The 102257-nt window shown below is 38.5% G+C and overlaps 4 protein-coding genes across 5 annotated transcripts; 3 read left to right on the top strand and 1 right to left on the bottom strand.

Moving 5' to 3' along the window:
- Positions 1–20082: 20082 nt before the first annotated feature.
- On the top strand, positions 20083–48714 carry LOC116314696 (ras-specific guanine nucleotide-releasing factor 1-like). Its single transcript, XM_031732798.2, has 27 exons — positions 20083–20666; positions 26346–26452; positions 28994–29141; positions 29903–29995; positions 31746–31999; positions 32126–32205; positions 32615–32808; positions 33055–33164; positions 33560–33678; positions 34123–34283; positions 34519–34582; positions 35438–35580; positions 35799–35881; positions 36577–36825; positions 39680–40053; positions 40427–40543; positions 42247–42417; positions 42785–42891; positions 43030–43142; positions 43606–43666; positions 43765–43871; positions 44063–44147; positions 44246–44443; positions 45382–45461; positions 45537–45654; positions 45816–45884; positions 47016–48714. The coding sequence occupies exons 1-27, from the start codon at positions 20391–20393 to the stop codon at positions 47106–47108; spliced, it is 3774 nt and encodes a 1257-aa protein (XP_031588658.1). The 5' UTR covers positions 20083–20390; the 3' UTR covers positions 47109–48714.
- Positions 48715–48898: 184 nt separating this feature from the next.
- On the top strand, positions 48899–54084 carry LOC116314697 (pro-cathepsin H-like). The gene is made up of 12 exons (XM_031732799.2): positions 48899–49030; positions 49930–49961; positions 50101–50206; positions 50477–50547; positions 50655–50759; positions 51443–51529; positions 51629–51684; positions 51805–51886; positions 51977–52045; positions 52344–52450; positions 53770–53898; positions 53984–54084. The coding sequence occupies exons 1-12, from the start codon at positions 48955–48957 to the stop codon at positions 54051–54053; spliced, it is 990 nt and encodes a 329-aa protein (XP_031588659.1). The 5' UTR covers positions 48899–48954; the 3' UTR covers positions 54054–54084.
- Positions 54085–55349: 1265 nt separating this feature from the next.
- On the top strand, positions 55350–61173 carry wdr76 (WD repeat domain 76). 2 transcript variants are annotated; one of them, XM_031732796.2, is made up of 15 exons: positions 55350–55549; positions 55748–55858; positions 55942–56031; positions 56208–56300; positions 56569–56627; positions 57133–57250; positions 57377–57478; positions 57745–57785; positions 57927–58080; positions 58322–58480; positions 58557–58672; positions 58784–58882; positions 58996–59148; positions 59240–59293; positions 59396–61173. In XM_031732796.2, exons 1-15 carry the CDS (start codon positions 55505–55507, stop codon positions 59649–59651), a joined length of 1650 nt encoding a protein of 549 aa, XP_031588656.1. In that variant the 5' UTR covers positions 55350–55504; the 3' UTR covers positions 59652–61173. The 2 variants fall into 2 exon arrangements, with proteins under 2 accessions (XP_031588656.1, XP_031588657.1); XM_031732797.2 differs by having other exon boundaries at positions 55541–55656.
- Positions 61174–61425: 252 nt separating this feature from the next.
- On the bottom strand, positions 61426–94256 carry LOC116314717 (FERM domain-containing protein 5-like). Its single transcript, XM_039612206.1, has 14 exons — positions 94229–94256; positions 82399–82503; positions 80798–80840; positions 80596–80674; positions 77079–77176; positions 74056–74179; positions 72472–72559; positions 72267–72355; positions 71490–71553; positions 70972–71063; positions 70816–70890; positions 70643–70711; positions 70421–70527; positions 61426–65949 (listed from the first exon to the last, which is right to left on the bottom strand). Exons 1-14 carry the CDS (start codon positions 94244–94246, stop codon positions 65357–65359), a joined length of 1644 nt encoding a protein of 547 aa, XP_039468140.1. The 5' UTR covers positions 94247–94256; the 3' UTR covers positions 61426–65356.
- Positions 94257–102257: the final 8001 nt, after the last annotated feature.

The raw sequence follows: 102257 nt of genomic DNA, 5'->3' as shown, positions 1-102257 counted from the left end.
TTATACATTCGCACAAACCCCATGCCTTGTTTTAATACCACATTTTAAAACGTGAAACTCTATCCATTCTAACAACTCTCAACATGTTTAAAACGCAAACATAAATCAGAAAGCACAGAAACTAGCCTTCAGCATGTTTCACCAGCAATAAACTCAATGACTGAATTACCCCACAGGCTCTGTGGCTCAGATGTTACCTCTTCAGTATCTGTAGGTAATGTCATGCACATGCCCTTATCAGTTCTCCGTCCAACGGATACAGAATCTATAGCTGGGCTGGAAAAGTGATAAGGAGATGTGAGTGACCACAGTACCAGAAAAGCATCTGTTTAATCTGTTAAACTGTGACAAAGTACCTATTTCTCAGGACAAAAATGACTCCAGAAAGTGTTGAAACTTTGTGTAGTTTTCAAGTTGCCGAAAATGAACCGCATGAACCTGGCATCCATTGCCTCAAAAGCCCGACCCTGAAGGTGGTGTTCTCGAGATTTGGAGCAGAAGATTTCTGATGTTTCACTCCCATTGTTGAGCCGTGGAGGAAGTCAGTCTGCCGAGGAAAAAAAGTCCCTCTCTGTCTTTCTTTACTTTGTCTGCCGGCTTCTCAGATCCTTACTCAGCGAAGGACTTGTTAAGTCTTAACCAGTCAAAGTGGGGTCCTGTAGCAGTGGCCCTTCACTGTTTGACTGCTGACAAACTTTTGAGGACACACCCCACTGATGAGTTTTATTTCACCACAGCCCCGCCTGGCTTGGAGGATTTCTAGGCTGCCATTGGTTCGTTTTCAGAACTTACCATACCTGCCCCCTGGCTCCTGAGGACCAGAGCCAAATAGTTCTTCCAGTTGTCAATCACGGTGGAGATCAGCCAGTGGGATGAGAGAGACTAAACTTGGTGGGTGTGTTTCCCACAGGTGTGGCTGAGAAACACATTCCAATATGTACATACCTGTCAGCTCTTCTGGTATTCAGCTGCTCCTAGAAAGTGAGACCTCTGTTGACCACTGGCTCTCCCCTTTCCTCCTCCTGGGGCCCATGCAGAGGTAGAAGGAAATAGCTCTCATTTCAGTTGCACACATAAGCAATTTTATATCCATGCTGTTTGTCTACTCAATTCTTTCTGTTGTAAGTGTTCCACTTCCTTTAATATGATGGGATCCCATACGAGATGCCAATAGGAAAAAAATGGCTTGGCTTATGCCTTGAAGGCTGTTTTTCAGTATAAACACATGTGAGAAATATTTCAAAAGTGGCTTTTCAGCAGAGAAACAATATGGCATATCATGGTATATCAAGGCAGCTTTAGGTTCCTATGAACCAGAATATCCTGACATATACCTTGATATGTGGTCTCAGCTAGCACACAGGTGCAGGTGCTGGCATGCACTTTCCCCCCAGCAAAGAACATAGTTTTGCTCCCTCTGGAGATCATAAAGTCTCACTGAGAATGTGTTTGGAGTGGAGATTTTATGTTGTCTGGCCTTCTGGTATGCAGGTTCCTCTCATTCCATAATCAAGCTCTCTCCTGCACCTCCTTTGTGTCCCTTTATTTCTCCTTTCTTAGAGTTTTTCTTCTTCTGTGAGACTACAGAGGTAAACCATGTGGGCCTGAGGCAGGTGCAGGATTGCAGGTTTGTAGCATTTGAGGGCCTAAAGCAGTGCAGCCTATGCCGTGACTACCTTTGGACGTGTCTGTGCATGTGTTGAGCTAAATCAGAGCAGTTATCATGGCTACGGTTTACTGTCGCCAGTCATTATGCTTAAAGAGAACCTGCAGATTTCTCATCATTGCACTGTTTGCTGTTTTTACTAAAATCCTTTATCCCGGGAACAACCCTGCAACCCACTTTGATGAAGATGATTCAATACATGGAAATATTAAAATCTCACAAAAAAGAGTTATAGTGATACTATCAATATATTTCCCCCCAAATTCTCATCTTTCTTTGAGTGATAAGGGAATTCTGTTTACTATAGAGCATGTGGTAAGCCATGTGCCAGCTGACTTCAGGGATTCTCGAGTTCACAGACACGACTCTCTATTCATACATACTGAAGTATGCTAATACAGTTAATTAAAAAAACTACTCCACAGGTTAAACCAGTGTCCCTGTTGCCACTTGTTATAAAAGCTGAAACCACCAACAGCTTAAGTGAGCAAAAATATAATAAATGTTAATAATGCCCAGTTTTTGTGTTTTTTCTCTGGTGTATTCCATAACTTACTTACTGTGAAATGTGATTTAATTCAATAAAGAGTGTATCATAAAGTTGTTTATATTTTCATGGAGGTGTTCAGTTGTCTCTCAAGGGTAGAAAATGCCGCTAACACGAACACCTTTGTTGCATTATACAATGTAGTTGAGTATTTGAATTTTAGGCTCTGGTTCAGGGCTGGACTGCATTATGTAGTAAGGTGGGTTTTTTTATTCCTTGTTTTTATTTAATCCCTATTCTTTCTTTGGAGTCCTGGAAACCCAGTGGCTTAGAAAAAATGCTCAAAATGATTCTTAATCAACATGACACTTCATGATTTTTCCCAATTTCTAAGATTTGTTCACAAGCGTGACTTCAAAGTGATAAAAGATTTCTAATGGTTAAATACAACTGACTTTTTTTTAAATGCTCTTTACTGGTAATGGGTGTTGACAGTTGTTTTTACACAGCACCACCCTCCCAAATCCCAAATAAGCCAACTGGAATTTCTATTTTTGGAGTTTTATTGCAGATTCTTTATCAAAAATCTAACAGGACCTCTCTGGTGTTGAATTGACCTAAAACACATTTATGTGAAAGGTTAATATACTCTTTCGGTGACTTTTAATAACTAAAAATACTCTTTGTTATTACAAAAAGCTTTTTGTAATAACAGTGGTACTTTACAACTTTGTCACAAAAGCTATAGAATAAGAGAATCACAACTGTGTCAACTCAGTCTGTGTTAATTGACCATGTGCATTTTTTGCCCACACGACTCTGTAGTACTGAAATTGCATTGTTAGCGTGACACTCATGGTTCTGCTTATATTTGTGGGACTAGACAAAAAGGGCATATCAGGATCAGGGGTGTCTGTAAGAATTCCAGGGTCCAGGCTAGAGGGAGGATTTTCAGAGGGTTGTGAGGGGTTGTTGGGCCCGGAGGCTGTGTCCTGTCACAGGGGATAACAGCATTGTTGAGTGAGCACATAGACAACAGGGCAGGTGCTGAGTCAGCTGTCTGCCTGATTTAGCATACGCTGCGCTGCTCTGGATGTTTTAACGTACGATTCCCACCGGCTCCTCGAGTCAGGAGATACAACCCCCACAAATCTCCTCAAAAAAATCAAATATTGTTTAACATATTATACAAAAGACATCAGTTTAAATTTAAAAAAAAGAAATATAAAACCAAGCAGTCTAAAATGTTCTCAAGTTAAAACGACTGGTAAAGTCAACTTTATCTGCAGTATTTTGAAATCAATTGCATGTTCTGAACACGTTTTCTCAAAAAAATGTTTGAGGTGTCATAAAGGTTTAGTGAATATAAAACTGCTTTAAAACGTGTCACTAAGGGGGAAAAATACTGGAAAAGCAAACGGTCTCACTTTCAAAATCTTTTGACTTTACTTAGTAGTATAGTATTCTTCCCCTCAGTGTTATGCAGCTATTTTCTGCCTGATTTCACATCCTGCTTTTGATATTTTGTGATGTCTTAGCATACCATCAGGGGAGGAAGAGCTGCAGCCATCTCTGCTTGCATTGTTATCGATTATTTAGTTGACTTGCTCTTGCCAGTGTGAAAGTCTGGTGCTAAGCAAACAGGTGTCAACCTCTCTTTATCCAGTTCCGGGATGTTGTGGGAACATCTGAAAACCAGGGCCACTCATGTGTACCAGAGGAGATCTGCTAAAACATCTTCTGTCCCTCACTGGGATTAGTGGGCACAGATTCCTGGCCCCTCTGCTCCGAGGCTCCCGCCAGTGCGCTTATCGTTGTTCTCTTATGCTTGCAGATGTGCATGCATAAAATCAGAAGATGAAAGATGAAGATGAAATTCATGATAGTAGGGCCAAGATAGATATCCAAATCTGATGCCCGTCTTTCTAAAAATACACTAATCTAATGTAAGTCTCTTGGGTCACTACAACAGTGCTTGTTTGACAACACTATTATAAATTACATACACAGAAGGTGAAACCTCAGCACTCATATTTTGGAAGTTTTATTTTATGACCTTAAACTAACACCAATGATTTGAGTATTCAAAATTTGTTAATTTGGAAAAATGGCTACCAAAAACAAACTTGTGCACTGTAAACATTTAAAGTAATATCTAGCCACACAAGATCATTTCCTTTGGCTTCAGAACTCTGTCTGCATCAGCCATGAAATGTCATCCATGTATCACACGCAATCTTAGCCCTGGACAGGCAGCGAGGAGAAGTACCCCCTGGTGTGTGAAATCACACCCTGGATGGACTCCAGGCAGTGGAATGTCCCTGCGTGATTCCTCGGCAATGCAGAAGGTTTTCCACCAGTTTGAAACAAACCAACAACCAGATTATTTATCCGGAAATTCTAATCCCTGTGTAACTGTTGCTGTTGAGTTTAGATCATAGGGCTTAAATTAGTTATTCTGATGAGCTCTTTTGTACAACCTGTTTATGAAGGAATAGGCCTGTTTTGTTTTTGTTTTTTTCCACAGCAAGAAAGGCACAGGTGCGTTTTATTAACCAGTAATGGCCAAATTCCATTTAGCTGGTTTTGTCTTTTGTACCCTTGTTTCAAGTTATTGTTAATCAGCCATTGTTGGCAGGTCTGGGGGACTTCCTGCATTATTCTGTTATTAATCAAAATACCCATAACAGTTCAAAATCCTGAACAGATGTTTATTTTATTCCAATTTTGAACAATACAGACCACATATATGGTTAAAATTACAAAATTACCTCTGTTCAGACCCTAACCAAGATATGGCTGGAGACAACCATGTTTAGTTGGAAGAAAAATAAATGAAGCATGGTTTCTGATCACTATTGATATTCACTTGTTTGAAATTTGCAATTTATGTGTACAATTCAGAGCCATTTGACAAATGCCCTATTTGTGCCAAATTGATGTCCTCACGTAATAGCGCTGGTTGCATCATATTGGCAGTGATGTGAGGTGGCTCATTTCCACGCACAAGATGGCCAATCAGTTTCACCGTTTTTTGACATCAATTGACGTCCATATTTCTCCAGTTACTGGCTGGCGACTTATGGCCTTGTTTTGGAATGACCAATGGTCCTCCTCCTCTTCATCATCTTCCAAATCTTTAATCTCAGAGAATATTTTTGCCATCTTTATAAGCAGCCACACAGGCAAAGCTATAAATTTGTTGTATCCCACCTACAATTTGCTGGTTGGATAGAGTGTGAGAACCTATAGAGGCTTTCTAAAAGACAGAGGGTAGAACATGTACAGGGGAGGTTACAGTGTGAAGATGTGCTATTATACTTGCTCACAGAAAATGAGACAAAGCATAGAGTCATATCTTAAAAAATCCTAATAAACATACAACAGTACACAATGGGTAAAAGTTGGTGTTTTTACAAATCATGTTAAATAGATTTCTTTTTTTGATTAACCTAAGTTTACAGTTCTTTTCTTTTTTCAGCTTATTTGCATTTTAGTATTTGTCAGTATTTACAAATGTCATTTTGATGTTATTGCTATTATTATTATTTTTTGGTTTGGTTTCATTTTGTTGTATTTGCTGTGTTTTGTTTTGTGTTGTTGAAAAACTGATAAATTTAATACATTAAAAAAATTATGTAAAAGCGTGCTACACAAGCACTTGACACATCTGTCATGAAAAAAAGGTCATTTGTTAGTTACAAACTTTAACCATTTAAAAAACATATAATTTCTTTTTTCATATGTGACTATTCTATATTTTCATATATGCTGTAACTCATTACAAAGTATAGACCACTATACAATACAGTTCAGAGTGAAACTTTTGTCTTCACATTAAGAGTTTTGCCTTGTAGTTTCCATTACAAGAAAAACTCTAAATGATAAGATTTCTTCTAATGTCTTTTGGCAGTCATCACAACTTTTACTGAGGCTGTCGGGGGTCAGATAGCTTTCCTGCCAACATCAAATGCTGAAGCACAGGAGAGTATTTCATTTTGTGCACCCTAATTTTATATATGATTTAACATCTGATCAAACTTATGTAATATAATTAGAATTTAGGATGGATACAAAGTTCAACTTCAAGTCTTGTTAAAAGAAGAGAAGAGCTTCCAAGCATCCTTTCATAAAACACCAGGTTCACAGGGCTGCGATGACAATCTTTATATGTTTGTGAAGAAGTGATACAGCTAAAACTGTTTAGATAGATGGTAAATAAAAATATATTTCCTCAATGGGAAAGAAACTGAGTCTCAGATTAAAGTATCTGAAGTTTGTTTGTTTGTTTTGTTTGTTTTTTACTTATTGAGGATGTTGTTTGCCAAATTTTCAATTGTCATTTCTCTTCAAAAACCCATAAAAACCATATTTCTCATTATTTATGTGAGAATAATACATTTCTCACGCTGAGATTAAATTTATCATTTTGTTTAGACTGTCAATTAGAGAAGCTGAAGGAGCCACATCTCCATTTCTCAATGCTGCCCTCTACTGTGAAATGTTAGAACAAACCAAAATATCCCCCTAGAGCAGGGGTGGGCAATCTCAGTCCACGAGGGCCGGTGTCCCTGCAGGTTTTAGATCTCACCTTGGGTCAACACACCTGAATCACATGATTAGTTCGTTACCAGGCCTCTGGAGAACTTCAGGACATGTTGAGGAGCTAATTTAGCCATTTAAATCAGCTGTGTTGGTTCGAGGACACATCTAAAACCTGCAGGGACACCGGCCCTCGTGGACTGAGATTGCCCACCCCTGCCCTAGAGCAAATACCCCAGGACTCTTTCTATGGAGATCTATCTATCTAGTCAACATCAGAATTAAGGCAGGTCTGAAGGGAAAAGGGAGTCAAGTACTATCAAGATGTACCTAATATCCGGTAAGTGAACATATGCACTGCATTTGCCTTGATTTGCCCACATATGCAATACCTATTTATACAGTATATACTCATTATAATGTGTTTTTTGTGTTACAGTTTCATGTAATCTGTTTCTGTAGAGTTGTTAGAAAATCTAAAACTCAAAATTAACAAATTAACAAGCAACTCCATGAAAAGATGTCATCTTCAAACTATTAATCTGATTTTCTGGTCATCCCGCGAACACGTTATTAAAACTAATACCATAAAACTTATACCAACAAACACCACAGTAGTGGCTCTACTGACGAGCAGAGCTGGCCAACCTCATCGGGACCTGAAGAGATGAGAAACAACAGTGTGGAGCTTCCAGAGCTGCGGCTGTTGTTGTGCTGTGCTACACCCCTGCTGTTCACTGGAGGGTGAAATGTGATCATGGAGGGCTGCCAGCACGCATCAGGACCAGGCAATTGAAATGGCAAACCCAGCGAACTGATATCTAACGTGTCTCTATACATTCACTGTCAGGGTCTAAACGCTAGAGGACGCATTGCACCTAATCTGACATTGTAGGGTATTACAGTGAAAACAGTCATAACAGGCAAAATACTACACAGCCAAGCATTTTTGGAGAAAAGCATCTATGGTTTGAAAAAATGTTTTTTTTAAATTTTATTTTAGTTCATTGTATAAGAGTAGCACATATATGATAAATGACTTTCCACTTCTTCCTATATCTAAGTACATTTAGTGTTATTTCCAGAAACATAACTCATTTACTGAATTTTGTCTCTGTCCCCATTACATTGACCTTTCACTCACATTACTTAAATTCTAAAAACCCCAGCTTTTCGTCTTACAATAAACTCAACAATTTACTTAAAAAAACTATGGTAGATTTTTGCACAGGCACTAAAAGGAGTATTTACAGACATGTCTTGGATCAAACTATTAAAAAAAGAGTCAGAAATTAAAATCCAAATGCAATAAATTTATATTAGTGTTTTATCGAGGAGAGATGGAGTCACTTGGATGGCAAAACTGAAAAGACTATTTATTTTTTGCTTTTATAAAAAGGAGCACAAGCAAAATTCCACTCACTTCACTATTTTCACTTCCCTGCCTTGAATCGGTTTTCTGCTTCTTTTCTTCTCAGCTGCTTGTGTCTCTTGTTCTCTTTGTTGAAGGCTGTCCTTGTCTGCCTCTTGTCCTCTTGTACTCCATCCACTCTCCCAGTCTCAGTGGGATGACGGAGGGTTTCTGGGAAAGATCTTTCCATCTGTTTCTTGACGTCCTCACACTGAGCTGTTGCACTTGTTGACTAATTAAACTTAAATCTTACTTAATGTCAAACTTTTTATTTTTGCCTAAGATTGTAATTTTATTTTTGCTCATTCTGTCCTCTCGTCCCTTCCTGACACTGAGATGAGCCCTCTGTGAGTCTTCCTGAGGTTTTCAGCCTTGGTATAAAAGTTATGTTCACATGCTCTTTGACAAATGAATTAGAATTTGTGGCTTCATAAATAAAACATACTTGATTCAACAAGCTATTTTTTAGCTGGCTGACAAGCTGCACTGCTGCACTTTATTCAGTGTGCTAGTGTGTAAAGTAAACAGAAAACCTTTAGTTAGTTAAGTTAGTGTTTTAGTGTATTAGAAACACATAGACACTGCTGCGTTGTCTTCAGGTACAACAGACAACATCCTAGTTTTGTGACTGTGTCAGTGATAACATTGCAATCACTACTGCTGATATGCCTTAATCAATAATAAACAGTTTATTTATTGCAGACTGCTTGTGTCTTACTGTTTCTTAGTGACTATCAGTGCTAAGACAGTAAAAAATGAATTCATAGTTCCCATAGTTCACCTGCTTTCTTCACAATTATGTTGCCAACTGTTGATAAAATCATTTACGTTCTAAGTCAGTATTATTTTAGGTACTTATTTGTAAAAAAATTTTAACAGTAATTTAAAAATAAAAATCACCACACTTTCTGGCCTGTTATCTTAATACTTATCCTTTTCTTTCCTTGTGATGTCCATGAAGCTTGAAAGCTGATTAAATCACTGCTGTGTTGAAATATATCATTTTATGATGCATAAACAGATTTTTTTAATGAACTCTTAATTTGTTACACAGTTTAATACAGTGATTATGCAAATATGTAAAAGCAGGTATTGATTATATTTGATTCATACTTATGTGAGCAAGACCAACATCAGATTACACACTTTGGGCCATTTTAAAATTTTTTATATTTAATATAGTGACATCTTTAAATATCACCGTTGCCTATAACCCCACTTGACTTTATAGTGTAATTTATATAACTTATGTTATGTGGCAGAAAGTAGTGACCTCTAGTGGTAAGATGGTGCATCACAAAACAATAGGTGAGTTCAGGACAAACCACAGCTTAGTTTTAAGTACATTTTGAGGACATGGCTCTAACCTGCAGAACTGATGATGTGACATTTCTTCCATTTTTTTTGAGGCCTTCTTTTAGTCTCTGATGTGACACAAATGGCCTGTTTTCTTCACTAGATCAACTACTTCACTAACAGCAAATTCACTCTATGATGTTAGAAGAATTGGAGATTCAGAGTTCTTCCTCCACTCAATGAACAGAGTGAATAACATGCAATGCTTTAAATAGCTTGTAAAGTTCAGTCTCACAATAAAAAAGAGCCTAAAGGAAGAGAGTGATATGAAACATTAATTCCAGCATGCCCTCAAAAGTAATCTAATTATAGATCCATATTAGTTACCTCATGCATTGTTTAAAACAACTAGTTTAACGACCGCTCCAAAGTCCTGTCTATTACTGAACAGAAAAGGTTTAATAGATGATTTAAAAAATCCTTTGAGGATTTTAATCAGCATTTATGCTTGCTGTTGTTTTCTAGAGCATGATCACTCAGGTAAAACTCAGAGCTATTGATGTTCAACCCCAGGCTATGGCGAGGAGGGATATAAAACAAACTGCACAGGTCGGACTGTGTATTCTTCGAGTTGTGTCGACCCTCAGTACTGTGCCTATTTCAGTGTATCAGTATGTTCGTGCTCTGTTGTGCACTGCAGGCAGTGAGAGGCTGTTCTGCAGCAGTTTTGAAACTAAGCGAGGCATACTCTTGGAGGTTTATTAGTCCCCCCCCCCCCTTCCTCTATTTCTCTCGCTCTCTCTCCTCGGGGCATGGCAAAGGCAACTGTGGAGAGACATTGCCACAAATAGACTCTCTAAATATGGAGGGCTTCAGTCAAGAGAAAATGCATGATCGAATTTTGGGCCTCTTCACCAAACAGCTTCTATAAAAGGAACAAGACAGAAGAGAGGTTGAACGGTTGATGACACCTTCTGCTGGAATATGTGTGTTTGAGTGTTTAGCTCGCTGTGGGTATGTGTGTGCTTGCATCTGTGTGCAGCTTTGTACATTTGCTTCAGTGATAACTTTTTGTTTGTTCATCTTTTTATCATCGCTGCCCTGCTGCATCAGTGCGATGGGGCATCGATTCAATCTACCTTTGAGTTATTTTTAATGATCACTAACACTTTTGCCCTGTCAGGCACTGTCATTTGGTTTAGTTTACAGTATGTGCAAAGCATTACACCACCTCAACACAGAACATTATTACGGTATGGATGAATGTCAAAGTACAGTCAGTAATTTTATATCAGAAAACTGAAAGAAACTAGTATTTTTAAGCAGGTGTACTTCAAAAAATGTAAAATAACTTTTGCAGACTTTTAAACTTGAAGACTACCATTGTACCAGCTTGTTTGCCAGCATTTACTTATTAACACTTTAAGCAGTGAGGATGTGTTATCATTTTTGTAGAGTTGTGTTTCCCCTCACCTATTAAAAAAATGTGGTCTCTTTCAACTCTCAAGGGAAATAGTGTTTTTTTTTCTTTTTTCTAAATGCTCTACTAACCACTGCAAGTTGGTGTACTCTGTTTACTGTTGCAGTGCTGGAAATGTACAGTGATTTTTCTAAAGCCAAAAATGACGAGCTAAAACACAAGAAAACTCTCACTGTACAACCAAATACATTCAGTTGTGTATTTTTTTCCCAAAGGTTCTAACAAGTGCTGATTCTGTTTTACTCAATGAAACAGAATATATTTTTATTATCTTGAAGTCAACTCCAATAAGGGATATAATATAATCTATATTTTGTACTTGTCTATTAATATTGTAGCGTCCTGTGTATGCAGCCATGAACGTTTATGTGAAAAGAAAAATTTCATATGACTGTATCCACTCCTGTGAAATCTCATGTGAATCATGGGGTTTACTTAATTTTTCACATGACTGTAGGTTTGCTGTAGGTAAGTATTATGCACACTCTATTATGTTGTGTTCTTATTTGTTAATTTCATTATATTTACAGTTTTATTTTCTGGTGGTGTTTCTAATACCTTCTCGGTTGTGTAGTTGTGGAATTAATCACAAGTGATTACAAGCTCCAGAGGGTTCAGTGACAAGTGCCACTTGTCACTGAAGAATAAAGCTCCATAGGCGCCCATGTTAAACTGTCCAACTTTACTTTAAAAAATATGTTTGCAGCCTGGTACAATGAACGATTTTGACCTTTGTGGATTGTTTCCCCTGTTCTGGCAACTCTGTGGAGAGTGAACATTTTTAATATTCATCCACCTGGATACTTGAGTTGAGGGTAGGCGCTTTGATTGACAGCAGTTTTAACACACTGGTGTCTCCTAGACCTCCCCTGGCTAACTGAAAGTATTGAACTTGACCAACTACCTGTTGGTCTCTTTTTAATGTAATTATCTGAATAATATGACTTGATGTGTTGTTCTGACTATTCAAGAGGTTTGTGCTTCAGTTTTGGTAACAAATGTTTAATTAGTTAGTTACTTAGTACTAATTAGCACGTGTGTGTCTATGCTTTGGTTCCATGTAGAGTACAGATGCAGATGACCAAGATTGTTAGTGTTAGCTAACAAGCTAGCTTAGCACTCTACCCTCTAATCCATATGTGTTAGCTGCTAGCTCTAGAAAAACAACATGGCAGGCCAACTTTCTGGTGGTTTTGTCACAGTTTGATGCTGTGTGGCAGGCAGGAAGTAGGACCCAAATGCAGGACTAATGAGAAGCAGAGGGATGAACTAAGGAAGGCAGCTTTATTGCGCTGAGAAAACGTTCCATAAAAGAAAAAAAAAATGGAGAAAACCAAACCAAAATTTGAACATGAAACTAGAAAACAAGGTAATGGGAAACAGTAGACTAAGAACAAAGAAAACCCGCAGCACAGCAAAAACACAGCACTGAGAGGGTATGGTACAACACAACAAAGGGCAAGGGAAAACACAGGGCTTAAATACACAAGGGAGTAATGGGGGAATGGGAAACAGGAGGGAAACACAGCTGGGACTAATTAGACATAATGAGACAAGGGGAAGCAAAACTAGATACACTGACACAGGAAATGGGACCGTCAAAGTAAAACAGGAAACACAAGACAGTAACAAAGACACAGACTAGACACTGAGAAACAGAGACACGACTGCCTGAGGAGACAGAGGGAAGATGGCGCACAGAGCACAGGGACAGGAACCAAGAGACTAGAAATGATAAATAATGAACTCAAAGACTATATAATAATTCAAACTACAAAACACTGGGTCACCGACCTAGGACCATGACAGGTTTACAGTGCTACATATAAAAAGCTCTTATATGTGACAAGGTTACTCATTGTTATAAACAACCTCTGTCATATACAATTAGTTATTATAATATAAGAATTCCCATGGCAGTTCTTTAGGAACTTTGATGTGTTTTGGGGCAGAAGGACATTAAGCAGCTCGATATTTTGACCCGAACGGACACGTGTACTGAACTGAATAAGCACCCACTTCCACATGCTGTTATGCATCACTGTGCTTCAGTGGCCTGCACTTGACCTTGTGCTCTAACTCTGTTTTACACACTGTTGGAACTGTGGAGCATAAATGCCACTTAAGTATCTTCTCAAATGGTTAACTAACAAACAAGGTCTTCACAAGAAAGCACTGAAACTCCGGAAAAAAATGTTCTACCACATATTTTATCTGGTCCAAAATATAATCAGCTAAAGATGTTTCAACGCTGACTATATTTTAATAATGAGCACATGCCTTCATGAGTCAGAATCCTCCATCCCACTGCCAGGACTGTGTTTGTGCATCTATGTGGGTGATGGTGGACAGTGTCTGAAGGGGAAAGTGCACAAATGCGTGCATGTTCAGTAGCACACGAGAGCCCTATGCATGTGTCCTTGCAGCAACGTGCCATGGCAGATGCTGCCTAAAGCCGCAGCAGTGTCTCCAGTGATGATCTGTCTGTTGACCTTCAGTAACATTTGAGGATGTGGAAGCTTTCTTGTCGAGGACAGTGCACTCTTTCATTAATATGCCTCACCTTCAGATGTGCTATATGGCATTTGCATGACATTAGCATATATCTTTGGGCCAGCCATTCTGCGCTGCAGCACGCAGAGCTTCTGTGAATGACACCTGTTAGACTGAGACCCAGATGCCTTTCTGGCAGGGTCACACTGTGCAGGTTTGCAGAGGGTGGTTGAGGGTGGAAGAGAGAAGACAGACCATACTGAGGGCTGCCTTTTAGGACTGGTTGTTTTTTACATTTGTTAAAAAGTGAAATTATTAAGGTTTGGTTGGTTTCTTCCTGGTTTTGCTCTATTTTCTAGGATTTCAGATTTAAATTATCTTGGTGTACCTGCACCAAGCAAAGATGTTTTCTTTTGTTTGTCTGTTTGTCTGTTTGTTTGTTTGTTTACACCACATTGGGCATTATGCTATCAGCTGTGCTGACAGTGTTTCAGAGCTGCACAGTATTTTCAGGTGTCTGTCTGCTGGTCAGAAAGTCTCAGTCCAAGTTTCTGTCAGTTAAAACCTTGTGGGCAAAATGACAGATCCAAATATTCAGATTTGCTCTTTGTTTCAAATTATTCTTGTTCTGAGTCACATCTTTGTCCAATTTCTGTGAAGTCTTTTCTCAGTACTGTTACGCAGTGTGGCATCAGACATCATGACTCATTGTGTAAAACAGTTGAGCAAAAAAGATAGGTAACATTAATTTTGGGGTGTAACAAAATTTCTTAAGCTTATATTTTTTTCTTCTTTTTTTTTTGCACTGAAGAAAAAAAGATGCTCTTGTATGTGTTCATTAACTAATTAACCTCAAACTACAATGCTCAAGACCCAACAAAAAATTTAAACAATAACAATGAGATGAATTCTCTAAAAAATGACACATTTCCTGTTTTTGTAGGTGGTTGTTTGTTTCTGTCTGAGCTCATCCTCTCTGTTAGTCTGAGTGCTGTTCGGCTTGAGGATGGTGCAGCCAGGTGGTGACCCTGCATGCAGTATCTGGCAGACAGCAGAGCGCGTAGAGATGGAGCCAGATCCCAGAGTCAGAGACCTGCCGACACCGACCAATCTGCCACCAAAGAGGCAACAGTGTCACTGATACAAACACTGTGGAAGGTGAAGGTGATGTAGTGTCAGAAGAATGGTATATAACGCAAATGTCTTCAATTTACCCTAAAAAGTGTAAAATAATAATTTTCTGTGGCGTTATTTTACTGATGAAGAAAACAAACGGTCACATCAATATATTTAAAAATTGACATGAATTATGTGTTTCAATTATTGTTTTTTTGCACATGGCATTTGCCATCAAAACAAAAAATCAACAGTAGAACTCATGGCTATGTTTAATAGTTAAAGTCAAAGCATTTCCACATGCACAGTGAAAAGACATCTCAAATGATTGGGACTAAACAAGTGTGTAGTCTTAAGAAAATCACTTATCAGGGAGGCTAATCAGAAAAAGAGGTTTCAGTTTGCTAGGGAGCATAATGATTGGACTCTGGATCAATGGATCAATTTGGAAAGAGTCATGTGGTCTGATAAGTCCTGTTTTTCACTGTTCCATGGTGATGAGTGCATTAGGGTAAGAAGAGAGGTGGATGAAGTGATGCACCCATCATTCCTAGTGCCTACAAGCCTATAAAAACAGTGTTATGATCTGGGCTTTGGTCAAGGTTGAGCAACATTATGTGCCCAAAAAAATTAGGTCAGTTGACTACCTCAAAATACTGACTACCAAGGTTTTTCCGTGAATGGATTTCTTTCCTTCCCTGATGGCACAGGTATGTTCCAAGATAACAATGTCAAGATTCAGAGGGCTTGAATGGTGAAGTAGTGGTTCAGGGAGCATGACCCAAGGTTCAACTCTGACTGGAAATAAATGTTGCGAGATTGCATAAGCTTATTGAATAATAACAGTATAATATATTATTCTTATAACTCACCATATTTCAAACCCTGACAATTAAACACACAAAACGGTAGTTCCTAGATTTAAGTTTTCTTTTCTAAGCAGAAAACTGACTCATTTCATTCTTATGGCAGAACAGCCCTTTTTAAGTTACCATTGTAACCTCACAACAAAAAGTTCCTCGTTCTGAGCCTGGTCAGAGCCTTTTACATTCAGTATGCTTGTCTTTTTGCCCGCTCTTCAAAAACATGCTAGGTTAATTCTCCCGTCACTGTGCACTGGACCAAGTCATTTAACCACCACAATAAATCTGGAGAAAGTGTTTTCCTACTTGGATCAATGAAAGATCTTAATCAATCTTATTTATGGTGCATCACAGTTAAGTATGGCTTTGCATTATCCATCCATTCTTTTCCGCTTATCCAATTTAGGGTCACGAGGGGAGCTGGAGCATATCCCAGCTACTGTAGGGCAAGGCCTGTTGAAGGATTATTTCAATTTAGAATCACCAGTTAACCCAACCCAACTAAGTGCATATCTTCTAAGTGCATAGGGACTGTGGGAGGAAGGCTGAGTACCCAGAGAGAACCCAAGCAGACACGGGGAGGACATGCAAACTTCACACAGAAAGGCCCAGAATGGTACATTCAAACCTTGCTGTGAGGCAACAGTGCAAACCACTGCACCACCTGGCCTTTCGTTATATACACTATCACACAAAAGTAAGTGCACCCCTCATATTTTTGTAAATATTTTATTATATCTTTTCATGGGACAACATTAAAGATATGACACTTTGATACAATGTAAAGTAGTCTGTGTACAGATTGTATAACAGTGTAAATTTGCTGTCACCTCAAAATAACTCAACATACAGCCATTAATGTCTAAACTGCTGGCAACAAAAGTGAGTACACCCCAAGTGAAAATATCCAAACTGTGCCCAAAATGTCAATATTTTGTGTGGTCACCGTTTTTTTTTCCAACACTGCCCTAACTCTGTTGGGCGTGGAGTTCACTAGAGCTGCACAGGGTGCCACTGGAATCCTCTTCCACTCCTCCATGATGATATCATGGAGCTGGTGGATGTTGAAGACCTTGCGCTCCTCCACCTTGCATTTGAGGATGCCCCGCAGATGGTCAATAGGGTTTAAGTCTGGAGACATGCTTGGCCAGTCAAATACCTTTACCCTCAGTTTATTTAGCAAGGCACTGGTCTTTTTGGAGGTGTGTTTGGGGTTGTTGTCATGTTGGAATACTGTCCTGTGGCCCAGTTTCTGACGGGAGGGGATCATGCTCTGCTTGAGTATGTCACAGTACAACTGTAGCTCCCCTGTGCCAGCAGCACTCATGCAGCCCCAAACAATGACATCCCACCACCATGCTTGATTGTAGGCAAGACACACTTGTCTCTGTACTCCTCATCTGGTTGCCGCCACGCACCCTTAACACCATCTGAAACAAGTACGTATATCTTGGTCTCATCAGACCACAGGTAATCCATGTCCTTAGTCTGCTTGTCTTCGGCAAACTGTTTGCGGGCTTTCTTGTGCATTATCTTTAGAATAGGCTTCCTTCTGGGATGACAGCCATTTAATCCAGTGTGTGGCATATGGTCTGAGCACTGACAGGCTGACCCTCCACACTTTCAACCTTTGCAGTAATACTGGCAGGACTCATACATCTATTTTCAAAAGACAACCTCTGGATATGACATTGAGCATGTGTACTCAACTTCTTTGGTCGACCATAGCGAGGGTTGTTTCTAATCTGTCCTGTTAAACTGCCCTATGGTCTTGACCACTGTGCTGCAGCTCAGTTTCAGGGTGTTGGCATTATACTTATAGCCAGGCTACCTTTATGTAGAGCAATACTTCTTTTTTTCAGATCCTCAGAGAATTCTTTTCCATGATGTGCCATGAGAAACTTCCAGTGACCAGTATGAGAGAGGGTGAGAGCAATAACACCAAATTCAAACCACCTGTTCCCTATTTGCACCTGAAATGCAACTGACTACTTTACATTGTATCAAAGTGTCATATCTTCAGTGTTGTCCCATGAAAAGAAATAACAAAATATTTACAAAAATGTGAGGGGTGCACTCACTTTTGCGAGGTACTCATACTGTATATAAAAGGTATTGGTTATATACAAAGGCTAAACCAGTTATACAAAATTGAGAAAATCCTGTACAACCTTTGAGAAAAACAAACAGTGGACATTCAGTCAATAACAGTATAAAGGATGTCACGCAAGCGGCACGTTTATCCCACAGCAAAACCAGCAAAAAACAATAGGATGCTGGTGGTGACCAAAAAAGAGCTTAAACAAGGGATGGTACAAAAGTTAGGTGAGCAGAATCACAACAACTAAATGAATGCTAAAAAAACCAAATCCATCAAGGGGCTTATTTATATATCAGAGTTATACAATTCTTATTTTTTCTGCACCAGTGGTCAAAAAAGACATAATCATGTGGCTCCTGTTTCATTATCCGCACTTTTCATTAACCCCATTTTTATCCCATCTCTGATAATGAACACGTCTGACTTGACTTTTTCATCATCAACCCAGAAACGATGTCTCAAAAAATCCTGTTGCACAATATGTCTCCACCTGTGGATGTCTCCTTTTTGAAAAATGCTTTTCAACTGGATAGAGTTACGTTGGTCTGAATCCCATTTAAGACTTTAACTCATCACCTCAGTCTTTCTAGTGTTTTACATCCCTTTCCATTTTAACCCACCTATTATCAGAAGTGATAAAAATAATCTTTACTATCAGTCCCAGTGGCGGAGGAGAATCACCACCTCATTACCACTCCTGTCTGAGAGGCTGATTATGGGACGGAAGAAGCTCGGTAACAGAGCTGAGCCTGGGGCGTCCTAGCAGGCTTAGTCTGCTAATGGCTGCATGGGGTTGAATTGCAGCTCATCTCATTCCTTACTACTGGATCTCTCTCTTTCCACATTGCTGCCAATCTTCACTGCACCTGTTACCAAAAAGATAAAGAAATGAAATGCTTGAGAAAGGTGGAGTGTTCTCTTTCCTGTTCAAAACAAAAGAGCAGCAACAAGAGCAGCAGAATCTCACTCAATTATCCCCTGTTACCTCCCTGGATCCTTTTAATGATCCCACATAGACACTGCACTGTGATCCCACTGTCAGACACCCTGTGATGAAATAAACCATTGTGTGTGTCCTCGCCCCAATATGCTAATCCAGGATTAATTATGGGCCAACCCTAATGAGTATCTCTCTCGCCCTCTTAGATATGTAAATGCACCAGCAGTGGACAGTGTTGAGAGGCTTTTGTTAACTCTGTGTTTTATAAAAGGGGGCAGAACAGGATGGAGCGAGCCAAGGACAAAGGTTTTATATTATTTCAAAAGATGGAAAAAACCCAAAACAAAACAATTTATGTGAATTTGCAGTGATACGGAGAGGGCAGTGCAAGCCCTCAGCAAATCTGGCTTCAATTTTACCTGTGGGAATAAATTCAGGAAGAGCAGAGGCTGTGCTGAAATTGTTAAGAAACTGGTGCATATGATATGGTTATTGTGAGGCTCTTCACCATCAGCAGCTGCCCGGCTTGCTGACATCGTGGATTCTGAACTTTTTAAACACTTAAGCAGGAAATGTGAATGTGGGCAAAGCCAGAGAAACTGTGCTCTTACAACTTGGAAGATGGGGAACAGACAGACAGATTCATGTAACGGTTATATTTTTCTGTTTTTGTAATAAAAAACAATATATAAATTGCTTTCTTTGCCATGCAGTTAGTTAAGTGGCTGAGAAGGTTAGAGCAAAATCAGTATCCCTCTTTTCACTGCCTTGAGTTATACCTGAAACAGCTTACAACTATGACTTGGAATAAAAGTGCAGTGTATTTTCTTTTAGGGGAAACAGATATGTTCATAAAGTGCAAATCCCTTACACCTGAACTTAAATGCAACACCTGATTGAATATTCCCTGGTATGAGCGCCATGCTTATAAGCCCTCCAAATCCAGTGGTAGGGGAGCATGAAATTCTTGTTGCATGTTCTCCCTGTGCCTGCATGGGTTTCTTCTATCCAAAGACATGCTTGCTGTCCATGTGTGTGATTTCTGTCTCGTTACATTATCCCTGTGATTGACAGGTGACCTGTCCAGAGTGTGGCCCACCCTTTAACCTATGACAGGTAGATGTCATGGATGTTTAAGCATTCTTACAACTTTTTCCAGACCACTTGCATTGCTCATGTTGTTTACAACTGCTTTGTTTTCTCGCCTGTGGTTCTGTGCATTCTCGGTGAAAGCCAGTTCTCTTTGGAATAATAATACATATTGCAAATTGCAGTATTACATTATTGCATTACACTGATTCTACTACGAAAATGCTTTGAATTGACTAAGCAACTGGGTATTCAGCGGGGGATCAAGTGTTCCTTCCGGAGTTTCTCGTGCTTGCGAGTTTCAGTGCACAGAAAGACGCTCTCACTGCATTGGTCGCGTGTGATATTAGGTGTGTACGTAAACGCGCGTGTGTGCGTGTTTTCATTCCTGAAAAGCCTCCCGATAAGCTTTGGGATTCTCGACGTGAATCCCGTCTTTCTCAGTCTGTGTTTATCCTCGGAGTTTCTGTCCAAGGCGCTGAAATTTGCTGCTCCGGGGACCGGTCACGTGACTGCGCTTTCTCCCTGTGAGAGCAGGGTGCTGTGTGTGTGTGTGTGCGCGCGCGCGCGCGCGCGCTCGGTACACTGCACGCGGACACTTCAGTCCTCATCATGAGCGATTGCGCTCATGAGGAAGGCTTTTCTGAGAAGGCGTCGGGGCTACGGTAGTAGCCTAGTTTGCAGCGTGGATAGGTTTTTGCAGCCGAGTGTGTGACTGACTCTTCACGCGCATCGTCTCTTTCTCTTTTCCTTTCGCTGTTGCAAAAATCAGTGCAGCAAGTGTGGATGGCCACACTGGAGTGGGCTGCTGCCCACCAAGTCTGACTGTGTTTCGGAGGTGCTGAGAAGGAGAACATGTAAGAATCCGCAGGCATCCCCGCAGATCCTTTCGGATTCTCAGCCAAAATGCAGAAAGGGATCAGACTCAATGATGGCCACATCACCTATCTGGCTCTTTTGGCGAAGAAAGACGGGACGAGGCGAGGTTGCTTGAGTAAAAAAAGCTCAGACAACACAAAATGGCATTCAAAGTGGTTCGCTTTGTTGCAGAATATGCTTTTTTATTTCGAAAACGACTCGAGCTCACGCCCCTCCGGACTGTACCTGTTGGAGGGATGTGTTTGTGACCGGGCACCGTCACCGAAACCGTCTCTCTCAGCGAAGGAATGCTTAGAGAAGCAGGTAAGATATTGATCGCACGGGGAGCTCCCTTAAGTCTGACTGACACTGTCAAGGCAGTCAGTCTCACTGAACGGATACACTGAGCGGTCCCCTCCTACTGTTTTCACCCCTTAAAATTCCCTTTGATCAGCTGGGCTCTGCGTTACAGCCACATTTATAACAGGAGGTAACGTGTAGACACTTTTCACCAGAAGATATCGCCTATTCATCACGCAAACAATTTCCCAGAGATGCTTTTGCATTACAGTTGACTTGACGTTTTAGAGTTACGTAATGGCGTCATCCTAACCGATTGATTTTCTCGATTATGAACCAAAATAGCCCCACAGCCTTTTCGAGGTTAAATGCACGAAAAATACAACGTTAACAGCAAACAAAGTTAGCAGAATTCACGCAAATCTCTGCAAACTTTGCACATGATCTTAGCCTCCTCTTTTCCGTTCATCTGTTGCATCACATTGGGATGCAAGACGCTGTATTTTTAGACACCCCAAACGTTCCGGGAATGCAGCACATATAAGGAGTAAACTTAAACTGCATCCAAACTTTGTAGGTTGCCATCTTGCGGAGGAGAGCTGCCCCTTCCTTGTCGTTTTGACGTATTGATTTAATTCCTTGTCTTGATATTAATAGCATCCTACCTTGGCAACTGTGTCTCCCCGGTTTATAGCGGCTTGGCTCATTTGATAGCTCTCTCATTATCATGGGTTGTTAACGACAGCCATGAATGAAAACCAAACGATGTCCCAGCCATGGTTTTCTTTCTCAGTGCAGCCCCCTATTCTTTTTTAATTCCCCTGGCGTTTAGTGCCATGGATTAATATGTGTGAGGGATAAAAAAACAAAAAACAAACAGTTTACAGTGTTTTTTTATGCCTGAAACACATTCAGAAATAATTTTAGTGAGAGCGTAGTTTCCCTTGTTGGAAGTGCTTTAGTGTTTTGAGACAAGCTAGTGCTGTATAAAAAAAACAAACAAACAAAAAAAACCCCACTGTGTATAAACGCATTTGAGCCAGAGAAGTGGTCAAGCTGCTGTGAGCTATGACTGCAGTCACCTTCTGAAATCTGCTCTGCCAGCTGCAGTCTCTTCTGCTTTCCCTGCAGCAGAGGGGATGAAGAACTGAAGGTAAAAGTCAAAATGATGGGCCGTTTTATTCGTTCAGTAATCATATTCTTTGTTTATGAATAAAACAGATTCTGGATGTGATTTTGAACCACACTAGAATAAAAAAAGAAAAACTAAAGTAAAAAAACGGTATTCTAGAAAGTCTGAACTTTTGGTCTTGCGGATGTGTTCCACTTTTAATATATTGTATATTTGCACAAAAAAACTTTCCAGGAAGTAGTTTTTGATAGTTTTGAAGATAGTTATTGTGAAGGTGGTGATTTTGGTGTTCAAGGTTAGGCGATAAAAACCTAAAGTGTTAGATGGAAAAAAGTGGAAACCAGTTAACATGTCTGTAAAAAGATTTGTATTTTTCCAAGTTCAATAAAAATCTATAATAATAAACTGAAGAGGAAGAAAAGGCAACTGAGGTAAACCTATACTGAACTTTCATAGAAGAAAATTTTCACGTCCTAAATATCCAAATCTTAAATTCCATGTGGCTATTTGGTGGCAAATGCTAAGCACTTCACTACATTGTAACCAAAATGTTGCTAAATGATGCCTCAGAGGTCTTCTTTCCTGAGATAACCCTCCCCCAACAATCACAAAAAATAAACAAACAAACAGAGGATCTGATCCAAAACACTGATAAATCAATTATGGAACTGCTTGGTTATATTTGCATGTGTGCCATACAATTTTTCCCATCCACAGTAAAAATCTGTTAAATTATTCACAATCTCTCCAAAAAAATCATTGTCTGATATTGTGTTAGACTGGGATCACAGCCCTCTGTTGCAATAATTGTATTTTACTGTATAGCCTCTAAGAAGAATAAATAAAGGATGGGAACAGGGTAAATCCATTATCTGTGAAATCCACAGTTTCTGCTCCAAGTACAGCTGTACCCAGTTTGCTGTCCATGGTGCTGAACTCAGCTGTCATATGTTCCTCAAACACTCTTGTCCTCTGCTGTCTGCAGGCAGAGGAGCCAGGATTGTAGGGGATACTACGAAGATATTATACACACACACACATATATATATATATATATATATATATATATATATATATATATATATATATATATATATATATATATATATATATATATATATATATATATATATATATATATATATATATATATATATATATATATATATATATATATATATATATATATATATATATATATATATATATATATATATATATATATATATATATATATATATATATATATATATATATATATATATATATATATATATATATATATATATATATATATATATATATATATATATATATATATATATATATATATATATATATATATATATGTATATATATATATATATCTATATATATATATATATATATATATATATATATATATATATATATATATATATATATATATATATATATATATATATATATATATATATATATATATGTATATATATATATATATATATATATATATACACTGCAGTTTTATCGTGAGGATTGCACAGCTGTGGGAAGAGGAGGTCAGCAAGAAAATTCAATATTGGTCATTTGTTGTTTAAAAGATAGAGACAACTAACCTACTTTTGAGGACTTGTTGTTTGCTTTCGTTTCGTGAACTATTCAACTTTGTTTAGTGCTCGCTGTCTGTTCCCTTAAAACCGTATCAGGAGAAGAGAAATGCTCTATTCTAGGGGTGCAATATGTACTGAGTGACATCTCCGATGACAGCTGTTCATGCAGACTGCTCCTGTGAATTTATTTCAACAATGAATTAAATGAATTTGAAAGCCTTCACTTAGCATAACACAGTCTTCTGTTCCACACATGTCCCTTTGCATAATATGTGTCAGGAATATGTTCTTTCAGTTTTTTTCTAAATGGCTTCTTTTCTTAGTTTAGCAAAACTATATACATATACATTTTGAAAATGTATTCACACAAATACGTGGTCTTCTCTCAGTGTGAACAGCACACTTTGTAGTTTCCAATCAGTCATGTCTTTATGTGTCCACATGTGTAAATCTTACGGAGCTCATCCTGTGTGCATGCCACTGAGTCTATATTTGCCTCTCAGTGTACTCCTGTATACGCCTGTATCGATCCATAAACTGAGAGACTGCACAGAAAAGGTGAAATGTGGACAGGAAGACTGATCGATTCTCAAGGTGTCTGTTGGTACACAGATTTCCTTTTCACCATCCTCACTTGGGAAAAACATAAAATGACACCTAAGTCAACGAGCAGACTGCAGAGGTGGTCACAGACAATGGTGCTGTACAATCCTGACATGGAAACTGGTTCATGTAAGGATTACAGCAGATTCCAGATTTCAGTGGTGTGTGTGCATGTACTGTATGTCACCGAGTGTGTGTCAGAGCTGCAGGAGAAATGGCCAGGAGAGCACTGGATCTTATCTGTGTGTGACAGGGAGAGGGACAATACAGCGAATAGATGCCAAGCCAACTGCCACCTTGCTGGGCTACAGCGCTTTTTATAGCCCTCACTCCTCAAAAAGGCAGAAGATCTTTCTCTGCCTCCCTCTCCGTCTGTCTCTCTGTTCTCATTGTGTTCTTTGGAGTGTTCTACTTTTTAAATGTTCTTATTCCCCATTTAGAAGGCGAGTTACGTTTAAGCCCACAGTTACTATGGCAACCCCTATTTGCATCTGAAAAAGTACATTTGAAGGGGCCAACAAAATGTGCAACAACATGCTTTGGCATTGTACTCCATTTAGCAAGTACAGCAAATATGGGCATATAAAAAATGGGAGGTGAGTTTTCTTAGGTAGTGGCAAGTGCAAATGCTGGATGGGCTATATGTTTTCCTTTGTTGTTAAGAGTAAAGAGCAACGGTGTAACATCGGTCTCTGTGTATACTCACTTCATTGACTTTATGATGTAATCTTAAAATATAGGTCACACATTAAATCATCTATATATAAACAGCATGGCTTTGGCCAGTTTACAGTAATCGTGATAATCCACCTGGCAATATCCAGTGGACAATATCAGTGTGAATCGGCCAATTATATAAACGGAAATAGAGGGTCTTTGTGGCAGAAATGTATACAAAAGAATAGCTTCAGTGCAAGTCTCTGTTACTGTAATGACTTACGTCAGAGGGTTAAAACATTATTTAACCCTCCAACGTACCCTGTGTATGGGGGCAATACCATCCTGAAGAACACCACTATCATAAGAATAGAAATATTTTATCATAGGAGGAAGGTGATTATCCTGAGCTAGCCATCTTGAGTCGGAGCCTTCCGCAGCCTCATAAGGTGAAACGTGGAATATAACCTGGACAGGCTGCCGGTCTATCAAAGGGACACCCAGAACTATTTCATATTGATTTTGAATAACCTTTCCATCTAAGGGGACCAAACCATGCCACCAAAAATGCTGGTTGCAATACACCCAAAAGCTCTTTGTTTTTGGGGTCAACAGTTTGGGTTTTTCCTTTAATTCATCACCCATCTAGACTCTGTGTTTTTGATACTGGCTATTCTTTCCCCTTAGTGGTTTATTTATTTGAATCAGTAGCTGAATAAAAAACATAAAAAAGAAGTCATTCTGTATTTTTGTGATTAAAACGCGCCTTTAACATTAATCTTACATATACAAATTAATATTGTCTTATTTTCTGTATTCCAGATGGAATTTAGTTGCTTTGTTCACACATTATTTTAACAAGGACTTACTTACTGGTTGTGCTGTCTCACTTACCAACAGATACTGTATCTTTGGCAAAAAAACCCCCATAATGACTTGGATTTAAATATAGCCACCTAAAAGGTTTAACACAACAGCTCACAGGATGTGAGAGATGGGAGGCACATTACTGACAAAGGCCCGTTCTGCTGCTCATCAGAAAATAAGGAACATTACTCTCATTCACAAATGATTTGCTCTTGGCATTTGGGAAGGATAAAAAAAAAAAAAATCCAATACATTGGATTTGTGGGGGTCTATTTACAATGCATCAGCGTTATATAATTTGATGTGTTTCTACTACAAATAGGTTAGCTGTACTACTAGTGCGGTGACCACCACTCTGGTGATTTGAGGATTTTATCCAGTAAGCCTATTAGAAAACAATTGAACTGCATTCGCCATAATTACCATAACTGAACCTTTATGATAATTGGTGAGAGTGTAAAAAAAGGGGTGAGGACCCAGGGGTGGTTGTGTCGCTAAAATGCAGCCAAACCACTCGAACAAAACAAAACAAAACATGGCGTCAGTCAAGAGGCTTCCGCCAATTCAGAGGTGAGTTGCCAGGTTACAGACAGAAGGCACAAAGGCTTTATAATGAATCTCTCAAGACTTTTCCCTCAGGATCTCTCTCTCTCTCTCTCCCTTATTCACACATACAGTGCATGTATGCGTGTATAAATACACCTTTAAGTAAAATACAGATCAGTGGAAGTGGCTGCTGATTACTAGTGATTAAAGGGTAGCAACATACATTTTATAGCACAATAACAGATATCCTGGTTATTATATGCTGAACAAATATCTGACTCACTCACTATGCTTTTGTTTTCCCAGTATTATTTCACTGTCACGTTCAATCATGACAACCAGAAGGCTTTGGAGCTGCGCACAGAGGACGTCAAGGACTGTGATGAGTGGGTGGCTGCCATCACGCAGGCCAGGTAGCTCTCACACATGACCTTTTACCTACAGCTGTTTAGACGAGGATGTTCTGAGGGGTGGAGATCTTGATGAGAACTGTGCTTGTAACATCTACAGTCAATAAAGATGTGAAATTTTATGTTGGAACTTATATAGAGTGTATTTAAAAAAGCATACGAACCTGTATACTTTAAATGGGAAACAGGGGGTCACGTCTATATCTGCAAAATGAATTCAAATTGTAGAGATGTTCAGAAAAACATCCCTTTGTTCTTAATCAAGTGAACATGTTTGCACCATAACCACAATTTAGCAAACTAGGATCCCTTTACTGACAGTGTTTCTACTTGCCAACATAAAAATGGTCAAGTATGTTAACTACTGATATTTGTAAAGTGTACCAGCAGATTGGTTAGGATCCTAACAAGAGTCATTAGTCACGATATTTCCCTGTGTGTACCTGTAAGCCAAATGCCTACTTGATGTGTGTTACTGAGTCCAAAGTATGTTGTTGTTGTTGTTGTTTTTATACTAATATTATGATTATTATTATTATTTTGGCATGCTCAGAGGGTACATAGTAGAGACATAAGAAAGACACATGGCACTAGGAGAGTCTCCGGTTGAAATAACTAGATTAAGTAAAAGCTGAATGTTTTTTTTTTTTTCATTACGGTGTGGTTTCTTGGCCAGGTCTAGAGACTTTTTAGTTAAATAAGGGTTAAATAAATAAAGTAAATAAAATAGAAAGAATCCTGATTTGAAATCCATGGGAAAACTGACAGTGGTACAAAAATTAGTCCCGGTGTTAAAAATTAAAGCAAGAACTTATTTTGGGCCAATTGGGCAATTTTTAACAACTTTTAAATAAGATTTTACAAAGTTGAAATTACAGCTACTTTACATAATGTTGAAAATAACTGTCCCATCTGCAGCTAATCATCAGCTTTAGTAAAGGCTGGCTAGCTATCACGTGTAATTCACTGTGATGAATAAATAAATGACAATTTCAGTTAGTGAAAATCATGTAGACTCAAACATAGGCCTGCTTACTACTAATACTGAACATGAAAAACAGTCTCCACTTATCACTAGCTATTAGTAACAAGTGGAGGCTGTTTGTCTGTAAACTTTTTGCATCAAAGATAGGCTTTTAACATGGAAATCTATAGAAACCGATTTGCGTTTGGAGTCAGTCTCAATTAGATTTTTTTTTTTTTTTTTGCAGGAATTATGGTGTTACCTATAATTTTAACATAGGTTGCTGCTTGGTTTTTATTTGATTAAGTGGGCACAGAATGGATTTTTCTCTGTATATCTGATGGAAAATGCAAGTGCCATGAATCAGTGTGTAGCAAACTGTCATTTGGACCCTTTTGGGTTTGTACTGTTGTATGATTGCTTGTTAATTTATAATGTTAAAACAACACAGCGGTCATACTATAATGAGAATGACATATGTATGCATGTATGTTACTTATCTCCTTCTAGATGAGTGGACCAATCTTGTTTAAACTTTGAATAAACATTTCCTAGGGAACTGCGAGTGCCACTTTACCAGTTTTACTGATAATTTACGACATCAATTTAAAGTATTAAGTAAATCAATAAAAACAAAGTGGTTATTAATATTGATTCTTGATTTATGGAGTCCTCACATGTCTAATGAGTGAAATGGCCACTTATGATGCGGGCACAAAAAAGGTTAATGAAAGCCAAATGAAACCATCACTCTAAATGTCAACAGTTTGCAATTCAGTGACAAAAGGTCGACTGATTAGACTCATTGAAGATTAAATTGATTAGTGCACCATCAAGGCAGCAGCACTTACTGTAATACCGTAATAGGTAGCAAGTAAATAAGACTTGTATTTAGGTATCTCAAGTAAATTTTTCAGCAGTTCCTGGCATGTAAATGCCATGTGGCTTGAATATTTCTGAATTACTCTTTATTTATGGTTGGCAATCTACATTGTTAAAGTTAGTTAAATTTGTGTTTTTCAAATTGTGGTGTAGCCCCCTGAAAGTTTAATCAAGTGAAAAGAGGGGAAAATATGGAATTTATTTATGTTGAATAAATAAGATTTTATTTTTGTAGAAAATATAAAAGAGTTTACCAACCTTTATTGCATTAAAACGAGACAAAAACTGTGCTATATGGGACAACGGTTTGGGGGTTTGGAAGTGGGGCATGCCAGAAAACATCTAAAACCCACTCAGTAAAATTTAACTAAAACACCTGCCAAACATTTTTTTTGACAGGACATTTTCAAGGCCAGATTTAGGCAAGCTGAACATAATTGACTGTATTGATTTTAGGCCTTCAATAACATGCATGTGAACAGTTTAATTATTGCTCACACAAAAGCATCCAACATGTGGAGTGCTGTCCTATCAAGTATTTAAAGACCTGGTTGTGTAAGTAAATCCTGCACTCTGTGGTCCGTTTAAGGTCCGTGTTCCAAACATATGCTGATCAGAGGTCTGTCTTTGCTTTGATAAAGCTATGGAGAGCCCCTGAAACATGCGTTAATGAGGTCTTTGCGTGTGTGTCTGTATAGTTACAGGAACCTGGCTACAGAGCATGAGACCCTCATGCAGAAGTATCTTCATCTACTCCAAATAGTGGAGACGGAGAAAACGGTTGCCAAGCAACTTCGACAACAGATAGAGGATGGGGAAATCGAGATAGAGCGACTGAAATCAGAGGTAATTTGCCTTGTAATTTCATGCTAGTAACACAGTACCTGTATATGTGTGATGTGTGTTTACTGGATAGCATACGGAGAGAAGCGATCAAAAACAGGCAGGCTGAGAGGATAAAGTGAGAATGTGGTCACAGGACAAAGGTCATGACCCAGATTCCAAACCACAATGTTCTGAGTTCATGATGAGCTTTGTAGCTTGCAGTGCCCCTGGGATGTCCTTGTTAGAGACTCTGTAATGCTGTTGAGTGTTTTGTATCCTAATTATTCAGTCTAAACTAAATCAAATGCACCTCTCTTTAATGTGCTAATGGCTAGCTTCAGCTGAACCAAATGTTTTCAATATGCATGAATCGGCTTTTGTTGCACATGATACTGGAGTCTGTGGCTGAAAAAGATGATCTACTATCTCACTTTTCACAGTTAAAGAGTGTTCTAGTAATGGTGTTTGTGTTATTTTGTTTAATTTCAGTCTTTTATCAGAAGTTTTGTATTCGCATGCTGTGTATAATGGAAGCAAATGCAACAGATTTGAATGAAATACAAAACTGGTATTTTGATGTGTCTGGTGCAGTTTCTGCGTTTATAATTTCTTTGAGCCAGCTAATGGATAGCCGGACAAAAAGTAATTCAAGAACATGAACTGAGATATTAACAACCATAGTGAAACATATTCCGGAATAAGAGATGATGATGAGTAGAGTTTATCTGGACACATATTATATTCCTCTTACTGAGCCCTGTACTGGTTATGATCAATTTCAGATTGCTGGACTTCTGAAGGACAACGAGAAGATCCAGTCAAATCCAGAGGTGCCCCCCAGTGAGGATGATACAGAGATCAAGAAGATCAAAAAGGTGATCTGTTTCAGTATTGCTCAATTTTAAAGGGGAAGGCCTGACTTTTTTTTTTAATCTTAATGAATTCAGGGAACCTCACACTTGATCATGCTAGATCACTGCAGTCATCAGCTTCTTTTGTCATCAGTTCTACTGAAGCAGCTGCTTGATCTGAATTAAGGCTGGAGAGCTTGGAAAGCTTTGACATGTTAGTTACTGTACAGCTGGAAAAGATGATAACTAATAGTCAGTTGAACATAGTTTGCATAGACATTTTTGACTTGTCTGGTAATATTTGCTAACTATTTTCTAAGTGGTAGAGAAACCGTGAAACTTGTGATGCAAACTCAAGATGGACATTGTTCACCTTCAAAGTAAAAGTTGCATCTTGTAATATATGTTGGTTGCAGTGGTAAGTTTTACTTTGAAAGTGAATGCTCTGCATTTCTGGTTTACAGTACATTTTTCAGAGTTCCAGTGCCACTTGGTGAACAGATGGGACGTGTTTGTGGGCAAGTTGGCATCTTCCATGTAAACTATGTGTAACTGCACAAATCTGCTAGAAACCAAATCAATCATAAAGATTTATTTGGTGCTGCACTCTGTTTGCGACTGATTTCACCTCCAGCCTCAAGCAGACATTTACCACCCAGTTGGGGAATAAACATTCTACCTCACTTACCAGTCTATAGATGTGAACCAGTGCAAAAATTCAACGTCCTCCCACCAGCATTCAGCATCGTAAATAATCTGATCTCAAGCCAGCAGAAGTGGACACAGTAGGCTGCTCTGCTAGCTAGTGATGTCAGTTGAAGTGACCATATTGGACATGTACAATGACAATAAAGATCTATTCTATTCTATTCTATTCTATTCTATTCTATTCTATTCTTTACTCAAGTATTTCTCTCACACAGCTAAGGCTAGCCTAGCAATGTTTAGTAAATTAAGATTATATTTAACGGTTATTGTCTGCTGTTATTTCTTTTTTCTTCTTTTTTCACTCCTCTTACACTTTGAGTGTCTTTTGTTGTTTTCATTAGGTTTGTTTAAAAAACAACAACATGTATACCACTTTTGACAGAAGTGAGTGGAGTCAGGTGGGATACTCTGAGGGGGGTCAGGTCTCTCCTACTTTCAGTGCAGACTTTGCACATTGCCACTGGTGTAGTTCCCTGCCTTCCCTGGTGGAAAGCAACGCCTTTGACTGAGGCAATATTTAATTTGAACTTACCTAATTAATGGACATTTCTAAACTTGCCTTGACTCATGTTTTCTCAGTTTGGGGCAGCACTTACAAGATATAAACTAGATATAGATATATAGATACTGTATAAAGATATATATAGATATATATATAAACTAGACTAAGTGTCAAGTATTTTAGCATTGTGTAAGTTCGGTACAGTTTTTAGCACCTTTTGGTTTCTTTTATACTAAATATACAATTATTTATCTGGCTTTTAATCACAAAAAATGTTTAAGCATCTTTAACGGCAAATTATTAGATCCACTTTTCTGTCTATTTTTTGTGCTGATAGTGTTGTCAGTGTAACAGCTATGAGCAGAAACACCACGACATCACACACAGTCATTTGATTCACTGCATAACTCAAGGTGCTTTATATTATAGGATAAAGACTATAATAATACAGAGAAAACCCCATAAAAAATGCATGGAAGTCATGGAAATCCAATAAAACTCAAATCTCCAAAATTATAAAATAAATATGTTTTTTTTAATGTTTGCTGAATGTTTTTGTCACAGGTCCAAAGTTTCCTGCGAGGATGGATTTGCCGCAGGAAGTGGAAAACTATCATCCAAGACTACATTCGCTCGCCCCACGCTGAAAGCATGAGAAAGAGGAACCAGGTGGTGTTCAGCATGCTGGAAGCCGAAGCCGAATACGTCCAGCAACTCCACATCCTGGTCAACAACTTCCTGCGGCCACTCCGAATGGCCGCCAGCTCCAAGAAACCGCCCATCACCCACGATGATGTCAGCAGCATCTTCCTTAACAGGTGGCTGGTGGTCATACTGTTTGTGAGAGTGGTGTGACTCGGCATGGTGGGAGCTGCCAACATTTATGGACAGCAGAAGGAGAAACAATAGCTCATGACTGCCATTTTGCTTATTTGTTTCATTAGTGAGACCATCATGTTCCTACATCAGATCTTCTACCAGGGCCTGAAGGCCAGGATAGCCAGCTGGCCAACACTGGTGCTAGGTAAGAGGAACGCAATAATACGTTTTTTTTCTAAATTGCAACTAAGAATTTGGTTAAATTTATACATTTTTTCAGATACAACAGAGATTTCTTACAACACAACACGATGAAAGTGTTTTCATCATCGAGAAGCACTGTCATTTTTACGCACATAGTTGAAATCATACCATAAAGGTATGAATTCAACTAAAAATAATGGCTCTACATAGGGTACAACTTCCTTCCTTCCTTGCAAAATATAATAATGATTTATTGTCTGTCGGGTAGGCGACTCAGGGTGAGAGTATAAAAAACATTTTTTGAACATATACAAATACCGAGCACATGACTTCTCCTTCAATGGTACTTTGCATCTGCACTGATTCTTCAGATTTTTATGGTTCATGGAATATTTTGTCTCTTTTTCTAGCTGACCTGTTTGACATTTTACTGCCAATGCTAAACATCTACCAAGAGTTTGTGAGGAACCACCAGTACAGCTTGCAGATTTTGGCTCACTGCAAACAGAACCGGGACTTCGACAAGCTGCTGAAGCAGTACGAGGCCAAGCCTGACTGTGAGGAGAGGACGCTGGAGACCTTCCTCACTTACCCCATGTTTCAGGTAAAATTACAATGTGGATGACTTCACTACTACACATTACTACACGTATTATGATTCAGTGATGTATATATATTTGCTATATGCTAAGGTTAAAATTAATATAAAATACACGAGGCATTAGTGCTGCAACACACTGTGGTGAAATATTTTAAAATGCAATAATGTATTAAATTTGGACTGAAAAGACACATATATCACAAAATCAAACATTTTCAGTCAAACTTATTTAAAGCGCATCTCTTTCAGATTCCTCGTTACATCCTGACTCTTCATGAGTTGCTTGCTCACACTCCCCATGAGCATGTGGAGAGAAACAGTCTGGACTATGCCAAATCAAAACTGGAGGAGCTTTCCAGGTAGAACCATCTATGTAGCTCGACAACACAAACATACTCAGTGGGATCTTTGTCTGATGTAAATCAGAAACTAGTAACCCTGAATTAGTACCTATATTTTAATATATCTTATACTTGGCATAAGGACAGAAAACAGAGCTATAATAGCCAGTGACTCATCCAATTGACGCAAAGTACCAAAAATATAACACAGTCAGACACAAATGTCAGACAGTGTCTATCATTTCTAACAGTTTTAATTGATTTTGTGGTCACTCTTCTCATTTCACGTAGTAGAACAGTGGAGCAAATTCACTATAAGAGTTGATGAATTCTGTAGAAACAAAAAAATATAAAAGAACATACGGCTTTAATTGAGAAGTACCTGAAATCATTAGTATTTGTTGTCCTTTCAGAATCATGCATGATGAGGTAAGCGAGACGGAGAACATCAGGAAGAATCTAGCCATTGAGCGGATGATTGTGGAAGGTTGTGAAGTGCTTCTTGATACCAGCCAGACCTTTGTTAGACAAGGTAAAGAAAACGTTTTCTTGTTTTGTTCCTATATTACAAGGTTTGCAGTTATGGTCAACAAATAAAAGCAAACTTGAAACTAAGTTTTTATGGTGCAAAAAAAGAGAAATCAACACCTCACTAAGTGTAAAAGTTGCTGGTGTATTCAAGCATGGGTGTTTCTTTTATTAGTTTAGGATGCTAATAAAATCCTTGATGAACTGATGACACAAATAATGCCTATTATACACTTTTTGCACCAAAATGTATAGACATTGTTTTTTTGTTTTTGTTTTTTTGTTTTTTCAATTAAAATTATGTAGTTAAATTATGTATTTAATTTTTTCTTCTTTTATGGCCAGTTTTCAGATTATGTATGAAAAGAGAGCATATTCAATATTTGCTTATGTGTTTTTCTTGTACCTGTGTGTGTGTGTTTTTGTGCTTCTGTGCACGACTCCATAGGTTCTCTGATCCAGGTGCCAATGAGCGAGAAAGGGAAGATCACACGAGGCCGGCTTGGCTCTTTGTCTCTGAAGAAGGAAGGAGAGAGACAGTGTTTCCTCTTCTCCAAACATCTTATCATCTGCACCCGAGGCTCCGGAGGAAAACTTCACATCACTAAAGTACGGCAGGATTGACCTAAAGTAGGCCAAGTAGTAGAAAAACAGTAAAAATTCACTCTACATGAGTGTAGGGTACAGTTATGAAACACTTCACCTATTTTGTTTATAAATGTATAATCAGTGTTATACATTGTTATACTGTTAAGTATTTTATCATTAAAGGATGGGCTTGATGATGATCTGTTAGCTGGCAGCATGGTGAATGTGACCTTGTGACCTTTCATGCCTCTTACAGAATGGAGTGGTGTCTCTCATAGACTGCACTCTGATTGAGGAGCCGGAGGGGACTGATGATGAGTGTGAGTTGTTATATGTAGTGGATTCAAATGTTTTCTTAATAAATACATACATCTAGAAGCTGCAGAGTGTTTACTGTACGAAGAGCTTGAAAAATGAAGTGATACCACTTTTCTATTTGGCATCGTCATACAGGCGTAACAATCTAACAAACACGGGGCTGTAACAGTTAGTGAATCACCCTTAAACCGGACGAAGAATGTTTCCCACTTTACCAACTAAATTTTCACAGTTACCAACCAGAATGTGGTGTTTGTAGGGTGTGGCTGGATTAAATGCTCTGCATATAAAACATATTATCTCTACAGAAAGTGTTTTTGCATGATTTCCACCTTTTCCTCTTCACCCCCACATTACTGGAGGTGTCAGAAAAACATGTTGTTTTTTTTAATTTACTGCTATTAAAGTTAGCCAAAACAATTGTGAGTAATTCATCTTACAATTGTTGATTGACTGATATTTGTTCCAAATGATTTAATCAAGGTAATAACCCCAATGGATAAAGCAAAGATTATTGCACTATTGTGCTTCAAGACCCACTTTTCAGATAAGATCATATAATAATGACATTTGTATTTGTGTTTAACTCAAAACTCATTGCAGTAAATTTTGCTCAGTATTTGCAAAATAAAACATTACCGCTGCGTTGCTGTATTGCAAGTTTAATTATTGACTTTACTGTGGAAAGATTTAGGAATATAAAATCAATATAAAATATAAGCATAACGTATGCAGAAAAATAATGTGAACAAACTGAAACAAAAATAAATAAAACAGTAGCTGATCTATTCTAAAGTGTAGCATATTGTTTTCTTTCCTATTTAGAATTTTTATTTTATTTTATTTTTGCCTTTCAGCCAAAGGGGAGCGCAGTGGTCAGGACACAGAACACCTGGACTTTAAATTGATGGTGGAACCCAAAGACGTCCAGCCTTACACCGTGATCCTTGTGGCTTCTTCCCGACTGGAGAAGTCAGCGTGGACAAGTGATATCAGTCAGGTATGTCTCGCCGCTTATGTTAAGAGATTTGATTTCACGTTTTTTGTTGCTGCAGCTTTAAAAAACACTTCTCAAACTCTGTTAATCCACAGATTTTGTCAGTCATCTTGTAATGAAGTGGTAACCAAATGATAAATAATCTCAATATACAAATTCGATTGGGAATAGGCAAGATTTTAGTTACTGTTTTAAGCTTCTTTCTGCTTTCTGCCTTACAGTGCATTGACAACATCCGCTGCAATGGCCTGATGATGAATGCCTTTGAGGAAAACAGCAAAGTCTCTGTGCCACAGATGATCAAGTGAGACTTGGACACACTGTAGCAATAGTAAAGCACATACAAAGTATGTTCAAAAGGCTGCATAAAAATCTCAGATGTTTGCACATGCACATGCTCATACTTACAGGCTCATAATGTAGCCTAATGCTAACATTAGCCCTAAAAATGTATAGGGCTTCTGTGTTAATATTCACGCAGTAGAAAACTGACTTCAAAAGGTGACTAAAAATGGTGAGTATAAAAAAAGTGAGATTGGTTTATAAAGCTGATAATCAGTCCAGAAATGCCACCTAAAGATGAGCAAAAATCTAACATTCACAGGCTGCAAACGCAGGATCACAGAAAACTCATGGGAGGAAAACATGGAGTACAAAGACAATCACACTATTTATACACTGGAGACTAATTGGGAATCGGAAATAGAGGAATGAGACATGGTAAAAAGCGATTAAGACATTCAGACAGAGAGGAAGTAAAACCCAGAATGTGACACCAGAGAAAACAAAGTCAAAGAAAAACAGGAAACAACCTTATAGTCAACTACCTAACACAGATCAAGAAGAACACAGAGGCAAACATGAGAAATAATAAACTTAATGCAAAAACTGAAAGAAGATATAGACCAAGAATTCATGGCCACTAAAGGGCATTTAATTGGTGTAACTGGAGCTACATCTCTATATAACTTTATTAACCTCACTTTTAATCCAATACAGGTCAGACACCAGTTTGTACTGTGATGACGTCGACATTCGCTTCAGCAAGATGATGAACTCCTGCAAGGTGCTGCAGATCCGCTATGCCAGTGTGGAGCGCTTGTTGGAGAGGCTGACCGACCTGCGCTTCCTCTCCATCGACTTCTTGAACACTTTCCTCCACTCTTACCGTGTCTTCACCAGCGCTGATGTAGTACTGGACAAGCTCATTACCATCTACAAGAAGCCCATCAGTGCCATCCCTGCACGGTAAGTGAAATGATTCCAGGAGGTTTAATGAGGGATTTTATGAGTTCCCTGGTATAAACATTTTCACACTAACTGCATTTTAGTTGCTGGCCAAAGCCTTATTTCATCAGTTCTGAGCTTTTAATGCCAACCTTTTTATACCAAGTTGCATTTGAGATATTTCTTAGTTTGCATTGAAGTACAACCCCAATTCCAAAAACGTTGCAATGATTTACATATTTCATAAACCCATATTGTAGTCAGAGTAGAACATAGAAAACATATCAGATGTTTAAACTGAGATATTTAACTATTTCATGACAAACAATGGTTCCTTTTGAATTTTATAGGAGTAATACCTCAACAAAACGGGGTCACTGGCCATCTTTATCACTTTGTAGCGTCCCCTCTCCTTTTAACAACAGCTGGATGAACATTTTGCCTCTTTAAGGCATCTTGACTTTGCATATCTCATCATCTGCAGTACATAATATCATCAAAAGATTCAGAGAATCTGCAGAAGTTGCTGTGTGAAAGGGATGAGGCTCGAAATCCATATTGGATGCCTATGACCTCAGGAGACACTACACTGAAAACAGGTGTAATTCTGTCATGCTCAAAAACACTTCCGGTGTTTCAGTGAACACAGTTCACCATGCCAGCCATAAATGCAGGTTAAAGCTCTGTCAGGCAAAAAATATGCGATATGTGAACATGATCCATAAATTCTGTTGTCTTCTCAGAGCCAAAGCACATTTAAAATAGACTGAAACAAAGTTGAAAAGTGTTCTGTGCTCAGTAAAATCACAATTTGGAATTTTTAAAAAAAAACATGGATGCTAAGTCCTAGAGGGACCATCCGGCTTATTATCAGCACTTAGTTAAAAAACCTGCCCCTGCCTAGAGGTATTGGTAGCATGCATCTGTAAAGTCACCATCAGTGCTGAAAAGTATAAGTGCAGCTAGGAAACATTATAGCTCAGCCCAGCGAGACGCTATTACATGTTTACATGTTTTTCTCAACATGGGTAAATGCATACTTTCTTCATCATCAGTACATGACACCGATCAGTCTCATTAACAGTCTTTTGTTCTCATTTCCTTGCAACGAGACATTTCTACTGAAATTTTCAGATATTGTTTTTGGTGCTTAAAGCAACACAAAGCGAGCTCCATTTTCTTCCATTATATTCAAGAGAAGGAAAACATCTCTACAGATAACAAACTGGGTAACTCACACCAAAACACTCTAGCTGGATAAATAGTTTACTTTATTTTACTGGTTTGATTAATTCGACTTTTGTGTAGCAGAAACTGTGATTAGGTTGTTTCTAAGTAAGACATTCACATGAGTTGTGTCTATGTTCTTGTCTCTCCACATTCACTGTCAGCTTACTTAGCAGGGTGAAAGGGCTTTTTACATTAAACCCTTAGGAGAACCTCACTGCAAGGTCGATCCCTGTGACAAATGCAAAAAACGAACAAGGTTTGACATTTCCAGACATTTTTTTTTTCGCGAGAATGCAGCAACATTGCAGTAATGGTGCAGTGAAGAGACGGCACTTCCCCAGTGTCAGAATTAGTCTCTCACATGGAGTGCCTGTAAGTCGCCCATCACATCCTGCCCAGGTGAGAGGGGACTGGGGAGGAGGCAAGCGAGAGGTCACACCAAGACTTCTTCTGACCGCCATCACAGTTAATTGAGTCCTGCATCCACCCACCTTCTCCTGACTCCTCCTCTTCTTTCTCCTGCCCTTTTTTTCTCATTCTCTCACTTTTATCTTTCTTTCCAGAAGTCTGACCATCCCTCTCTTCGCTGCGCTGTCACCATAGCAACCCTTTACTCTGCTGCAGGACCCCACCCTCTCGTTCTCTCCTCGTCTTCTCCCTCCCTCTCTCCCTTTCTCCCATCATCTGCAGCGGCTCTACGGTATTAAATATTGATGGTGGTGTTTTGCACCCAGACCCTACTCTCCTCGTCCTTCTTCCTTTTTGTCACACTCCTCTCTAATCTCTTACTTAAATATCTCCTCTTGTTTTTCTTCTATCCTGCTTTACTTGCTTTTCTCTCTTGAATCTCCACTTTGCCTTTTGCCTTTATTTTCTTCCTGCCTCCTGTTTCTGTACTTCTGCCCCTCTCCTGTCTTAGTGCTCCCAGCCTTCATCATTCCAATCTATGCTCCTTGCTCATCTCTTTAAATTACTGTTTTATTTTTCTTGTAATTTTAGGCAAGGAGACACAACATGGCTGCAGCTAACACCATACAGGGCTGGAGGCTTCCCATTCGCCCACTCTCAGCCACCAGCCTTTGCTGTGGTGGAATCCATATCCACTATGTTGCTCGACTCGCCCCCTCCCTCTCTGTATCTCTGTTTTTGCCACTGCTATTTTTTTTTTTTTTTTTGCGGTGTACCTCTATCTCTTTCTCCAACTTTCCCCACTATCTGGCTCCTCGTTTCTCTCTCTCTCCATGCCTCTGTGGGCCTCCCCTGGGCTGGTTGCTGTTGGCAGCACCCGTGCCTCCCACACTGTCACTTGACATGCTATTTATAGGCCTTCAGAGGGGGTGGCTCTCAGTGCAAGGAGGATGCTGTCTTAAACAATGTAGCTTAAATAAAAGAGTCAGGAGCTCCCAAAGAGCCTTCTGGTTAACGTGTTCCCTCACTGCTTCTGTGTACAGACACGGAGTGCACCATGCATCCCCCCCTTATTAACATTTCTCCTCTTTCCTATAGTTCCTAGTCACACTGTGGGAATTTTCCCCTCCACAAATTCAAAAAGTTACTCTTTAGCAGTGAAAAATGTTCTTTTTACCCCTCATTTTTCACACATGCCTCCTTTTTCTCTTCTCTTTCACCCTTTCCTCTCCTGTAGCTCTTTGGAGCTTTTCTTTGCCAGCAGTCAGAACAGTAAACTCCTCTACGGCGAGCCACCCACATCGCCACGTGCCAGCCGCAAGTTCTCCTCTCCTCCTCCACTCTCCATCACCAAGTCATCCTCTCCCAACCGCCGCCGCAAACTTTCACTCAACATCCCCATCATCACGGGTGGCAAAGCCCTGGACTTGGCTGCACTCAGCTGTTCTCCCAATGGCTATGCAAGCATGCACTCCACCATGTCACCCTTCAGTAAGACCACCCTCGACATCAACAAGCTCTACGTCTCTAGCACCATGGCCAGCAAAATCTCTGACGAGGGAGAACCCAAAGCCGAAGGCAAAGCTGAAGAGTCTGTCGCCAACAAGCAAGGTCAGAGCCTCTGTCCGAGGGAGTAATGTAGAAATAATTTTTTTTTAAAAGCCTATTTAAGACCTTTTCCTTTGTGACAAAGCAGTAAAAGATCAGCCAAGTTTTGTAAAACTTAAATGTGATTCATTTTTGTATTTATTTTTTTGTCAAATGTTGATTATCTTTTGGCACTTAGGGCACCACAAAATGAGATGCAACTGGTCCCATTATATTTAAGAGAGTGCAAACATCTGTATGAGCAGTATCTCCAAATAAACTCCAGTCTAAACAAAGTCTATTTTGGGGTGAACTGCCTCCTATGACTGTAAATTTCTAGCAGTCTTCTTCTATGTTGCCTTTTTTTTCTCAATGGTGAGTTACTCTGTCTGTTCAGATCTGTCTGTAAGAGAGGAGTGCGATGAAGACCCAAGTCAGAGTGACGACGCAGAAGCAGAAATGTCACCTCCTAAGTCACCATCAACGCCCAAGAACGTCAAGGCAAAAAACTCTGGTAGAGTACAGTAATTCTTTTGCAAATCTTGCTGAAGCTGTTTAAGCTTGTATGTCCGAGGCTTGTTGAAGAGTGTCTGGTGATCTACTCTTATATTCACACCCACCAGTTAAAAAGACAAATGAGCTGGCAGATTGTACGAGCTGGCAAATTTGAGCAGCTTACTGAATAGTGTTACTGACAGTGGAGTGTCTTGGCATAAAAAAGGATAAAATAAAATCAATAATAATGCATAATGTCAGTAGAAAAAAAAATCCACAGGCCTACTGTTCATATGCTTCATCCTCCATAAAATGTACAAAAATGGAATCAAAGGAGGATTTGCCTAGTGTAATTGCACTGGAGACATAACAGAAGTAATACAGGCCAGGTTTCGCATTAGACGTTATATTTCCTGACTTTTTAAGAGTTGGGAGGGCTAAAAATGGAAATGCACTTCATTTCTAACATGTTAAAGTTATGACTCTTGTATTTTCATCAGAAGAAAAACAAAGCTATAGCCAGAAGCTGGTTGGCTTAGCTGAGACAGTGTGTAAATTTAACATTAATCTTCTTTTTGTAATCTTTGCAAAAAAGAGAGTTACATGCCTGCCAGGAAATAGCCAAACACAACAACGTGAGAAGATGTTATCAATTCATGAATTTTGAAACAACACTTAGGCAGTTTTTTGTTGTTTTGTTGGTTTTTCTTTTGTTGTTTCTATGCCTGTGCTCATTCTGCGATGAACTAAAAGTCACTGGCTGTAGCTTCAGAATTTTTTGTAGAGAGAATACGAGAGTGGAATTAATCTCCTCATCTGTCAGTAAAAATGTGCGTCAAATTATTTCTTTATTGCTTATGAAATGCTTAACTTTGCTTCTTCTCGGTTTGTGTCACCGATATGAAACTGTTCAAATGTTACCAAAAAAAAATGTTAAGATAGCTTTCATTATTGCTTCCCATTTCATAGTTTGGGTTTGTCAATGTTTAAAAATGTGAAGTCAGAATCAAAGTCAGCATGAAATATTTTTACCACCCAGCACAGTCAAGTTGTGTGAGACGTGTTTAAAGGCTGAGATGAGACGAGCAGGTAAATAAATATAGCCACAGCGGATTTATATCAAACTTTTTTTTTTTCGGGAAATGATAAGCGTAGCAATTGCCAAATAAGGTCTTGGTAAAAACCACCCACAGCCTCGTGGCCCTCCCCGTAGAAGGAGCATCCACCCCATAGGTAGTCAGGCGCAATTCATCCCCAGTGTGTTCTCTTCCCACGGTGCTGGATACAAGGGAAGCCAGTGCCTCGTGTGAGTAGGTGGAAGGAAACCTTGTACCTTAGCAACGATGTGCGTGTTCTTCTATACCGCCCCCGGCTGAATGGGGGAGGGCAGGGAGGAAGGGAGGGAGTGAAGGAAGGAGGCAGAGAGGCAGACACAGTGGAGTGTACAATGTAACTGCAACAAGCTGCATGATGCATTGTGCTGGGTCTGTTTTAGCTCTCTGTTGCCCTCCAATGGTCAACAACTTAGTTTGATTATGCACATGCAGTACTGTGTGTACAGCATAAACAAGTTACCTTTCAGCCTAATCTTTAAGAAGCTCAGAAAGGTACACTGAAAGTGTTTTTGTAATGGTTGTCTTCCAGAGGAGGTGTCCTTCAACTCTTTTATGTCAATATTGAAGTATGAATTCAAATGAAATCCATTTGTGTTCTTGTCTGCAGAGTTTTCTCTGTTTTCCTTCAACAATGGCATGGTGGTGTCATCTTGCCGGGAGCTGGACAACAACAGGAGTGCTCTTTCTGCTGCCTCAGCCTTTGCCATTGCTACCGCTGGTGCCAATGAAGGCACACCAACCAAGGAGAAGTATCGTCGTATGTCCCTTGCCAGCACAGGTCAGTTACAAAGCTACTACCTCTGTTTACTCCTAGAGACACCTGTTGGCTACCTGGAAGCTTCCTTTGTTCTCTGCTGATGATCTGCTGGAGCCTGCTCATTGAAACAGTCTCAAATCTAGTAATCTAGCCATACTGGATTAGGAATCCATGCTTGTGTTTAAATATTTTTTAGATTTAACAGAGATCAGTAAATCAGTATAATCAAGGTAGTGTCTTCCTCACTAGGGTGCACCCAGACATGTCAGACAACAATAACAGCCCCTGGTGATTTTAGGGAAAAGATCATAAAATATTGATGGTTTGTAACACAAGTTTGTGCTTTAGAAGTTCACTTTTTATGTTACTTTGTTAAACCTGGTTCCAGGTTTCCCTACAGACCAGAGAAATGGGGACAAAGAGTTTGTTATCAGAAGAGCTGCCACAAACCGAGTCCTGAATGTGCTGCGTCACTGGGTCTCCAAACATTCGCAGGTGCAGTCCCCTTTTCTTTCTTTTTTCTTTTTCTTGTTTGTTTCTGTCTTTCTGTGCCCTCACAGGATTAAAAAAAGCAAAAAAAAACTCATAACACTTCAGTAATGACACTGTTGTTGTTCATTTGTGGATCCTCAGGACTTTGAGCTGAACACAGAGTTGAAGATGCGAGTAATCGGCTTCCTGGAGGAGGTGATGCATGACCCAGAGCTGCTTACACAGGAAAGAAAGGCAGCTGCCAACATTATCAGGTTGGTTTTCTGTTATCATTGCTTGATTGCTCTTACCGTCATGTATGACACAACTGTTTGTGAGCACCCAGTGGAAAGAAGAAGCTTTCCGCAAGTGAATTTATCAAGACAAAAACTCTTTTTATGTAGTAACAACAGGAACTGGAGATACAATCCATCAGCCCAGAACTCGGCCTAAATTTTTAACTTTTTTTTGCTGAGCATCAACCCCAGAAAAATGATCTGTTCCTCTGTGAAACACAGACTAGACTTTTAAATGGGTGCAACATCACAAAACAGGAGCTATCTAAAGCACCTGTCCCTATAAAGTATTTGTGCAAAGTACTATGAAGCCAAATCAAAAAGGAACAAAAACGAGAAATTAATAGCTCCTTGAGTGGGATTTTTATATCAATGTTATAGAATTGTTTGGAAAAAAACATGTATCAAAGATCATATAACAGCTATGTCTTCTTCTGTGTAGAACTCTAACCCAGGAGGATCCTGGAGACAACCAGGTTACCCTTGAAGAGATCACACAAATGGTGAGAAAAGACCACAAAAAAGCCTTTTCAGAATAAAACCCTTCTTTTTCTTTGCTTTAGTTGTGGTAATAATTTTTTCTGCTTGTCGTTGTGGTCAGGCCATGGAGGACTCTAAGACTGAACCATTTGAGAGCCATTCAGCCTTGGAGATAGCTGAGCAACTCACACTGCTGGACCACCTGGTCTTCAAGGCCATCCCATATGAGTGAGTACACAGACATACAGTGTACACACATACAGTCACACACTCAGGTGGGTATACAAGCACACAAACAAACATAAACAGATAAAAAATTGTAGAGGTTAGAGTGGGAGGATAGAGAGATGGACACACATGAAATGTTGAAATATTTTTTAATATTTGTTCATTCTGTGTAAACATTTTGTTTTGTACAGGGAGTTCTTCGGTCAGGGCTGGATGAAGAACGACAAGAATGAGAGAACTCCTTACATAATGACGACTACCAAGCATTTTAATGATGTAAGTATTAATCTAAAGATGATTAGATAGATATCTTAGGGCAAGACACGGAACATTTGTAGATATTATCAATGTGTATTTGTTTCTTTTCTTGCTAGATCAGTAACAAGATTGCCACAGAGATCCTGCAATGGGATGATGTCAACATGCGAGTGGCCGTGATTGAGAAATGGGTGGCAGTGGCCGACATCTGCCGCTGCCTCCACAACTACAATGCTGTGCTGGAGATCACATCATCTCTCAATCGCAGCTCCATCTTTCGCCTCAAGAAGACCTGGCTCAAAGTTTCCAAGCAGGTATTAGAAACTCATATGATCTGTCATAATTGGGGTGCATCAGGAGGTCGAGCAGGGCATCTATTAATTTGAAGGCTGGTGGTACGATCCCTGGCTGCTCCAGTCAGCGTACCAAATATCCTTGGGCAAGATACTAACCCAAAGTTGCTCTCCCATGCATCCATCAGAGTATGAATGTGTGTGACTGTTAGATAAAAAGTACTTACACAGAAAAAGGTAAGAAAAAAGTTGCGATTACCTTCATAGAATAAATATTTTAACTGACATTTTCTCTTGTTATATTTCCAATTGTCACATTGTACATGCTTATAGTGCATTGAGGTAAACAGGCACACAAATTCTGTTGGATTCTGGTTCTGTTGGATTATTGTTGGGGGTTTTTTTTAATGTGGGGCGAGTTGTAAATGTTTTAAAATGGTGGTATCTTCTAGAGTCCTGAGTGTAAAAGCAGAATGGTTCAGTCCAATTAGTGGAATATTCTGTGAGGTTATTTAAATCTGTCTGTTCCATTCAGTCAAAAAGGCTGTAGGATGGTGATGTGGAAGGTGTTTTGGATGACGGTGTGCATAAATATACTCCTGAAAGGTCATCTTGACTCTTTGGTTCTTACGTTGGATGTCTCCCTCCATGGTTGCTCGACCAAGCTGACACAGGCCATTTACCATAAATGAAATAAAACATCCTAATTAGTCAGAGATACTTAGCATGCACACAGTTCACGAATGCAATCAGCATTTCTAGCAGTTTCAGTATGTTGTCTTGATGAAACAATGACTTTTTTTTAAGTTGAACGAAATGAATGAAAGTCAGGATGCTCTAAGAGAGTCCACTAATGGTAATTTCAAACAATCCTGTCATTGTCTTCTTCAGTTACTAAAGATTCAGATTACATTTCGAGATTGTGGTAGTAACATTTTAACCCCTAATCTATTTTCTAGACAAAGACTGTGATTGACAAGCTACAGAAGCTGGTGTCATCAGAAGGCAGATTCAAAAACCTGAGAGAAGCTCTGAAGAAGTAAGTAAACCAACTTTTTACTTTTTTAAAACCCTTTTGTGTTAACTGGCTCTCTGACCTGCCTGGTGTCTTCAGCTGTGACCCCCCATGTGTCCCCTACCTGGGAATGTACCTGACTGACTTGGCCTTCATTGAGGAGGGAACACCCAACTACACTGAAGACAACCTTGTCAACTTCTCCAAGATGAGAATGGTACAGAACATCTAACTTTAACCTTGTGCTGTTGTGTAAGGTGTTTTTCACATGCTTGTGATCCATGCAATAAGTGTAGCATTTCTTCATCTATTTATTCTTTATGGGACTTAGTGGTGGACACGTTTGACTTTTATGTGATTTTCTGTAATTTTCTGCAGATATCTCACATTATCAGAGAGATACGACAATTTCAGCAAACAGCTTACAAGATTGATTATCAACCAAAGGTGAAGTTACTGTTCATCTGTATTGTTTTGCAGCTTTCTGTTTCTTGTCTGGATTTGTCAAGTATTGCTATATGAGGTGTGCTCAAAAAGGAACTGGCTGTTGCCAGACCGTTGTCTTCGTACACTGCTTCTGTGCCTTTAGCTCTGCTGCTTATTTTAGATCGTTTCCTGGAAGTCCTGTTTCAGTCTAACCCAAATTTTGTGTGGAGGACCATCGCTGGTGATGAGACCTTTTTTTTTTTATATTCACATGGTCGTGCAGTGTGAAGTCATGCCCTAAGGTGAGACTGTCAACTGAGAGTATTGCTGTAACTTCAGGAGGAGTCTGAAGGAGAACACTGAGTGCACAAGTTGTGCAACGAGTTTGTTTTTACTTCTTGACTGATATGGAAATCAAGTTGAAGGATCACTATTTTGTCAAGATCCAGCTAGTTTTAGAGAAAATTGAGTGCAAGAAAGACAAACTGGACTTTCAGGCAATGATCTATGAGCAGCTGCACTGAAATTCTGCAACTTTCGGATCAGCCAAAGTTTATTCATTGTCAAAAAGTTTTCCTTTGGCCTTATTTAATTTTTTTTGCCTTTTAATTAATGTGTCAAGTTGAAAAAACTTACCTTCTTCCTTTCAACAAGCTGATGTTCCAGCCAATGTTCTGTGTAATCATTACTACACCCATTCAGACAAAGCCTCATGACTGCCTGTTTTTCCAAACTGTTCAATCAGCAGTCATCTTCTTGCGCTGTGGGCGACTGTGTGTACCATCTACTATCATGATGAGTCTGATCTGTTTCTGAGCTTTTTGGCTGATTTGGCCATCTCACACGTGCCTTTCAACTGGAAGTAATATAAAAATGATACAAAACAAAACTTAGGAATACAGTATCAACAATACAAACATCTGAAAACTAGTGAAAGCTGTACACTTGCTGACGCATTTTAGTGAATCCTAAGAATGCAACTTGGATTTGTGCCACGGTAACCAGTGTACTTTCTGAGCAGTGCAGCTATTGCTTTAAAAGAACTCGCTCTCACACAACATTTCCTGTTCTAAATATGTAACCTAAGATCAAGGAAACCTTGAATAACCCGCTCCCTCTCTGTGTCTCCTTATTATTATTATTGTTTTTTAGGTGACAAAGTACTTGCTCGACCGCAGTAATGTGCTGGATGAGGAGAGCCTGTATGAAGCATCCCTGAGAATCGAGCCCAAAATTTCATCATGAAGATGATCTCTCTCTCACTCTGCTTTCATATTGAGTGTACATAAACAATATATCAAAATGTACATTTACTATTATTTGTATTAGACAGAGTAGGCAGTGCCCTTTTACTATATGCTCCCCACAGACTCGTGTATATTCGTTATTAGAGACTGAGTGTAAGTCCAGAGAGGTTTATTTCTATAGTTACAGAGTATTTATATGTTATTTATTGTCTTAAATATCATGTTAACATTAAGTTATTTATTTTTTAAATTTGTTTAGCCATATCCTAAAGGGAACGTGCAGCACCAAATGGTTCTCATTCGCAAGAAATGTTCACATTTACCACATAAAGGTTAACTCCCCCAAATCAAGAGAGAACCGCACATAACTGGAGTTATGTTTAAACAAGTTTCCATATAAATCTGTGTGATTCTTGAGGATTTTATTGTTTGATTTGAACTGAACAAGGCTGATAACAATATTTTCAATGATCGCGAGGGACTTGCTGAATGTAAATATATTAAAATGCTACTGCAAGAAAATTCAGGCAAGTAATGAGATCAAAAATAGGATTTGATTTTATGAAAATCTTAATGATTAAAACCATCAGACTATCAAATCTGGATAACATCTCTCCTCTTTCAGTCCATCTTGTCCCACCTTAGAGAGGAAGGAAAAGTGAGACCGCTGCAGTGGCTGAAGCTGAATCATGTGCTCTGATGTTTTTATGTAGCCGCAGAGTAACATAGAGATTTGAAAGTGCTGGAGTCAGCCTGACACCTGCCGATTCGCTGATAAGCTTGTTTGTTTCTTTGTTTGGAGAGATGGGTTTTTATGCTTTGCTTACTATCACATAATTCCCCTGGTGGGCAACATGATGTATATACAGTATAAGCACCGGGCAATGTATGTAGCAGATGTAACCAAGATTGAGCCACTTCAGGAAGTTAAATTCCCAGCTTTTACACTCAGACAGTGATAGCATAGTTGTTATGGTTAATCCTCTTTGGCCAGTGCATTATGGTTTTGCCTTAATCATGAAATGGATTATATTCCACAAAAGTATGTAAACTATTTTGTTCTACGATTTGCCGATAAAGCAGAAATATTTACTGTGTACAGTACTGTGTACAGGCAGTCTGATGCATTTCCTAATGTGCAATGTGTTAAAAAAAAAAAACATATCCCTCGAAATGTGTTATCCTTATGATCGTTCAACTCTGTAATAACTTTTCTGTGTATGATACTTTAAAACAAATGTTGAAAACAACTTATAAGTGTAACACATTCTGTATCCTGTCTATTCCAATGTGTTAGCAGGAACTATACAGTAGTAATATTGTGCTTCTTGAAATATTTATATGTATTTTTTACAGGCTTTGTATAGAAAAACATCTAAAGCTTAAGTGGCAGGCATGTACCACTTTGACGTGTTCAAATGGAATCTATACCTAGAACCGTATGTGTACTGTATTTAAACCCCACCCTTGCACATGAATCTTTACTCTCTAACAGGCACATCAAATGTTTGCAGTGAGCAATACCCAGTGATATGAGAATTATCTTTCAGTCTATTTCAAAAGCTTGAGTAGTATTTCCAGTTTTGTATAAAAGTGTATTCTTTCCCGATTACCTCTTGTTAATAAATCTATTCTTTCTCAGGGGGAGAAGTGTCTTACAGGCTGCACTGTTTGTTTTAACACTCTGTTCTGAACAGGGTGCACTGGACCATAACCTTTACGACTGTTGCTTTGCTGGGGGGAAATTCAAAGGGGGTTTCAGTAGTAGGGGCTCTTAGGCAGTCATAAAAAGAAGTCAAGTCATGTGACGCCCTTAAAGCTTGCTGTAATCTGCTGCGGAGAGTATGGCTCTGACTGTTGTGTGGTTTATTACGGCCATTTTTAGCTTAGTCCATTCATCACCTTTAATTTCAGTCAAAGGTAAGTGTTTGCCAGATTTTCAGCAGTTTATTGTTGTTTATTTTAAAACTTCACATTTTTTTTCAGCAGCAGCAGTTGCTAGAATTGAAATTCAGTTGCTTGAAATTGAAAAGGCAGAGAAAAAGGGTGAAAGAAGTGTTCATGTCCTTGGATTCTGTTAAAAAAAATGTTCAGTAACATACTGTAAAAGCAGTCATGCAGAAACCAACGTCTCCATTTTTTATGGGATTAGTTTAATTTTGCTACTTTTCATTGAAGAGATGAAGCTAATACTATTTTCCATTTTGCTAAAAGGTTTATGAAAGCATATTTCATATGAGCACTCTAAATGTTTTCTGCTCAATTTATGTGAAATTACAGCTGTCGAATGAACATGAAAGTTTGTTGATGAGCTCATGAGGAATGGATAACGTGCTTAAAATTTGTACTTAAGCATAGTACTTGGTAACAGATTTCCCTGATTTTAATTCTACTTGGGTAGTTGTGCATGATTCAGATTGCAGTTTTCCTACTGGTCCTCAGTGTAGCCCAGTAATAGTTCATCTTCTAAAACCTGCTGTTTTAGACAGGGGATTGTTTTTTTAAACAGCAGCTGGGTGGGGCCACAGATATTTGCCTGAGATGATCATATTAGGGATTTCTGCTCTCGCTAACACAGAGATCATACAGATCCAATGATGCTAATGATTTGAATGATGTTTATGTAAGATTAGAAAAAAGCTAAGAAGAGTGTTGAGAGCAGAATAAGCCTATGCTTTTGGCTCATAAGGGTTACTTGTACATACACCTCTGATGTTAATATTTCAAACAGCCTTTGTCTGTTACTAAAGATCAAGAAAAGCATAAAAGGTCCATTTTAAGTGTTACTTAACCCACTAAAAAAATTTCTTTCCCATTAGATGAATATGCTTTCAAGCAGTGGATTTCAGAGGTATGTGCATTTTTAAACTAATGAGATTTTGACCTGTATATTCTGACAATTTTGTTTTTTTGTATGTAGTTGAACATAGTTTGAATTTTCTTTCCTTTGTTTCATTATGTCTGCTTTTATGTGTTTTTGTTTTGTGCAGCATAACAAAGTTTATGGCACTGAGGAATATCACCACAGACTCCATGTATTCAAGCAAAATAAGAGGACAGTTGAGCAGCATAATGCTGGGAATCACTCCTTCACAAGTACAGTATAGTTCTGCTCCAATTTCTGCCTCAGAATATGCAATATACACTCACTGGACATTTTATTTGGTACACTTTACTAGTACCAGGTTGGATCCCCTTTGGCCTTCAGAACAACATTCATTCTTGTTGCCATAGATTCAACAAAATGCTGCAAATGTTCCTCAAAGAATGAAGAACAAATAAATGAAATAAAAAACATTTACTGCTTCAGAATGTTATAAAAAATTATCATCCAGTTCTCACACTGCTCTTCATTTTTAAATCTAGTGGGCCTGAACCAATTCTCAGACATGACATTTGAGGAATTCAAGAAATTCTACCTTTTCACGCAACCTTCGGTAAATTACCTGATTTTATAACACTGCACACAACAGGTGCTTTTGTACAGAGTGCTGGAGTTTGTCTTTGATTTCCTTTATAATCTTTTGATTTTCGCATCTTTTAGACCTGCTCAGTCATTAAAGGCAGTCATGTCAAAAGGACAGGTCCTTATCCTGAGTTTGTAGACTGGAGGATGAAGGGCGACTTTGTGACTCCTGTGAAGGACCAGGTATCCTCATACGTTCTATAGCTCTTAAAGCCTTTATAGCCATATTCTCCTTTTGTTAAGGAAATATCGTGCAAAGTACAATATTTACAAAGTCGTACAAAGTCTGTATTTTTTGTGCTTTCTTTGAGTTGCATTGAAGCACAAAAGTGCTTGCATTGAAGTGTTTAATCTCCAGAAATATTTTGCTAAACCTTAAAAATGTACCACCTTTCTGAACAAATACACAGTGTCAATTTTTTTTAAGATGTAATGAAAGGAGAGGAAAAAACTGTGACTCTCATTTACTTGTAAAAGTGGCCACTCTTATGTTTCTGCTAGTAAGTTATAATATTTACCCTTTTTTTCACTTTCATTTTTACAGTTATATTCTATGAGAAACATGTGGCGGGACACGTTTCATGACTAAACTGATCAGTGAGAAACAAATACAACATAAAGAATATGTTTTCTACATGTGCAATTTTTTTTAAACAACATACCTCAGTCACAGCCTCTGAGAGAATATATTCTATAATATATTATATTATTAAATATTCTAAATAGAGAGTTTCATTTACAGATGGTTTCTTCAGTTTTCATTTACATTTTACAGCACCAAAAATTATCGTGGTAAGCATTTATATATTTGTGCCTCTTTAACATAACTGAATTATCAGTTGTTTGAGTTGTGTTTGTATCTTTAGGGTTTTTGTGGCAGCTGTTGGACCTTCTCCACCACTGGCTGTCTGGAGTCAGTGAATGCTATTGCTACTGGGAAACTAATACAATTGGTAGGAGTTATTATTATACACAAATATAGCTGGCAGAAGAAAAGTATCCATTGTTTCTGAGTATATTCGATTAATGCTCTTTATTTATCTCTGTTTTAGTCTGAGCAGCAGCTGCTGGACTGTTCCAGAAATTTTAGCAACTATGGATGCTTTGGGTAGGAATCATGTTTGTTTGGCCTATAACTATAACGTGTAAGATATTTTATGTTATAGAAACAGCATAATAATATAAGTATAGAATTTCAATCAATCAAAGGCTGTGTGGTTTATTTCAGTGGGTTCCCCAGTCAGGCATTCGAGTACATCAAATACAGCAAGGGTCTCATGAGAGAGGAGGATTATCCCTACAAAGCCTTTGTATTATTTTTGAGAGTAAAATCTTTCTTTCTTTATTTTTTTACATATGATAAAATATACAATAAAAAAGTTTTATCTTTCCTGTTTTAGGAGGAAAAATGCCATTTTGAGCCTTCACTTGCAGCTGCATTTGTCCAAGATGTTGTCAATATAACAAGTGTGAGTGTGCGAACAAATAAAGTTGCACTGTGGATGAAATTGTACAATAAATGTGCTGTGTGAGTGTCTTTGCATATGCTGGTTAACAAAACAACAGATCAATACAGTAAAATGCGTTTTTGTTGTTACCCAATGGGGGGGAAAAAGTAACTGTTTTAAATAATCTGAAGCAGTTTGTCTTATATATATTGTTTAATTTTTACTATTAAAAAAGGCAACTGTTTTATAGTAAATAGGGAACTCCTCATACATCGACCTACTCAGGTATATGTTATAATTTGTGTGTGCCCATTCACAGTATGATGAAAAGGCCATGGTTGATGCAGTGGCCCGGCTCAATCCTATCACCTCCTGCTTTGACGTCACAGCTGAATTTAAGCACTACAAAGAAGGTGTTTACTCCAGGTGAGATCAACAAGCACTCATGCATTTACTACTATTCAAGAAGTAGAGCTGGTCTGGGATTTTAAGAGCAGACCAGAATATACTAGCCTCACTTTGTTTCTGTTACTTACACACTAATTTAGACAGACAAACAACATATTTTTACTATTTGGATAAAATCCTTTGCAAAGAAGTATAAAACATTTTTTTTAAGCCTCTGAAAACTACAAATGGGGGACTGTGTATAAAGAAGTATCTCTATGATGACTGTCATACACAGTGTTGGGGAGTAACGGAATACATGTACCGCCGTTACGTATTCAGAATACAAAATATGAGTAACTGTATTCCGTTACAGTTACCGTTTAAAAAGGTGGTATTCAGAATACAGTTACTTTGTTGAAATAAATGGAATACACGGCGGTACTTCCCTGTTTCATATTGTCGCGGGTCAGGATTGTTTGGGTTTGTTTGACAGCTACGTTCTGTTGTTCCAGGCGGCAGCGTTACGGTTGCCATGGTTACAGGGTGACGCGCTCTCTCTGCGTGTTTCCTGGGTGAGAGAGCGCTTTTTGTTGTTGTTGTTGTGCTAAGCTAAAGGCAGAATGCTACAGGCATAGCTCTAAAGCATGTAGCCTGATGGGCAGTGTAGTCCGTGCGGCAGGGAGAATGGACTACCATACCCGTTATGTGTCTGTGAGCGAGGGAGGGAGAGAAAGGAAAAGTCCGAGCTGTCACGGAGCAAAAACGGGAGCTGGAAGCATGTAAATATAATAATAACCACTGCAGCCAAGAAGAGTGCCTGAGGAGCCCATTTGTAAGTAAGCTATTAAGACTCAACTGTACACTGTGTTCGTGTTTTCCTCCGGAAAAAATAAGTTCCGTTGGAGAAGCCTTTCAACGCCTCTGTCTCTCCGCAAGCAAAGTTGACCCAGACAACAAAGTAAAGCTAGTTTTCGCTACCAGCCCGACACGAACCCGACGTATTAGCCAGAGGTCCCTTTACTACGTTTCGAAGCGCGGACCTTCAGTAACAGTAATAAATCACAGCAATAGGACATTCATGTAGTTGTAAACAGCATGATAATATATTAAGTACTCCAAAGTATTCAGAATACGTTACTCTCATTGAGTAACGTAACGGAATACGTTACAGAATACATTTTGGGGCATGTATTCAGTATTCTGTAGTGGAATACATTTTAAAAGTAACCTTCCCAACACTGGTCATACACCACATATTTTGCAAATGTAGGATGTAATATAATATTGAAAGAGACAATCTGCCCACTCAACCTTCAAAAGACATGTGCTCTATTGATCTAGTGTTGTCTATTTAGCACCCAGTGTAAGAACACAACAGACAAAGTGAATCATGCAGTCCTGGCGGTGGGGTATGGCACCGAGAAGAACGGCGTGCCGTATTGGATTGTGAAGAACTCTTGGGGCACAGCCTGGGGAAAGGATGGGTAAATATAGTCTGTGTGTATCTGAGCTTTATGACTTGTAACAGCTTGCAAGAATTCCTGATATCTCTCCTTTTTATTTCATCAGATATTTTTTGATCGAGCGTGGAAAAAACATGTGTGGACTGGCTGCCTGCTCTTCTTACCCTCTACCTTAAGCATCTAAATAAAAGGGCAACAAAGTGGAAACTCTTGAGCATGTGTGTATCGAAATGTATTTTATTCAGCCTAAAGGCCTGATCTCAACTTACGGTTTCTAACATGTTTTCTGGAAGTTTAATTTCTAAACACCTTATTATGTTTTTCTTAAAACTGAGACATGAAAATTTTGAGTCAAATGCAAGAAAAGAAAAATTCAATCATTACTTTAAGACACAAACTCATTTTAATAATTACATTTTGGGGAAAGGAAGCATATGCTTTACATTAATACAGATGTACAGTACTTCTTTCTAACTATTCTTGTGCACTTAGCTATACTGCATCTCGACTAGTATGTATCATCATGTTTGCACAGGTTTATTACATTAAAACACCTTTTCCCCATTCAGTCTGTCTCACAATAATAGATGAAGACGTTTCAGTGTAGCTATGTGCATGTGTATTATAAAATGCATAGGTAAGTGTAGCACAGAACTATTTTTCTGTTTTTCCACAAGCCTAAAAAAATGTGATAAAAAACATAATTGTGTGGATGTGTATGTTTTTCCAAGTGATCTTGCGATGTTTACAAAATTCATTTTAAATAGTGTGTTTCAACATGGTCTAAGCAGTGCTTGTGCGTAAAACCTCATCACTAATGTCTATCAAGAGGCTACAGTGGGTGCATACATAGATTAATTACTGACTAATAATCATAGTATGGTATATCATACTTTAATAACTGCTTTAGTGAAAAACAGATTTTTCTAACATGACCTATAGTGCTCCATGGAAACAATATAGGCCACATATTTCAACTCAAGACCCTGGGGCCAAAGGCAGGCCTTTGCAAATTACATGCCAAACTAAACAAATAAAGATTACATGTTGATTTTACAGCAGCATTTATTTTTATGCACCATTGTTGATTATAGAACATTTGTTGAGAACTTTATGTGGCCCAAAATCAGGACATGAATTAATCATATTTTAGGTTTTTGATTATCTGTTTAATCTATTTCTTTGCAAATAAAAAAAGTTAATGTAATGTGTGTTTCTCTCATATATAAAGATTTTCTGTTTTATCCACTGACAAACGTTGGCAGTTTGTTTGTTAAACGTTAACCAATAGCATTTGTGAATAAATAACCATGACTTTCCTGTCACTGCTATTCCCCTATCCTGCCATAAGATGGCGACATCATCCCAGCAGAAGCTGTGGCCAGCTTGGCTGTTGGCGGGAGGGACCTAAACCTTTCTTCTCGTGACGTAAAAATATAAACCAATCAGGTGCCAGTATTCTGTTTCACAACAGAAGGGGAGGACCAGTTACAAAACATATGCAGCATGTGGCGCCAATTGCGCCCCCCATGTAATTATCGTGACCGTAATAGTTGTCACTTGAGAGGTGTTCACGTCTCGCTTCTCTCAAACAAATACTCGTATCTGTCATTGTAAATGAACTAAAATGGCGACTCTCCGAACAAAGCGCGAAGCTCTTGTGCTTGTGAAGGTACAGTAGTCTTGTTTTGATGTGGTTTCCTGTTTTTAAACTTATCCTCCCTGTTTTAGGCAGCTGCCTCATAGCATTAGCATCAAGAAGCACAGTTTTAAGTGGAGGTGTGTTGTGAGTTCGCTAAATCTTCGGTGAGAAAGTTGAATGAGTGCCTTAATGTCTCTGAGTAAATTGTTAACGAGGGACACCTTGCAGGAAATGACCCCTGAGAATCTCGAGGCGACAGTGCGACGATCATCTAGAAACGGTCTTGCACCTAAACGCCTCCAGTACTCTCCCGAGGAAGAAACTCCCAAGAAAAAAAGGGTGAGAGCTCGTTCACAGTGATGGGACCGAACAGTCATTTTAAAACTGGACGATTTGTTAAATCTGTCGTAATTTCTTGATAGAAAACAAAAGCTGTCGCTGAAAATGGCAGTCAGAATAAGAAACCAAAGGATGAGGAGGATGCTGAAAACAATGACGTGGAGCATGCACCTGTGAGTACAGAAACTTTACACAGTTTGAATTCGACTTTGTGACTGACAGAAACATGTTTTTATAGGTGTCTGTGCAGGTTCTCAGTCATCCAGCTCATGGTAGTTTAAGGAACTTCTAATGACTTGAAATCGGCAATTTTCTTGCAGTGTGTCAGTGCTGTATCTTTGTGTAACAGGAAGAGTATGGGAGACTTTCTGCCTATGAACTGGAGCGCCTGGAAAACATCAGACAGAACCAAGCTTTTCTGTCTTCTATCAACTTATTCCAGGTATGTTATTGACTAAATCTGCTCTTTATCATCTGCATTGCAAATCTTTTATGGACCTAAACCTATCACTATCAGCACCATCAACATAAAGTCTAAATTCGACCAGCAACAGTTGACATGTAGACCAGCTACAAGCCATATTTACTGGTGTAATTAACCCAGGTAGACTATGAGTGAGGAATAAATCCTTATGAAAAGGACCATATCTGTGATTCTGTCATTTGTCTGGATTATCAGAGTATCAATTATTGTTTTCTTTTGTTTAAAGGCCACAGAGGAGTTCAAGCAGCTGACTCGACCAAAGCCATCGCAGAGAGGCCTCACAAGGTACAGTCGGAATAATCAGGCATCGGGATACTGTGGAAAACCACAGTGGTGCAGAAATTATGAGAACAACATGGTTTTTCCCCTCCCATGTTTTCTCTGTGGAACATCACAGTGCTCCTATAATATACTTTGTATTTGTTTTTGAGACTGAACTTTGTGAAGCTCAGGAAATAAGACTAGACTTGTCAACTCAACGTCATTAAGTACGAGAAAAAAGCAGGGCTCGCAAAATCGCTAGCCTGACGTCCCGGGGCTAGTGATATAATAGCCTGTCAGGCTATCATATAGCCCAACGGGCGGGGCTGAGATAGATTTTGGTCGCCCGACTGGAGATATCGCTAGCCCCGGGACGTCGGGCTAGCGATTTTGCGAGCCCTGAAAAAGTAACTTTTATGTTTGTGAATGTCAGGAAAAACAATTTGAATTTACCCTGACCCTGTGTCATGTTAAAATAGGAAACATATCTTTTTGGGCCTCCTGTAATGTTACATTTCTTTGATTGCAGGGCACATGCTGCTGTAAAAGAAGTCTTGCCACCTCGCAAATCACTGCGACTCCAAAAAAAAGAAGCCGAGATCCTGGAACTTCCTCCTGAACCGAGAGGGACACTTATTTATGAACAGGTACAGAAATCTGTAATGTCTCAGTTCACGCAGATCCACTGCTGCACCTTAAGTCTCTTTAGTTTTTTTTTCTCGTTCTTCCTCTCTGGGTATGTTACTCATTATAGTTGTTTACTTGCTTTCAAGTCTTCACCAGCAAAGAAGCCCTCTGGCCCTTTGCCCATGGATCCAGTGAATGTGGAAGAAGGAAGCAAGCTGCCTCCACAACTTCTTGAGCTCTGCTCTGAGGTAAGAGTCGGTTTTCTATGATATTTTCACTTTTTTCTGTACAATATTTATTTACAATGCTCACTCAGTTTAACATGTTGCCAGATCTCCAATTTTGGACTAAACAACCCCCCCGCCTTCTTTCCTACTTAAAAGTGAATACTTTATACTGCCCATATTAGCCACAAGCATAAGAACAAAATTCCTAACAAATTTCTTATGCATATCCAGTGTAGTAACTGTTCTTATTCAATTAGGAAGTCATGAAATTGCTTTTCTTTTCACAGGATGCAAAAGAAGATAAAAAGATACAGCTTGACCTGAAAGGGTAAGATTTAATATTTTTATTTGGATGTAAGATTACCGCACAGTTTACAAAAAGTGACTCTTTTGATGTACTGAGGGTCAGATGTTTTGGAAGAACCTGAGAAACAGATGAAGAAACAAGTGCACTGATGTCTGAACACAGGTACCGTTCTTCTGTGAAGAATATGAAGATAAATGAGGACAAAGTGGCCAAAGTGGTGAAGGATCGCATCTTCTCTGCAACCTTCCACCCCTGCACCAGCAGCCTGTTGCTGGCTGCGGGCGACAAGTGGGGGAAAGTGGGACTCTGGAAGTTGGTGAGTTTTCTTTGCCTTAACTATGCATTAGTTCTTGACCACTAGATGGCAGAAAGTGTCTCAACAGTAAAGCTTCATGTCAGGCTGCAAAATTCATAAGTGTTCTCCTCAGGCTAATTGGTCTGCTTCATGTTTGAATTCAGGTTTGTTTTTTGCTTTTTGTGTTTTTTTTGCTCTGAAAAGCTTTATTTAATCAAATGAATTCCAACCACTGATTTACTGCATGTGTACGTTCTTCTAGGGAGGTGACTGGGGAGATGATGGTGTGCTGCTCTTTCAGCCCCACACCCGTCCAGTGGGCTGCATGGCATTCTCCAGGTCTCATCCCACACAACTGCTGAGCCTCAGCTACGATGGATCCCTCCGCTGCATGGACGTAGAGAAGGCTGTTTTTGATGATGTAGGATACCTTCATTAGTTGAGTTCAATCTGGTTACGTTGTAATCCACGAATAAATAAGGTTGTTCATTTTCTAGGTGTATGATATTGAAGATGGCCTGAAAACGTTTGATTTCATGTCACATGACTGTTCGACACTAGTGGTCGGGAACTGGTATGGAGAGGTTGCCATTGTTGACAGGCGCACCCCAGGGTGAGATAATGACATTGTCTTAAAGTAATGAAAGTAGTACATTTTCTTTTCTTTTAAACAACTTTAATGTTGCACTCAAACATTGTCATAAGTATGTTATTTCATCTGCAGAAACTCCCATGAATCCCTCCACACACTGGACCCCAAGACATTGCGTTGTGTTAACGTCCACCCTTTACAGAAGCAGTACTTTGTGGTGGCTGAAAGCAAGTATGGGCTTTTTTTATTTTTGTATTTTTGTTTACACATCTCTATTTTTTTATGAATCTGTCTTTAAATTTTAAGTGTATGCTTTGTTTTTTCTTTTTTTGTTTTTTTTGCAGGGTAGTTAGTATTTATGACAGCCGAAACCTGAAGAAGACCAAAAGCCAGGCAGTGTCCCAGCTGCATGGTCACTCCTTAAGCATATCCAGTGCTTATTTCTCCCCTTGTACTGGAAATAGGGTTCTTACTTCCTGTATGGATAACAATATAAGGTGAAGCTGATGGATCACTGACATGCTGTATATGCTTAATTTTTTCAGTTCCAACACAATGTCCTTATTATTTCTTAATTTATTTTAACAGGATATATGACACATCTACAATGACTACTAAATCTCCCTTGCTGACAACCATCAGGTACATCCACTAAATTGAACTTAAACTTTTCCTGTTCTTTTAAGTCATCTCTGTGTTAATAACTGTGTACTTTCAACATGCCTTCTCAATCGAAATCGGCAGACATGACATGCAAACAGGTCGCTGGCTGACCAAACTATCAGCTGTGTGGGACCCCAAACAGGAAGACTGCTTCGTGGTGGGGAGCATGATGAAGCCTAGGAGGGTGCAGGTGTTCCATGAAAGCGGTCAACTCCAACATTCCTTCATGGACAGCGAGAATCTCAGCACAGTCCTCTCTGTGACCGCTTTCCATCCTACAAGGAATGCCTTGCTGGGTGGAAATGCGTCGGGACGCCTTCACGTCTTTTCTGACTAAATCGAAGACCAAAAACGTGTGATCAACAGGTCCTGGTTGGGTTCAGCAAAGTAGCAGCAGGAACACAGTTTGGTAACAATCCGGATTTTCAGCCTATAAACTTTTTTAGCTGTAGGAAACTACACAAGTCTTCCAATATAGCATCTTCATTCTGTATCTCACTAGAGCTTTAAATACATTACTATTCTTATACTAAAGCAAAGTAACACACCTGAAGCAGTGAAATGAGTCATGTCAAATTGTGAGTCATATTCTTAAACATGTTGCTGTATAAACGGTGTATGGAGTGAGGTAATGCAGGATCATTAGCAAAGTAGCAGAATTTTCTTCCTCACTGCTCACAAAATACACATTTATAGCTACATTAGATTAAAAAAGGGGATTATCTTGTGCTTTCTCTCATTTTACACCTTATAATATTTAGATTTGTTCTAGTTGAAACTTTCATGCCAAACTGAAATTTGGAATGGAACTGGATGTGGTCTTGTACTGTTGTGTCCACTTTGACTCAACATGCGTGTTCTGTGTTGCACTGTTTAATATGTTGTTTTAAGTTGCTGTTGTCAGTTTAAAGCAGCTTGGCTCTTCTCAGTTTTACCGTTAATTTTCTGTCCCATTCAGACATTATGCTGCACACTGAATGTCTGCACATGATTGTCTGACTAAATCTTTGCATTAATCTTATTCAGTAAAGTGTAAGAAACAAATGTATTCTCTTTTCTCCAACCTACTGTAAGTCGATGCTTCAGTTTCATGAAGACTGAATGAGCTCAACTTTTCAAATGACATGAAGCCTAAACTCCAGGATAAGCCTGTTTTGAAACCATTCCTGTGTTTGCAATTGTGGCCTTGGTGGATGTCAGATGGCAATCAATTTTCCTCATATGGCTGCCTTTTTTCTTCTTTCACTTATTCTACCCAGTGTTTCTTAAAACTGTCAGACTTGCAAAGAAGCATGCAGACAGCATGGTGCTGCCGCTGCAAGACCTTGATGGTTCTTTTCTATGGGTAGTATTCAGAGAGTAGTCATACAAGCTCAGTTTTAAGCTTGTGTGGCTGCTCTCTGGCACATGTAGACCTGCGTTCTATTAGTGCCTCCTGACTGTTCTCTTGGCGTATTTAGTGTCTTCAAATAGACTATCCATTTTCTCCTCTGAAACCTTTTACTCTGTCAGATTCGTCATGTTTATTTTGGTACGTTTCCATGATCACAGCCAGTTTTGACACAACTAGTGATAGAGAAACTTAATGTCATATATTGCCACAAGTTACAGTAGGTCAGTTGTAGACTGGATCATTTTGATATTTGGAGTTTTATTTATGTTAAAGAAAATCCAAATTGAGAGTCCAATTTGAAAAATTCAAGGTTTATTATGTTATGTAAATGTTATTTCTACACTGGGTTTCCTCTCTGTCTGTCAGTGAAAGTGCTTTTTGAAATGCCTGTTAAGATGTGTTAATTTCATTTTTTTTCTCCCCCATTTGTAAAGTTAACAGAATAAATAGACATTTTATTACAAAATATTGTACGTGTGAATGCTGTGAATCTCACCAGTAGTGACAGCATCATTATCACCTGAAGCTGGTAAAATAAGAGAAGTGAGTGAGTGAGAGCGCATTGACCACACTGTACTGTTTTCAAGCAGGGATGCAATGAAAAACTCCACATGGTGCTGATCTGGGTTGCACTGTTCACTGAATTTCACACTAAATGCCTTTATTTGCTGCTTCTATGACTTCAGAATTGAACTTGTAGCCAGACTTAGCTGCCAGTTGTCAAGAATAGATGATATTTATTCATAAATAGATTACACAAGTCCTCCTTCGGTGGTTGGAAATAAGCATTCTTGTTTGGAGGTAATAAATGCAGGACACATGCTTACAGAGACATTTCCATGTGCAGGGCCATGGTACAGGAGGGAAGCTTACAGTAAGGCCATGTCTGAGGCCTTGTTTACATCATTCATTAAACTGAAAACAAGAGTTGCTTATCAGTGGAACTGTTACCCCTTGGTCACCGTGCCAGTGAACTACATTGCACAAGTAAAGGTTCAGGTAGTTAAAAATGCTACTAATGCTGTTTAAATTATCTAAAAATATACCTGTTTTCTTCCATCGGAAATCTTGACCGTGCCGTCAGGTGTTAAGTTGTTTCTGCCAAGTAAACCTGTATGTGATTCATTTATAAACTCAGTCAAAAATTAGTTAATATCAGACAACCAAACAGGATTGACATGAAAAGATTTTTGGGATATTTTGGAGAAGTGTCTGTATCGCAGAGCGTTCTCCACCACTGCTGGTACACGCATACATCTACAGACTGTTTCACCTTGTGTGGGGATTTAAAACAGTTTGTGTGACTGAGGCAAACATTTTGTAGTTTACGGTTAATACATCTGACATATTTATTGCTCAGATTGCTTGAGTTGTAGATTTTTCGAAATAAAGGTGAGTAAAAAGCTAAATATTCTCCTTTACTGGCCGTATATTTCAATACACAATTGCCTCGCATCAATCAAAAACAATAGAACACCATTTAAATGAAATAAGGTAAGTAATACATCAAGTCTGAAAACAACCTCAAAATCTATTTTTGTTTTTTTGTTTGTTGTTTTTTTAAATTAAAATATAAATATTTCATTAGATGCTTATGATGTTCTCTGAAATTTGTACTAAAAGGGGAAAACACTGGTGCTAATACTTCTGTTTTTCTTTCGCTCTGGGTACAAAAATAAAACCAGCATTTAAAGCTCCACGTTGAACACTACAGCAACTCTCAAAGCAATCATTCTTGTGTTAACTTTGAATAAGATTTGAACACAGCAACTTTCTTAATCACCTACAGGAACCTGCAAAACATAAAATCCTCTAAGTAGTCATTTGCCTGTATTAGCCTTCTTTTTTTGCATACATAATTCATGCTTTTTTCTTTCTTTTTTTTTGGTATGACATATGTCTGTCCAGCATGTTGTACGATACCAGGTGCGATCCAAAAATTCTGCAACTCTGCCAAAAAAAAAAGTGTATAAACCATACCTGATAGAAATTAAGTCACTTCGTTTGATAATTACATTAAGTTTGGGCAGATGAGAGATGTAATTTCATGCATTTATTTCTTACAATTTAAGTCCAAAGAGTCACATTAACAGATTTCTTTCATTTCTTACAGCAGCATTTCTTTATCATGCAGAAAAACTGAAACACATTTTTGAAATTTCACTTTCTTCTGACATTGAGATAACTCAGGGATTAAGGGTTCAGGTAAACTTCTTTACACTGACAGAAAGGGGAGTTTCACTGGTCCGCTTAAAATAAGCATGGGCTTTAATGTGACCCACAATGTAAGATAAATTTGACATCCCTGCTTTAAAGCATTAATTTATCAATTGCACATTTGTGATTGTGCGTTTGATCTTCTACGTCTCCAGCTTGCAGCTGCGGAGCTGCATGTGGCTGTGACAAAAAATAGTTTGAAATGAAAATGAGCAATGGCTGCTTTTAGGATTTGTTTTCTCTCATTGCCAATTATCAAAATAGACTTTTTTCAGTTTGAATAATTTGCCCAAACAGAGGTAGGACTCTAGGCTTTTTATATGGAAGTAGTTTTTTTTTTATTTTTTATTTCTTGTTACCAAATTTCTAAACTTTTTAAATACAGTAAAAACATGGTAATAATGTTAAAAAATGCAAGGTTCCATATATTCATATAATATATTTATATTCATATAAATCCCCACTGCACGTTGTACCAGTTACTAATGTTGATAATCCGTAGCTAACAGGCTGTGTCATGTTCATTTTAAGGTCTGAATGCTTTGCAGCTCCACAGAGATATTTTATTAAATTAAAAATGTCAACAGCACTGAAAGATGTTCAGATGTGTGCAACATGTGACCTAAGCCAAGCTAATATCAGGTATGATTTTTTGCTTTTTTATGGGCAGAGCCACAAAATCTTTTGATTGCTCCTTGTATACACACAGCATCCTAAGCATTTGTAGGCTTGTTGAGAGGACAAATACTTTTAGAGTGAAAACTGACCTCATAGTTTGAATTGATTCTGTTGCTCTGGGCTGTAAAGACACACTGTAGGCTAACCTGTGAAATACAAGAAATAAGGCCGGAGAAGGACAGCAGGCTATTTTGCCATCTGTTGACACAAACTGACAGAAGTATGGGACAACAGAGGTTTCTTTGGTTGGTGTTGATGAAGGTTGCAGAACGACGTAAACATGACTTATCTTAGGCTCATTTGTGAGTGCAGGGCTGAAAACCATAGATCCACTGTAACAAAAACAAACGAAAAACAGCTTCAAGTACATTAAAAGTCACTGTGAGGAACTGTCAGTGCGTTAACAAGATGGTACAAAAATGATTTAAATATATTCAGCCATTACACATAAATGCATAACTTTTTTTTTAACACAGCAGAGCTAAACAAAGGTGAATGACAGTCACTCAACATGGGTCTTCAACTAAAAACAAACTCTTAACTATTTACTGTTGGAAAATTGCACTAATATTTGCACTTTACAAAGGTAAAACAAAGTCAAATTTCCCTTGATAGAAAGGATCTGCTTTTTTACATTAACAGTATTGCACATCAAGATGAACTACTCCTACAGATTGCGGTAGTCAAAGAACTGACCAGACACTTGACTACCATTATAGCGCTAGCTCACATAGTCCCATCACCCTTATAACTACTGTAAAAGTAACTACAGCAAAGTGACAACTGTTCCTCACGCACAGAAGTTCATTGTAGTTATTAGTGTTATTTGGCTGCTATTTATTAAACAGTAAACCTATGAACTCCATTACTTATTTTATCCTTAAAAAGGCTTAATTTCTAGTCATTGGATGATGAAACTAACAGTTCCCTAGTGTCTGGACAAAAACTGTCAGCAGATGTTAGGCCACTAATAAAGTCTTCTGTCAGGGCAGCACCATCTCACACCCGTGTCACAAAGCTACTACAACTAGTCATTTAGCAGTGATTTGAAATTGAATGTTCCAGATCTGGGATCGTAAAGTACATCTGGAGAAATGTTTAATGTCTATTTGCATCTGCCTAAGAATCGTATAAAACTATAATATTTGCAAACACGTTTGACTCAGGACTCATCTACATTCAGTAATGCTTATTCGTCAATTTCACACTTTCTTTAAGCCCAACATCTGAAAACAGCAGCCATAATAACATTTAATCATCATGAATATTGTTGATTTGATATAAAAACTGATGATATAGTCTGCCCTCCATTTTTAAATCTCTCAAATGTCTCAAACTCTCAGTTGCACCCCAACACCTCAGATCATTTTGTATTACAGCGATGATACAACATATAAATTAATAAAAAAATAAAGGCAACTATTATCTGTGGTTGAAGAAGTGAACTCAGGCATACTTGATACAGTGTTCAAATTAAACCCAGCTCCTGTGATTTTGTGAAAAAATAAAATACCTTGATGACCTGAATTTCTAAAGTAACATTTCCTTTCCTCATAGTGATGGTCAAACGTAATAAACAAGGCTCTTCAGGGGACAGTACGTGGCTTGTGACAGGATTATTCCTGGGAGAAGCTTAGTTGAAATCAGGAACAGAGCCATCCATTTCTCTCCTCTTGCCTTCTCTTCTGACCTGTCTGTTATCTGTATCCAATTTTCAATGAGCGGAGGCCTTCGTTGAGTCATTTGGTCTGTTTTCACTTTGCCTCACTAACAAGGAAACCTCCCATCCATCGTAACTTACAGGCGAACCAGCGCCGCAGAGGGCAGAAGTATTCAAAGTGGAACTGCTGGAATTCAGGTGTCTTGCGGATGTCTCTCAAGAAGGCAATGTCCAGGTCCGACTCTGTCAGCATGATGAGAAGCAGCAGCAGGGCGAACAGAAGTCCAATGGTAACCAGGAAGAGACGCAACACGCTCAGGATAAACTTGTTGAGCTCCTCTACCTCGCTAGATGTTGCAGGCCTGCTCTTGACCATACGTTGTTCTCTCCTGCTGTGCCCAAATTCTGTGGCCTGCCCCTCTTTCGATGTCCCTGCCTCTGACTCCTCCTCGTCAATGCTGCAGGGGGCACCATTGAGGTGACGAGCCAAAGGCATCTCCATTCCATGTTCCGCCACGGGTGTAGGCAGCACGCTGTCAGAGGGGCTGTAGTTCTCATCTGAGATGACTGCTGACGTGCTTGCCTCACTGCCATCCACCGTCTGGCTCCTTGAAGGCATGAAGGAGTCGCCATGCGAAACTGAGCGTACCGGTGTGGAGTGAGCACTGTCTCGAAGGGACTCCAAACCTGGCACAAACAGCAGGGAAAGACAGGAGTTCATAAGATTCAATAACTTGAAGGAAGTTTGGTGCTCCTTGCACCACTCAAAAAGTTTTTTTTTCTTAGATGTTGGATCCAGGACAATAACTAAGTTTCATCTAAAAGGCACTAAAGACTCTCAATAATACATGAGCAAACAGTTGGTGACAGTGGGAAGGAAAAACTCGCATTTAACAGAAAGAAACCACTGGCAGAACAGGCTCTCGGAGGGGCAGCCATCTGCTGTGACTGGTTGGGGCATGAAGGGAGGGAGACAGGACAAAAGTGACACTGTGGAAGAGAACCAAAGAATAATAATAACTAATGATTAAATGCAGAGATTGTGTGAAAGCACAAAGAGAATGAAAACAGATGACTGGAGAAGAGTGAAGAACTAAGGGAGAAGAAATACTCTTCTAATAGGCCCATTGCAGCATAACTAAAGAAGGATTAAGGGTCACCTGATCCAGCCCTAACTAAATTAAACAATATTATAAAAGGAAAGCTTTAACCCTAATCTTAAACATAGAGAGGATGTCTGTCCCAAATCCGTGGATGTAGATGGATCCACATGTTCGATTTGGCGCAGATTTTGTGCCAGACACCGTTCCAGATGCAATCCTCCTATTTATCCAGGCTGGAAAACAGCACTTAGAGTACAGTAGGATTTGTGTCTCCCTCTGGTTTTGAACTATGGATCTTTCATGATTGAACCACTACCCCATAAATAGACAATAGATTGCAAACGTACTTGACTGTTAAGTCATCATTTTGTATTGTGTTTTCTCTTCTGAAAGCAGGTGGTATTAAAATAGCTAGAATGGAGGACTGACTTACAGACTATGCATCATATTGTTTTTGCGGGCTGATCTGGTAATATTGGAAATAACAGCTTTACCTTCATGAGTCCACATTGCATTGGATAGGCAGTTTTTATAGGTATGCAGCAATTAATAGTTGCTCATGAATATCCACATAACTAGTAGATGCCTGGAAAAGACATGCTTATTATGTCTGAAAGTTATAGTTATAAAAGTGGATATAAAGAACCTGTCCCTTATAGCACATAAAAGAGGAGGTCTAAAGGGAAATTACGTTCATTTGTTCCTTATTAATTAGTTCTGAAGCAAAGTTTCCACAAGCCTCTGGAGCTTGGCTTGCTGAGCTGCCAGAATATTCTGGTACATTTGTGCTTTCTTTAACACTGTGCTGACATCTCTTATGCTAATATAGTCATAAGGGAAGCTGGATTTCCTTTTAATGGTTAGCTTTTCACAACTTATGCAGAAGAAAATTAGCCTTCCCATCATGTAATCTATGTCTAAGGAAATTTAATCTATGTCTAAGGAAATACAAATGGTAACTGTAACCCCAAAGTAAGCATGCAACATAAAACCGACATCCTCTAGGAACTTACTCAGCTCTCATATTCTCACAGCTGCTTTTTGGAGGTTCATTGCAGTGCAAACTTTTACATTTTTATATCAAATTTATATCTATCACATTAGATTTTAGCAATATCTAACACAATCACTTAATGCTGTAATTTTTTTGAAATATAACCACAAAAAAATCACTTTTAAAAATCAGGAAACCTATCACAAAATATCACAATCCAACAAAACCAGCCTTGATTTTTACCTGCACGACTGCCTGCTGGGCTACAGCCATGTGATTGGAGTGGGACGACTAGCCTGGAAGGAGGCCTGGACTCCTGTCTCAACCCAGGTCCAGAGCCTGAGTTTGAAGATCCCCCAGGTAGAGCGGGGAAAAGGGGAAGGACTCCCAGAGCCTTGCCCAAAAGCCTGGGTCCCAAAGACAGCACACGCACCTTCACATCCCGATAACAATGGTTGATCATACGCAGATGAACATTCACCTTGGTCTTGATCCGGATCAAACACTTCACCATGATTACACAACAGCAAAAGCACTGTTTCGAATTGAGCTTCTACACGTTTTCAACTGCTATCCTTTCGTTTTCTAAATCTTAAAACTGCCTCTTTGTACTCTGCCTTTCTGCTGTCTGTCTTTGTCTCCAACTGCGACTGGTCTAGCTAAGCAGCACTACTCCCTTCTATGCAGCAAGCTCCCACATGCTGTTAGGCGGGCTGACAGCGGTAGATAAATAGAAAGACAGTCAGAGTGAAAGACAAGGCCCAGGAATGTGGTCCACTTGTGCCACAGTTCACCTCGACCTCCCCTCCTGCTGTCGGCTGTGACACACACAGCATGGTCCCTGACAGCAGGAGCTTTTTTCAGGCTGAGATATCATTGCCAGTTGAAATACCAGTACAAATATAGCAACACGACAAAACACAGGGGGTTTGCTTCCCTGTTGATACACTGGGGTGCAATGTCAGAGTCCAGGACAAGAACTAAGGCTGGTTTGATAAAATGCATTTTTTTCTATTTGCTTTTCTTTTTTGGAGACAGGCTATGTTGTAAGTTTATTAGTGTGACTCAGGCCGATCGGCAAAGAGTAAACTTACTCTCAGTGGCAGCATTGGCAAAAGGTTAATAGCCTGTTGGAGGAAAGGCAGGATGGTAAGTGCCCTTTATAAACTGACAGGATGACTTTCTCATGTCAAAATAATACCTGAGGCCAGTTGCTGATGGGCACTCCAGTGTGTGCACTTTTCAGTAAAGCACACCCATTAGAGAAAGAGTGAGATCTCACAAAAATACAGAGAAAGTGACTGACATTTGCAAGTAGGTAGGCTGTTAACATGGAAAAGCACTTAAATTGCGCTCTGTGTTAGTGTTAGTGTTATAAAGAACCTCAAAAAAATGCTGTGCCATTGCTGTGCGACCCAGATCAAATCACAGGATTAAGACAGTGATTTTTTGTATGCCCTGGAGGACTGATCCCTCAGGGCACACTATAAGACAAACTGTGATATCTCTAAATTAACCAATAAAATGATTTTTTAAAAGATAATAAAAATCCATATTTTGAGGTAAGTGTAATGCCTCAACACCAGGGCCCAAGATTTAATGAAAATCAGCAATTTTGCTGAAGTTTCGGTAGCTACAGTAAGACCTGGCCTAACTGGGAAGAGTTCATATGTTTAAACAAGAAAAAAAAGGCACAGTGGATAAAGTGTTTATAATAGTAAACTAAAGGAAAAGAAATGAACTAAAACTATCTGAGCTATAGCAACATATTTAATACCTCCTGTATTATCAGGATTTGAGCAACCAAATATGACACACAGGTTCCTCTTAGAACTCTGATGGTTCTTATGGGATAGATTTATATTGCACCTCGGATTAACCATCTAAAGCAACAGACAGTGCACAAGACAAGTGAAGAAGAGAATGCAGGTATGGTGGAGTGGGTGGCGATGATTGTCAGGGGGGGATTTGTGCGAAGGATAGCAGCAAAAGTGAATGGGAAGGCTTACAAGATTGACGAAGGAACGAAGGGACGAAAGGATGTGGCAGAACTGAAGTTTCTTTGTAGCGAACAAATAGAACGGACAAGATTAGAAATTAGTATACCAGAGGGACAGCTCAGATCAAGCGGCTTCGATTCAAAGTTAGAAAGGCAAGGCTGAGATGGTTTGGATGTGCAGGTACTTTGTTTAAGAGAGGAGATCTAGTGGATATATTGGACAAAGGTTGTTGAAAATGGAGCTGTCTGGCAGGAGAAGAGGAACACCACCGAAAAGATTCATGGATATAGTCAGGGAGGACATGCAGAGGGCTGGTGTGACAGACAACGAGCTGAGGATAGGGTGAAATAGAGGCAGATGCCCTCTAAAGTGAGCAGCCAGAAGAAGAATACTTTTATAGCGCCTTTCTCTTCAGTGTGAGCAATCACATCACCTTCTACTAGAAGTCTTGTTTACCCAGTCACATCAACATTCATACAGTGCCTTTATCTATGCCTTAGTGTTTTATCTAACTTTCACAAGCACTCTCACACTCCAATGGATTCATCAGGGTTCAGTATCTCGCTCAAGGATGCTTCGACATGCAGGCTGGAGGAGCCGGGGACAACAACAGTGGACCTTCCAGTTTGTAGAAAACCTGCTCTACCATCTGGAGCACAGCCATCACTTACCTATAGATATTATGACACCATCATGTTGCCTAGCAACCAACAGACTAAAATGACCCATTTGTAGTATTTGTGCACTTATAAAGCCCAATAAAAGCACTTGTATTTCATACAGTAACAATAGCAAATAATTTATATCCACAAAATTTTCATTATGCATGATATATTATGATGTCAGCATGTTAATAGTAACCATCCACTAATGGACTAACATCACCGACCAAACAATGCTACAGTATGGGCATATGCTAGGTAAAATTACTGTTTAAACAGCCATCTTTTTGCACACTTGCAAATACGTATATTGTTTGGCAGTTTGAGAACTGACTCCCATGACTTCCACCAACACAGTGAGGGCTTCAGCTACACTTTGCTTTTGTGTTTGCGGTTTACCTTCCATAATGGAAATGTGCACAGCTCTTCGTCGGGTCCTTGGAACACTCGTTAGACGAGGGCCATGAGTGATGGATGGACAGCTCCTACTAGGCACCATACCAGCCCTGTGAGAAAACACATGTATGCATAAAGCCACAACCAAACACATGCAACAGTGCATGCAGAGCTTAAGCAATTTGTTACATAATTTAATCAACGCTTGATTGTTATGATTGTTACCTGTGGATCTCTGGGGGGTCTCTCTTAATTTTAGCACTTTGTTCCATTACTTCTTTTGCAACCTTTCCGCTAAAAAACAGAGAAACGTGGCCACTAAGGCAAGCACTGAAAACTCCCAAACGTACTTAGTATTCCCATATCATGCTCTGTAATAAACATTGTTCTGTTGATACCTGTATCTAAAGCGACTACCCTTGAAGAAGAGGTTACTACTGGACACAGTGCGGACTTGGCTTGACTTCTCCAGCCTGTGAGTGAAAAACCATAAATACAGTCATTAGCTTAAATGAAAAGATATCTATTCAGTTTTTGTATGTAATTTTACTCACTTGTAGAAGGCCTGATTCTCCACTCCACACTTCCAAAGATGCTTGCAGGCCTCTGGTGTAGGTGCAAAGTAAGTCAGTATGATCTTCTTATCCTGTAACCAGTCCACTATATTAACTCATATTTGTGATGAAAGCAGCATTCTTTTTTATCTAAAGGCTTTACATTCTCATTCAAACCAAAGCCTACGTTGAGTTTTAGAATATGAGAAGGTGTCTATACAGATATATTTACAGGGCACTGTAACCAATCAGCCAAAGAAAACCCAAAAGAAATAATCCCTCTAATCTAAACATCAACCACCTCTCACCCAGTGTCTTTATTTTACTTTTTTGTCTGCTAAAACCTATGGGTAGAACACATTTTTGTCAAATCCTTCCTCGTTTATTTCGGCATTAAGAATAGAGTACAGTGGCTCCCCAGTGGCAGAGTCTCCATGCATAAAACACGGCCGCACTCATTTAACTTCCTGAGCTCCACAGGCTAGAATAGGCAGAGTTTTAATAATGAATACACATACCTCCTTCTGATTTGCATATATATGGAACGTCTTTGCTTCAAACTTAAGTTTGGTCACCTCCTCCCTGAGGTTAAAATAAAGAAGATGGACCAAACAGAGTAACAAAGAAATCAGACCAGAAAGAATAGGGGAGAAAGTGAGCAAAAGAAAGGAGAGACATAAACCAATGAAGGCTGTAAAATATTAAGAGCTGTAGGTGAATTAAAAGGGCTAACAGTGATTCGTTTCTGTGCTGAAAAGTCTGAACACATTGATTACGAACAGAAAATTACAAGAATAATCTGCAAGAGCTCAAACGCTGATTTGGAAACAACAAAACAAGTCAGATGCTGTGAAAACCTCGTGGCTTTCTCTTGACCTTACAAAGGTTACTATTATCTTCTTGTATGGATCACTGGTTGCTTTTATTTTCCTTTGGACTCTCTTGCATCACATTTAACAATATTTTAAAAATTGTACTGTACTTTGTGTGTTTTTTTCCAACAATGCATGAAATTGTATAAAGTTTAGGATTTTATTTGTCCTTTTCTTTTTTAAAAGCACTGAGGTCATTTTGAAGTAGATTGTAGCTGATATATTCGTGGGCATAGAAGTTTAAGATAAGCTTAAATGTTAAAGTCTATTGGCGCTTAATTCATATTTGAGCTTTTTCTGCAACTGATGGGGAGATTTTATTTAAAATAAAGACACAATCTTGCTAGTACAGACCTTTTATTTGAATATGATTATCAATAATATGATTATCAAGTGAAGTTTCAACACTTCATCTCTACTCACCATTTGAGGAGGTGAACCCTCCTGTTTCCTTGCAGCACAGTGAATCCAAAAGGGGTGAAAGCCAAAAAAGCCGGGTTCCCAGACACATCCTAACAGGCACATCCGTGTTTTTTGTAAAAACATGGATTTGCGTTAACATTTTAAATCACAATGACATTCAGTCATTCATGTTAGGGTTCACTTTACTGTAAATCTTAATGATAACCTTGCATGGATGTGGGTCGACCCCATATGTCTCCAACATCTGAGCCTTCTGAAGAAAGTTGAGCTCTGATGTTTCAGGAGTCTGACCTCTGAGAAAAAAAATTAAATAAATAAAGTCAACATACTGGGTTCTGACACAACTCTTAACTCATGAAAACAGACTTATGTGAAGACTATGTTCATTTCAAATAACTAACCTAAAACAATTATACAAATAACTTTAATAAATTTATACCCTTGTAATTAAAGAAAAGCAAATAGCATGCTGATTAATCCAAAAATGCCATATTGCCTGTATAACTAAAAGTTGTAAAACATCAATCTTTGCCAATAAGATTTTGCAAAAAGAAATTTAAAGCCAACTAAGTAAACTGGATAATGTGTAGCACCAGAGAGGTTTGGATGCTTTAATTTTCCTAAAGAAAAAGTCTCTAACCATCCACTTACTCTTTTAAATGTCTACAGCTACCAGGGTGTAAACTGTGCAGATCAAGGATACATAATTAAATCTGTTCACTGTGTGTAAAGAATCAAACAAAAGCTTAATTCAGTTTTTAGCCCTGCAGGTCAAACTTTAAAGCAGTGACTATAATGTTCTAACAGCTGTTGTACTGACCACAGGAATGAAAGGATTATAAATCAATCTGCTGTCTACATTTTCTTCTATTAATAATCGTTGACGAAACTAGTGTATGAGTCACATTAGCTTGGCTGGAGAACGTACTGTAGCTCTTTGTTTTCGCTCAGGCAGTCTGAAATAAACTGAATTAACGTCATTACCCCTTTGCCACACTCAAGCTTCTTGTATCTTAGCAAATTACACTGTTATTCTTATGCAAAATGTTTTAGGGACAACCTTTGACACTTAACTCCAGGGAATGTACTTAATTATGGGAAGGAAATGAGCAACAGAGGGCAGTATAGGATTGAATCTATACCCAGCGCCAGTGTCCTCCTGGGTTTTGTACATTGTATATACAGCAAGTATAAGTTACTGTGGAGCTGTTTATTTGATTAAATCCTCTTTTGCCTAAGAATACTATCTGCAGGGTTCATCTTCCAACATTGTACAGAACATTGTACAATGTACTCCTAGTCTCAACATCACTGAGCTGATCTTAAATTATCCAGTCAGTCTAAATCCACAGAAGAACTACAATTTTTCCAAAATCTTAAAACAAACTACCAGCCCAGTAAAAAAACATTATATTCATGTTTTTTTAAACATTCTTTAAAGGTTTTGTACCATATGACAGAAAAAACATAGGTACCTCTACATCATTGCTTTTAATTCACAATACCTGCTACATAATTAAAAGTTCAGAACTTTTTACAATATAATTATAAGAAATTTTGCTTGCCTATCTTGTCTTAATAGCCTAAATGAGAATTCCAATGTTGTCATATGTTGATCTAAAAGCATCGGCACTCATGTAAGTTAAATAAGAAGCTATATATTATATAGAATAGTTGACTGCATAGGTGTTCCAAGTCAGCTATGCTCTTGTGATGCCTGCACCCTGCCTCTGATAAAACCGAAGGAGACTACATAGGTATGCAGGGATCTGGACAGATGCCACCTTACATCAGCTCAGTTTTGTGGATCTCAGCAATCCGCCGCTCCAACTTCTCTGAGTGCTTCGGGAAGAACTGAAACTTGGAGCTGTAGCCCTCTGGATGTTTCCCAGGGTCATAGTCACCAATTTCAGCTGGAAAATTAAAAAGAAAGAAATAAAAGAAAAGGATGACTTTTTTAAACGATTTTATGTTTGGCTTTTTGCCTTGCCTTTAATTGATAGGTAAAGCTAAGTGTGAAACGATGACATACAGCAAAAGGCCAGAGTTGGAACTGGGACTGCTGAGGTAATAAATTACATGGTGTATGTGCTACCAGCCTGCCCATGAGTCACTTTTTTGTGACGTAAGACCCTTCAACCAATTATGGGATCAAGAAATGACCAATCGTAGCTAAATATACAGTCAGAAAAAGTATTTTGAATACTCACAACATTTCACACACAGCTGGTTTTCTTGTTTGAACTTTCAAACACACAACTGAACTAAATTATGTGGATCTTGGTACTGACTTTTAAAGCTTTGAATTGTGATGCCCCTGCCTACATTTCCGATCTTTTAGAACCCCACACTCCCTCTCGCAGCCTGAGATCTTCTAATCAAAGGCTGTTGGTCGTCCCACGAACTCGTTTTAAGACTAGAGGTGATAGATCTTTTAGAGCTGTGGCCCCCAGGTTGTGGAATGCTCTCCCTCCATCTTTACGTTGTCTTGATTGTATTTATTCTTTTAAAAAGCAGCTTAAGACTCATTTATTTAGATTGGCTTTTAATTAGATTTGTGCTGTATGTTTGATTATTAATGTATTTTAATGTATTTTATGTATTTCTGTCTTATATTACTGTGAAGCACTTTGTGGTTTTTATCCTGTGAAAAGTGCTATATAAATAAATTGAAATTGAAATTGAAATTGAATGTTCATCATACAGTTATGGGCAAGTGGGTTGTTCTTAAGGGCTCAGTTTAAAGATAAATTGTATAAGTTGAATAATCATGCACAGAGAGACAGTGTGTTCTCAGTATTAAGGGAATATTATCTCTGTCCTGTTTCCCAGCACATCTTTGAGCACGAGTGTAGCAACATGCCAAGAGGAACTAATTTGTGTCATCTGAGGGAGTAAAAATAAAAATAAAAATGTCACATAGAAAACAGTTTTGAAAATATTTTCACTTTGCCAATTTTGACATTAAAAGGTCTTTCCTTTTACTCAGAATTATTTCAGTTTATGTTGTGCTCAGCTACCAGTGACAATGTTTGACTTTCTCATTTATGTGGTTGGCCTTGACAGAAAAGAGTTTGTGCTGGGGTGCATGATACTGAAAGATGTCACTTTAAACTAATAATAGTAAAAAGATTAAACTTAGATTATAATTTTTCAAGGTTAAAACATCTGCTCACGAATACATGAATCTTTATTCTGAATAATCAAAACTTTGACATTCAAGCAAAGATCAACATAATGTAATATGTAAATATCAGCTTAGTGTAATTTATTAGTGTGTTGAAATCTGTGTCTATATGATTGATGTGGAGCACGAGACAGCTATGGTAATTTACTTCAGATTAACATGGGTAGTAATTCTTTAGCATAATTGGGCAAAAAGTCAATAAGAAAATTTAAGCACACTGTAAAACGAGTGATTTGAGATGAGAATACGCTTTTGCTCTTCCTCTTGGTTACTTTTTTCAAGTCTTGGAGAATATGACTCTTCTATACTGTAAAGGGGGACTCTGGCCAATTATAGGTCCTTTCAGAGAAATGGTGTCCCTATTGGCGATTACATGTCACCTCAGATGGTGAAAAGTGTGACTCAGTGGTGGAAAATCCTGGTGGAATAGCTCTCATTCCTGGCCTCACAGCCTTCACAGAGCCATCCCACCCCCACCAAAAAAAGAAGACAGACTTAATAAAAAGAGCATAAAAGACACTGTGACTGAAAAAATATTTAAAAAGCATGTAAATCTGCAAAGTTTCTCAGTTTCATCTGAGCTGTTTTTGTGTTTGGTTTGGTTAGGTTAAGAAAAGTAGATCCACCATAAAAATAGGTGCTATGATAAATGTTGCTAACTGGTAGCCATTTGCTAACTGTAACCAGGCTAATGACAGCTAATTTAACTACAGTGCCAGCTGCAAAAGGTTGGGGAAGTTTTTTGCCCATGTGATAGTATCACAGTCGTAATTGTCGTAACTGCTGAGATGTTTTCCAACTCACAAATAAACTGTATATATTGCATTAAGTGTATATTATATATATGTAATGTTTTTAAGCCCCCACAGATGAACTGTCTTTATCTGGTGTATAAAAATACGATATTTCTAAAGACTGGTGTGGTTGAAATCACATTTGTATTGCAGCCACTCAAGGCTGCTGTTTCTTATTCAAACTGTTATTCTCCCTCTCAAGTGATTATTGCTAAATAATTAAAAGACACAGTTCACCCAAAAAAAATTACATTTCTTTTCTGGCCTGTTATTCTGTTTGTCTACATTATTTTAGTGTGAAATGTGCAATTTTGTTAATGGCTGTGTTCTAAGGCACACTGTGGCTTGCATTATTTACTGTAGGAACATAAAGAGACACAGAGGACATTTAGCTTCAGGAAATGTCTGAGAGACAGAATCCTGGCAGCAGAGATGTTTGGTAGTGTGTGTGACAGGGAAACTGCTTCTTAATGCACCTCACCCCTCTGCATGTTGATGAGTCTAACACCCAGAGGAACCAGGAAGTCTTTTTGTCAGAACTCTCAGATTTGGTTTTCAAAGCATGTAAACATTTTAAATGAATCTGATGATTTTTTTTTTACATTGAGTTGATCTAAGTTGCTTTTCATACTGTTATTTTAAAAAAAAGCATTTTCAGTTCAGCATAAAAACAACAAACTCCGATTCCCTTTGTAAACAACAGTATGAACCCTATGAGTTTTCAGCTTTTAAACACACTTTGCTCACACGTTTGCACACACCCACACAGTGAAATATATGTTTACAGTATGATTAAACATACTCATCTCACAAAAAGGTTATTTGTGATACCTTGTAATATATAGGCAGCCAGCAGAGCTGCATCTGATGTCTTGCACAGGAGGCGGCCGTGGTAGAGATCCCTCTTAACCTGCAGGAAGACAAGATATCTGTGGAGTGGAACACAGAGAAACTGATTTGGGTCATTACTCATTGGACGTCTAGATGTTTACAATTTAAAATTAAAGTGCCTTTTGAGGCTGCGTATATAGTATATGGGAAGTCACTGTTAGAAGATGAAATTCTGAGGGTACCAAATAAGAGCTGAGGCTGATTTCTATAAAGTGTTTAGAGTGAAAGACATGATGACAGATTATGACACGAGTGTTTTAAGGTGACTTGAGATTGTATGTCTGTGTTTACTACGAATAAGCAACCTTGTAGTGCTACACAGTAAAATGTAAAATACATAAATGTAACTTTTGAAAACACTCTGGCCTTTTTGGAGCCCATTTTTTAATTCACTTATAACACAATTTTTGAGAAAAATGAGTCATCATCTTATGTCCAGTCTTCTGAAATGGACTGGTCATGCATTTAAGAAGGTGAAAATTTATTCTAATTTCACACAGAGCATGAGCATCCATCCATCCATCCATCCATCCATCCATCCATCCATCCATCCATCCATCCATCCATCCATCCATCCATCATCCTCTGCTGCTTCAGCCTTCCCCAGCTTCTCTACATGTTCATGAAGAGGCTGAAGAGGGTGTGAGACAGAGCACACCCTGGACAGGTCTGGACCAGTCTGTCGCAGGAGTTTCGAGCTTATACATAATCATTTTGGGAATTGAGATTGATTTAAAATATGATTGCAGGTTCATGGAGAAACCCTCTGGGTACAACTTCATCTTCTGGTCTCTTCTACAACATCCAAAATTCCTGTCTGTCAGTTTGCTCACCCTAAAGTCATTTCATACTGCTGTGATTCTGGTTCTCTCCAAGCAGCAAAGCAATAAATAGCATAGAAGTGTTAAGCATTGCTGGGAAAAAGTGTGGTTATTGAGCATTTTACATTACTGAGGTTATTACTTGTTGTCTTCAATATGTGCAAGTTTCATACAAGGTTCATTTTTATGTAATTTCTACTGCCTTTGCCACCTCATCGGTTACAAAATCTTGCATGGTACCTAAGTTTCTTTTAGGATACACAAAAGCAGGATTGCTGTGAAATAACTGGTATTATTTAGATATATTTTTGCTTATGCGCTACGCATTCATTTGTCTGTAAAAGCCTCTAGTCGGAACAGATGGATGAGGATGGAGGGGCTCTGCCTTGCCGGCGCGCTGGTCTATCAAAATGAGCTGGATTGTGAATAAGAGATTTCATTGCGTGACAACCAGTCGAGGGATGTGATTTACAGGGATCTGTGCACTTGGAAGCTCTCCGGCTCACTCCTCACAGCAGTTTGTTCAGCTGTCATAGATGCTGCACGCCGTACAGTAGTGGCACAGAGCTTCATGACACCACAGCTTACACAAAAGGAAACACTCAAATCCTCTCTGCACACAGGCCACTGTGCTGAACTCAGAGTACTCTTAGAAACTGAAAAGCGTGGGTTTCTGCAACTTCATAACCACTTGCCCATTTTAATACTGGACTTTAGATAATTTAGAGGGTCATTTTGACTCATTAATAAAGAGGCCAAGTTGAAAACCGTTTTCAATGTTCCCATTAAAATTGCTATTATACTTTCCAGGGTTTTTTTTTCCTTAAGCGAATAACAATTTACTGAAAAGGATTCCTTATGTAAAATCAAATAGGATTTCCTAATAATCTCGTCTAAGTTGCAGTGGTATTATTCATTCTTCCATTTTGTAAAAGCCAGCTACAGAAGCATAAAAAGGCATTATCTGATTGGATTTTATGAGATAAGTACGGGCAGAAGAAAAAGACGTCTTCCCCACCCCCTTTTGGTTCAATAAAAGTCTCTCTTTGCTGTGGAGACTTTTATTATTTTATATCCGCCATTTAAGTTTGATCTGTGTCAGCATTTCTTAGATTGTTGAGTTTAAGAAGCAAAAAGGTAGACATCTATACACATTTTCTGCTTTAAGTTGTGTTTAAAAGGAATATTCCACACACATATAATAATAATAATAATAATAATAATAATAATAATAATAATAATAATGATGTAAGCTAACTTGAAGCACAACAAAAGGAACTCAAGTTTGCCCTTCAGTATTTTGTAATGCCCTGAGCTCCAAATAAAAATGCTAGAAGCTGAGGCTATGTCCACACGTACACGGGTATTTTTGAAAACGGAGATTTTCCGTTTTCGTTTTAAAAAATAATCCCGTCCACACGTAAAGGCAGAAATGAAGGAAAACGCTGCTAGGAACATGCCAAAGCAGCAGGTGGCGCTATATTCCTAACCGTGTAGAAATGTTGGCCAATCAGAAGTCTAGAAGCCTCGGTGGGAAATAGTAAACAAAGCTGGGGCATAGAAGCAGAACCGAGTCGTATGTGTGGAGGGACAGTAACTGTGTGTGTATATGTAAGCATTTAAACACTGCAGAGAGGACAATTAACAGTAACAGTATTGTAGAAATTCATTTCATCGAAACAACAACGTGGCGCACAGTGTGACGTCAAAAAAGGCGCACACCTTTGACGCTGCGTTTTCTCCGTTTTTCTCGTCCACACGTAAATGCAAAACGGGTTTTAGAAAATATCCACCCTGGCCGGAGTTTTAGAAATCTCCGTTTTCACTGACCGAAAACGCCGTTTACGTGTGGACGAAAGGTGCAAACGCATAGAAAAATCTGCGTTTTCAAAAATACCCGGGTACGTGTGGACATAGCCTGACACTGCAGTTTTTTCCACTGTGTATCTGTAATTTGTTTTTTTTCTCTTTTCTTTGAGCGTCATGATTGGCAGTCCCATTTCAGTGTAATGGCAGACATCTTGACCCTATTCTGAAATTGCAAGTGACAGATCCCCATGACCTGATAAAAGGAAATTTGCAAGTGAAAATGAGTCGCTCAGTTTTCTTGGTATGCATTAAAACCCCCTTTTTTCTTGCACATCTGGTTTTTATTTTAATTTTTTACATTTGTTATCTATTTATTTTTTCTAGTTTTCCCAGTAGTCAATACAAATGGCTGCAGACAGTGTGACATTAGCATACTTGCTGGTTGTAATAAAGGCATTTAAGTCACGTAGAAATGCAAAACATGACTGTGAAGAGATGTGAACTCTGCCACCATCAGCCTCAGAGCTCAGTTAGTGGCAGGCAGTTGTAAAAACTGACACCTTACAGTGAAATATCATTTGTTGATGGCATATTTTATTACTGTGTGCACTTCTGCAATGTGTCATTTTGTTTGTATTCGCTTGATTACTGTGCAAAAAGTTCAGCTGTGATCTGCAGATGAAAATTAGCCCTAAGCAAAATCAGGCATAATATGATAAAATTATCATATTTTAAACTTCAAAAGGTCTCCCACAGAAGAAGAACATGACATAAATTAACCCCACCTTTTCCCATGTGGAGCCCACTAAGCTATCTTAATGTCTTACCTGGTGATTTCCTCTTTCAGGGCAGCGGGGTCAGGTGGGTAAAACTTGACACGCAAACACATGGTGAATGGAGGCTGGGCTACAAACAGGAGATATATTTCTTTCAGGGGTTTTACTCTAATCAACTCTGGACATCTTGGAAGAGGAATAAACCAAAAAAAGTATCCACAAACTCATCAGGGATCTCAAACTAAATACTTACATTTCATTTGTTTGGCAATTGACTTTGTAAACTCCAACCAGTGCTGTAGGGAAGAGAAAGAGAAGTAAAGACCTGCACTTTGAACACTGATTCGGTATCTGCCAAACTGTCAGTCTGGGGTCTGATTACTCAGCAGCTGAGCATGATGACTTAAAATCTATAGCTGGAAGGCACAGTAGAATTACTCCCATCGCCTCGCCTTCTGTTTATTTAGACTCCCTCCAACACAGTCACCATGCAGAGAAAAGAAAGACATTTAGAAGATAATCAGGAGAGTGCTGCTTTTCTGTTTATTTTGAGCACCAACCATCAAGATTCATAAGTGGTTTTAATCAGTGAGATAATTACAGTTTGACAATGAGGCACGGAAGTTAACACAGGGTAGCATAAGATGCTATAAAGGGAGGGCGATTGGCTGAGGCAAGGTCGGTTAGTTTTCTGGGGCAATTTTTTTTTGAGGATTTTTGTTCTCTACAAGATCTGCCTCCTTGAGATATCAACCTGATAAATAATGCATGTGTAAAACGCAATGCTGAATAGCCCTCAAGGTGTCTCCTATCTTTTCATTGTGTTGAGCTAGAGTTGAAAGATTTACACAAAGATCCAGCAAAAAGTCTTATCATGTATGACGAGCAAATGCAGTCATACATGATGGGAATGGTGATGTGAAATGCTGTACAACAAAGCATCGTTATTCCAGGTTAATTTCTGAATCATCCACTATCTCAGAGCCTATGGGATTGCGCGTTCTTAGCATTAAATAGCATGTGTTTCGCTTATGACTGTGTATTTAGAGGCTGTAAGGTAACCTCCATCTGATTACTTTACTTTGGTCCCTTGGCTTCCAATTTATTTGTTTGGTTCACAAAAACAAAACATAAAAAAATGGATGTGTGTGGTAAGTGCTGCAGAGATGTGGGGTGTGCAAAATGTGTGGTTGTTGGATTGCTGGTGGAGGCTGAAAAATGTAAAACTATCACCACTGAAGTAAAATACTGAAGTGACCTTTGAGAAAGTAAAACGAATAAACCTTTTTAGACCTTTTAAAGAATTTGTAATCTTATTTACAGTTAAAGGTTGAATAATTAAGGAGTCCTCAGTTCAAGCTCTGCAAATCTACCTATCACTTTATCATTTTTTTTAATTTAATTCATATTCACTTCAGTCAAAGAGGTTGGCTTTTTGCCAGCTTTTATTATTAATCTGTAGATCTACCCATCTGTTCAGAATCCTTAAATAGACCCGAATGCTTTCTTATCCTTGCATCAGCTTCCCATTATTTTCTTCAGCGCTTTTAAGATTTACATTTGAATACGGTTATCCTTTAAATCCAGCGTAGCGTGTGAATCTCAATGCTGTATAACCTTTTTGAGGCATAAAATGGATTTTTAAGGACAAGGACCCAGCTAACTTGTGCTCACAAATGATCTAAAAGGTGAACAAAACTTCAAATAATGTAAGAAAGTTAACAAGAGATAATTATTGTTGGGAAATGTAAATATTAAAAGGTTGGGTTTTAGTGACAGAGGGAATTTTTTTTTGATTTGTTTTGTTTTATTTTTCTATTTGGTGGGTTTGTTATGAAGAAGATTCATACTTACTCTCTGCTTGTCTGGGTCAACATATCTAATGCCAAAGTAGTCTTTCTCCAGCAGGTTAAGATGGTGGCAGATGAGGTCAAACAAGTACTGTCCTTTGGCGTCCCGCTGAAAGAGACATGACATGAGATAATATGAGAAGATTCAACCAATGTGCCCATTACTAAGGGATATTAAAGTCAGAAGGGTAGGGGAAAAAATGAGATGAGTAATTTCACTTCACATGACTCCACAGTCTCCATCCTCCCTCACAGTAGTTGCATACTGGGACACAGTTAATGAACCCCAAGCAGATCAATGTTGTTTACTCTACACACAAACACTTGGAATCAAAATCTAGACTCCACATTACAGACAGAGCAGGAAACAGCATCATGCATTATGAAATGAAGAGGACATTTAAAGACATAATAATAGCGCCACATCGAGCTGATTTATTTCTGTCTCATCAGGAAGTCCATCTTTTTTTTTTCTTTTTGAGCCTCTGAAAAGTCAAAACGGCCACCAGAAAATGTTTTAATATTTCACTACCCTCAAGGGAGATATATGAAGGCTATCAAATATTCATATGGAGGCAGCAGCCATCTGTGAACGCTCTGAAACATTTCTGCTGCAGAAAAAGACCCGAAAAAGCAGCAAGACAGTGAGTAGGCTAAGGAAAATGCAGACTGGAAAGAAGATATAGGCCTTGTCATGCAATGCAGCCAAAAAATCTAAATCTCTGACTATTTTTTAGATTTCTTTTTGTTTCTGTGGGCCTGTACTTGACCAAAATAGTGAAGATGGACTGGAAAGTGGGAGAGATAGACGGGGAGATGAAGTGAAGCAAAGGGCCAGAGGATGAATCAAACTCAGGTCACTGCATGGAGGAATAAGTCTTAAGTGAACGGGAGACACGCTGAGCCAGGTGAGATATGGGGGAGCGCCAGGATACTGTAACACACACACACACATACAGATGTATATATATATATATCTACACATTATTCACTTTTGGAACTAGCAGTTTAACTCAGAGTAAATATGGCTTTACAAAAAGCTGCATGTACCCAATGTGACTCATTAAAAATCTATTTTAGTGAAGTCCTTATTTAGATTTAACTGCATCATTAAGACGCATAGCTCCCACTGAATGCAAAATGAACCATGAGAAGTAATTTGGCGTGTTATAACAATGCCAGCAAAAATCATCTCTGATGGACAACACTGCAATATTTCACCCCTCTTGGGCTTGTAGTACAGCTCAAACGTGATGTTGAGAAAGAAAAGGGAACAGTTACCTTAACTGATTTAAAAAGGCAAAGGGGTTTTCGTGACATACACATGCATTTCACATACACTTCTCCTATGTTGAATGAATGGACTTCAGTCAGCTAGGAACAATAGGTGTGGTCATTCACTTTTTTATATTGCTGTAATGGTTACATCAGTATGCACAATCAATATGATATTTTTAATGCTACAATTATTGTTATTATCCATTTATTTTTAAATGTTATGTTTTAAAAAAGCAGAACAAATAGTAAAGCAGATCGGGGTTTTTTAGGACACCAAAATTGCAGTAATTTACTTGCACTTTTGAAGAGAGAAATTATTTTAGTCGTTAAACGTTATGCTTGATGAATTTTTGACTTCTCAGTGAAGTCTGCTGTGCCGGTTGAATCTCATTATTTTTATTTTTATTGCACAAAAGGGTGAGCGCACAATGGTAAAGTGCAAACTGCATCCAGAACAGACACAACTGCATTATACGTCTAACACAGCTTTGGCTCTTTGCAAGTACCAGCATATACAGCATGCTAATGCTAAGCTAGCCCAGAACCCAGACTGTGTTAAAACTGAGTGAATGCAGACCCACGCCCAGCAACCAGACCCTGAACTTCAACAGGTAACAATGTTTCCATGTTTCTTTGTACTGGTTTTTATCTTTGCTTTGTATTCATACTTAAATAGTAGGAGAAAGATTAGATATGTGTCTTCATTAGAATAGGGATTTGTGTTGGTGTGGGAGACTGTAGCATATGTAGACAACGTGTTTCATGTAACAACAGATGTAATGAGTAGTGTAACAAGTTAATTTCTCCTGCGAGTATTTAAATAATGTTCTGCATTACTTTTAAGGAAAGTGTTCTGTGTAATATGTGTAATACATTACTTTTTTTCAGTAATTACCCCAACAGGCAAAATACCTCCAACATGCACAAACATTTGACCACACAGAATGCAATTAATTTGCACAAATGTAATGTCTTTGATATGTTGCTTAGCGATGGTGGTGACTCTCAAAGTATAGCCAATAAGAACCCAATGAGAATCGATAAGTGATATCGATAATGGAATCAGAATTTCTAAATTCTTATCAATTCCCATCCCTACCAGTTATGCTTTGACTGCATTGGCAGTGTATTTGGGAACACTGATATCCTGAAAAAACGAACTCTTTGCCATTGAGACACTTTCCAGTTAACAGTAGGATCAAAGTCTGATAGTACTTTTCTGCATTAATAATTTAATCAATTTTGACAAGGTTGACGAGAAATGCAGGCTTTGACAGAGTCTCCACTGTGTTTTCTGTTTGCAGACACTCACTGTTATACCTCTCCCTTGATATCCTCTCTATATAATAATGGACATTTATTGCAGTATGTCTTAAAATGTTTCCTTTGAGGCGTGTCACCATGGAGTGGATGTACAGCAAGTGAAATTTTCTTGCTCCTTGTACACTGTACTGTACATATAGGATATATTTTGTCTTTGTTGTAAAGGACACTATAAAATATCTGACTCTGCCCTTCAGAAGACACAGTGTTCACATAAGTGACACAAAACTGCAGAGTCAGAGAAAGTCATAGGCAGATATGTGAGAACGGGAGAAAGAGAAGGGAAAGGCAAAACTAAACAGAAAGTGAGATCAAATTAAGAGAGAGGACAAGAACGCAGGGAGACGATGGAGAACAAAGAAGGCCAGATGACTCTGATTAATATGTCTCTATCCAACACCACAATCATAGGGGATAGGAGAATAACTGCACTGAAGGACTGGTTCATGTGTGAACCACAATCTATGCTCAGGCCTGCTGAGACATATCATGTCGGACAATGTGTGAATCTATGATGAATCCTGTCCACACTTTCATATCACTCAGTATCACATCAGATTTTTGAACAAACCCCTCAGGTAACACATGTCAGCTGTGCTGCACTTATTATTATTCCAAAACCTTAATGAGGGTTTTTTTTTTTTAACTTAAATTGATGAAAAGTGCTCTTCTTTAAGAACCTGTCTCCATCAGACTATCAGACTGAGCGAATTCACTTTTCACTAGTGTAAAGCAACAGATATGAACACAGCAGTTTCATGGTATATATCTCTAGCTTTTCACTAGTGTAAAGCAACAGATATGAACACAGCAGTTTCATGGTATATATCTCTAAGATACACATGAATTTTTCCGTGTTGTTTTAACATTTTCAGCTAGTGTAAAGAGTTTACATGCCTACTTGTACTGGCCCAGCAAACTTGGATCTAATCAATTTATTTTATTTACTCTGTTTCGTGTGGTGTTCCACTTTAACAAATTTGCCTTGGTTTCTGTCTGAACATGAAGTCTTGCTGACAACATCACTCTCTTCTTTGTGCCAGTGAAGCTACTTCACGTGCTGAATGCTAAATGACCAGTGTGGCCTGTTCTCTCCTTATTTCATGACAAATTAAGCAGATAAAGAAATCTAGAGATGATTCTAAGGGTTGAGCATACATTTGGTAGACGTTCACTAGAACTCTCAATATGAGGTCCAAAGAGATGTTGATCCAAGGTATCAACATCTAATTGTGACTGTACGTGTGTGTGTCTGGCATCTATATTTGTTAGTTTCTTCCTATTTAGTATTGTTACTTGTCTCTAGTGTCTTATGTTTAGCTTTAATTTGTCATGTGTCATTTGATTGTAATTGTCTGAGTCTTGTTACCTGTTGTGTCCACTTCTTCTAATTACTCTCATGTGTTTAAATAGAACTGTTCCAACAGTCTCTGTCTCAACAAATTCCCTTGTTCCCTTGTATGGCTGTTGTAGAGGTTTGTTTGTTTGTGTGTGTGTGTGTGCACACGTGCACTTTTCTTCTCATGCTGTTATTTAAATCATCTTAATTAAACAATGTAATTTTTGTTACATCCTATATTCCTTCAAAGTCTGAATTTGTGGCTCCTGATCACGCTAATCATGACAGAGCTATTATCAGCTATCATTAGGCCATTGGGAATGGACATATTAGTAATCTGGTATGTTCTTAAAAAGAGAGCATGCACTGGCTGCCCAGTGCAACACTAAAAATCTTTAAAGTCCGCAGTAGACATCTAAATTGGATGATTACAAAATTCTTTCATTGGTTAACAAAAACAACTTCATAATATTTAGCCAAGTCAAGAATATTTTCGTAGATGCATCATTGTTAAAGCTTACAGCCAAGTTTTTATGAATGTGAACATAGAGGGTTTACGACAAGGTGCAAACCACTGGTTACACTCAAGAACCGGAAGGCCACATTACCAGAAAACATCTAACAAAACTGGTACAGGTTCTTTGTACAAATGAAACCAAAATTAACTTGTATTAACATGATGGGAAAGGGAAGGAATGAAGAAGAAGGGAACCAGCTTTTCACAGTGGAAATGTATAATGGTGCAAAGCAAACTGTAAAAGCAACCCGAGACTTTTTCAAGGCAAAGAAATGGGATGTTCTTCAATGGGCAAGTCAGTCCCTTGATTTCAACAAAAGGAAAGCATGCTATTCAGTTACTGAAGACAAAACTGAAGGCAGAAAACCACAAACACACAGCAATTGAAGGTAGCTGCAGAGCACTTCAAAGGAGAAAACAACATTTGGTGTCCATGGACACTAGACAGGCAGTCAATGACTGCAAAGGATTTTCATCAAGTATTGAAAACATTCCTTACATGTAAACATATGCTAGTTTATTTGACAATGGGTGATTATGTATAAGAATTATTGCGACTCCTAAACACTTAATGCAATGCTTTTGTAAAGCCCTTGAATTAAAGCTGAAATTCTGACTTCAATCATATCTTGATTGTCTGATTTAAAATCCACTGTGATGGTGTACAAAGGCAAAATTACAACTAATTTGTCAGTTAATTCAGAACAGTCTTTCCGAAATGCATCTATAATGAAAAACCTGCCACGAGAAATAACTTAGTAGAATCATGCAATTAATAAGTATTTGATACATTTTTAGCAAACACCAAAGCACAACCTAACATGAACTGATCATGTTTAGTTGTGTCAAGCTGTGCACTAACTAGACCTTTCCCAGGATGCACTGGGCTGACCCTCCATCTCCTCTGTCAGTGTGTCTGTATGTCATTGTCATGACATATACCCAGACTCACCAGGACAAGCCTGCTGACCAGCCCAGGAGCAAAAATAGAAAGGCGCATCCCTCTCGCTCTCACTCTCTCACTCACACATGAACACACACACATGCACAAACACGCACACACGCACGCACAGTCTCCATTCTTCTGTTTTAATGGATGGTGATACACCTGTGAAACCTCTAAATCCACAACATTTTCAGAGCCTGTACCTCCCACTCGCTCCATCTGCTTAGCTCTGTAGTGTAAACTATAGCAATCCCACTTAATCACTATGCTATGCTAATATGTGCACTCGAGTGTTAGTATATGCCATATCTTAGTGTGTGTGCGTGTCTGCCTGTGTTTGCCTGTGTGTGTGAGTGAGTAACTGATGGTCAATATCCATAGTAGTTATGAAACAACAAAAAAGACGCAGGATGATTTGTCTCTGTCCAACACTTTAGAATATAAATGAAGAGGAATGAAAGATAATTGCAAAAGCCATTCATCAAGATTACTAGTCTTCTGAGAAAATATTTCCTCACTCGGGTACGCAAGCAGACATGCTTTTTATAGCCGCAGCAGAGGTAAACACATACAAGTTCTACAATGGTTTCAGTGTCTCTTACAGCACATTTTAAGTGGTTTGACTAAGTAAAGAACTTCTGATCTTGATTTTTCTGTTGTGCATTATGATATAATCCTGTTGTCCCTAGTAATGTACCTGACTCTGCACTGTGATGCAGTTTGTATTACTGAAATCAAAGGACACTGTAACTTTGTCCTGTGCTCATTATTTGCTTTGACTAAAATAAGTAGGATAAAGCAGCAGAATAAACTGCCCATAGGCAGCTGACCAAACACTTGTAATGTATGGATGGTGTTGTGTTCCATACTAATAAGATTCACTGAACTTCAGTAAGGCTTCACTTGCTCCACTGGGAGACAAAGACTGAAACATTATCGATCTGAAGTTAAGTGTTCTTCAGCATCCTTAAACTCAGAGTTAAGCGGCAAAACACTGTTGGCTACAGGGAGGAAATGCTATATGTTTCCAGTTAAAGCACAGTTTTATTGTTTTTGAGTAGATAAACTGCAGCTCTGTTATGTGGTTTGTGGTCATGTGATTTCATTGTGGGAATTGCTTCTCTCACTGCTTTCTCTCCCTTTGGTTTTACTGCTGTGGAGGAAATAATTGGATCTGTGCTATATTTGGATTAAAACCCTTTTATAGTCAAAACATCATGAAACTGTGAAATATAATAACCTGCTATTAAGATAAACGGACACACATTTAAGACCTTATACAACAGGCTTTGTAGTGAGATTGTCTTTTGTTTTATATTCAACATAAGGACTGAAAAAAAGGCCTTGGTAACGAAGTCTTTCATGCATCATCTTTTTCAAGATTTAACACTCATGAAGTTCATAGTAATTGGGCTTTAAAAACAGAGTTATTAAGTTGTCTTAATTGGTAATGCTACATCACATTACATAGTAAATATCATTACTGCCATATCATCTCACTGAACTGCAGAGAATTAGACATATTAATTAGTTTAATCTAACCCTCTTTCACTGACATACAGTTGCTAACACACTTCATACTTTTCCTAAGTGGCTGAAATGACATGAATATATTTATTTCCTGTAGCAAAAATGGCAACCAGACTGCTCGCATTCCTTTGTGCAAGTCAAGTATTTAAATGTGGCTGAAGTAAAATGCTACGGTAATTTTACAACATCCTCTGTCAGCAGCCACTCTAAAATATCTTTTCTATTATAGTCTAGTTGATGCCTCTCATGCAAGTGTATTTTGTGTTGAGATCAGGAGTTCTCACCGTTTTGAGTGCCAATTAAGTGAGCCATCATATAACTGACTGCTCCACCGGCTTATGTTTTTATTGTAGTGTTTGTCATATATCTGCTCAGAGGATGATGATTTCTGTTAGTAATTGTTGTAATTGTAGTGTTTTTTGTTATATTTCTTTACAACAGCTGTGTATTTCAGTATTAGAAAAGTTTAGTCTGTTAGATATTGATTGAAGAGAATCCCCTATGCTCTTGCTCTGTGTTCCTATATAATGGTATGATATTGATAAAAACTATAGATTAATAGTCCATTCTTTTCTTATTAGGTACATGAGTAAAGTTTAATACTAGAAAAGGCCAGCACTAGCCCACAGGCTGCACATTGAGAACCCCATTAAATTTGCTTTACAGCATATTTACAGACAAAAAAGCATAAAAACTAATCACACATATTCATTCAAACCACTTTCCTAGAATAACTCCACTTTCTAAAAGTTTAGGCCTTAACTATGTTTTCTTTATACTGTGATGTACAGTGTATGATCAGTTAAAATGAGTACATATATGAGTATATATTATTAATTATTTAATTCATTATTTATCCCAGTGCACAAACAGCACTTATTACAATGCAATCTTACGGCAGTGTGTATTCTTGTACCAATAAAGTAGCTGGGCTATTATTATCCTGTCAGCTTACATTAAATTCACTGAGAAAATCATTAAGCTTTGGCATTTGATTTCACTGGTCTTCCCTGATCAGGATAAATGAATGGCCTAGAGGTTCTGTTCCCCAACACTTGCATGTGTGCTTGCTCAGGTGTATTTGAGAGTGCCTGCAACCTCAGGTATAATTTAATGTAAGAGATCAAATAATCTTAACAACCATCTCATGAATATGGATTTTATGTGAGCCAAGGGGAACATTCAAGACTTGTGATGAATCACAAAAAAGCAGACAGATATCTGTAGACCAAAACCAGTTTTTATGGTCACAGAAAGCAACTTTTGAGTTCTAGAAAGGATGAGGATCAGAAAAAGGATTTTCTTTTGCCTCTTATATAACTCAAAAATTGAGGAGAAGACTCTATGCAGACTGTTCTTACAGGTGAGAATTGCATTTCCTGCTTTTTAGAAAGAAGTCCACTGAGTATGCTCCATTTATCAGTCCTCCCAGAGAAAACTTTAGCTGGATCGAGACAGACAGACTTCAGATTCGAGACTCACATTCAGTGCCTTTGAGAAACGATGGATTAGCTCTTTGCTCTTGGGAGGACACTCAAGCAGTTATGGGAATTTGCTAATCCAGTCTTTGTGCACTTACTAAAGCTTATGACAGCATCCCTTAGGATGTATAGTTGAAGATGTACAGCAGGACCATAGGGTAGAAAGACCACAGCACTGAGCCATTTGATCTTTGGTATGTTTTGTCTGCGAATGTCATGGTTACACTTTTTATTTTATAGTGATGATAAACTAGTTCTTACTGGTTTCATCACAGTGTCATTACACAAATGGGTTTGATAGTTTTAATTATTAGAAAATAACTGAAATAAAAATTTGCCTATACTTCAATGAATGGGGTTAAATAAAGTGCATTACTAAATTTGACCACATGCAAGAGTTTTAACCTTCATAAAGCTCATGAATGCTGGCTAACATCTGAAACAATAAGATTTCAAATACAAGCAGCTGACCTCAAAAACTGCACATCCTAATTATTCCATGGTGAGACCTGGAGGACTGGGATGAAGTTAAGTACACTAACCCGTTTTAAGCTCAGCTCAAACTCATATGAATCTGGCAAAGCTGAATGAATTATTTGTGGCAACAGCGGTAAACTTATGAGTAATAAGAATCGTAGCATTTTACTTACATATGTATATGTTCATGTATGTATCAGGGTTCTTATGAGATGCGTTGTGATAAGAGTAGTAGCATGGGCATGTGTGCGCTGTGATATTAGCCACAGTGACTTGTGGGTAAATTAGATTAGTGCAGGCCTGCCACAGGCAGAGGAATGTATTAAACAAGCAGAGGCCCGTAAGTGCTTTATGAAGGCACGCGCCGTGTTTCATCACAGCTATAATAAAAGTGATAAACGGGGAGATGGAAATAACCCAGACTGGGGCCAAATGATCACTGTGCTCCTTTAGTGGGAGCATCAACAACAGCAGCACGCCGCTCTCTCAGCATGGCCGGGCCTTGCATTAGATTAATTATTGAGAGGGGTTCCATATCAGCTTGGGAAACACCACATCAATAAATAATGGTGTCATTTTAAGCTAGAGGATGGAAATTGCAACAACTGTGGGAATAGTTTTGAAAAAATTACTGCTTATAATAGCGTCTGGTAAAAGTGGTGCTTGACAACGTTTTGTTTCAGTTTTGTAACGCCACACAGCTCTCAGCTTTTGGTTAGCAGGTGATTAAATGGAAGTATGGTTCATGGTGGTCTCAAACGTCGCCTGCTTCTTTGGAGCTCAACAGCAAAGTTAATATTTAGCATATCTCAAAGCTCCACTGCATGATCTTTACGCTGATTTTTGCTGTTCTTTAAGAAGCTGTCTCTAAAGCTGCAAGCCTGTAAATGGCTTACTATAATCTCATGATATGGTAATGTGTACTTTCCATATTCTACAGAGTGAAAGACTGTAGTGGATGCTCCTGTCAGTCAGCGGCTGTTTGGTAAGAAGATTTACACTCAACATGCCTTCACTGGCAGTCTCATGGAAGAAATAAATCAGCTATATTGCAATGGCTTTTGCAGAAAGAAAGGAAGTGACTCATGTATATTCTGAACATATTTTGAGTTACTTTAAATAAACAGACATCAGGCACCAGCACCATGGTGATGTAATAGTACTACTATACATTTAAATAACCTGGTGATGATGTGCACTGTAGTTTATACTAGGTTTCATTAAGCTTCTCTGTATGTTTGCTTAGTAAATCTTGCATTACTTAAATAAATAGGCTGTCTCCATGACAGCTGTAGTCACCCAGCTGTTTGCTCTAGCTGCGTAATTCATGGACGTATGTGAGAGCAGTATTAAAGAGCAGTATTTATTTATCCCTGACATCTTGCACTAATAGCCTCTTTGAAAGTGCAGAATCTAAAAGTATAGCTAAGGATTTGTATCAAAACTCCATGGATCCAAACTCAAGACCCAAAACACCACTTTTCTTTCTCAGCAGCATGATTAAAAAGAGCATGGAATTCTTCCCTGAATTCAGTAGAGCTCAACTAAAAGCACAAGGCTATGCAGACCCGTGCTGACACTGGAAAAAAGAAAGTAGACACACTGAATAAAACCGTACTCAATGGCATTTCTATGGGGATGACTCACACCACTTCTTGTGGATAAGGCTCTCTCATTTCCATGTATTTTCCCCCAAATTGCATGAGACTGGGTCTTTATTTTCCTCTACAGCCATTAATTTACTGGTGATTCATTCTTGCTGCACAGCACAGTGACACTTCTTTAAATTGCTCAGAATATATTGCTCGTCCTCAGATTTAATCTCAGTTCAACACAAGAAAAACACAGTGAGTGTGAAGTCATGTTAGGAGAGGGACTTTTTGACATGAGTAAAGTGACTCATTTTCAGCTGAACATTTCAATTAAATCTTAGCTTTTAGAACATGATTCGTGTGATACAAGCTCACTTATATGGCTACCTGCATGAAGCTTCCTGTCACTTTAACTACTTTATGAAGCAATCTCAGTGAGGTTGGACTATTAATAATGGAGGGAAGAATATGAAATATGAAACTAAAGGTATTATTACAGCAAGTATTAAAAAGTCAACACACCATTGTTGAAATGCCAGGTTTTTGTGGTGTGAAAAATGAGACCTAGATAAAACAGAACTTTTCCACCTTTCATGTCACCTACAAATACTTTAGCCTTGATAATAAGGACTGCAAGCAGGTGGAAAGACAAGTTCTGACCTGGTACATCTAAAGCTGTCAATATTATATAAATAAAAAGGTGTCGTCTTACTGGGATTTACATCTGCAAACGTGAGAAAGTCACTGTGCCTTCCAAGGAATAGTACAGAACTCAAGAAAACCAAAACGTGACAAATTGATGGGTTTTTTTTTCATTTCTATTTGCAATTTTTTTTTAGATGTATTCATGAAAAAAATATGGGTGATTCACAGTATAAACTCTCATGATCAAATCATTAAAACGTTGAAAACATATTAACAATGTGTGCATACACCAACTAGGGATAACATTACCTAATATTGTGTAAGTGCCCCTTTTTTGGTTTTGCTGCCCCAACAGTTATCGAGGCATGGACTACACTAGACCCCTTACGGTGTACTGTGGTACCTCGCACCAAGATATTAATAAGTGATCCTTTAAATTTCAAGATAGGGATTCCATGGATTGGACTTTTTTGTCCAGATCTAGAGAATTTGGAGGTCAAGTCAACATCTCAAAGTTATTGTTGGAGAATTCAAACCATTCTTGAATGATTCTTCTTACTTTGCGGCAGAGGACAAAGAGGCCATCAGTGAGTAATGTTTTGATGAAAGGGTCAGCAGCGTGTCAAAGCAACATCCACATGTATGAGAGAACCCAAGGTTTCCCAGCAGAATATTACCCGAAGCATCACACTGCCCGCCAGCTTACATTTCTCCCATAATGCATCCTGTTGCCAGCTGTTCCTCAGGTAAGTGATGCATACCAGGCCATCCACATGATAGAAAAGAAAACATGATTCATCAGACCAGGCCAGCTGCCTCCATTGCTCCGTGGGCCAGTTCTGATGCTCATGCTACTTTCGGCAGTGAACACGAGTCAGCATAGGCACCCTGACTGGTCTGCAGGTAAACAGCCCCAAACGCTACAAACTGCACTGTGCATTCTGACACCTTTTTATCAGAACCAACATGAACTTTTTCTGCAATTTGAGCTACAATAGCTCGTCTGTTGGATCAGACCAGCCTTTTCTCCCTACGTGCATAAATGAGCCTTGGCAGCCCAAGAACCTATCACGGGTTCACCAGTGTTCCTTCCTAGGACCACTTTTGATGTATAGTAATGCCTACAGAGAGCTGCACTTTGGGAAATGCTCTGACACAGTCGTCAAACCGTCACAATTTAGCTCTTGTGAAACTCGCTGAAATCCTTAAGCTAGCCCATTTTTCTTGCTTCTAACACATCAACTTGTCTCACTCACTAACAGGTGCCATAATGAAAAGATAATCAGTGTCATTCGCTTCACCTGTCAGTGGTCATACTGTTATGCCTGATCAGTATATTTTTTTTTTTCAAATGGACAACCAAATAAAGGGACACACACACACACACACACACACAAAAAGGTGGTTGGCGATTCAGGAAAGAACAGATAAGTCTGAATAAAAACCAACAAAGAAAAATCCACAGAAAAAAATCCAAAACTAACAAAAGCAGGAGGAGGTTATGCAGGGAATTACAGGAACGATAAACAGCTGAAAAGACAAACTGACAACTGACAAGGAAACACACAGAGTAACTACACAAGAGGAGCACACTAGAGGTGATATTAATGAGGGCAGAGGTGACAATTGAAAAAGTGGGAAAAATAAACCCAACAAGAGGAAGCAAAACAAACTCATACACACAAGCCAGTGTTTAAAGGAAACAAGCAAAAAAAGAAAAGAAAAGCTAAGGACACGGCAGTGACCATGACGCAGTGTCTGGTTTTTTGATAAGCATAAACATTTTGTAGGCAAAGCTGTGAGTCACAAGGTATAATTCAGCAAGAATCAATCACTGAATTTAAAATTCTGCTAATGAAGGGTGTAAGGAAGCAAAAGAGTGGCTGTTAACTATGGTACCACACTGTGACAACAGCTATGCCAGTGAATATGATGATTTGACTGGCCTCTTCTCCTTGGCAACCCAGAGTTGACCATTATAAAATAGACCAGCCTGCCATTCCAAATTGATGGGCACAGCATGATTGTTCAGAATATTAGTCACCTTTTCCTATTCTTAAAAATGTGGTTGAATAGAGCAGGGCTTTAAATGAATGGATTCGTTTAAGGTTAAGAATAAACACCACCCTTTCAAGTTCGTTATGATGATGGCGCGGACGACCAACCCATGCAAAGATTTCAGTGGGTGTTTTATTCATCAGAAAAACACAGAATAACTAGCAATATAATGTAGGGTGATGTAACTTTGGTAAAGTTGCACAAAATGTGACAAAGACTTTGGTGCTTAAGCAAAAATTGATGTACAACATAGTGTCAATCTGTGAGACAATAACATGCTATGACATTGCTTGACTACAGTTTAATACACATCTTTTATTTTCTCACTAATATGCCCCTAAAACAACCCTCAGCTACAAGAGAAAAAGACAGTGATCCTCTTAAAAAGATGTTCACTGTCAGCAGGCTGCCATCTTTATTGCCCTTGAAGTGGCCCAGTGGGACTGAAGAATGCTGGGACTGCGTTCGCAATCACTCATCGGCTTGGCCTTATAAATCCTTTCTTGTTTGGGTAGAGGTTCAAGCTCCTGGGGCCTCCATTAAAGAGATGCCACAGTGGAGAAGTGTGCCTGAGAGCAGGAAACCCATAAGAATTATTGGGACAACCATACTCAGTGTTCGCTATTGCTTAAATATGCTGTTAATGGAAGACAGAAGAGGGGGAGAGAGAGTTTTGGACAGAGAGATAAAAGGCTATGTGGAAAACGCAGGATAGTGGATTGATATAAAGTACAAGAGGATATAAAAAGGAAAAGAAATAAATAGAGGGGAAGCCAGTACAAAAAGAAAGACAACCTTCACAGATGTCTTGTAGCCCCAGCTGAGCAGTCTCTCTGCCTTTTCTCTTGTGATGTGCATGAGATGAAAACAAGCCAAACCACAGAGCACCTGTTTTTTCGTCCTTCCTTTAACCTCTGGTTCAAAGCACTGAGCACTGCTCTCACAGTAAAGCCTGACACAATCTCAAAACTTTGGCTGAAAGTTTAAAAGTTTAATTACAAGTGTCCAGTCTTGTATTTTCAATATTCCATATTTCACACCAGATAGGCAAACAAAACATGGGGACGTGTACCATAAACAGGGGCCAACCTTCTTGAAATAGGCCGCATTTCAAAATAATGTTCATGTTCACGGCTAAACCCTGGGCTTTGTAGCTGGCAACAGTTCAGCTCTGCTATATACACAGTAATTTGCAGTGTGGGAGAAATGGTTTACATACAGTATGCTCTGTAGGATGTGAGACTGTAGTTTCTGCACTGTTGTAACATTAAATACCCTCAGCCTATCAGCAACAACTATGGTAGCAAACTGGTAGCTTATTTTTGTCTCAAAGTACTAATAATTAACCCATTAATTACAGGACAATATGTCATTATGAAGAAAGCTGCAGCTAATTTGCATTCACGGGTCATGTTTGTAACTTTTTTCCAATGTACAATCCACATTAATACTTAAATGCCTTTTTACCAGTCATTTAAGAAACATTTATAATTCTTAAATAGCAACAGACTTAACATTGCACAGACTTTACAGCCTTTGCCTTTAACATTGTGTAGAGTCCTTAAAAAGTCTTCATTAAAATGCTATATAACTTTCTGTGTAGTCGCTACACTTTGCAAAAAAATTTTCACTGAGGGTTTATGTCAAAACTTGCTTATGGTGTTATGATATGTCCATGCAACTACAAGTTGAGACCAGGGAAACATTTTAAAGTCAAGTGGTAGCACAGCTGCTGAATCGCTGCTGAAAGAGCTGCAGCCGTGTCTTGTCATTTAACAAGCTCTGCAGCAGTGTACACCCCGTCAGCATTTTTACTGTAGGTTCACAGTCAAAGTTTAGTTTAAAAACACACATTCAACAAATATATATTCTATTATATCTAGCTGCATTCGTTATAAATATGTGACATATAAAGTTAAAGAAAGAAATTTTATTTGCTACATGATTGCTGTACATGTACTTTCTTTCTCGTGCACATCAAAAAGGAAATCAGAAGGTTCTTAAATTTCCTGGTCATTTTAGATACATGAATTGCTTACTTTATAGCTCATGATCTTGATACTGAAGATCACAGAGGGCAAATGTAAGGCCGGATGAATTAAATGGATCACATTCCAGTTATTGCTCTCTGTGACACACAGTCAGCTATATCTGAGAGTTATTTCTGCCTAAACTTCCTTTCTTTATTTGTTAGATCATAATTGATATGACTTGAGAACTTGAGAATGAAGAAATTAATTCTTTCATTATATATGGGTAAAAGAGATACACTAACAACCATCTGGTAACTGGGGTCTCAGTGGTTATGCTGCAGATTCTTTTTTTACTGACATTTTTATAAGTGTAATGCATACATACACAGCTCATATGATATCTAACATTTGAAGCTGGTCTTTTATGTTTTAGATATCACAGAGAAATCCCTAAAGGTGTTTCTGAGATATTGAGAAGAGGGTGGGCCACGTGGACAGATGACAGATCAAGAACACCCCTGTGGCTACGGTTGTTCAATATAAGCCTAACAATACAGTTTAATTTGAGTGGCCATCTTTGAATTTTGGCTTGACAATAAAATAATATTTTGTGCCCAAACAAATCACCGGAGATAACTCTGGCCTCAAGATATTACTAACAGGTAATTTGTCACATATTAAGCTATTACTGTCTCTCTGAACTTAGTCTTTTAAAAAATGAAGGGACACTCTAAATTAGATTCGCTAAACTGTGCCAAAAATCTGGAACACTGCTTGTGATCACAAGAGACTTTCTTCAAATAGTAATGTAATATTCTTCACACTTTAATTTATCAGACTGAGGTTTTCTTTAGTCTTGGAGTCTTATATAATGTCATTTAAAACCTAGCTTTAAACTATAATAGCTACTAAATTGTGTTCACTGTCGAATTTAAAATACAGCAGAGCCAATGTAAGTGTATACATCTTTGTTTTTTTTGCATTAGCCGTGCAAATTTAGATGCAGATTAACATCCATTAACATCCAGCTCCATTTCACCTGCAGGAAAACTGGATGTCTGGCTTTCCCTTTGCTTGCTCCTGAAATAATGGTAGAGAAATGAATCAAATTTTACAATTACTACCCAAAATAATATGTGTGCATGTCTGCTTAGGGGTGCAAGTTGTGGAGGAACATCAGACAATATCTACATTTAATTTAAAACCCTCACATTACTGTTAAAGAGGCAATGTTGTACTAGAATAACTGTCAATAAAATGTGTTGCCTTTTTACGACGGCTGGTTCAGGGGTAAGTCCTGTTGGGTCACAAAAAGAAGGTCCTGAATTCACATCTGCTGAGCGTTTTTTTATGGATGATCTCCTCGTGCCAGAGTCGGTGCTCGACAGCTTCCTCCCCACACATGCATGTTAGGTTAATTAATGACTCTAAAGCTATTTTAGAAAATGGATGGCTTTAATAAAATAAACTTTGATAACAAGTGCAATGATAAGGTATGCATTTTAATTACCATGTTCACCTTGTCAGTTCAACTCATTCACTGATAAACATTCAGAATACACAGCGCCATAATAATTTATACCTTTGCTTGCTCCACTTTTCTCCTAAACTTTGGGTGTTGTTGCTCAGGAAAAGAAAAAAGCTTCACAGCTGGAACAGGAACCGAAAATGTCAAAACAGGAAACAAAGCAAGCACAGATGGTTTTCAGCAGTTTTCTGTAGTGAGTCTCATGTTTTCCACCTGTTCCAGCAATTGGCATCTGTGCCATCAGTCCTCCTGCATTAATGTGCCCTGCTGATGCAGACTTGTGCTTCTGCGTAGTCTGCAGCACTTACAGAAAATGCAAAATGACCAGTCAAAACAGTAATAATGTCTCTGTTGGAGCCTTCTGCTGCACAGAGATGATGACAACAAATATAAACTGCCTGTGAGGAAGATGGGAGATTAAACGTTTACTGCAGTCTATTAAAAAGTTACAAGGAGCAGCTATAGAAGCTGCATAGGCACGCAAAGTTTTCTCTGATGAGGAGTAATCATGTTGTTTTTTCTTTTGGTCCAATAAATAAGTGAAAATTTGAGCCGTGAAGGTTATTTTTCATTTTTTGCTTTTTTTGATTTGCTCTGGCCCTTTTTTGGCTTGAATGTGCTTCTATGTCTTTTATAGAGTATTTGTACCTTTTCACCATCACATTCTTCTGCCATCTGTGGTATCCCCTATGGCATTGTAAGTTTGGTTTGGTGCAAAAATAACAGGATTACATATGTCGACTGATTATCCCTTCCTAAGGTTGCCTGAAAAAAGCAGTATAGCATATAGAGATGGACCAACTAAGTGACTGAGGCATACTACCACTACCATGTTGCTATCATGTCTATTTTGCACATTTTAAATCAGGATACTAATCACTTTGTCACATGAGAACATGGCAAGGCAAAAAGATACTGGATTTCACTAATTGTTAAAGAGTTTAAGGACTTACAGTATATGCTTAGCTGAGAGTATACAGCAAAAAGCCAGAGAAAAAGACGTCAGGCTTTTAAAAAAGTGTCAGAAACCCTTACAATGCAGAAAACCTTTAATTTTCATTAAGCTAAACCTTCGCACAATGTTCAAATCAATTTTAAGCCAATCAGGCAGCACAAACTTGACCCATACTTGTAGGATAAGTGAAAAATGTGTTACTGTAATATACAACGGCTTTGAGCTCAGCAATTTTCAGGCAGTTCTCTTACAAGTCTCTAACTAAGAGGAACTGCAGACCAAAGAGCACCGATTAAAAAAACAGTTAAATAAAGCAAAACTATATCTGCTGTGTGAAAAACAGATCAATTAAGAGAGAACTAAAACATTGTTAAGCTATACTGCTCAACATAGTTAATACAACTTCACTGCAATGATTTATCCAAGTATTCTGTACATTTGACACTTATTATTTTTAAAAATAGACATGTTTGCAGGATACTTCTTTGGACATATTACTTGCTGTCAAAACCCACTTTTCGCTTTTGTAAAATAACAAATTGTAAGTGACAAAAAGCTGTGGAATTTTCTACAGATGATAGGAGCGCAATGATTGTCTGTGTTCACCTTCTGTGACACTTGTTATGTAACGGTGGTGTAAAGCATAAATCAGAAGCCATTACCAGCAGCACAAATGTCATGTATCTGGTGAGTTTTTCCCTGTGGAACATTTGTGAAAGGTTGACATATCCCTGTACAAACAACTTCTTCTACACTGTATATAGTAAGAGGGGTTTAAACCACACTATTGTGGACATGGCTCCTAGATTGCAAAGTGGCAGAAAAAAAAAATACTTGTTCAGGTAACTGCAGTAAATGCCCAGAAGTCACTTTGCCCAATAATTATTCAGTTTCCTAGGCACTGTAATGGCAGCTCATTTAACAGAATAACTCAAGGAAGACTTCTAATATTCAGATGTTATTACTTGGCTGAGTGATTATTTGGCTCACTGCACAAGGTTAAGTTATAAGAGTCATAGGATTAGATTGTGGTCAAATTAGTGAGAGAACGGGCCAGCAAAACCCAATTAAAACAATAAGAAAAGAAAAACTTTGTGACACTGAGAAAAACAATATTTAGTACAAATACTTAATAGGACCTCAAGATATAACTTTATGTATTTTTTGAAATATTTCTTCCTGTAAAAGCAGCTTCACTGCAATGCCTAAGGGCAGGACTGCAACAAAATGCTTTGAGCTCTGATACCATAGACAGTGTTCTATCTATGGTATCAGAGAAGTCATTCTGTAAAAAGTGCTAACAGCCAATACTGTTGCCCTGACCGAACAGTCAGCAGGTCAAATGTATTAGTGATCACGGTCCATGATGGAAGCAGGCGCCCTGCATCTGCTGTGCTTGCATCTAGACAAGGATTCGGAAGGACACTGGGTGTTTTAGGGCTCAGAGACACCAGCCACTTGGAATTGACTTTCCTAAAACCATGCTGCACATGCAGACATGCACACATTCCCATACGCTATCATTATCTTCGTCCATCAAATGCACCAGATGGTGTGTGTATACACACGAATACACACAAAGACTTCTCACTCAGACAAAGTCACGCTAATGCATCCTTCACACAAAAGATTTTTTTATTAGCTTTTCCCCTACTCCTCAGAATGTACAATGAGCACGCTTGTGCATTGAATGAATTGTTTATTTTCCTTTTGGGGACAAAGTGGCCATCAGTGGGCTGTCATAACACTCATGATGCTGCCAGAAAGGTTTAGAATGGAAAACTGTGCCAGAGATGCAGATTCTACTGACTTATGTGCTGATAAAGACAAGTGGAAAACCTGAGAAAAACCATGGGACTTTTACTTTATATACATTAAGGAAAGAAGGGAGGATTTGCTGGAATTTGTGAATTTCCCCTGGGGATGAATAAAGTATCTAGTGAATGTAATCTAATCTCAGTAAACCACAACCAAGGTTAACATCCGTCTTAATATTCATAATTCTGGACAGTTTACTTTAAGTGTTATGTTATGCTGAAATTAACATGCTTTAATTTCTGTAGTTTCTAATTTAAAAAAAACAGAAGAAAAAAGAAAAAACAAAATTACAGACATTACATATCAATGATTGTAATTTTTTAATTGTCCACTGCATGCAGAGCACACTAAACTGATATTTAGTCTTTCTGATTTGACTCTCCTTGAGCACTTATTTTTTAAA

The sequence above is a fragment of the Oreochromis aureus genome, linkage group 1, assembly GCF_013358895.1.
Source record: "Oreochromis aureus strain Israel breed Guangdong linkage group 1, ZZ_aureus, whole genome shotgun sequence".
NCBI lineage: Eukaryota > Metazoa > Chordata > Actinopteri > Cichliformes > Cichlidae > Oreochromis > Oreochromis aureus.
This window is presented reverse-complemented; position numbering and strand designations above follow the sequence as displayed.

Bases quoted from the DNA above. Each gene is read 5' to 3' on its own strand.
- LOC116314696 (XM_031732798.2), top strand. From the start codon at position 20,391: ATGCAGAAAGGGATCAGACTCAATGATGGCCACATCACCTATCTGGCT. The intron at 32,000-32,125 runs GTGGCTGGTGGT...TTGTTTCATTAG, and splicing joins AGCAGCATCTTCCTTAACAG to TGAGACCATCATGTTCCTAC. The intron at 35,882-36,576 runs GTGAGACTTGGA...AATCCAATACAG, and splicing joins TCTGTGCCACAGATGATCAA to GTCAGACACCAGTTTGTACT.
- LOC116314697 (XM_031732799.2), top strand. From the start codon at position 48,955: ATGGCTCTGACTGTTGTGTGGTTTATTACGGCCATTTTTAGCTTAGTC. The intron at 50,207-50,476 runs GTACAGTATAGT...TTTTAAATCTAG, and splicing joins TGGGAATCACTCCTTCACAA to TGGGCCTGAACCAATTCTCA. The intron at 53,899-53,983 runs GTAAATATAGTC...TTATTTCATCAG, and splicing joins ACAGCCTGGGGAAAGGATGG to ATATTTTTTGATCGAGCGTG.
- wdr76 (XM_031732796.2), top strand. From the start codon at position 55,505: ATGGCGACTCTCCGAACAAAGCGCGAAGCTCTTGTGCTTGTGAAG. The intron at 55,859-55,941 runs GTGAGAGCTCGT...ATTTCTTGATAG, and splicing joins AAACTCCCAAGAAAAAAAGG to AAAACAAAAGCTGTCGCTGA. The intron at 56,628-57,132 runs GTACAGTCGGAA...CTTTGATTGCAG, and splicing joins TCGCAGAGAGGCCTCACAAG to GGCACATGCTGCTGTAAAAG.
- LOC116314717 (XM_039612206.1), bottom strand. The intron at 80,675-80,797 runs GTAAGTATTTAG...TCCTGTTTGTAG, and splicing joins AATTGCCAAACAAATGAAAT to CCCAGCCTCCATTCACCATG. The intron at 71,064-71,489 runs GTATGTGTATTC...GACTGGTTACAG, and splicing joins TATATGCAAATCAGAAGGAG to GATAAGAAGATCATACTGAC.